This window comes from Lissotriton vulgaris, chromosome 11 (assembly GCF_964263255.1).
Source record: "Lissotriton vulgaris chromosome 11, aLisVul1.2, whole genome shotgun sequence".
Taxonomy (NCBI): Eukaryota; Metazoa; Chordata; class Amphibia; order Caudata; family Salamandridae; genus Lissotriton; species Lissotriton vulgaris.
In genome coordinates, this window is record NC_141699.1 from 617,820,963 (window position 1) to 617,965,141 (window position 144,179).

Here is a 144,179-nt window from a genome sequence, read left to right on the forward strand (position 1 = left end):
AAATGTAAAATGTGTAACACGTCTAACTCATTATCTGCAGTTGCATTCTCAGCTATTGGCTTTGGTATAGACGGTGTTTTCATTTCTTTGTTCTTGGCTAGGCCAAGACAAGATGTTTGGTGTACAGTGTCATTTAAAAATAACATTTGTTCTGGTATCATGCAGGTTCTAAATAGTGCTTCTATGCCTTGCACCTGCCAATCTTTTGTACCCCAAATTGATTTTGTTTCAATATTATTTTTCCAATAATCAAAACCAAATGTCATCATTTTGTCATAAAATGCTTCTGAATATATCAATTTAGAATTTGTCAGCATTGTTTTCATGCCTGTTTTATCTAACAGTTTATAATAAAACGTTTCTGCATCACTGGTGTTAAACCCTGAAAAATATTTGAATTTCTCAAAAAATGCTTTAGAACTGCTTTTAGGTGGTGTAGAACAATGTTCCCATTGATTATACATAAAAACATTTCTAGGCTGTGCAGATTTATGCAAGTAATGATCCCCATAGTGGGTGTAACAGAATAACTGCTCATAACTAGATGAACCTTGTAAATAATCATGATCTGTGAATCTAGCTGACATTACTAAATCAGACATCATGTCATTAATACTGTTAAAGTCCCAATCATCAGAGAATGTACTTGGTGTCACAAAGTCACTTAAGGAAACCTTTAGTTGATGAGGATACTTCAGGATTTCGACCGGACCATAGATCTCATAGTCTGTTTTCTCCCATACTACCCCACCAGGTATTGGAATTGCCGTGACATTTACTGTTGACAGTTCTCTTTTCTTCACGTGGGATGATCTGTGTGGTTTCAGGACTAGGTTGATGTTCTGACTTGCTGTGTCCATTGTAATATATTTTCCTTCAATGAATTTTCCCAAACACAGTACCATGATGAGCCAAAGCAGGAGGAAAAATACACCTAGACCGAACCAGAACTCTAGCCAAGGGGAAATTAGGTAGATTTCTTTTAGTTGATGAAAGAGTTCTGTTGCTTTTTCTTCAAAAGACTTTTTTGTTTCTGGCATCACTTCGGGGTCATTTAAATCTTCAGAGAAGTTGTCGAAGTTGATGAAATAACCAGAGGCAGTTCTGTCAATTGATGGGATTGTTCTTTCAATCTGTCTCTCGGTAGCACTTTCTGATGCCACATTAGTGTAGACTGGTGTTGTTTCTTGACGAACTGTTTCAATCTGTGTTTCAAGAGGCACGAGTTCCATGGCATTATTGCATAGTCCTTCATTGTGCACTGCAGGCTGATCGAATGTGATGAGTCTTTCAGTTTGAACCTCTTGGATTGTTGCAAGTTTGGGTATTCTGTTGTTTCTTGGGAGTCCACTGGGCCTACTGTTGATTATAGGCCACATGCTTGTGGTTTTACCAGATCGATGGACACGACTCTGTTCTCCTTTTTACCAGCAAGGGGCGGTAGCACAACTGATCTTGTTCCGGTGACTGCTAAGACAGGTACTGCTTTTCTGTAAGAAGGCCCAAATTCCTTCTTAACCGCGATCTTTTCTCTGACTAGATCCCCAATCTTTGGAATCCAGACAGGCCTTGCTGGGGCTGTTGCGGGTGGTGCCTCGTCAGTGGTATTTGGCTGTTGCTTTAACTTTATGTTGCTTAATGATTTTCTTGTTTCATTCAGTTCCTGTAAAACAGCCAAACGGTCTTTTACTTCAAACTGCTTTGTTTCTTCTTGTACCACTGACATCTGACTATCGAGGTCCTGAACGCGCATTCTTATTCCGAACAATAGTTCGTATGGGCTGAAACCTTTTAGAGAATTTCTTGGCATGTTGTTAAGACTAGTCTGGACACTTATTAAATGTTTGACCCACCCAGCGCCTGAACCTAATACCTTCGCTGTTATAGATTGCTTTATGTCACGGTTTTTTCTTTCTACCACACTATTCCCTTCGGGATGCGACGGACAAGAATACCGCAACCCAATTCCCATGCTGGCCATGGCCTCCTTATAGGCTCGAGAGCTGAAAGCAGGACCCTGGTCAGAATGGAACGTGGTAATTGCGTATGTGCCGATAAAGACTCGCAAATCTTTTATAACCGTTCTAGCGTCAGCCGAGCGCTGGGGCCACATCCATATGAACCTCGTACAGGAATCCACTGCTACCATGATATATCTATAGTTACCGTCCCTTTGTAGGGGACCACAGTGGTCCAGGTAAACACATGCAAATGGTTTATCCGAGATGAGAAGGGGTGTCTGCTCTGGTCGTTTCACTGTTGATACTTTTATCCTTTGGCATATGTCGCATTCTAATACATACTTTTTAGTTTGTATTCTCAAGCGAGGCCACCAATATCTTTGTTTTAATAGTGATACTGTTGCGGAAACGCCAGCGTGTGCAGAAGCAAGCCCTTCGTGTGCCGCTTTTATTAGTCCTAGTCTGTGTTCCTTGTTTGGAATTACTCTATCCCCCACTCCAGGGATTCGAGCAAAAGGAACATTATTTGTATCCGTTAAGTACAAGTACTTTTCAGGAAAGCCTTTTGGGAGTGTTTTCTTATCATTTTTTACTGACGCACTGACAGCTTGTAGAACATCGCTGTCTATTTTTGTTTGTGACCGAGTTATCGCAGCTACGGAAGCCGTTTGCACAGCTGCCTTCGCGGCTTCATCAGCCAATGAATTCCCTGCAACGTGAACGCCATCACGTTGATGACTCAGTGTATGTATCACGTGAGTCTTTTGTAGTTCTTTTTGTAAAAGAACTACCTGTTCCCAAAGCATTTTATGCTTTATTGTGCCACCTTTTGCATCTTTGAAACCATTTTCCACCCAATTCTGCAAGTATTCATTATAAGATTGTACGCAATAAAAAGAATCGCACACTATTAGTGTGGGGAATTCGCGATCAGTATTTTCTAGCGCCATCTTAAATGCTACTAATTCAGCTCGCTGAGCCGAGCAATCTCCTAGAGATTGTGTTTTAGTGACCAATGGTCTAAATTTTCCTTTGTGCCAGCGACCTTTAACAATCGCGCACGCAGCACTGTAAGCTTGCTTACCCCCAACTGCGGGTTGTGCTGATCCGTCAGTATATATAATACTTCCGTATTCTTCGAGAGGCAGGATTTCAATTGGCAGAGGACATTCGTATTCATATTGTAAAAATTCCTGTGTTTTTAAGTTAGGATCAAATTCGTAAACTACGTCTGTTGCAGCAAGAGAATTAACCCACTGAATCCATCTAGGATGCAAAGCTTTAGCATTAGGAATGCTAGCTTTAGTTACCGCTTCTAAAGCCGGTATAGGAGTTACGATTAATATTCGTTTACCTTGTGCTAGGGGCCTTTCTTTCGCTACAGCAGTCTGAACCGCAGTTAGAATTTTCTCCGTTGAACTGAATTTTATTTCAGCCCTTGTGTACAAATGTGATTTGTAAGCTATTGGTACTTTTTCTCCCTCATTAGAGGTTAGGTATGTGAATCCGCATCTTCCTGGGATGACTCGGATTACAAGATCACGTGTGTTGTCACGTGTATCTAATTTTGTTTTTGCTAACATGTCTGTTTGCAGTGATCTCAAAATTTCTGTGTGTTTTTGAGTCCAATTGATTTGTTTAAAATCAGGTTTAATTAGTTCGTAGAGAGGTTTAACCCTCTCTGCGTAATTTAGTATGTAAGTTCTTCCGAAATTCAGAAAACCTAGTATTGATTGTAAATTCTTCAGCGTTTTTGGAGCTTGGAGTACAGCGCACTTCTCTAAGAAGTTGTCCGCTAGGCTTTTTCCTTCACTTGATAATTCGTACCCTAAAAACAGTACTGTCAGATGGGCAATTCGAGATTTTTTAAAGTTGAATTTGTAACCCTCTGCTGCGAACCCAAGTATAATGGTGTTCACTCTTTTCAAGTGAGTATCCAAGTCGTCGTCTGTGAGATAAATATCATCTACGTAAGATAATGCTTCATCATCATAGAGTTGTAGTAACTCTGTTACTCTAGCTGAGAATAGTCCTGGGCTATTCTTGAACCCTTGTGGGAGACGACAGAATTTTTTCTGTGACCCAAATGCGGAGAAAGCGGTCAAGTATCTGCTTTCTGGTGCAATGTTTTGACAAAAGAAACCATTAGAAATGTCTAATGTCGTCTTATATTTTTTCCTAACTATATTATTCATTAGGGCTGCACTATGCGAGTTTTGTACTGCAAAAGTTTTGCAACATGTATTAAGGTGTCTGTAGTCCAAAACTAGACGATATGAATTGTCTGGCTTGGAGACAGGAAACAAAGGATTGTTCATTTGAGAGGTGCATGTTTCAATCACCCCCTGGTACTCAAGTTGATCTAAGATCTCCCTGACCTGTTTTTTAGCTTCTTGCTTTATGGGATACTGCCGTTGGGCAGTTGGTTCACTTTTTAGTTGGATTTTGTGAGGTGTAGAATCCTCATCCCATCCTACATGATTTTTATACAATGCAGGTGCCTGGGCTACAGCCCATTTCCTTGCATATGTGTATTTTTTATGAATCGGTATGTGATTCGAGAAGGCAGGCAAAATCACTTCTTCGCCACGAGGGCACTCCCTGACAAACTCCGGGGGCCAATCTTTTTCAGCTAACAGAATATCATAGCCTTTTGAGAGCTTATCCCAAAATAGACCCTTAATTTTCCTAGTCTTATCACCCTCTATACGCAATGTTATTTCGTATATTTTATGGGGCTCGCTAAGTCTGGCGTCGGCAGTTTCAACCTGAATGTATTCATTCGTGTCCACTGTCTCCAGATGATTCATCAAGTTCTTGCGCGCTATACTGATTTCTGCTGCACTGTCCAACATTGTCAATGCCCACTCCCCGTTTTTCAACTGTGTCCTCAGTATTCTCGGCATGGTTGATTACTCTAATACTGGCTACCTTCTTTTTCTGAAATTGAGATTTCTTATTTTGAGCAGGTTCCTTGTCTTTGGACTTGGTGTGCTCTCCTGGGTCTGACCGTCCTCTTCTTTCCGAATTCTGTGGAAAAGATCGAGAGGGACGTGTATCAATACTTTGATATCTATCAGGTCTTTTTATATTATCCCTATTTCTAAGGTTATATCTTTTCTCAGAGGGCTCCCGTTGGGGAGACTGGCGTTCTCGAGTCGGAGTTCTTTCCCTCCGTCGAGGAGACCTTCCTCTGGACTGGAAAACTTTTTCCTTGGGAGTGGATTGTTTATTTCCATCCCAGCTCTTTTTTGGAGTGTTTAAATTATTTTTAATAAATAATTTTTCAGGATTTTCGAGCAGTTGGGGCTTTACTGGTTTTCCACCCAAGCTGTCTCTACCTAATTCTTCATAGCATTTTTCTATGATTTTGGCAAGCTCAACAGGATCTTTTATATCTGTTTCCCTCAACTTCTGGCGAATCGCCACAGATGCTGCTTCTCCCTTTACATTGGCTAATAATATAGCCGTGACCTGCTTGAAGTCTTTCAGTAATTTCATACCTAGATTTAAAGCTGGTTCTGGACCGAATTCATTTTGAATCTGTTTTAGCACGTCTGGTATTACCGCCATAGACGGAACACCGTGTGTTTTTGTGTAAATGGAAGCAAAGACTGTACCCCAAGTGTCGCAGTCCTCCACGTGTGGTGCGATTCCCATAGGAAGGCAGATGGTCAAGATTCTGTGTTTCTCAATAGGGGTAGTATCAGGAAATACTGCCTCTATTTGAGTAATTTTCTGGGCTAACCAGAAAGGAATTTGTTCCCGTTTTACGGGTGTTTTACCAAGACATGACTGTATGTTCTGTGGTGTAATTTTATTTGTGTTCCCCTGATGAGGGGTCAGCTGGTGTGAATTAACAGCTGGCTGGACTGTTGCAGTCCGTATTACATATTGGACTAATTGCCTATGTATTTTTATTAATGTGTTTAGCTGTACTAACAGCTCTTCTCTAGACATTTTTATAATGTCAGGATGTGGTGTGTAGCTGGCTAGAACCGGCCACGTGGCTCCTGGTCTACCTAGTGGACCGAGCCTGGTAATGTGATCATTGTGTTTTAGGGCGCCATTAAACCAGAGCAGGTGCTCTTGAAATTTAAGTGGAATTTCAACCTCCTCGAAAGGAGCGTACTCTTCCGGAGGTTCCTCTATTTTGTAATAGTGAAACTCTTGTGTTATAGCGTTTACCGCTGGAAAGTTTATCCATGAATAGAATACCTCTGTTTGCCGATACTCGTGAGCCTCTATCACGAAAATTACTGTACCACCTTGAGGTGTCAGTCCATGTTCTATAAGTTTTAAAGTTATAGATCTTCTTAAGTGGACCGGGATGATAATAGCATCCGGGTCTGTGTATTCGGGACCTTGCTGAGTCGCATCTACTGCGGCCCCAGTGGTGCCGTTGTTTTCTACTGACATTGTATAAATGCAGTTTTTGCAGAGTGGGTCTCCAAGGAGACAAAGATTAGGTGCACAATATTTTGGAACACTGTATCCTTCAACGTTGAATAAACCAGAGCTTTACATAGGAATCTCTTCCTACTAAGGTCGGGCGGATTTTAACCTTTCACCCACTCCAGACGTCTATTGGAGTATTTAAGGGAGAAAGGGGTGTGAAATATGCACGACTGAGTTACTCTACAAGTCTTGCGTTAGTTTATCGCCTTACCAAACGTTAGGGCGCCATGTAGTGTAGTTCCTAGTTTCCCACTAGGCCCTGCGCATTGGAATAACATAAACAGTAGTATCGACGTGGAACTGCTTATATTCCAGGCCTCCACTGACTATGCTAAACTTAATTGGGTTGTGTTACCAACTAGCTCAGAGGTCACTGGAAACTTTCTTCTCTGCATAGGAAGTGATCAGCTTCCTTGGCACAGACAAGAAGGGATTCAGCTTTCCAACAACCGTGCAACATGACAACTTTGCTCCTCAGATCAAGAGTCGATCTCTAGGGTCGTGTGAAACAATAGACATAGATTTCACTCAGTCAGTCTAGTGCAGTTTACTTTCACAGTATGTAGAGAATAGAGAGACGGGCGTGTATCAATAAAGGTTAACATTTATTGAACAGTCTTTCTTCTCATACAAGAGAAATGTATTGCCACAATTGCAATAACTGTTATTATGAAAAGTACGTACAGTAAGATAAGAATAGCGAAATAGAACTGTAAAAGCATTGATATGGTTTCTTAGCCATACAATGGTTTAAAAGTAATAAAACATATATACAGTCATATATACATTAGGCTAACATACTCAACTGGTGCTTCTAACTAAGCCTACCCCTGTGTGCCTGACCTAAGCCTAACACGTGAGAAGGGGGAGTAAGTAAGTAGCTTAAGTTAAGTTGGTTTTGCCAAGGTTTGTTTCAAGAATTCTCGTTTAAGGGTTTAGTCAACACCATACCTCTGAATAGAATGATGGAGGATTGGTATCTCCTTCAGGGGTCTCTCTCGATATCCCAGTCACCTGCGAGGGTAAACTGGAAGCGCCGGGACTGGATTTCTCTGCACGAGAAAGGCAGCGGCTTCTCTCAGCGCGTCGAGGAAGGAGGGGTGACAGCGTCCGCGGGCAGCTGGGCTGGATGTCTTCGCAGAGGACGGCTGCACGGCTCCTCAAGCGTACTGCACCATAGGTCGCGCTGTAGCGGCGATAATGGTAATCAGTAGCTTCACCACCACAGGATAGCAGGCTGCAGCGACAGAGTGCTAGTTTTTACCAACACGGGGTCATGCAGGCAGCTGGCATCAGCAACATGTTCGCTCATTGCTTAAGGCAACGTTGGTAATATTTATACCTGACAGGTGCCGGGTTTGACGCAAGTTTGCTGGACATAAGACGTCAATTAAAGATGTCACTAGGAAGTGGCAGCTATCAGTTGCTCATTAGAGTTCTATTACTAATCAAAACATAGCAAGCGGGGATTTCCAGGTTTGCTAAGTTTTTATCTTGTTGAAGAACTCGGAGTGTTATCTAGGAATATCAGATAGTGACTGCTGCTCTGTCATTGCACTAATTGGTCGCAAAGGAAGTAGCAGAGAGTCATGCTGGAATGTGGCTCTGTGGCTCTGCTCGTGTGAGGCCAGAGATGACTTTACAGAAAATCGCACTTTGAACGGTTATGCCAATATAGGGAATAAATGGATTTATAGCCGAATAGGGGCATAAGGTTACAGTATCGATCAGGAACCTAGATAAGCACATGACAATTATTTAAAGAATATCCCTATTAAATTATGATCAGCATTTTATGTATGAGCTCATAATATGGCATCATCCGCATACAGAAGTATAAATAGTCTAATATATGTTTAAAACTAAGAGAGCATGGTTCGTGCACGGATGCAACCTTCTTTTGCTCCTTTGTTGACACTAAAACAATTTGCAAACTCATCAAATGGTCCATAACAGACTCTTGCAGTGTTATTTGAGTGCACAATCTGTATCACTAATATAAGTGCCAGATCAGCATTGAATTTTTCTAGGAAACACCAAAATGTTGCCCGGTTAACCAGATGAAATGCAGATCTCAGATCAATGAAGGTCAAAGTCATTCAGGAAGGAAAGGATAGTTTCAGTGTAATGAAAAGCATGTAATACAACTATTAGCGAACATTTGTTTTGATGTTGTGAGACCAGCAGCAATAGCCAGTGCAGCTCTACTGTGGCCAGACACAATATTTAGTTAAAGAATTGGAACACTAACTCAGCTCAAAGAGCTAAAGCACTGAAAATGCCCTTTGAAAGTACAAGGCTTTTTGGATTGAAATTAGAGGATAAGCCACATCTCATTTTTTTTTTTTTAAAGGAAAGCATTCTTCATCTTTCAAATGTGAATTGTCCAAGTCTTCAAAATCCTCATAGACAGCAAGGTCAAGAGAAATCCTTTACAAACCAGAGAAAAGTTTCATCTTTTCACTTCTTTAAGAAACAAAAATAGGATGCCAACCAGAAGAATCACTGATCATGACTTTGCCAGAGAGAGAAGTGATGGCCAAGCATAGAGTTTCAGACCTTACCGAAATCTTCATGGATCGTTCTTATGCACATTCCTAGAAATGACTGCAAAAAGAAAGCACCTCTGCTTTATGGGTGTCTCAGCACTAGTGGATGTAATGAACAATTTCTCAGTTTGAAAGACGAAAATACGGATAGGAGTATACTCTATACTGTTTCAGGATCAGAAAGCAAGTAGGGTGTTTTGCCTTATGATCATCTTGAAGAAAATGATTTTTTTTGTCTAGACTATACAATTCAAATGCATATTATTCAATGGATCATTCCTTTTATGCCATTAAAACATTGCCACATTACTCTAGACCGACCAGAGGTCTTCAAACTTTTTTGATGACGAGACCCCCTTCTCAAACGTTTTTAGGTACAATGACCCCCTCCTGACAAAACATTCTAGAACTAGTTACTCACTATCAATAACCATAAACACCCTTAATTCCCGTGCCAAATCATTTTTACTGTGGGGAAATATTATTAAACTGTGTATTCTGTAAACAATTTTGTTTTTTCACTGCCAGGTAGCTATGTATAAAATAACGGGTAGCTTAAGTGAAAAATACATTTAAGAAGTTGTTACCCAGTGGTAAATGCACAATAGTGCACAATGAAACCTTTATTAGTTTAATGCACTGCAGTGGTCTATGTGTAACCAGGGTCCCACAGAATTAATTATTTGATGGTGCAGTGGAGAATAATGACTTGTGCATTCATTGTGCTAGATGGTTAACATCTTGTTTCAGAAAACAATTTGAATATTTACGTCATTATTTAAAACCTGCATTTTAGTAATACCCAGATTGTAAGCAATTTAATTTTTTTATTTTACAAAACTGTCCGTTCATCACCTCCTGGGGTAGTAAGCGTTCTACAAATTCATTTACAATTGAAAGCACACACTTCACAGCCTAATTGTTCTCTTTTCACTACCACTCAAAAAGAATGCATCTTTGTCATCACAAAGCTTTGAGTGATTCGATCAATTAAAACCAGTACCTGCTTTCAAGCACCCTTTATTTACATTTGCAGATTAACTCCAACTCCTAGCACACATTTATATTTCTTTCTGGCAAGTTGCTGCAACCTGACCGTTAACTGTCTGTCTGGCTTCTGTTTCACCGCACATGACACTCCTTGAATGACACTCCAACTGAAGCATTTTAACTATCAGAATTTGTTTTTTTAAAATTCTTTTTATTAACCAAAAAAGAAAGAAACATATATTCCGGAATAATTACAGCATACATAGTAGTTATATCAACATACATAGATGCATTAAGAGCAGAGCAAGTCAGACCCCCCGTAGTGTCCATCCCTCCCACCAGGCGAGCAGGGCCAGGGCCATAAATCGTATAGCATAGGTTATCAACAATGTTCACATTATGGTGTGGGCTGCTCAGTTCTGTAGGCCATCTATGCACTCCATATCTTCTCCCATTTGCGTGGGTACCTCCTACTTTGATATACTGTCTGCTCTGCCGGCTGGCACCAGTCCAAGTCGCTCTCCCAAGCTCGCACTGTTGGGGGTATCTTGGCAGCCCATGCTCAGGCAATATTGCGCTTCGCCACCACTCCCACAAGAGATAGCCATGTTGTGGCCCATGTAGGCCAGGCTACCTCCCCCATCATCCCCAGGATATGCCATCTCGCCTCTACTGGGTCTTGCTCGCCCATCAGCGTTGCCATTACCTGGGCCACCTGTCTCCAGAATGTTTGGATCTTGGGGCATTACCACAATATATGAAAAAAACGTTCCTGTTTTCCACATCCCCTCACACATTGTTCTGACGTGCAGTGGCCCATATGGTATTGCGCTGACCGTGAAGCATAGGATCTATGTAAAATGCGGAGTTGAATCAGTCTAAACCTGGCCCGTATGGCTATCTCTCTGGGGCTTTGCAGGGCTTTCCTCCAGTCATCATCTTCCAGGAGGCCCATTTTCGACTCCCACGCTACCCGCAGGTGACCCAGAAAGTCAGGGGTATTATTTATAAGTTTTTTATACGTAAGGGATATTGCTTTATCAATTATTGGGTCGAGGAGAAGACTGTCCTCAAGTGGCGTGTATTCCGGCAGCAGAGTCCCCTCTTTTAAATGGCAATGTAGTGCGTGCCATAACCGGAGGTATCGAAAGTGGTCAGTGGGTTGCATCTGGAATTCCACCCATAGCTGTCAACTGGTATAATTTCCCCTTTTTTCCAGATGTCTCCCAGAAGATCAATACCAATGTTGTTCCAGCCACGGGATCCCTTCAGGCTGCTAACCTCGCCCAACAAATTTCCCTCCCACAGGGGGGGTCTGCTCAATCAGCCGAGCCCCCATCCAGTCATTTTAGTAGCGTTCTGCCAGGCCATGACCACGGTCTGCCTGTGGGGCAGGAGGGATAAGAACCTCCTTCGCCCCCATATAAAACTGAAAGGAAACTAACCTTGCCCATAGCGTGATGATCGACCAGGTAGGCCGGTTCATAACGTGGTGAGAAGACCCATCCATTAATGTTGACCGATTGTGACGCCCAGTAATACTTCTTTATATCCGGAACCGCCAGTCCTCCATTGTAAAACCCCCTCTGTAGTTTCTTCAGAGCGATCCTGGGCCCCCCTCCCCTACCCTCCCTATTAACCCCTTCGATGCTCATGACGAGCTCAGCTCGTCATGAGGCACAGTGGAGCTGTGCTGATGACGAGCTGAGCTCGTCATGAAACCATAGCAATGATGAAATATCAGCACAGGAGGAAAATATCAATAGCAGCGAAGGTGTTAATGTCCGTTGTTCGGATTCAAATGCATGGAAGAAAACCTCAGAGATTATGAACAGTGTGTTTTGTATGGCATATAAAAGACGTAGTAAGGCCATCATTTTATACAGCACACTCTCCCCATAAGGGAGACTGGTAGGCACCGCCAATGAACAACATCCCTCTTCAACCTCTCTAGCTGGGAGTGTATATTCAAACGAATAAACTCCTGTTCCTTATTAGTGATCCATATGCTTAAATGTTTGAAGAGATCCCTGTGAACCAACTCCGTACATGCCGACGTTAAAGCTGGTGACTCCCCCCGCAAGGGTGAATACCAAAGACTTGTCCCAGTTGATGCAGTAACCAAATTATTGCCCAAATGAACGTATAGTATGGATTAATCTATGAAAGGTTTGTCGTGGTCTATGGGCATACAAGAGGATATCGTCAGCGTACAAGGCGATACGTTCTTCCCATCCCCCCCCAATATCAATCCCCCATACTATTGGATCTGCTCGCACCCATGAGGCCAATGGTTTAAGAGCCAACACAAAGGGCACGGGCGAGAGCGGCAGCCCTGCTGCGTGGCCCTAAGAAACCCCTATGAAGCCAGGAGAGTCTGGACATCGACCCATTGACCTCAACACGGGGCAGCGGTGCAGCATAAAGAAGCTTGACCCATCTTTGGAACTCCGGTCCGAATCAGAATTTTGTGAGGCCTGCAAACAAGTATGGCATTCGATACTGTCAAATGTCATATGGGTATCGAGGGACAGGAGCGCCACTGGGATGTCTGACCTTTGCCGTACTGGTGCATAACCCCATAAAATCGCCAGAGATTCAATCTAGTGCTTCTGTGGGGCCTGAACCTGGACTGATCTGGATGAATCAAAGATTGTAATAGCGAAGTCACTCTGTTTGAAATCGCTTTAGCGAGTACTTTGGCTCAAAGTTCAGGAGCGTGATCGGGCAATATGAGCTACCTAGATCCCGTGGTTTATCCTTCTTTGGAATGACAACAATAGTAGCCGTTCTCAAGTTCTGAGGTAACTGTCCCTCGGTCCGGGCCTCACAAAACATGTTGAGCATATGAGGTGCCAATTGGCCCGCTATATATTTGTACAATTCCGCAGGGAACCCATTAGGCCTGCTGCTTTCCCGACTGGAGATCCCGCAAGGCACTCTCAATTTCCTCCACCGTAAAGTCTGCGTCCGTCGTCTCCTGGTCTTCAGCCTTTACGCTCGGTAATGTGATGTCCTTCGAGAATTCCATACATTCCTCTTCATTCCAATGTGATTGGGACCGATAGATCCCTTCATAATATTTGACAAATGCCTCGGCTATATCCATACCTGTTGCCTGTACCAGGCTTTCTAAAGTCTGAATCTCCGAAACCCAGGTACAGTCACTATCTCTCCTTTCTAGCCATACAATGAGTTTATTTGCCTTGTCACCCAGGTCATAAATATGGGTGGCTATTGCATGGGCACGGGCCATATCTTCTTCTAAATCCCTAAATTCCTAAATTCTTTCTGTTTGAGTCTAAGTGTATGCATGCGTTCAGCCCCGTTCCCTGGTGTCCGTCGGGCGTCGAGTCAAGCTGTGCTATCCCTTGTTCCAAACTATCTCAAGCGAATCGCTTTTCCTTTCGCTTAGCCCCGGCAGTCGCCTGTACATAATCCCTGGCTACGGTCTTATATGCATCCCATAGTATGCAATGGGAGCTTACTGATCTCTCATTTTCAGAGAAGCAGAGCTCTGTGCATTCCTCAAAGCATTCCCTAAACTCCTGATCTTTCAATAAATAGGGATCTAAGCCTGGGGGTAAAGACCCGTCCCTCTTCGGACCCCGTACAAGTACCTCCACCGGAGAATGGTCGGAGATTCCACGGGCCTTATGACAAGATGCCTGAAAAAGGCCAGCCGAGGCCACATGCGTAAAATTGTAGTCGAGACGTGACCTGATGCTGTGCGTCGTGGAAATGTGAGTGTATTGCCTAGACGTAGAGTTATGTAGACGCCACAGATCCACCAATCCCAACGCATTCACAAAGCCCTTTAACGGTTGCGGTCCCCCTGCCCTGTGGGAGCTAGTGTCACGGTCTAGGGCCACCTCCATCGTCTCGTTCATGTCCCCACCCAGGAGAAGAGTGCCCACTGGCATATCTAGAAGAAGGTCACCCAGGTCCGGGAATGTCATCCCATGCAATCTGGGGCGGACATATACTGAGCAAATGTTAAGGGTGAAACCCTCCCATATCCCCGATAGTGCAGCATAGCGCTCCATTTGATCAGCCCACGAGCGAATAATCACCAAAGGTAGCGTGTTCTTAAGTAAAATCGCAGTGCCCCTGGAGCCCGTTGTGAACCCAGCATGTACTGCCAACGTGTACCCAAACCTATTACCCCTTTATGTGTGTCTCCTATAGGAGCATCACATCTGGAGAGTGTCTCCGTAGGTATTGCAGCACCATGGTCCGTTTAATAACTATCAGAATTAACCCTCCCAGGAGGGTTGTCTTTTTCCAGAAAGTAGGGGAATGGCTATTTAAATATGTTTGGGAGTTCCTTCACTGCGGAAACCATCTTCATCAAACGAAAGGTCGTGCGATTGCACTGTATAAATAAAATATTTGGCATAATTATGCCTCAATGAGAGCAAAGAATAAAAAATGCAAAGTTAATAGAAATAAATCCTAAAAATATTCTCCAAACATGTATTTAAAAGGAAAAATAAATATTCCAGCACCAGATGTCAATAAGCCTTTCAAGTACAGGTTGTGTATGCACCACAATAAAAAAAAAAATCGAAATTCTAAAACTACTTCTAAATAGAAGAGCCCTTTACATTATAAAAGTATCTGTGTAGACTAGGTGAAAAAAACAGGAAAAATGAAAAATTTCGAAATAGCAGAAGGTAAAGAAAGTTCGTAGTTGGGTGGTTCTGGCCTCTGATTTCCATCCCATTTTGCCCTTAATGAGAACGGCCCACTCCAGCACCCCCTCCGAGCCCAGCACGCACCTTCCCTTGTGGACGCTGTGCATGAACAGGCCCAGCATGGGCTCAATTGAGTAGTATTGACCTCCTGCAGAGCCTGACTGCCTCCTAATGGTTGGTGTCACCAAGACCCATTTTCATTCATCAGCTGGTGAGAAGTGTGCACAATAGGATTGCTTCTCAGAGCAGCTCCCATTTCGAGGCTGGCTTTGGTACAATCGCTTGGAGCAGATGCCATTCAGCATTCCTTGTGTGCAGACAATAAGGCTGGGGAATGCGCGCCCTTCCCGGGACTCCCGGGGGTTGCGCCCCTCAGACTGAAGACCTCTGCTCTAGACCTTATGGATGCCTACCTGCACATTCCTATTGGGAAAGACCACTGAAAATATCTGAGGTTTTGATTAGATTTACTACTGAATATCCTCATATGTGACCTCCAATCTTCGAGGCATCTCTTATTTATTGAATCAGGTTTTGCCATCCAACCTGCAGAAGGTTTTTCTAAACAAAAAAAGTATTGTATTTCTTAGGGCTTTGATCTGGAAATTGGTGGGAAGGTAAGAAGTTCCAATTACGTTGTGGATGTAAATTCAAAGAAAGAAGGTAGCTTGTGTTTTCACTGTCCTATGGGCCAGATTACATCTCAGCAATTCTGGTCCCCAGGATTGCGGCCTTTAGAGTATCCATTTGCTCAACCAATAGAGGCATTTAAGGAGCTACAATAGTGGTTGCAATTTATCCCAAGGACTGATCATGCTTCCAAAAACATCATTTATTTGGCTATGTCTGCCAGGGATATAGGCTGTGAACTACACTAAACCAGATGTATGCCAGCTGAAGTAGTCCACAGTGTAGAGACGGAGATCCTCGAACCGGAGGGAGTTGTCAATTATCTTCAGTGCTCTTCAAAAAGTTAGAGACATTGGGGGTCATTATGATGGCGGAAGGCCCGCCACTGCCAGCCGAGCGGTGGCAGACCTTTTGCCATTAGACCGGGATTTCCCCCCGGCCACATTACGACTGTGGCGGATGCAAGGACCATCCGTCACGGAACCGCCACAGGCAATCGCTCCGATTGCCTGGCGGAGCGGTCTGCATCCATAAAATGGTGGCGCTGCCTAGCAGGCACTGTCCACCAAATTAGATGCTGGCTTCAGCCAGTCTTTCCGTGGTGGGTAAACCACCATTGAAAGGCTGGCGGGGATTGATTTTGGGGGCCTGTTGCAGGCCCCCCTTGTGTTTGGGGGTGGTGTTTGTGCACTGGGGGGTACCCATGGTACCCCCTACATTTCACTGCACCAAGTGGCAGGCACCGTCTGGTGCCTGCCACATAGTGTAGGGAAATTAACAACATACATTTTTACATTGCGGTGGGTGCAGCAGTCAGCAGCACCTGCCGCAACGTTAAAGTGCAAAATGCGTCCGACATGGTGGCGGTCACATCGTAATTGCGTGTGCAGGACCGCCGCATGCATTGCTGGTGGTCCTGATTCCCACCACGATGCAGGCGGACTCAGGTCCGCCCGCCATCGTAATGACCCCCATAGTCTTTCAGAATAATGTTATGGTCAGAACAGACAACACAGTGTCCAATATTTACATCAACCATCAGGGGAGCATTTGACCAGATACCTAAATTAGGTTGCAGCCCTGCTGGGTTTATGGAAAAAAAGAACAATGGCCAAACAGATCTGTTGAGTAGGACATCTTCATCATCAATTAACCTATCATTATCAAAACTAAGATCCAGGAAAGTCTGTGGGAACATCAGGGGCCAGATGTAGGTAAAATAGATTTACCGATTTTTAATTACCGAATTTTACCGATTCGGTAATTAAAAATCAGTAAATCTAAGGGGTGGACATGTAGGTATTCCAGATGTGCTGGAATACCGAATTGGTAATGCCCATTCATTCCTATGGGCTTTGAAGCCCATAGGAATGAATGGGCATTACCGATTTTCACGAGGGTGCAGGGGGTGTCACTTTGACACCCTCTGGCACCCCCAAAACAGTCTCGGGTGGCAGGCATACATGCCCTAAGGGCAGGTCTGCCTCTCACATGGCATAGGTGTGCATGCACACATGTGCATGCACACCGGAATCAGTATTTTAACATCAAATTGGATTTGATGGTAAAATACCGATTGGGTAAGGCCTCTGGGACTCTGAAGAGTCCCACCTACATCTGGGTGCATCAGAATCGGTAAAATTACCGAATTTTTATTTTACCGAATCTGTAAAATTACCGAATCAGTAATTTTACTGATTCGGTAAAATAATGCCCCCTACATACCTGTCACCCATTTACCGATCGGTAACGGCCAAAATCGGCCGTTACCGCTCGGTAAATGGCCTCAAACGGCCACCTACATCTGGCCCCAGATGTTTTATCTGGGTATTTTGTTTCAAAACACAATTCCCTGGTACACATGTTTTGCTTCAGATGCTGAGAGAAAAGTGCTTGAGGGGTGGATGCGCTCCAGTTAAAGAGGCATAGAAGGTAACTTTTATGTACAGGCTCTGCTTATTCCGAATGTACTACTAAAAATACAGTAAGAGAAAGTAGAAGTGATCATGGTGGTTTGTTATTTGCCAGAATGATCGAATTTCCCTTCTCTGAAGGCTCTAGCATCTCACACTCCTTGATCACTTCTCTCTCCTCTAAGACCATCAACCATACTTCTACACCTCGAAAAAAATCTTTCTGTGTGGAGGTTAATAGAATATGTTTTTTAAGGAACAATCTTCCTGTGCAATTGGTAGAGGCTATTTAGAAACTATTCAGAAGTCTTTATTTATTTATTTTAAAGGTTTTATATAGCGCTGGCTGGACCCAAGAGTATCAGAGCGCTTTACATAATTAGGTTAAACATCGAGAGCATATCACACTGGGAAACAATTGCTAACATAAAATACGGGCAATCAAGCTTTCAAAGTTAAAAGAAGTTCAAATAGCAAGTAGCAGATTGAGGAGTATATCAAGAGCACGGCGAGGAATTATATAGTAGGACTAAGGTTGAAAGAAGGTGAAACATTTTAGGAAAAAAGGAGAAGGGGGGGGAGGAGCCAAATATAGATAGAGGGAAGCCTGAAGAAGTAGTGAATAGAGGGGGTGAAAATTGCCAGAGAGGTCAGTATAATTAAGACCCCAATTATTTGTTGAGAAGAAACAGCTTGAGTTTTTTTTAAAGAAGGGGTAGGATGGGTTACAGCGAAGATCTTTGGGAAGAGTATTACAGATAGAATGGGCGTTGCCAGAGAATGAGCGCGATTGAGTTGCTTTCTTTTTTAGTTGAGGAGGGATAAGGACGAGAGCGTTAGTGCTTCTTGAAGTTCCAGAAACATAGAGCTTTTTGGAGTTTGTCTGAAAGGTAGGAGGGGGTGTTTTGGTGAAGGGCTTTGTGTGTTATGCAGGCAATCTTGTAGGTGGATCTGCCTTCAATTGGAAGCCATTTGAGGTTTTTGAGGACAGGAGAGATGTGATTGTTTTGCTTACAGTCAATGATAAGCCTGGCAGCGAGGTTGAGAACGGATTAAATAGGGCTAGGTGAATTTTAGGGGTGCCTGCAAGGGTGGCATTGCCATAATCTATTCTGGAAAGGACCAGTGATTGGACAACAGATTTAAAGTCATCAGCTGGAATGAAGGGTTTAATTTTTTTAAGGTGATGAAGAATGAAGAGGCACCTTTTGCCGAGTTTTTTATGTGGGGAGTGAGATTGAGTTTCTGATTGACGCTAATGCCGAGGGATTTGACCGAATTGGAGATGGTGAGAGAACAGTTGAGTGCTTTAATGTCTGTGATCCAGTGCTGGATAGGGAGCGAGTTGTTCTTAGGAGAGAATAGGATGATTCCTGTTTTTTTGGGGTTTAATTTGAGGTGGTTTTGATGAAACCAAACTTGGATCTTAGTCAGGGCATCATTGAGATGTAAGATGTCGCTGTGGGATTTGATCTTGTAGTATAATTGTGTGTCATCGGCAAAGAGGTGATAACTGTTTTTTGCTTGTTTAAGAATAAGGGTGAGGGGTTTCATGAAGAGGTTGAAAAGGGTTGGTGAAAGGATAGAGCCTTGAGGGATGCCCAGGGAGACAGGTTGTGGTTTGGAGAGGCAACTGCTGACTTTGATTTGTTGAGTTCTATTTTGGAAATAAGAGGTGAACTACTTGAGGACATTGCCGTCAAAGCCGAAACGGTATTTGAGGATCTTGAGTAAGGTGACATGGTTAACAGTATCAAAGGCTACAAAGAGGTCAAGGAGAATGAGGAGGGAGGATTCGCCTTTGTCCAGGGAGCGATGTATGTCATCAGTAATGTTGAGCATTGCTGTTTCTGTGCTGCAACCCTTTCTAAAACCGGACTGGAAGCAGTCAAGTAGGTTGAACGTGTTGATGTGATTGTCTAGCTGTATCAGGATGCATTTTTCGAGGGCTTTGGATAGGAAAGGAAGGTTGGAGATAGGGCGCAGATTGTTTAAGTCATTGGGGTCCGCCGCTGTGTTTTTGATGATGGGGGTAATTTGGCCCAATTGGAGGGAAGCAGGAACAATACCAGCCTCAAAAGAAGAGTTGATAATATTGGTCCAGAGTGGGGCAAAAATGAGTTTAAGTTCTTGAACCAAATGAGCAGGAACAGGATCTTTGTAGTGCAAGGATGGTTTAAGTTTGGAGATGATGTTGAGGACAGCACTTTCTGATATTGGACCAAAATCACTCCATGAAGCGTTGATTTTTAGCTGGGGATCGGAAGAGTTAAGTTCGTATTGGGAGAGAGAGAGGAGGAGTTGTGAGGGATCATGGGGGGGAGGGAAGTGGAGGAAAGTACCAGGGGGATGCTAATGGGGGGGTGTTGGCTGAGTGTAAGGGGAGTTGGGAGGAAGGATTGGTCTATCTTGGTGACTTTGTCCGAAACGAAGCAAGCAATTTCTTCACATCTTTCAATAGTAGCTAGTAATTTAGGGGGGGCTGAGGAGGTTTGGTTTTTGGCAATGTTAAAAGGTTCCCTGGGACGATTTCTAGCCTGATCGAGTTGAAAACGGAGGAAGGAAGCTTTTTCGTTTAAGATGTGTCTTTTGTAATTGGCCCTAGCAGTTCTGAGGAGGATAAGATTTGAGGTGGAAGGTTGGTTCCTCCACAAGCTATCAGTCTGCCGAAGAGCTTGTCTCTCTTTGTTTAGGTCAGAGTTGAACCAGGTTATAGGCGGAATATTTTTTTGGAGCTTTAGTTTGGTAGGGGCAATTTGGTCAAGGGCTTTGAGGATAGAGTTATAATAATGATCGGTTAGGCCTGTGGCATTTTGGGAGAGGGGGAGCTGTAGTCGTGCTTTTATTGTAGGTTCCAACACGTTGGGGAGAATGAGGTGAAGTTGTTCCCTCAACGCTTCGATCGTGAAACCTTGAGCGCCCTCTACGGGAGACCTGCTTCTCCTGTTGTTCACGGCACACAAGGCAAGCTGCGAGCCGCAGCATTTTCTATTGCTCTGTGGCCCCGCTGCTCTGTGGCGAGTGAGTGGGAGCAGCAGCGGCAGCGGAGCAGCGTCCCGGCCCAGTCAGGAGGACGGGAAGACAGAAGAGTCTCGTGTGGACCCACCCCGCAGTAAGTGACAAGCACGGCTGCCATCAGTAGGCAGTCGCAGTGAGATTGAGCCCTTGGTGGTACTGCCGAGGCAGCACAATTATATCGAGGTGCTGCCTGTGACCCCGCCTTGTGTGCCCCGCTTGCCTTCGAATTTGCCTCTCCTTAGTCTCGCTCCTCCGCTGCTCCGGCCTGCAACCCCTGCGCACATCGTACCTTCACCGAGCCATCCACCTGACATTCATGGCGACAAGTGGAAATTAAGTGGTGATCGAGTGCAGGGGGTTGAGTTAAGTGGTGGCTCCCCAGCACCCCTGGCAGTGTCGCCCACGCTCCTCCACAGAGAGTGCTGAAGGGCCCGCCTTGGCCCCTGTGTGGCCCCTGCGTGGCTCCAGCGGTGTTCTTGCGGCTTTTCTTGGCGGTTTCCAGACGGTGAGCGGGAGCGGTGCACTGTGGTGTGGTCTGTTCTCCAATCCTTTCTGCGGCACCAAACTTTCATTTCTCACACACGCCCTGAGATTCCACATATAGCAGCCCAGTTACTGCAACAACCTCAGCTGCCACCACCGCCGGCTCTAGATCACCGGTATTGCAAAGTATAGGAAATCACAGGAAAGCAGAGGTGAGCAGAGTAAACCTGCTGCTAACAGTATTAAAAGAGCAGTGGCAGGAACAGCCAGAAAACTGAGGTGTCTTCAGCATCCGCAACAGCTGCAGTGGGGACAACGAGGGTCCTATTAGCAGCACCCCGAGCCTACTGCCCTCCACCCCACATTACACACCAAGTAGCGAACTGGGGTGAGATTACCGGGCAACTAGGGGTAGTAGGAGTGAACAAACCACAGACTGGAAATCTCTACCTCTGCCCCCTTCTGGTCTGCACCCTCAGAGAGAGGCACTGTGAGGAGCGTTGTGGAGCTGAGGATCTGTGAGGACGTGTGGCAGCCTTCTCTAGCCACTTGCTCCGCCATCTTGCTCCACTAGCCAGGTGGCACAACCATTAGGAATTAAGGCAGTCAGATAGGCAGACGGAAAGACCAATTTTGGAGAAGCCTTACCAGAGCCCTAACCTGGACACCCTAAGCGATAACTAATGTGCTGAGGGGCGTGGAGAGGTGAGCACCGAAAGTACCCCATCTCATTCCCCATCTCACTCAGGAAAAACTTCCTCAGCACTTTAAAGACCTGTGTTAGTGGAGCAGGTACAGAGTTCTTTCATCGCAGGAGCCACCGGAAGCCGCAGGAAGCTCCGGCAAGCGATCCAAACACCAAAACTCGTCAAGCAAACCCCTCCCCAAGAGACACTGACCAAGTACAAAATCACGGATCATTAGGTGAAAGGGCATCAAACACACCATGAGGTCAGGAAGGACAAGAGGTGGGGAGAAAAAAGACCAACATTTGTAAGCCAACTCCAAAAAAGATAGGGAAAAGGAAGCGGAAAAGGAAAGAACCCCGGTGTTGACTGCGGAGGGGACCAGCAGCCAACGTGTCTCCTCGCAGGGAAGAGCGAGCCAAACAGAGCCAATGCAAATAAACTGCGACAAGTAGGACACGTTTGGACTTTCATCAACAATCAACGCAGGGACCCCTGCAAAGTTAAGCACCGAGCCTATCACCAGAAAAAAATTCAACGAGTCCGCCCCACCTGTAGCTCTCGAAGGAGGAAAGAAAGGCACTCCACCGGTACCATCCAGGCATCATTCATGCCCTAATGCCCAAATAGCAGTAAACGGGCACTGATCACTGACTTTTTAAAAGTGGTGACAAAAACCATCAAGACTAAACAGGGTCAGATTGAACTCGAACGCCCTGAATATTACAAAATCAGCAAAGATACCTCTGAAACTCAAAGTGAAGTCGCCACAAAGCCTCTCCAGAAGAGAAGCAGCGGCGAGAGCCAAAATCATGAAATAGAGGATTTTCAGGAAACGGGTCCAGGCCACCAAAATGCGGCAAACAGTGAAGCCCACACAACCAAAAGTCCTCTAGAGAGGGGACAAGGCCACAAAACCAAAGCCACGGAGGCATTAATACACTACCATTATCACCCACTCATTTCAGAATCTCATTTGGAGCAGGAAAAACATACAGCACTCAGCCGCCACTACAGCAATGACGTAGTTCCAACACATGAGACGAGTTTAAACATCCTCAGTCCATTTGGAAACAAACATATATCTACGCTCACAGACGACATGGACCCTGTCGAAATAAATAAAAAGAAGCAATACCAACACACCACGCCTCAACAGTGTACCAAAGTGGCCAGGATCTCCCACTTTCTAACCATTATGATGACAGGTCCTTCAATTTTAAAAACATTGGAAATTCCCCCACTGCGCCGTATTCACAAAAAAGAGAAAAATCAAGTGGGAATCCGGATTCACTGAATCTACTGTCTCCGGACCTCCAATTATCACCGGAGAAAGCTAGATCACCACCGACAATAGTCTGGACGCACTTGTTAAATACCCTGGACACCATTGGTAAAGCTATGATCTATCACGCTGACAAGTTAGACACCCAAGTGGATCTCTTAAACATCTTAGCCACCCACGTTCAGGGTGTTGAACAAAAGTTGCAAAACGTCAGCGACATGATCATGAGGGTGCGGCAAGACCAAGAAACCACTTTTCAGACATTTCATTGCCATTGCACTCAAATAATAGATCAATTAGCTGTAGTCACAGGTTTAATGTCCGAATTATTGTGGGTCTGCAGGGACAATGCATTAAAGACCAACCCACCAGTCAACAAAGTGAAAGAAACACTGAGGGAAGAGGAACCGGCTTGTCCTAGCCCCCTAAAGAAGTAAATTTCAGAAGTACTGGAGTCCAACCTAGCCCAAACACTGGGAAACAATGATAAATCTCCACCAACAGCAGTCATAAGCAACCCAGGCCCCCCGGACACTCCATCAACCGATCATAGTACCAAGTCACCAAAAAGAACAGCCCCATTATCCATGTGGGAAAGAAAATGCTTGAGAAAGGTCAGAAATGGGAAAAAACAAAGACAGATACAGCACGCATCCAGCATTACAAAGACGCAAGACGCGACTCAAAGTGAAGTTGAGACAATATCTAAAAACGTTGAGGGTGTCAGCCTAGAGGTCGAAACTTCACCATCCATTAATAAGATCTCTATCTTAAAAAGTCAAATCGCATCCTCAACAGGACACTCACAGTCACCAAAAGTATACAGTATATTCAAACCTATATAAAAAAAAGAAACAGCACGCATCAACCCAGGCCACACAAACCATAAAAAACCCCACCACAATGGGTCTAAATATGTCAGTAGAAACCTCAACCAGCGCAAAGGATTCCATCCCGCACAAGAAGGGCGACGAAGAGGTCAGGACCAATCAAAAAATAACGACCAATCACCGCAGGGTAAGTGGCGCAGCAACGATTGTAATGTATGACACATACAACCAAAATAGTACATCTAATGATCAAAATGTTCATAATCACAATCCGATCATTCCGGGACAAATAAATCACGGAAGAGAAACAAATCGGTAACAGCGTGGAAATTGAACAGTGGCCGATCTCGCCTGACCTCATCATTGACTATAAAAAGTTGGATTTTATCCCCCACTACGTCTCAAGGGAAACCCACAATATTCTTAATAGAAGTGTATTACTAAAACTATTTAAAGCACTTCCTTCCTTGAGTCACATCAACACCAGTAACCTAGAAAGCATAGAGTTTAAGCTTAATCCCGACCCAACAGGCCACAAAATCACCACAGCTACTTTCACTGATAATCCTACCATCGAGCAGATCTGGCGACAGCAGGAGTCATTTGCTAAATGGGGCACAGAAATAAAAAAGCAGTCTCCTCCCCGTTACCCGAGTCCGCTACAACTATCAAACCCCCCAGAGAGTATGCTGAGAGGCGCGAAAGGCCCGGAAGCACACAGTACAATAAAGAGCACAATCCAAACCGGAAGGAAAATCACCATCACGTTTGCTCACCCTGAAGCAAACAAGCATACTGGTCATAGGCAGACAAACACAACCGGAACCATCGACAGAATGGCATGAATAAAATCAACCAGAGGAATAAAACCAGACAAAGACCGTATCATTTGTTCCTGGAACGTCAATGGTCTAAGCACAAAGCTAGAAGATCCCGACTTCATGGAATTCATCCAACAGTATGACCTTCTTCTTTTTCAAGAGATGTGGCAAATAAACCCCTCACCAATGGTGGGATATAAAGAATATCTAATTCTGGCAAAAAAAGAATCGAAACACAGAATAGCAAAAGGGGGCCTTTCCATCTTTATCTCGACATACATCTCATGGCAAGTTGTTTAAAGTAGACCTCGACTCAGCTTGGATGTTATGTCTCTAACTAGAGGATGCACCCTCTTTGGGCCTGCTCATATTGAATGTCTACATCCATCCATCACCGAAACAAAAGAGAACATGTATTGAGACCTTATCAGCAACACTAGCTACCCTTAAACTTGCCCACCCTCAGGCCAATATCATACTGTCAGGAGATTTCAACATGAATCTACTACAAGTCCCCAAAAAAAGATCAACAGGCCAAACTCGACCCAGCAAGCGAGGTGATACTCACAGTAATAGATGTGCATCCCTGCTGGAGGAACAGTCTATGCGCATATTAAACGGACAAGTCCCGCCGGGGTATCTCCCAGCATACACCAGAGTCATGAAAAAAACAGGATCTACTGTTGATTATACATTAACAGATCACAACATCCACTCACACATCTCAAATTTTAAAATAATAGAAAGGACAGAAAGTGGCCATCAGCCTCATACCTTCTACTTGCACATAAGCACGGCAATTCCAATACCAGACAATGAAATGTCCCATAAACACAATGTTACAACCTGAAACGCCTCACTTGGAAAAGGGTAAATATAGGTGATATTATGGCCACATGCACTGCCCTTCTGGAAAACTTTAAGGTCGAACCATCACGTATAACGGCCTGGGTATCCTTCACACATGATCTAAATATGGAATTCACAAGAAAGGACATCGGCCACAAACTGGGAAGGTCTGCGGAGTCAGCGTGGTTTAATAATAACTTAAGGAAACAAAATAAACAACTGAATAAACATTTAAGCCAACTATGAACTCGAGGTTCAGACCCTTCACAGGGCATGCTCGCCCTAATATCAAAATTAAGAAAAAACTTAAAAAGGAACATCAAGGTGGCTAAGAAAAACTATAGTGAACTGCTTTGGGCAAAACTCCATCATGCCACCAAACAAAGAGACTCCAAGCGCTTCTGGGATGTCATTAACCAGATATCAAACGGCAAGAATCGCCATTTCAACTCAGAAATAATGGAGGATGCCTGGAGAGCACACATCGAACATACATACAACGCCATTCCACCCACCGATATTGCAAACTACGGAGTCTCTAATGTAGGAATATCCCATGACAAAGCAAAGACAAAACACCCTGATTTCACCCTGGAGATCACACAAGAGCAGGTCCTAAACATCACAAAAAATCTAAGACCTGAAGTAGCTCCAGGGCCCAACGGTTTGCCAAACGCTTTATTCCAGCACGACCCCCCGTTCTGGTCAGGTATTCTTACTCCCCTCTTCTCACACATGCTAACATCAGGCACTATCCCTGACTCCTGGCGAGGAAGCATCTTTAACCCTATAAATAAATCAGGCTCACTCTCGGACCCCAGCAATTATAGAATGATTGCACTAATTGACGTTGAGGCTAAGATTTATGCTTCGAACCTGCTGGTAGATCTAGAAGAATGGGTGAGCCGTACAATTCTAATGCCATATACACAAACTGTATTTCGGGCTGGAATGTGCACCCTCACAAACCTCTCAGCGGTTACTCTTCTAGCAAAACAAGCACACGCAAAATCACGGACTCTGTACGCATGCTTTATCGACCTTAAAGCAGCGTTCGATAAAGTACCAAGAGCAAGATAATGGGCCAAAATGCAAAATTGGGGGTTACCAACCAAACTTCTGGCTGCGATAATGAACCTTTATATAAAAACGTGGGTACAAGTAAAGAAAGGAGACGGACGCAGTACAACAAGCAAGATTCCAACAAAAAATGGACTGAAACAGGGGTGTGTGCTGGCCACCTGTCTTTTAAACATCTATACTGCTGACCTTGAGAAACATCCCCAACAAGTTCAAACCGACCCCCTTAAATTGGGCCACACGTCAATCAATAGCCTTCAATATGCAGACGACATTGTTCTCCTTTCTCAAACACCTATAGGCCTGCAGCGATCAATTGCCCAACTAGGAGCATACATGATCACAGCCCAACTAACAATAAATCACAAGAAAACAAAGGTGGTATGTTTTTCCAAACATCGGAAAACAGGGTCAAAAGGTAAATTCATCTGGAATCTAGATGGCAAACCAATATCCCAGGTGAATTCTTAAAAATACCTTGGGTTTCAACTTGAACATAACCTCAACTTTAACAACCAGCTGAACCAAGGAAAAATGAAGGCAAAACAACTCCACTACGCCTTTAAAATTCTAAAGAGGAAGTTAAAAGGCTGCTCAATGGGTCACCTGTTAAAGGTAATTGCAGCAAAATTCATTCCAACTATTTCTTATGGCTCAGAACTGATGAATACAGAAGATGCAGCCGCTTTAAACCAAGCCCAGTCGAATCTCTTTAAGAATCTATTTTTAATTCCACGATACATCTCTCAGCCACAGATTCAATTGGAATACGGGCTCAAAAACCTGAAACCAGCCCGACAAGGAGTGGTGGTCAAATATTACTGGCGGATGAGGCAAGCAGAAGAAAACACCTTAGCCCACTCTTGCTGGGCAGAAATTGAACAGCAAGCGAGACAAAATAATTCCATCGTCAGCATATTAAAAGAATCACTTGCAGACCTACACCTTGAAGAGGCTTGGCATACAATCACCTCCAATTCCGAGTTCAAAAAAGTGGCGAACACGGCAGCGAAACAAAGGTCTTTGTTAATGGATAAAACGGCATTTGCAACAAAAAAACATGCATGGGCAGTGATTCAATCGTATCAGACGCTGAAATCACAACAATACTTGTCAGAACACTTCTCACACCATAAAAAGCACTACCTGGCGATGCTACGGTTGGGTCACTTACCCACGAAGGATCTGACCCCGAAATGGAAACGCTCATGGCCGACTAAAGAATGCATGAAAAAACAGGGAGGTCCCACAAGTTACCCTAGTTGGGTGATATTATTTTGTAGGTGCCCAGAGTCTTGTTTTTTACCAATACCAATCACACAATATTGTAACCAAATCTTATTTGTAGCTCTCTTGGATTATATAACAGCCAACATCTAAATACAAAGAATTTCAGATTTATTTAAACTCATACTCTCCTTGAGTTTATCAAGCTTAAAGAGGACAGGACATTAGATTTTAGAAAAATATAACAATGTATATTTATTTCAGAGTCACATGTAAATCGCAAAAAACGCAGGTAATAAAAACAATTTATACAGTAACAAATTTAAAAACATTTAAAAATTATTGGTGTACGCATCAAGCAAATAGTTCATACAAAAAAGATTTCACAAGAAATTACACAAGAACAGGGGTCGACGCGGCGTTTCGGTTTTTGGAGAAACGATTAAAAACCTTCTTCAGGACCAAGTTCTAAAAAGAAACATACAATTACTTTTTTTGCGTTTACAAGTATTTTGTGCATTTACAAAACATTTTTTGCAACGACCATATAAACCTAAATCATTTCCTGTCATTTGGAGATACAGAACACCTTATCCCTATTTGTAGTTGGCACTAAGCTATTTTCAGATTTTGGTAATGATATTGGTATATGTAAAAGACATCTTTAGTAACTGAAAGGCACACCACTGGTGGATACCAATATTTGATTTACATGATATATGTTGTACAACTGGCTTGGATTGCCCTAATGTCAAGAAATAGATTCTTAGTAGTATGATTAAGGTGCTTATAGCATATTAGATACTATCACCATCGTTTTCTGGCTTTTAAGGCAGATGGTAAGTCACTCTTATCTCTTGCTTGATGTGAAAAGACATTTTATAAACCTGATTACCTTTGTTATCAAAAACTGTCATCCAGATAAATCATGGAGGATTGTCTGCCCAGATACACTTTTCGGGTTTCAGCAAAGCTGCATATTACCAGGTATAGACATGATTGTGGTACCTGTGAGTAGATAATAGTGACAGGGCCTGTATCAGTGTCTAACCAGACATACTGTATAAAACATGGGCAGATAGTGAAGTGAAGCTACCTTGTAATTTCATGGAGTGATTTCACAATCTAGTAGTAGGAGCCACCGATATGGGTTTTCCGTAGGGCTGAAAATAAATGGAAATAGCAATGCTCTAATCACTGTTTTGGGGGTGATTCCCAAAGGTCCAGAGGGGCTGTGTTATGTTCACTTACCCAAAATTAGAATTACTGGATCCCCAACTTAACACGACCTTTTCAATTGGCGTTGTGTTAAAGATTGCTTCCTTATATTAGCACGAAACTCCTCGCACTGCAAGTGGAGAAAAGGGCGGTAGTTTGTAGAAAATAATAAAAATAACTCCTACTATGCAGGTGATTCTATAATAACCTGTGTTCAACGTGTTTCTTTAGTTGTCATGTATATATTTTAGCTACACTATTCTTTGCGCCATCTTTAGTCTGTGATAAATAAGCATGTGGTCGAGTTTCATTTCGCCTTGAACATATATACTAATTTTGTTTAGACATAATATTTGTTGTCAACGAAGTACCAGCGCGAGCCTCCTTTACTTGCTAATAGCGCGCTAGCTAGTACGTTTCCTAGTTCTTATTGCGTATGTTCTAGTGTAAATGTGCGGGGAGCTCTTTGGACTGCTCTCTGTTTATGCTCTTGGGAGTAAGTTGTCTTTTAGTCCCGATGCCGAATACGGATGTTCGGGTGGGATTAGAGGCAGAGTCGCGGTTAAGTATTAGAATCGATAGGTGTAGGGGAGATCTTGCTGCACGCATTAAAACGGCGCGATGTGTCGCGTATGGCTTACCTTAGATTTGCGATTCGGCCTCCCTGCTCCTACTACTGCAATGCTTCCGGGATCTGCAATATTTTGATATGTGGAGGTTGAAGCACTCCGTGTCTAGTTTATGTACCAGCGCCTGTGATTGGGCGGCAATTAGTTACACACTGATAGGCTCTCTGGGAGTCACTTGTCCATAGACTCTGTTTACCTTCCGTTTCGTGTATTTACCTTTTACCCGGTTCTGTACTAAATCAATATGTTTGTCTTACTGAGTTATCCGTGCAGATATTGCGAGGCGCATATGCATATGAAAATATCATATGGTTTACAGAGAGCTTGCTCTTTTATTTCAGCGCCGTTTTTTTTTAAAAACGAGTACAGTGTATATTTTTCTTCTAAACGGTGTATTCCTTGATGGTTTAAGGCAAAGAATAAAAATTAATAAAAAATAAAAAATAAAGTAAAAACAGGCGCTAAACGTACATGGCGCGGGTTTATTTATAATTGTGTTAAGGTACTCTAGTAGGGGAGACTATTAATTATCCTCGCCTAGAGTGCCATATATCATTACTTACTGAATAGATTGCATCAGACTATTCTTTCCCAATCTTCCCTGCTGTTTAGGCCAATGCGGACACTGTTGCATTTAGACATGTAGAATTGTTCGCGTCTTTTTCTTTTCTGTGTTAAATTACCACCTCTGATATTGAGGCTTACATGTTCTACACAGCACCAGAGCAGGTCATTGAGTTTGTGTCTAGCGGTTTTCCAATGCTCGGTAAGGGAGGCCCCTATCTTGTTGGTGCGTAGGGCTGACCTGTGTTCATTCAGTCTAACACGTACCTCTCTCGAGGTTTCTCCTATGTAAATCAAGTTACATGGGCAGGTGATGAGGTATATCACACTCTTGGTGCGACAGTTCATGAAACTGGTTGGTTTAATGACGGCATCTTTGATGGTAATGGTGTCGCCACGAATAATATCTTTACAGTTGTTACACGCCGAACAAGGAAATGTACCTGTAGGTAGGGGTGCATTGTTGATGCAGGGCTGACTGACTGATTTAATTTCCCTGTACGTGTGTACTAAACTGTTCCTAATTGTGTGGTTCCTCCGGTAGGAGAAACGTGGTTTGGGTAGTGTGTTGTGTTGTTTATCAGTGATAAGGTGCCAGTTTCTGTTTATAATGTTCTTTAGTTTGTTACTGATTGCATTATAGTTAGTGACAAAGGCAATCGGCTGTGGGGTACAGTCTTTGTTGTTTTTCGGGCAGGAATAAACTTTCGCGGTTGTAATATTTGGCACGCTTGTATGAGTGTCTTATTAATCTTTTTGGATACCCTCGCTCCAGGAACTTAGTTTTCAGAATCTCCGCGTGTTTTTCAAAATCCTGAGATGTGGTACAGTTTCTCTTCAATCTTAAGAACTGTCCAAATGGGATATTATTTATTTGACTGGGAGGGTGGTTGCTTTTGTGGTGCAGCATAGTGTTCCTGTCCGTTGGTTTTGTGAAGAGTTCCACTGTTAAGATACCGTCAGTATGTTTAATGATGATATCTAAAAATTCAGTACTGTGGTCATCAATGTGGGACGTGAACTTCAAATTTTGGTCGCCAAGATTTAGCCATGCGATGAATTCTCTTAGTGTCTCTATGGGTCCCGTCCAAATAAAAAAGACATCATCTATGTAGCGGGACCACATAGATATATTCTCATAGAATGGTGAGACCGTGTTGTATATATGATGTTCTTCAAATTTTGAGACGTACAAACAGGCCAGGCTGGGGGCACAGGTGGCCCCCATACTGGTCCCCTTGATCTGTCTGAATAGTTGTTTATTAAACAAAAACAGATTGTTTCTTAATACCACTGTTATGCAGTCTATGATGAAAAGTTCGTGTGCATTAAGATCTCGATCTTCATTGTTAAGCATTGATGTAATTACTTCTATTGTTGCATTCTGTGGTATATTAGTATAAAGTGCTTCTATGTCTAATGTGACAAGAAGCTGAGACTCTGGATCGAATTCTAGGCCTTCTAATCTGTTGATAATGTCTGCTGTGTCTTTAATAAACGCTTTTTGGCTAGTGACAAGGGGTTGTAAAAAAACGTCTACATATTTACTAAGTGGTTCTGTTAGAGACCCAATGCTAGACACAATGGGCCTCATGGGACTAAAGAATGCAGACTGTGTGGACAGGGAGATGAGACACTACTTCACCTCCTATGCATCTGCCTCTCGCTTTTAGAAAGCCGGAAAATCAGCTTCGAGAGTTTTTTAGGAAAAAACATTTAAGGACATGCAGAGCTGCTGTCATAGAAAGTCTGGGAGGCCTGTCAGTGCAACGGTCCTGCAAAGCTATCACGTTTTTGGAAATGGCAGCCAAAGAACTAGATAAATCACAAGAATTAACGTGAGTGGCCCTCACAAGACAAACTGACTGGACCTCACCTTTTTATGCACTCATTTTTGATCGTTTCCCAAACGAAATATCCTAGCACTTAAATACCGCACTGATTATAAACATAACATTTCTTATTTTTAATTTTAACGGGGATTGCGTAATAACAACAATGTTTTTTTACCTCTTTGCATTTTTCAAATCATTGCTTTTAATTACTGTGTAAATGTGTTTTTACAATCTTTTACGATTTTCTTTACGAAATCAAATAAAAGTATCGTTGATGATGAGGTGAAGGTTTCGTGTTAGCTTCTTTTGTTTGCTGGAGCAAAGAGTAGGAGGTGGTATAAAGCTATTTATGGTGAAGAGGATGAGGTGGTGATCTGGCCAGTCAATGGGGATGATGTGGGAAAGAGCAGCCAGTTCTTTGCCAGAGATAACAGCATCAAGGGTGGCACCCTTAGAGTGTGTTGGAGAATGGCAGAGTTGCGTCAGGTCACTAATGTCAAGAAGGTCCTTGATGAGGTTAATTGCCGGGTCGTCCGTTTTGTTCCAATGGATATTAAAATCCCCTTGGAAGAGATTTCTGGATTTGGAGAGCGATGCTGGCATTAGGAGATCAGACAGTTCCTCAGCAAAGGTGAGAGTATTACCGGGGGGATGATAGATAATATGTAGGCAGATAGGAGGGGAGCCCGGAGTAGTAAGCTCAGCGCCGAGGTATTCATAAGTGGATAAGTCCTAGTGATGGACAGGAGAAAGTTTGAGTTCACCTTTATAAATTACAGCGAGGTCCCCTCCAATGTTATCAATTCTGTCTTTCCTGAGGCTAGAGTATCCTGGTGGGGAAAGCATGTCATGGATTGATGAGGAGTGGGATGTGAGCCATGTTTCGGTCAAGAAGGCGATGTCAATGCTTTCGCTGAGAATGATTTCAGCAATTTCTGTTGCATGGCAAGAGGCTGAACAGCAGTTAAGCAGCATACAGTTGAGAGGTTTAGAGTCAATGTATTTAGATGAGGGACAGGGGCAGATAGACGTGAGTTGCTGTGGGAGTCTGGGTGAAGCTGGGGAAGAATGGTTCCTACTAATCCCCATGATAACTGGGATAGCTGAGTGAGGTAAGGGGGAGTTCGCAGAAGAGGTGGAGAAGGGGTGTTTTTTTGGGGGTCAGTGAGGTTAAGGGGGCGTCGATGGCTAGGGAGGGGGGTAGGGCTGAGTGAGTTATAGAAGTCATTCATTAGAGAGGGAGAGACAGGGGAGGACGGAATCCTACTAATTCCCAAGATCACTGGGATGGAAGCATGAGGAGGCCGGGAGTTCGAAGTTGAAGTGTGGAGGGCGTAAGCTTTATTGTGGTCAGAGAGGTCATGGGGGGGATGGCTCGGACGGAGGTGTGGGCTACGTGGAGTGTAACAGTTAGTCAATCTAGCAAGAGAGTTGACGGTAGGGGAAATAATTCCTTGGACATGAGGTGTAAGGACATTTTGAGATGGGACTGAAGGGTAGATGTGATTGGGGGGGTTAGTAGTGGTGAGGAGGGAGATGTCATTTCTTTTGTGTTATAATTTTTTTATTGACATTTTGAGAAAATTACATCATAAATACAATAAATTTAAAATTAACTTACAATTTGAATATGAAAAAATATACAAAATATATGGGGAAAAATGCATATATGACAATTACTGAGCACCAATAAATAACACTTACAACTATAAAGATAAATAGCAAGCTATACATTTGAATTAATATGGTGTGAGAGGGAGATGTCATTTCTGAAGGAAGAGAGTTCTAATACAAGGGTCGAGAGGTGCAGTTCAATGTTGAGGAGAGATTGGGTAAGCAGTGTGGAAGGGAGGGCGCCTAGTAGATTATGGAGTAGGTGTGAAGGGTCGAAGTTGGCTAGGGGGGAGGTGTGGAGAGTGGGGGCGGAAAGCCTGGGGGGGAGGCGATGGGAGTTAAGGTGAGGAGGTAGGGTTGTAGTAGAGGGGAGAGAGGTTGGGTTCCTAGAGTGAAAGTGGGGGACTGGGGAAGTATGGTTGGTCTGGGTGTTGGGTTTGGAAGTGTTGGTTTGATAATGGGGGAGGAGACAACAGGGGAAGCAATAGAGTGTATTGGAGGCATCTTTGGGGGAGTATGGGGAGGTGGAGGAGCCTTTGAGGGAGAAAGGGGAGGAGTTGAACAGGGAGGGTGTAGGTTTTGGGCAGATGGGGGCCATTTTGTAAGGTGACCGGGAGGTGAAGGGAGAGGGGAAAATCACATTTCTCTGGGCGGAGTAGAAAGAGGACGGTGGGTGAGGAAGGCAGAGGCAGTTGTGGGCGAGTCGACTGAGGGGAGGGAAATAGGCATGGTGGTCGGGGAGTGACCCTGGGGAGTGAGGCTTTCAATAGAGACTGTAGAAAAAGAAACTAGCTGGGTCGCAAGTGAGTTGGTATAGGGAACAGGAATTTCAGATAAGGTTACAATGCCCGGGACTGGATAAGAGGGGGTCGGTGGGGAGAAATGAAGGAGGAGGAGAGTGAGGTAGAACGTAGATCAGGGGGAGGAGTAGATAAAGGGGGTGGGTTTGGTAGGCTGAGGGAGAATAGGGAGAATCAGTAGAGGGGAGGGAAGCTGGTGAGGTAGTCGGTGGTTGAGATTATCAATAATGCATACAGTATTGAGAGCTAGCAGGGTCGAATGTGAGTGAATGTGGGGTCAGGTCTTTCAGTTAAGGTAAGTGAGTCAGGGATTAGAAGTGGGAGGGTTGGAGAGTGTGGGGATGAGAAGGAAACTTGCTGTTGGGGGGTGGGAGGTTAGAGTTCAGTGTAGGTAAAAGATTTTGGGATAGTGAGCTGAAGTGGGGTAAAAAATGTTGAGCTGTTTTCCAGACGCTTGAATAAGTATGTTTCCAGATTTAAATATGGAGATGTCAATTTCACCAGGAAAAGAGGGGGAAGGAGTGATGGAGAGTTTCAGACCATAGGGAATTTTGCGGGAATTGGTGATAGGGAGGTGTCAGAGAAAGATGCTTTTCCATTTAGGTGGACGTTTGGTGAAGAAGGGATCACTGACATAATATTGAAGGACATAATATCGACTGCCTAAAATACCGGTGACAAAATATCGACAGACAGAATATCGACTTTGTATCTACAAACAGGTAAGTACAAAAATATCGAGTAAAAAATATTGTTTACTAAAATATAGTTTGTAAAAATATCGACGTTAGTAAAAACAATGTTAAATTAAATTAATATTAAAAATTATTTACTAAAATATATTTTAAAATACTTAAATTAACTTATAATAATTAAATAATTAATTTAAGGTATGAAAAAAAATGTACATTCATATCTGTTAAAACATATATATATAGTAACATAATATAATTAAAAAAATATCCAATATTATTACCGTAGGATTGCGGAAGTGTAAAATTACTATTCCCACGCCAAAGAGTGCAACAGTAGGGAAAGGGTTGGATAGCGTAGGGGTAAAAATTACTATTCCCACTCCAGAGAGTGCAACAGTAGGGAAAGCGTTGGATAGCGTAGGGGTAAAAATTACTATTCCCACTCCAGAGAGTGCAACAGTAGGGAAAGCGTTGGATAGCGTAGGGGTAAAAATTACTATTCCCACTCCAGAGAGTGCAACAGTAGGGAAAGCGTTGGATAGCGTAGGGGTGAAAATTACTATTCCCACTCCAGAGAGTGCAACAGTAGGGAAAACATTGGATAGCGTAGGGGTTAAAATTACTATTCCCACTCCAGAGAGTGCAACAGTAGGGAAAGCGTTGGATAGCGTAGGGGTAAAAGTTACTATTCCCACTCCAGACAGTGCAACAGTAGTGAAAGCGTTGGATAGCGTAGAGGTAAAAATTACTATTCCCATTCCAGAGAATGCAACAGTAGGGATAGCGTTGGATAGCATAGGGGTAAAAATTTGTATTCCCACTCCAAAGAGTGCAACAGTAGGGAAAGGGTTGGATAGCGTAGGGGAAAAAATTACTATTCCCACTCCAGAGAGTGCAACAGTAGGGAAAGCATTGGATAGCGTAGGGGTAAAAATTACTATCCCCACTACAGAGAGTGCAACAGTAGGGAAAGCGTTGGATAGCGTAGGGGTAAAAATTACTATTCCCACTCCAATGAGTGCAACAGTAGGGAAAATTTTGGATAGCGTAGGGGTAAAAATTACTTATCTCACTCCAGAGAGTGCAACAGTAGAGAAAGCGTTGGATAGCGTAGGGGTAAAAATTACTATTCCCACTCCAGAGAGTGCAACAGTAGGGAAAGGGTTGGTTAGCGTAGGGGTAAAAATTACACCAAAATGTTGCGTTCAGTGCAAGCAGACATGTTGGCAAAAACACAATTACAAACTCGCGACAACGTGCGCAACCTTGTGATCCGAATCATCCCGGGAAAATGCGGATTTACATACCTAACCATTAATGAAGGTGAAAAGGTACCAATAGCTTACAAATCACACTTGTACACACAAGCAGAAATGAAATTCACTTCTACAGAAAAAATTCTGACAGCGGGTCGAACTGCAGTATCTAAAGCGAGAGCCCTGGCACAGGGGAAACGCATAATGATCGTTACACCTGTACCTACCTTAGAAGCAGTGACAAAAGCGAGCATTTCAAATGCAAAATCTTTACATCCGAGATGGATACAATGGATTAACTCTCTTGCTGCACCAGACGTTGAATACGTCTTTGACCCCTACTTGAGAACACAAGAATTTCTACAATACGAACACGAATGTCCTCTGCCGACCGAGATTCTGCCTCTAGAACGTTACAGATGTATAATTTATACAGACGGATCAGCACAGCCCGTAGTTGGGGGTAAACAAGCCTATAGTGCTGTGTGCGCGAATGTTAAAGGTCGCTGGCGCGAGTGTCATTTTAGGTCTATGGTCACTAAAAGTCAATCACTCGGAGACTGTACAGCTCAGCGAGCTGAACTACAAGCTTTCAAGATGACGCTTGGAAATACCGATCGCGAATTCCCCACACTCATAGTGTACGATTTGTGTTACTGCTTTCAATCTTACAATGAATATTTGCAGAACTGGGTTCAAAACGGTTTCAAAGATGCAAAAGGTGGCACAATCAAGCATAAAATGCTTTGGAAACAGGTAGTTCTATTACAGAAAGAACTACAAAAGACTCACATGATTCATACACTGAGTAATCAGCGTGATGGCGTTCACGTTGCAGGGAATTCATTGGCTGATGAAGCAGCGAACGCTGATGTGCAAACGCCTTTAGTAGCTACAATCACTCGTTCAAAAAGAGAAATAGATGGTGAAACATTGCTAGCAGTAAAAACCTCAATGAAAGGCAGCTATGCAACATTACCTCTAAACTATTCACTCACGTATACATACATAATTGATGCAAACTCCGTTCCTTTTGCTCGAATCCCTGGAGTGGGGAGATAGAGTAATTCCAAACAGGAACCGGAGAGCGGCCTTGGTTCACAAAGCACACATGGTAGAGGGTCTGACACACCAAGGGATCTTAGAATCTCTAACAGAATTAGAAGAAATGTACTGGTGGCCAGGTATAAGCATCCAAATTTACGAATTTGAAATTAATTGCAATGTCTGTTACAGAGATCACAGCTTTGAAAACAACCAGATACCTCAATACAGTGTAGCCAGCCCAGTTCAGACACCATTGTTAGACAGCATTAGACTATCTACACACAGATGTCACCATGGACGGATGCGGTCCCACAACTATTAGGACAAGATTCATTTGGATGTGGCCTCAGCGCTCGGCTGACGCCAGAACTGTTATGAAAGATTTGAGAGTCTTTATCGGCACATACGCAATCGGCACGCTACATTCTGACCATGGTCCTGTGTTTAGCTCTCGAGCCTACAAAGAGGCCATGGCCAGCTAGGGCCTTGCATTGCGGTACTCAAGTCCATTCCATCCTGAGGGAAATGCGGTAGTGGAAAGAAAAAACCGTGACATAAAGCAATCTATAACAGCTAGGGTATTATGTTCGGGTGACGGGTGGGTCAAACATCTAATAAATGTCCAACGTAGTCTTAACAATCTGCCAAGAAATCCTCTGGGTAGGATCATTCCATATGAATTACTGTTTGGTACTAGAATGATTATCGAAGACCTCGATCGTCAAACTTCAATGGTAGAACGAAAACCCTTTGATATCAAAGATCGTTTGGCTGTTTTGCAGGACTTAAATGAAACAAAAAGAAGTCTGAGCAACACAACGCAAAAGCCAACAACCACTGAAGAGAAACCACCTGTCCCCGCAAGACCTGTCTGGATTTCAAAGATTGGGGATCTAGTCAGGGAAAAGATCGCAGTCAAGAAGGAATTTTGGCCTTCTTACAGAAAAGCAGTACCTGTCTTAGCTATCCACGGAACAAGATCAGTGGTACTACCGCCCCTTGCTGGTAAAAAGAAGAGCTGAGTCGTGTCCATCGACCTGGTCAAACCACATCATGTGGCCGATAATAAGTAGTAGGCCCAGTGGACTGCCGAGACGACCAAATCTGGCTACAATCCTAAGCCTGCAGTGAGAAAAGAAGGACTATGCAACAAATTCATGGAACTTGTGCATCTTGAGACCCAAATAACAGTTCGTCAAGAAACTCCTGTCTACAATGATATAGCCTCTGACTATACAAATATGACAAAGGAAGAAGCAGCTCCAACGATTCCAAACAATCCTGATGCAATTCCAACAATTGACAGAACTGCCTCTGGCTATTTCATCAACTTTGATACATTTTCTGAGGATCCCAGTGAACCTGAAACAACGCCAGCAAATAAAACTTTCAAAGAAAAAATAACAGAACTCTTTCATCAACTTGGAAAAACATACCTGGTTTCACCATGGGTTGTATTTTGGATTGTGCTAGGTATACTTTTTCTCCTACTTTGGCTCATTCTTGTTTTAAGTTTTGTAGTGTAGTTCCTATTTTCCCTATAGGCCCTGCGCATTGGAATAACATAAACAGCAGTTTAGACGTAAGACTGAGGTCTTCTAGGTCTCTACTGACTATGTTAGACTTAATTTAGGTTTGCGCCAGCTAGCTCAGAGGTCACTGGAAACTTTCTTGACTAAATAGGAAGTGATCAGCTTCCCTGGCTCAGTCAAGAAGGGATTCAGCTTCCGACAACCGCATAAACATGACAACTTTTCTCCCTCAGAATAAGAGTCAATCTCTAGAGTTGTGTGATACAATAGACAGCTATTTCACTCAGTCAGTTGTGCATATTTAATTTCACCAGGGTGCAGAGAATAGAGAGACGGGCGTTTTCAATAAAAGGTATTATTTATTGAGCAGTCTTCCTTCCCATGCAAGAGAAATGAATTGCCACAATTGCAATACTTATTGTAAAGTAAAGTACGTACAGTAAAAGGAGTATTATAAAATAATACTGTAAAAGCATTGATATGGTTTCTTAGCCATAAGACACTTTAAAATGGATAAAACATATATACATATATACATAGGCTAACGTGCTCAACTGGTGCTTCTAAAATACGCCTACCCCGGTGTACCTGATCTAAGCCTAATACGTGGGAAGGAGTAAGTAAGTAGCAGTTTAAGTTAAGTAGGTTTGTTGCCAAGGATCTGTTCAAGAATTCTCTTTAAGGGTTTAGCCAGCACTGTACCTTGGGAATAAAATGTAGGAGGTCTGGTATCTCCCTCTCAGGACCCGATATCCCAGTCACACGCAAGGGTAGGCTGGAAACGCCGGAGCTGGATTTTCTCGACAGGAGAAAAGACAGCGTCTTTCTCAGCGTGTCAAAGAGGAGGGGCAGTGTCCGTGGGCTTCTCGCTTCTGCTAGGCTCTCGGAAAGTAGATTAGCTGCTCTGCTCCAGAATCACCACCGTGTGTTTGCTTAAGGCAACGTTGGTATATTTATACCTGAAAGGTGCTGAGTTTGACGTAAGGTTTGGACATAAGACGTCAATAAAGATGTCACTAAGAACTGGCCGTTCTTACAGTGCTCGCAGGAGTTCTATTACAAATCAAAACAGCAAGCGGTGCTTTCCCAGGTTGCTGGAGGTTTGGTGTGTCAAAAGAACTTGGTGTGCTCTCTAGGAATCTAAGGAAGTAGCTTCTGCCGTGTCTTGGACTGCAGGGGCGATTTATTGAAATATGGCTCTGATTATTATGCCATTATAGGGATATTATTGATTATAGCCGTATAGGGGCATAAAGTCACAATATTGAATCGGGTTCCTAGATAAAACACATCACCCACTCCACGGTTTTATGTCCATCAATTACTAAAAACTAAGCAAAAAGATGCATGTGTATTCCAACCCACCCCAAAATACATTTTGCATTCGAAATGGTGTATGCGAAATACATGGAACGTTATAGGTACTGTACGTTCAGTTGAACGATTTGCGAAAATTACACATGAAAAGAAGGTCGAGACTATTTCATCACATATAAATGAAATTGCTTGTGACTGTGCTAGAGGCTATGGTAACATATTGTCTCTAGATTTGCTAAAAATAGAAGCTCTGTTCTTTATGAATAGTTCTACTTCAAACAGAGTACAAGTGCCAAAAAAGAGGTAAATATTTTGGAATTTGGAAAAAATTATTTCGTTTTCAGGGGAAAAAATAGTTCCAAATGTTTTCAGTAGCTTTTGTTTTTCAAAGCTGAAGGCCGAATTCAGAGTTCAGGTTGGCTTAAAAGTTATTCTTTTGGTTTAGGGGAGAACGTGACTTCAGAAAGATGTGCAAAAAAACAGTCTACAGCTTCAGGTGAAAGTTCGACCATGGTTGAAAAGGCTGTTACCGGGCAGTCGTGAGAATGATTGCTATCATCGATTTCAAGATCAGCAATGCTCACAGAAGGTTGTACCTGGGTGATGTTGCTCTTATTTCTTGCTTCACTGCCACCACCTAATCGTAGTGCAGAAGTCTCAAATAATGCTGTCATCAGGATTGGTAACCGCTGGGCACAACACGATGCATGAGCCGTTACTGGACTTAGCAAAGTATCGACATCCATTGGCACTGCTGATTGTAGTGTAAGACAGGTGTCTAACACGCATTCTTCTCTGCATAGCATACATCGAAGCACAGGTAAGATGCAGTTCTGCCATATAGGTCTGAATGAAAGAAACCGGGTCATATTCAGATATCTTAGCCGGGCTAATCCAAGGACTTTAGTTATGCGGTCCCGGTAGCGTATTGCTAGGATCGTTTCTTCCATCGTTGCCGGAGTCATGTCTGCGTTCTGGCTTGCCATATCGGAGCAGAAGAGTCAAAAATAAGATTCCTGCTACGAGTCCCAAAACTAGTGGTAGGCCACCAAAAACCGAATGGACAAAATTGGGAAAGATGTCCAGGACTGCTTCGAAGGGTGTTAACAGTCCCGAAAAAATTGTCTTAAATACATTCGAGATACCACTGGCATCTGACTAAGCATGGGCGTAAAATCCGTTCCGCTCGCGGATTTTGAGGATTTTCGGAAAATTCGCAATCCGCGAACTCTCGCGAATTTACCGAAAATCCACAAATTCGCACGCAGCGGATTTTTATTCTTGGTGATACAATATTGCGGTGTGCGGCATTCACTTACCGTCATTCAGCGTTTGCCGAGTTGTTTTTCTCGATATTTTGCGAGTGCTGTGCCATTTTGGATCTTGCTGCGGGATCCCGCGGGAGTTTGTCGACCGAGATTACGTAATCGCGGCTTGCCACCTTGCACAGCACTCATCGCGAGAGTTCGCAATTGCGAACACGTAGATGCGGCGAGCAGCAACAATCTTGCACGCGCAAAATTACAAAATTTGAAATTCTGCACAAGAAATCCACCAGCAAGCAGCATAAACCTTCTGAAAATGATGATTTTTATCAGAATAACTCCTCAGGTTGACATTTGCCTGCACTTTTTTTTGCAAGGAGTCCATTTTGGGGGGTGGGGTTGGGAGGAAGGAACTGCCCCACAGTCTCCAACTTCCTTTTCCTGTCCAGCAGGCTCCTCCCAGTGCTTTCTTCATGTGCTGGTCACTTTCATTCGGATTCTTGACCTGGAAGGATTACTTTTTGTGGATGCTGCTGGATATTTGGATTTGAGGCCTTTTTGACTTTCTTTGGATCACTTTTGGATTAGAATTTTCACAAGTAAGTTTGTTTGGGGCATTACAGTTGCTGCAACTACAATTTTGGAATTTTCGATTTTTGGGCTGTTGTTGGGGCCTTTTGACCAGGGGTAGTGAGTGGTGCATGGGCCTAGTCTTTCTGTGGGGTGTCTTGAATTTAAATATCATGGAGGGCATGGATGGCATGGGATTGTGCTGATTTTTCTGTGTTTTTTCGATTTTTGGGCTGTTGTTGGGCCTTTTGACCAGGGGTAGTGAGCGGTGCATGGGCCTAGTCTTTCTGTGGGGTGTCTTGAATTCAAACATCATGGAGGGCATGGATGGCATGGGATTGTGCTGATTTTTCTGTGTTTTTTCGATTTTTGGGCTGTTGTTGGGCCTTTTGACCAGGGGTAGTGAGCGGTGCATGGGCCTAGTCTTTCTGTGAGGTGTCTTGAATTCAAACATCATGGAGGGCATGGATGGCATGGGATTGTGCTGATTTTTCTGTGTTTTTTCGATTTTTGGGCTGTTGTTGGGCCTTTTGACCAGGGGTAGTGAGCGGTGCATGGGCCTAGTCTTTCTGTGGGGTGTCTTGAATTCAAACATCATGGAGGGCATGGATGGCATGGGATTGTGCTGCTTTTTCTGTGTTTTTCGATTTTTGGGCTGTTGTTGGGGCCTGTTGACCAGTTTTTCAATTTTTTGGGGTGTTCATGGGGACAGGCCATGTGGGTGGGGGCCATTTTGAGTGCTGGTACAGGCAGGCTCTGGCCATGTACTGGGAGGCAGGGGGCCATTTTGAATGCAGGCAGTGTTCTTAGGCCTGCAACCATTTTGCCAAGCTTTCAACTATTATGCACAGGGGTAGTGAGTGGTGCATGGGCCTAGTCTTTCTGTGGGGTGTCTTGAATTTAAACATCATGGAGGGCATGGATGGCATGGTATTGTGCTGATTTTTCTGTGTTTTTCGATTTTTTGGGCTGTTGTTGTGGCCTTTTGACCAGGGGTAGTGAGTGGTGCATGAGCCTAGTCTTTCTGTGGGGTGTCTTGAATTTAAACATCATGGAGGGCATGGATGGCATGGGATTGTGCTGATTTTTCTGTGTTTTTCGATTTTTGGGCTGTTGTTGGGGCCTTTTGACCAGGGGTAGTGATTGGTGCATGGGCCTAGTCTTTCTGTGGGGTGTCTTGAATTTAAACATCATGGAGGGCATGGATGGCATGGGATTGTCCTGATTTTTCTGTGTTTTTCGATTTTTTGGGGTGTTCATGGGGACAGGCCATGTGGGTGGGGGCCATTTTGAGTGCTGGTACAGGCAGGCCCTGGCAATGTGCTGGGAGGCAGGGGGCCATTTTGACTGCAGGCAGTGTTCTTAGGCCTGCAACCATTTTGCCAAGCTTTCAACCATTATGCCCAGGGGTAGTGAGTGGTGCATGGGCCTAGTCTTTCTGTGGGGTGTCTTGAATTTAAACATCATGGAGGGCATGGATGGCATGGGATTGTGCTGATTTTTCTGTGTTTTTCGATTTTTGGGCTGTTGTTGGGCCTTTTGACCAGGGGTAGTGAGTGGTGCATGGGCCTAGTCTTTCTGTGGGGTGTCTTGCATTTAAACATCATGGAGGGCATGGATGGCATGGGATTGTGCTGATTTTTATGTGGTTTTGAGTTTTTGGGGTGTATAACTGAACTGATGTTACTCTGTCTTCCATTGCTTTTAGGTGCACAAGACTCAAGAGAACCACCACTGCCAGGAAGATGTCCTGCAGCGGTGTGTGTGTGCAGCATAACGTCACGCGACGTCACGTCTGGCCACAGACAACTCTGCAACTCGTGCAACTGCGGCCTGCTGTTCTGACCTCTGAAGAAGATGGCCCCAAAAAAAGTTCCCTGTATCTCCTCTAGCAAGAAAGTTGCTAGTAAGGAGCAGAAGAAGCAAGTTACCAACGAGACTGGTGTGCCGCCCGCCACATTTTTTGGGAGTAAAAAAAAGTACGCCTGCAGCAGCAGCGGGATCTGCTGGGGACCAAGCTGGGAGCAGCACCCCCGCACCATTGGGCTCAGTGCCACCACCACCACGCCAACTTAAGTCCAAGCCCTTGAGTGCTGCAGAGGCACTTAGTCTAGTTGTTCAATCACCATCGACCAGTGATGTTGGCTCATCGCAAGAAAGTAGCAGCAATGTCCCTCAATCAACACAGGTTGTTGTTGTGACTAATCTGACGAGTGTTGAACAACCACAGCCGCAACAACAATCACATGTGCAAGTACAAGCCCAAGTACTTGTGGAAGAAGAGGCAGCGCAAGGAGATGCGCAAGCAGAGGTGCATGGAGGGTCACAAGTGCCCACAATTGTTGTTCCTCCCGAAGTAAGGGCACATCAGGAAATCGACAATCAAGCCGAGGTATCATTTGAAGAAGCCACTCCTCCTGATGATTCATTGTCTTCCAGATCCCCAGCAAGGAAAAGATCAAGGGTGGTGTCTACATCTTCTTCAAGCCCACCTCCTTCTGATGATATGGATCAAACTTGGGGACCAACACTGCCGTCTGAGAGTGAGGCACACCATGATCTGACAAAGGTAGTTAAGTGTAAAAGGAAGGTCGTCAAAAGTCTCATAGTTATGGAGTGTGATGAGGCTCAACAAGAAGTGGTGGATTCTCCTGCTGATGAAGACTCTCACGACGACGACGCAGTCATCATAAAGGTCACTGCAGCCCCAGCGGACATGCAGCAAACAGACATTTTGACCCTAGCCCGAGAAGCTGCTGAGTGTGATGATGATGTTGTCAACGAGGAGGCAATGGAAACACCACAATCATTGGAGTTAACTAGTACACCAACACGTGCCGCTTCCATATTTCTTCCTCGCCAGAAGGGACCTCCATCCACCTCGACCTCAATTAGTGGTGGTGAAAGTGCACAACGTAGTAAAGTTCGGCAATCCACATCCTCCACTTCATCTGGCATTAACAGCATGACCACCACCACCAGTATCGCCGCCTCCTCCGGCCCCCACAGATATTTCAAGTCCACAGTTTGGGACTTCTTTAGTGTTTGCCCAAAAAAGGAAAAGTTCGCCATTTGTAGCATTTGTAAGCATGCAGTTAGTCGTGGTAAGTTTGGTACCAACTATGGTACCGGAGGCCAGAGAGGTCATCTTAAGAGACAGCACGCTGTCCAATGGTTTGCGCACCTAAAGGAGATCAAGGAAGCCCGAATTGCAAGTCAAGAAAACGTTGATGTTTCATCTGATGATGACGAGGAGGAAGAAGTCTTCTAATCAGAGGTGGGGGAGGTGGATTCTGGATCCATTCACTTTCCAAAATAGCATGAGATCATCAAAGGGGAATGGATCACTTGTCCTGCTCAATCATTGGGTATACAGGAAACGAGGATGTCCCAGTTGAAAAAAGGCCCTCATGTACGTGATGGGTATGATGGTATCTGAAGCGGTATATGTTGGTTCTCCGCTTATAAATCACGTCACTGCATAATCATTGGGTCTGATTTCGTTTTATGCAGCCTCCACCAGGAGGTTATTACCCAAGGTTGACACAGTAGTGAGCCAGTGATAAAAAAGGGAAATAGTTAAAAAGATCTCAACCTAAGTGTTACAAACTTTATTAAGACTCGGTTGTAGGTCTCAAGGGCTCTTTAAGAGTGCTTCAACATGGACTGAGTTACGGGTACAGGATGCACTCGGAGCAGTTGTGATTTAAAAAATTGGGGGGAAAAAAGGGAATCTACAAAACGATCGACATGTTTCTGCCTTGAACTGCCTGGGTATAGGGCTTACGGGCATTCATCAGGACCAGTGGTTGGTAAACGTGAGGGTTTAAACAAAAAAAGGTGCTCAAATGTGAACGGAAAAAGGTATTAACCTGTTTCTTCAGAATGGAGGTCTTACGGTACCTGTGGAGAGTAAGCACAAGGTTTCGACATACATACAGGGTTGGGGAAGGGATGCCTCCATGAAATCGCAAGTATCACACCCCACCCTTGCTAACCTCCCATTCTTTACCCTATAGCCCCTTCCAAGAGCTCTACGATCCGACAGGAGCGTGTTAATTAAATGCGAGAGGTAACCATTGCTGAGCACTCACATTGTATCGCATAGCTGATCACTATTGACTCACCATTCCCACCGTAGTCAAATACAGCGTTCTTGTTTGACACAAACACCATGCAACCACTGTCGAATTAGCACGCTAAATACCCGCTGCATGAGCATGGAGAGAAAAAGAGAGAGTTGACATTGCCATGTTTGTTAACCGGTTTTAAAGTATTGCCATTTTTTAGTTGTTTACATCATCGTGTGTGAAATAAGATATCAGCAGCAACGTTCTGCTCGGTATGTATGTCCCTCTTCCCCAACCCTGTATGTATGTCGAAACCTTGTGCTTACTCTCCACAGGTACCGTAAGACCTCCATTCTGAAGAAACAGGTTAATACCTTTTTCCGTTCACATTTGAGCACCTTTTTTTGTTTAAACCCTCACGTTTACCAACCACTGGTCCTGATGAATGCCCGTAAGCCCTATACCAAGGCAGTTCAAGGCAGAAACATGTCGACCGTTTTGTAGATTCCCTTTTTTCCCCCCAATTTTTTAAATCACAACTGCTCCGAGTGCATCCTGTACCCATAACTCAGTCCATGTTGAAGCACTCTTAAAGAGCCCTTGAGACCTACAACCGAGTCTTAATAAAGTTTGTAACACTTAGGTTGAGATCTTTTTAACTATTTCCCTTTTTTATCACTGGCTCACTACTGTGTCAACCTTGGGTAATAACCTCCTGGTGGAGGCTGCATAAAACGAAATCAGACCCAATGATTATGCAGTGACGTGATTTATAAGCGGAGAACCAACATATACCGCTTCAGATACCATCATACCCATCACGTACATGAGGGCCTTTTTTCAACTGGGACATCCTCGTTTCCTGTATACCCAATGATTGAGCAGGACAAGTGATCCATTCCCCTTTGATGATCTCATGCTATTTTGGAAAGTGAATGGATCCAGAATCCACCTCCCCCACCTCTGATTAGAAGATTATCAGCAGCACACAGCTGTGGGAGCACCTCAAGAAACTTCAGGATTAGACAGATCCCCAGCCCCGCCATAATCCACAATGGCGGAAAACCTGGGTCTAAGCTACTCCCTGGATGAAATCGATGAAATACTTGCCAGACCGGCACGCTTCATGAACAGTGACCTCGATCAAACTCTCTCTAGCTCTACAGAATGGGATGAACTGACCGAACTCAAGAAAGAACAAGTCAGAACAGCCGTACACGGCATAATAATGACAGAGTATCTCAGAGTGAATGCGGCACCAAGAGGACTCTGGGTCACAACTGCACCGAGAATCTTCTTAAAAGATCTACCCTTCAGAAAGGACTGGTCAGCCATATCATGGAAATGTACCAGAGACTACCTGGTCCTCATCATCAAAACGGCTACTAGACTCACAGATGAACTAACAGTGAAAATCCAGATTCTGGAAACCAAACTTAACAACACTGTGAATATCACGATATATAACACCAAACTGGATGAAATCAATAAAGAGACGAGTGAATCCCAAGAATATCTGATACAAACCAAACTACAGAAACTCGCCAAGGAAATGAAAAAATTCTCGATGGAGAGAGTACCTCCATATAGCAGCAAAGACTACAAATCTGATGACAATGCCTCGAATTATGGATCTGACAGTGGCGCATCCAGTACTGGCTCAGACCAAGACACGGACAACTACAACAGTCCCAGGAACCGCCAACAGAATCGAAGAGGCAACAGACGCGGACGCAACTTTTGGCGCCCACCCTTCTTCCAAATCGGCAATCAAGGGATGCCGTTCCAACCCTTCAACTCTCACTTCCAAGGATGGATGAACCCATACTTTCAAGGGCCCCAGATGATGAGCCACCAACTACCACACCAAGGAGGTCAAAATTTCCAACAAAGGGTTCCTTTTTTAGGGAATGGCCGGACATCCGAGAAAACACGGAGAAGAGGGGTAACCTGGTCCGACCAAACGAGACAGGTTCAAACAAGGAGCGTGACGAAAGCCAAAACAGGAACAAACGCGACTCCCTCATCGTCAACTTAACAGACAGAATTCTCACTCAAGATGAAGAGAATGTTTTAAACAAAGGTCTGGGATATGTACCCACGCCTAAATTGGATGTTTTCAAAACAAAATGCGAGATGGCAGAGTTTTGTAGAAAATTGAAACTTAAGGCTTTCTTCCAAGGCGAACAACCACAAACAAATGACGGAGACACCACAGTGAAGAAAAAATCCACCTTCTGCCCATTCAACCATCAAGTCCCTATTGAGATACATTCGAGCAGGCATTATTCAAAGGCATTGACGACCTCGCTCGTGAGACCCAGAAACCTTTCCAAAACATTACCAGATCGGAACAACTAGCACTAGACGCTTTGAAGAGCGACAGTGACCTAGTCATAAAACAGGCCGACAAAGGCGGAGGAGTGGTCCTCCTAACAAAATCAGGATACAACCAACAATGCATGGACCTTCTGGCTGATGAAAAATTCTACCGAATACTTACAGAAGACCCTACACCCAGGCTGCAAAGAACAGTCGCAATGATGATTGAGGAAGGAGAAACCAACAACTGGATTTCCAAAAAGGAAGGAGAATACCTGAGGACCAACACACCTCGGACCCCCTATTTCTACTCGTTACCGAAGACACATAAAGGACGACTCCCACCACCCGGGAGACCTATTGTGTCCGGAATAGGATCAATCCTTGAATCCCTTTCCCAATTTGCGGACCAGTATCTAAGACCATTGGTTCAAAAAACCCCTTCATACCTTAAGGACACCAGAGACCTCCTCAATCACATAAAAGACATCGAGTACTCACCCAACAATATGATCCTAGTTGGGCTCGATGTCGAAAGTCTTTATACAAGCCTGCCACAGGAGAAAACCATGGAGACTTTGGAAAGCATCTTGTTCAGCACCACTTGGACATATAAAACACCCAGACATTTCATCCTAGAGTGCTGCAGGATGGCCCTGATGGAAAACTTCTTCCAGTATAAAGACAAATTGTATCTCCAATGTCATGGCACCTCGATGGGCAGCACCTTTACCCCGAGCGTGGCCGGACTGTATGTCAGCACTTTTGAGGACAAACACATTCTGGATGCAGCAAATAACCCCTATCATCAATGTATCCTCTTTTGGAAGCGGTACATTGATGACATTTTTGTCATCTGGAAGGGAGATCAGGAGAAACTGACAGAATTCCACAACTGGCTCAACCAGAAAGACGAATGTCTGAAGTTCACCTACTGTGCAAACAACAGGAGCATCGACTTCCTTGATGTCACGATTTATGCTGAAGCCAACACTTTGAATACCCGAACCTTTTTTAAAACTACAGCCAAAAACAGCCTGTTATCATTCAACAGCTTCCACCCCCGACCACTACGAGAGAACTTACCCTACAGCCAGTTCCTCAGGTTACGACGTAACTGTAGTGATACAAAAGAGTACAGAACACAAGCTGATGATCTTTGTACAAAACTGGAGGCTCACGATTACCCAAAGAAAATAATCGCCAAATGCAAAAAACGTGCTCAAAATCAAAATAGAGAGGCACTTCTCGACTGCACTCCAAGAGACCAACCACTAGATGTCCTCACATGCGTCACGACATACAGCGCCATGACAAACAAAATCAAAAAATTAGTGAACAAAAACTGGCGCATACTAACGTCGGGTAACCTCAAATGGGAGAAACCCAGGTTTGCCAATAAAAGGAGCCGCAACCTCAAAGACATACTGGTACATACGAGACCACCACCGAAACCACCCAGACAACACACCAATTTATGGGGTAATCCACAAGTACAAGGACATTACCCGTGCGGATCGTGCTCTGTCTGTGGACTGACTAAACCCACAAAAGAACTCCAACTATTACCCAACTTCAGATGGACCCTTAACAGCCATACAAATTGTAACACCACACATGTGATTTATATGATCACATGTCCATGCAACCTGAAATACATAGGTATGACCTGTAGAAAAGCTAAACAAAGACTGTGCGAACACAGAAGCAATGTGAAGTGCAAAAAGAGCACGACGAAAATGGCGACTCACTACCTAGAAAAAGGACACACCATCCAAGATTTACAGTGGGTCATCCTTGAAACCTTGCCAAACAAAGATCACAATGCCGAAAAAAACATTTTCGAAAAGGAACAACGATGGGTACATAGACTCAGAACTGATAGCGAAGGCCTGAATGACAATATACCCTGGTTGGCGCTGGCAAATAAATGAAAACCTACACCGCTTCCTTAGGTTTCCATAGAAACAATGAACAACCAATAGGTATCCACCGTCAGGACCCACCCTTAGTATAAAAATGACCCGGAAATAGTACCTTATGTTTCCGGATCAACAAGAGCAGAACAGCGCACTGACTAAGCAAGTCGAGGATCGGGTGCAACAGGTAGCAAGACCGGGGAAGATGCCTCCATGAAATCGCAAGTATCACACCCCACCCATGCTAACCTCCCATTCTTTACCCTATAGCCCCTTCCAAGAGCTCTACGATCCGACAGGAGCGTGTTAATTAAATGCGCGAGGTAACCATTGCTGAGCACTCACATTGTATCGCATAGCTGACCACTATTGACTCACCATTCCCACCGTAGTCAAATACAGCGTTCTTGTTTGACACAAACACCATGCAACCACTGTCCAATTAGCACGCTAAATACCCGCTGCATGAGCATGGAGAGAAAAAGAGAGAGTTGACATTGCCATGTTTGTTAACCGGTTTTAAAGTATTGCCATTTTTTAGTTGTTTACATCATCGTGTGTGATATAAGATATCAGCAGCAACGTTCTGCTCGGTATGTATGTCCCTCTTCCCCAACCCTGTATGTATGTCGAAACCTTGTGCTTACTCTCCACAGGTACCGTAAGACCTCCATTCTGAAGAAACAGGCTAATACCTTTTTCCGTTCACATTTGAGCACCTTTTTTTGTTTAAACCCTCACGTTTACCAACCACTGGTCCTGATGAATGCCCGTAAGCCCTATACCAAGGCAGTTCAAGGCAGAAACATGTCAACCGTTTTGTAGATTCCCTTTTTTCCCCCCAATTTTTTAAATCACAACTGCTCCGAGTGCATCCTGTACCCGTAACTCAGTCCATGTTGAAGCACTCTTAAAGAGCCCTTGAGACCTACAACCGAGTCTTAATAAAGTTTGTAACACTTAGGTTGAGATCTTTTCAACTATTTCCCTTTTTTATCACTGGCTCACTACTGTGTCAACCTTGGGTAATAACCTCCTGGTGGAGGCTGCATAAAACGAAATCAGACCCAATGATTATGCAGTGACGTGATTTATAAGCGGAGAACCAACATATACCGCTTCAGATACCATCATACCCATCACGTACATGAGGGCCTTTTTTCAACTGGGACATCCTCGTTTCCTGTATACCCAATGATTGAGCAGGACAAGTGATCCATTCCCCTTTGATGATCTCATGCGAGGAGGAAGAAGTGTCAAACACTTCACTTACACCCAGTACCCCTGTCAGCAGCACACCCCCTGTGAGCCACACTAAGAGTGTGGGAGAGAATGAGACACCAATGCAAAAAAGTTCATCAGCAAGCGTAACTGGGTCGAAGAAGTCAGCATCATCATCATCCCGTAAAAGCATGGTCCAGGCCAACATTAGAACCATGTTGTTTTCAGAGGCGCCATATGATCGCAACCACCCACTGACGCGTCTGTATAACACTAAGCTGGCTAAAATGCTAGCTCTGGACCTTCTCCCTTTTTCTTTTGTAGAAGGGGTTGGTTTTCTAGAACTAGTGGCAGCGCTCTGCCCTAAATGGAAGGTTCCTAGCCGGTTCTATTTCGTCAGAGTTGCGGTTCCAGCACTACATGAAGATGTGCTGGAGGTGATTGGGGCAGCTTTGCAGAAGAGTGCTGTTCACACTATACATCTGACAACAGACATGGGGACCAGTGGCGCAGGTGCTGATTACATGTGCATCACTGCACACTGGGTCTCTTTTTCAGGGGTTAAAGCAAAGCTAAACGCAGGTGTTGACCCGGACCAAGTTTTTAAAGCTGCTCGGAAACATGCAACACTAGCCATGTTTGGCTTGGAGAAATGTCATACAGCAGAAAACATTTTGAGTGAGTTTAACACAAAGGTCTTTCACTGGCTGTCCCCAAAAAAACTCCAGATTGGTTATGTTTCCACGGATAATGGCACCAATGTAGTTAAGGCCATGGATCTGGGTCACTATTTCAGAGTGCCGTGTTTGGCGCACTGTATAAACCTGGTTGTTAAAAAATTCTTCAGTGAAGACAGTCCAGCATGCGAGTTAGTGGCCACCTGCCGAAGAATGTGCAACCATTTCAGCCATTCTTTTAAGTCCCGGAAGCATCTGAGGAGCCTGCTACATGAACGTCGAATGCCAGTGAAAGCACTCATCCAGGAGGTGCCAACACGTTGGAACTCAACCTTCTACATGCTTGAGCGTCTGTATGAGCAGTATACGGTACTTGATCACTATTTCTTAACACTGGGTACAGCTCAGAAGGACCTGAGGCTAGATGCGGCGCAATAGAAGCTAGTTAACAGCCTGACTGACATGCTTCATCCTTTTGAGGTCTTCACGCGTGCAGTCAGCAGGGAGGACTGTAATTTGGGAAAAGCTATCCCATTGTTGCGCATGCTGGAGCACCAACTGAAGGCGGTGTCTTCTATGTTTCAAAAAGATGAAGAAAAGAAAGACGCTTTTGTTTTGGCGGAGAAATTATTAGAGCGCCTACTTGGCGATGAACGTCTAAAAATGATTCACTCAGAACAGCATTACATGTGTGCTACTATTCTGGATCCACGCTACAAAAAGGAGCTGGCAGGCCGAGCATTCTTTCTTTTTGATGATGAAGATGTTACAAAGTACAAACGTTGGCTACCCTTGTCAGCCATGAGGTTTGAAAGAGAACGGCAGCAAATTGAAGGAAAAGGCAGTACATCAGCATTAGCAGGCCATCCCCAGTCAAAAGAATCCACTTCTGCACCTGTGGCTGTGGCACAAGTGACCTCTCAGCCATTAAAGACACCGGCAACCGGATCATCTGCACCAGACACAACAGTAACATTGGGTGAAAAAGAGGATTGGCTAACTTGGCTTGGGTTTGGTTCTCAAAAGGTCCCAGCAAAAAGTAAGCAAAGTGAAAGAACCTTGGAGAACCTTGAGTTGATGGTGCAGGACTATCTGAATGACTCAACAGAGGTCTATGTTAATGCTGACCCATTGGCGCATTGGCATGGGAAAAAATAATTGTGGGCGCAGCTCTGCAACCTGGCTATAAACTACTTGTCTTGCCCACTCGCAAGCGTGTCTTCTGAACGTGTTTTCAGTGCTGCTGGTGGCATTGTAACTTCCAAACGGAGCAGCCTCTCGCCCAAAAATGTAGAGAGGTTAACAATGATCAAGATGAATCAGCACCTCATACCACCAGATTACAAAGTACGAGAACCCACGCCGGATGAAGACGAGGAGGACAGCAACCTAGATGAGGGAATTTCTTCTCTGTTAGGTGACACTGACCTACTCCTGCCTGAATTCGCAGAGTATGAGGACGAACTCTTATTCTTATTCCCTGACACCGAGCCCTGAAAATGAGACAATGAATCAATAAATTTCTTTTTCGTCCTTATTCACTTTTATTCCTGTGTGTCTGTCTTTCTTTGTTTTGCACAGTTAATATAATTAAAACTTTAATCACCTAATCACAAAAACAAGTCCATCAGCAGAACTGTCTTCACTTGTTTGCCTATTGATTTGAAGGTGCCGCAGTCTGCATTCCTCAGGTTCACAAGAACATGCTTCTCTATCCTCCTCCTCCAGACTCCTATTTCCCTCAAAGCAGAGGGCTGGATTACGCCCAATGAAGAAAGACTCTGCACTTGCGGGGGTGTTCTACTTCTTTGCAGGTGAGTTGGCGGGTCTTGGGGCATTGCTGGGAAGCTCTAATACCGGATAAAAGTGGTTTGGACCAAATCGGAGGCAACATTTTTTTTGTGTTTTTGCTGACTTGCTTGCCTTTGAGGTGCTCTTTGGGGGGGTTCCGGGTGTTTGTGGGTGGGTTTTGGGGTCTGGGAGCACTGCTGGGACAGTCTAATTTTGATTGCATTGCCTTTTCAGGAAATCCGTGATGGAAAACAGGAGTTATGACCTAGTTGCACAGCGCGTTTTGACCGAAGGCCGATAAATATTGTAAGTATGAGATTTTCCTTTTTGGCTGTTTGGGGGTGTTTTGCTTTTTTTGCGGGTGGGTTGGCGGGTCTTGGGGCATTGCTGGGAAGGTCTAATACTGGATAGAACTGGTTTGGAGAAAATCCATGATGCCGATTTTTTTGCTATTTCTGACATTTTGCTCAATGTAGCGTTTTCTGGGGCCTGTTTGGGGGGCTTCCTGGTGTTTGTGGGTGGGTTTCGGGGTCTGGGAGCACTGCTGGCTATTAATACTTTTGATTGCAAGAGGTTTGAAGCAAATCCATGGTGGCAGAGGGGAGTTAGTGCCTAGCTGCAGAGCGCGCGCGGAGTGATTTTGGAAATTGCCATGAAAATGACTAAGTCCCCATTTTTGTACTTTTGCTTTTTGGCTGTTTGGGGGTCTTCTACTAGTTTTCTCCTGGGTTGACGGCTCTGGGCCATTGCTGGGAAGCTCTAATACCGGATAAAAGTGGTTTGGACCAAATCGGAGGCAAACATTTTTTTGCGTTTTTGCTGACTTGCTTGCCTTTGAGGTGCTCTTTGGGGGGGGTTCTGGGTGTTTGTGTGTGGGTTTTGGGGTCTGGGAGCACTGCAGGGACAGTCTAATTTTGATTGCATTGCCTTTTCAGGAAATAAGTGGTGGAAAACGGGAGTTATGACCTAGCTGCACAGCGCGTTTGGACCGAAGGCCGATAAATATAGTAAGTATGAGATTTTCCTTTTTGGCTGTTTGGGGGTGTTGTGCTTTTTTGCGGGTGGGTTGGCGGGTCTTGGGGCATTGCTGGAAAGGTCTAATACCGGATAGAACTGGTTTGGAGAATATCCATGCGGAAAAGTCTTTTGGCACGTTTTGTAACTTAGGGTTTGTTAGGGTTAGCCTTAGCAGCAGGATTGCATGTGTTTCGTGGTGTTCTAGATTTTTGCAACTGAGTTCTGGGGTCTTAGAGCACTCGTGGGAATGTGTCATTTTGGTTGCAAGTGATTTGAAGAAAATTTATGGTGGGAAAGGGGGGACTTGGCATAGTTAAAGAAAGCGTTTGCCACTATTCTTAACTTAGGGCTCGTTGGGGTTAGCAGTATTTGTATTGCATGTGTTTGGGTGGGAGGCTGTTTGTGGGGGGGTTTGCGAGTCTTGGAGCGATGCTGGGTATGGATACTTTTGCTTGCTTGCAAGTGGTTTGAATACAATCCACGGTGGGTAAGGGGGTATTTGGGCCTACTTTTACTTTCAAAGTACGTTTTGTCACCAGTTTTCTACTAGGCCTCGTTTATTGAGATCTGATTGGGGGTCTTCTACATTTTTGCGACTGGCTTTAGTAAGGGTCTGGGTGGGAGCACTGCTGGGAAGGTCTAATTTTGTTCTGAAACACAGTTTACAGTACACCTAGCTTGAGGGGAAAGATCCGCTAAATTAATTTGCCCATACTTATTTATCCTTCAAAAGGAGACTCAGACAGAGTACGCACTTTCAAAAATATTGTACTGTCTATTAGGAAACTCAAAGTGTGACTTTTTGCACTACACAGCGTACATACCTTATATTTATTTGTCAGTGGTGTTCTAATATCACTTCCTGTTTTTCCATCAATAATTACAGGCCGGGTTTCAGTCTGTGCAATGGGAAAAAAAGGATGAAGTCAGGCTTCACATTAGCGAGCCGCAATTCAGCATCCGCCAGGCAGGCAGTGGACAGGGTGTCTTCTGGTCATCAACATTGATGGACGGAGCGTCAGCTGGAATGGAGGAGTGCCGCTAATAAGAGGAATAGTTTGATACGTGCAACTTACTTACCAAATTCAACAGGACAACTACAACAACATACAGATACAGTGTCCATTCTTTTCTAATGTTTTTTAAGTAATGTTATTGCTGTGAACTTCTATGAGTGTGACTCTGCATTTCTTGGATCTCTCTCTGCTTCTAAAATGATCCCTACAGACATTCTATAGGTTTTACTTCGGCTATTTTTTAAACCAAATTTAATGTAAGAAGTGTTTCTCTGAGTGCAGAGATAGGCAAGTGAAAACGCTGCAGCCCTGTACTGTCGCATTCTGTCATTCACGGTTGTCGAAAGTACTACTTACTTTTCAGTAACAATGCATACAGTAGTGCATGCACTTCCTTTATGTCACTTAAAAGATTTATTGTTAGCTTTGTACCCAAAGATTTCTTTATCTTCAATTATTGTTTGTCCATGTTATGCTTTTTTTTCTTCTCTCAACAAAACTTACCCAAAAAGAAACCCCCATTCCCATCCATTTTCCAAACCCTAACCCTCTTTCCCCGGGCTGTGTGGTTTTGATTGATGTGTGACTAAATGACATCAATAATTCCACACACTTGCTGGGGAGGATAAGGTCATAGCAACAGGCTGGTGAAGGAATCCGAGGATATATTCTAGACTTACTCAGCTTCAGTACTATTTCTTGTAGTAGTAGCCAATGTCAAAGAAATTCAACGCAAGTACTAGTTATACTTTCAATACTTTACCATTTGTTAGGCTACATTGTGGCACTGTTCTAGTGTACTGTCACCTGCTATATTCTCTATCGTACCGTTGTAATGCTCCAGTAAGGACAAAGCAGGTTTCATTTTCTTTTTTTTCATAGGCATGCAACTACCACTGTGTCACACCACTAGTACCACCGCAATGAGGACATTTCATCCGCCCAGGATTGCCAACCTTAATCACCATTTCCCGTGGAGCCAGCCCTGGGCCTATCCCTACTTTCAAACACAAATTACAGGTATGATAAGCGTTTGGTGGGAGGTAGTATAATGGAGTATTAGGAGAGACGAGAGATTGACGGTAGTACTACTAAAGTCCTAGGACTCTTGAATTCACTTACTCTGTGAGAGGCACTTAGTGTTGAAAACATTTAGCCATTTACACTTAAAGGAAGAAAATGACACAGACTTAAGTTTCAGGAAAACAAACTTTCTGTTAAACCCCCACCCACCAGACTCAAAAGCAGTAAAAAACAGGTATGCTCAGATAAAGTTTCAAAAAGTATATTTGTGTAGCCCTGACAAAATAATCTCCCACAAGACCCTCCCTAATGCCAACGATTGTCCTTCAAAAGTCCCAAAAACAACCCAACTCCCAATTCCCACCCCCAAAAGTCTCTAAAAAAGGGGCAAGGGACACTACGGCAGAATGCTGTTCACTTTAGCGGCCAGGGCATCATACTCCTTGTGGAGGGTGGCATGGTCGGAGCGGAGGCCCTCCACCAAGGTCTTATATGTTAGGACCTCCTGCTCCAGGTAGGACACTCTGAGGCATAAGCGGTGCTGGCGTGCCTTGCAACTCCTGTGGGGGGCAGCTGCTGTCTTTGCTGCTCGGCGGTGGCGGTTGGCTTTGGTAGCCCGGCTCCGTACCGCTGGAGCACTGCGCTGGCTGGCAGCCCATGGGGGCACGGAGGAGAATGCAGCTGTCCCAGTGGATGTACCAGTAGATTGCGTGTCCTCCTCCTCCAGGGCCACCAGCTGCCGATATTCGGCGACAGTGGCATCCAGCCTCCGTTGCCGGGCCATTCGAGCCAGCTCCTTCCTTGTTGGTTTTGTTGATTTGGAAGGAGCAACTATATGAAGAAAGAAAGACATAGTCTGTAACCAATGCTCCTTAAGATTAACACAAAATGATTGAGCAGAAAGTTGTGTCACAGCACAACTAGCAACTTGAAAGCACAGTACATAACTATTGAGGCCAGTATCTATCTAACCTCCCACTTCTTCATCCTTGCTCTAACATTAGTGGGAGTTTAAGGAACAAATTCTACGAGCACTAAAGACTTCCATTACAGTCGACTATGACAGTACACCAGTCTTATTCTTCTTCTTCTCTCTTGTTTAGGAAAATTGGTACGTTATCTTATGCAAGCCGGCATAATGCCAGCACAGTGAACTTGCACCCGAGAAAAACAGACGCACACCATGATGAGTGAGACAGACTTGCGTTATTGTACCGGTCCAGTACATGCAGGTGGTGAAGCTCTTACTTTTCTATTACGGGTAGCACTGAGAATACTCTGTTAAAAGGGCTACTGCTTAATTAATTTAACTTTCACCCTACAGTGCAAATGAGTACTAGAAAAGGAAAATGAAGAAGCTAAATAATCTGATTATCTATCACTTCACATGGGATGTATTTGATTACATATGGGATGACTTTAGGTGCTTTGCTTTTTATTGAGTGAACAGTGATACACATGAATGACGTACTACTACTAAACTAAACTTATTAAGAGAGGTAGGGAGTGTCCACCGTAATAAGCGGATATATGCTGTGCTTGCAGTTGCAATACAAACTACTGCTACTATTCATGGTAGTATTTGGACAAAATTATAACTTCTTTTCCTTGCCTTTCCTACACTGGAACGGACGTGCGGGGGCGGTGTTACATGCTCTTCAAAGTAACACTCAGTTAATCCAGTGACCATCTACTCTCTCTAGATACACATATGCTATCTAAGAGTCAGATAGTACCATGATTCAAGCACCAATCCATTCAAAGTATATGCACACAGATTCAGTTTCTGTTTCACCCACCCAGGCTGTTCTCCTTCCACCCATCCTTGCTTCATCATTCACCCAGCCATGCACCATACCATATTCTTTCCTTCCCAGCCACCTCGGGGACCAAGCAAACACATATCATTCTTCTTTGCCAGTCATCATTAAATTTCTCGTCCTTCCACACTTACTTACACCCTTCTTTCGCTTTTTCGTTCATCCCATCCATCAAGTTCATCTCAGATCTGATTGGGATTCTTCTCGCCAAAAACTTCACAGCTAAGTCGAAGTACATTTAGAGGAGGCTACTACCTGGTTGATTTATAATACACCCGTGCAGAAAGCACATTCTGCAGTCTTCAAGCTCAATAAGTATGGAATATATAAAGCTTACATCTGCCCGCCACCACCGTGTGAACACTCACAGGCACATTGGTGTCGTCCGGCACTTGCATCGCCACCTCCTCCCCAGAAGTGTTCTCCTCATCCAGACCAGCACCACCACCTCCGCGCAGGCCCCGCCACCAGATGTTCCACCTACAAAGTACATTTAAGAATGTTAGAATACACCACTCACTACTATATAATATTTGGTCTAGGAATAAAGAAATGTGAAAAAAACAGAAAACAATGTAATAATTTGTGACTGTCTACTCTATAGTAAAAATGTCCCTTTTTCCAGGGAAGGCTGTTGTCTTGCTGCACTTTTTGGCACAACTGATGAATGCTTGCTTTTTATTTTTAACACGCACCACTTTTTCTCCTAACAGACAGAAGCTTGACTTCTAAGAACACGAGCAAGATCAAGTTCAAACCAGGTGAGAGCTCGGCTCGACCACAAGAAATGTGTTCAATTAATCGTCAGCACTAAGCACTTTTCCATTTTCAGTTAAACGTTTAGTTTTATGACAAACTTGATTTTAATAAATGTGTTTACTTTTAATAAAGCTTTTAAACTTAAATAGACTCTGTGGTTTTTGGTCCTCCAGACTAGAGTGGCTGAGCTAAAGGTTTTGCAATTTTTGCAAGCATGAGTCCGTGCCTCTGACACTTCTTGACTCTGACTCCGTACTCTTGTCCTGCGTTGGATAATCATCATTGGGGATCAATCATCGGTGACTTTGGGAGCTAAATGACTCTGCCACACTATCTAGTCAGTAAGGAGATTGGGGGTTCAACTACAAAGTCTGTTATCACTGAGGTATGTGGAAAGTCTAACAGCGCCTATTATAATTGATAATAATACATTGATAATTGACACTCTCTCTGTCCCTTCAAGTCAACAGGACCGTGGCCACATGCTGGGGTGTGATTAGGATTCTTAATAGAATCCGTGGCTATCTATCCCCCCAGGCGTGCAAACAAGTTGCAGTCGCTCTTGTTGGCTCCAGGTTAGATTATTGCAACTCTCTGTACATGTAGGCCAATAAGAGCCTTATACACCGACTGCAAATTGTGCAGAATGCCGCGGCTCGCTTTGTTTTGGCTCTTCCTAAGTCATCATCTGCCACCAAAGCCAGGAAAGACCTCGATTGGCTTCCGGTACAGCACAGAATTTCTTTTAAAATTCTCTGTTTGGCTTATAGAGCTCTGGCAGAGGGATCAACGAATGCGATTAGCTCTTTACTCACGCGTTATGTTCCAACTAGAGGTCTCCGGTCCGCTGGACTCTTCCAACTTGTCGTGCCCCGCTTTAGGCTGACTAGATGGGGAGCCAGGGCCTTTTCAGTTGTTGCCCCGCAGCTTTGGAACTCCATCCCAATTGAGATAAAAACGTTACCCTCAATTGATCTGTTCAAAAAGGAACTTAAAACTTGGCTCTTCAGGAGGGCCTATCAATGATTGAATGCTACATATGGTGACGAGCTGTTATTTTGATGTAGGCGCCTTGACGCCCATTGGGCAAAGTTTGCGCACAATAAGAATCTTTTCATTCATCATAAGCTAAGCAATGCATTATTTAGTGTCCATAGTTCTGTTTGTGCAGATTTGTCCCTGCAACAGTAGTAAAATGGATTGTCCTCCTATCCAAACCAAAAGAAAAGTAGTATCCTATTCTTTCTTGGTGGTCATTCACCTTTTTATTGGTGGCAATTGTCAAAGCATAAACATTTAGAAGACTTGAAAAGACATTATGGACAATCCCAGAGGACTGCATAGAGCTATTACTGACTAGAATGGGAGTCCAATGGAATTGCCAAATGTGCAATCTTAGTTAGCTACACAGACAGACTAATAAGAATAATCTAGTAATACCACAGGGAGTCATAGTCGAGGCAGGATAAGAATTTAGATACAGTCTACAAGAAGATCAAAGACGATTTAGAAAAAATCGAATGAGGAACGCTAGGAAAAACTAGGTACTCTATATTAAAATGAAAACTTACCGGGGCCAGCAAAGGAGCCCTCGCCTGCCCGATCCTGGCCTGCATCCTGTTGAACAGCAGCCTCCTCCTCCTGTGTCCTCTTGCCCCTGGGGGGAGCTGATGTACAACATGGAAGAAAGAAAGACCAGAAAACATGGATGATATCTGTCAACCAAATCAAACATTTCAAAAGAACAATAACAAAATATTTTGGCGAAATAGCAAATAGACAACTATTCCACTGGATATATTGACCGATCTCATGTGGTCTACTACGTTATTAGTATTGCTTGATTTGCGGACCGTCGACTTGGAAAGTTCTTATGTAACTCACTAAACAAACTACTGAAAAGGTTCGCCTAGGACTGGCAGGCAGCAGTCCGCAGCACGCGAAGTGACAGACAAAGTCCATCGTGATTGCAGATCAGCGACAACACTAAAAAGTTTCCTACTACATTAACCAGTCATTAAAATACTCAAACTATCAATCCACCACCACTATTTCTTCTTATCGCCATGTGTACAAAGGAAGGACTGGACTTGAGTCTGTAGGGGCTGATTTAGAAGCCCCTTGCGGCTCTTTTACTCCATTGTTGCGTGACTTTTGTGACGCAGCGGCAGAACAAAAGAGGCGCCATGGTGCGGCGTATATTAACAACGTGACGCATATGGGAGATGCATCACGTTGTAAAGCCCTGCGCCATCAGGGGGCGTTCCGGCGCAAGGGAGGGCGTTCCTGCGCAGGAACGCATCCTAAAAGTTGCTGAGGGAAATCTACAAGATTTCAATCAGACACTTTGAAGACAATGATGCGTGACTCAAACCCTGCGCCTGCTTGAAGCAGACGTACGGCTTGACGCAGCATTGGGGTGATAGGGCACCCCAGAGCATTGCTGGAGCTGCGCCATCGTTGCGACGCAACTCCAGCAATGCGCCGCCTTTACGGCACAGATGCGTAACGCTTTGGTGACGTTTTGGGCCCATGGTGCGCCGCATTGTAAATACGGCGCACCATGGGTGGTGGTGGCGTGGCGCACAATTACTGGTGCATCCCTGCTACTTTGCAGGGATGCGCCAGTAATTAAAAATCTGACCCTTAGGGCTCCAATATGATGTCGGGCGGATCGCCTCCGCCATGGTGGCGGTGGCGATCCGCCCGACAGAAATGCCCGCCCGCCACCCTTTTCCCCCGCCACATTACAATAGCGGGGGTACCGCAGCGGAGGCAAACACCGGCCGCCACTTTTCCGCCCCGGTCACCTTGCGGCCGGGGCGGAAAACGAGAAACATGCAGGCGGTGTCTGTCAGACACCGCCCGCAATATTACAATGGGCATTTTTCAATGCCTTTCCGTGGCGGCAATGCCGCCACGGAAAGGCATGCGGTATTCACTCTGGGGGGCCCATGTGGGCCTCCAGAGTGACGGCCATAGGGGGGTGGCACACGGGGGGTACCCGTGGTACCCCCCTTCATTTGCATATACAAAGCGGCAGGCACCGCGCGGTGCCTGCCGCTTTGTATATGCAAATGCAAAAATGCATTTTTAGCATTGTGGCGGGCGGTGCAGAGTGCACCACCCACCACAATGCTAAAAATGAAGGATGTGCCCGCCACTGTGGCGGGTGCATCCTTATGCCAATATCGGGACCCCCGCCCTTTAGGCGGGCGGTCCCGATCTCCGTTAGGGTGGCGGGGGGACTTATTTCGCCCGCCATCCTAATGGACCCCTAAGTGTCTAGCATTACGCAGTTCTTTAACCACATCAATGCTTAGGAGATTCATCGTCAATGCTGAATTTTTTTAAATCCCATTGTTCATGACGAGCTCAGCTCGTCATGAGTGTATGGAGGTGTACATCATGACGAGCTCGTCATGAGCGTCCAAGGGGTTAAACTACACTCACATAATTTCACAGGCCAATGAAATGAACACAAAATCGAAAACAAATAAGCATAGTAGCAACGCTACTGAGAAGGAGAGCAGTGCACCTGAAATGCACAGAACATTTTGAAATATAATTTACCTACAATGTAATCAGCAGCATGAATGCTGTTGGTAAAAAACAAAAATTTGCAATATAATAACACACAGAGCAGGAGAAAACAGAGTAGTAAAGAAATAGCTACTACTACTCACCAAGCCCGGGGATCTCAAGGCCGAGCAGGTCGAGCCGATCGCGTTCCCGGTCCAGGAGATCCATCCAACGGTGGGTGGCCTGGTTGTAGGTGCGCCGGACCCGAGAGTGTTGGTACATGGCCCGGCACACCTTCTACCACCGCTTCCGGCGCTCCTGGATCCCGTACCCGCGAGCGATCTTGCTGCCTGCCATGATGGTCCTGGGGAGGCGGCGCTGAACATAAAAAATTAATGCGGCCACCTCCTCCGGGCTGAAGATCTCCCGGGGTGCGACCTGCTCCCCCCTCAAACGCCCGCACGGGAGCCGGGCATGGGGTGCGGGACCCTTCCCTTTCTCGGGATGCTTCCCGGCTCCCTTTACCATGGTCTCGGCAGAAAGGAAGCTAAATATTAAAGAAAATAGAATAGGGAAGAAGAAAAGAAACAAGTTTGAAAAAGTAGTTTAAAATTAACTAAAAGTAGCAGAAAACACAAAAATATAGAGCTAGAAAAATAGAGGGATAGATAATAAGTAAAATAAATAAAAAAAAACTTCAAACAAGCAAAGGATGGCAGAGATTCAGAGAGGATGGAAAAAGCATGCCCAGAATCATTTCAATGAATGAGAAACAAGATGGCCGCACCCGTTCAAGACCGCGTGGGTAAGTTCGCGCAAGATTTTTCTCGCGATCACACGCAAAATTGTACTAGCGAGCCGCACACTTTACGAGATTACACATCGCGCCCGGAAACGGAAATACGTCATGCAAACAAGATGGCCACGCCCGTGAACGACCGTGAGGGTAACTTCGCGCCGTTGCGCTACAAGCGGCTCGCTAAAATGCACAAAACCTTGCGTACTAACTCGCCGCAAAAAAACAAATCGCATATTCGCACACATTTGCGGCTTCCGAATTCCATCTCGCGCAAGTTCGTGCCCCGTGAATCCCGTGAAATTGCAGAAAAACGAGTTTTGCAAACCTGAAAGCACTCAGCAGTTGCAAAAGTTCAAACTCATCATTAGTAACCATTCCCTGTAGTGCTTCCTGACTGGGGCCCCTCCAGAGTTCAGTTGCTAGTTGCAACAATTGTATGACCCTGCTCTGACCCTCACAGCAGGCTCATAGAATAGCTACAAGTAGGCCACAAAGGTCCTGGAAACAAAAAATTGCACTGCAACAGAAAGCAAATTACAGATAAGGAAGCAGGTGCCAGACTGGAATTTTAAAACTGTGACACATTAATGAATCAACCCCAAATTAATTCATGTCAGTTGAAGCAGGGCAGGTGTGCTTGCTTTTCCCCCCCATAATCTACAGTGATGAACCAGAGGGTGGCATTGATGTACCAGAGGGTGGCATGGGTGAAACAGAGGGTGGCAGTGTTGAAACAGAGGGTGCTGTGAACCTATGATGATGAACCAGACGTAGAAACAACATAGTCGCGATCGTTGTGTGCCGACAAGTAAGTTCGCAATTGCGAACTGGTACAAAACCCTCGCGAACTGGCAGAAACCCTTGCGAACACAAAAAAACCACAAAAAAGTCCGCAAATTCACGAGAATTCGTGGATTTTGCTGATTGCGAGTTCGCAAATACGCAAATTCGCGAACGCCAGATTCGCAAAATTCGCCCATGCTTACATTTGACATATTTAGGATTTGGCTTAGCCTTTCTGTGAAATGCACGGGGCAATTAGTTCATAAAAGTGTATGTATCTATGCCATTGTCCTTGCAACTTGAAGATCATACGTTTCTTTTGATGACGTGATGGGCACTGTTGTCTGTAAAAGCACAGACTTCATTCTGCTTAAAGTATCAATTCGTATAGAAGAGATATTCAACAGAGGCCAAATCGTCGCCTCTGAGTGACCATGGAACTAACGCTTACGAGATATGCTTTCCCTGGCACCATGCCACAACAGCTGTGGTCCGTTATTAGAACGTAACTCCTGTTAGAAAGTTGTCTAAAATATGGCTCTATCTGTGTTGCAGGTGTGCCGTGCTGGTGGCATGAAAGGTTATTTGAAGTCCCCTCACAGGCCCCATGTAAATTAATACCTTGGCACAGAAGTATACCGCTCAGTGATTGTTTACAATTTTTACCACTAAGAAATACATTCTGGTTTTTGTCACTATAACAAGTGTGTGTATAAGGTAATTTCCATGATGACTTAATGTACCCTTTACCCAACCTTTCATACTGGCCTGCTGGTATATACTCTTGGCATTTTTTAAATTGGAAAGTTGTTATCGGAATTGTTATAATTCCGTGTATTATCCATTCAATGACAGGTCTTTCTGACATTGTCAATGGTAATCTCTCAAGTTTTTCAATGCTCAGAATCGTATAGTCTGCTCCTTTCTGTGCCAAACTGATTTGTTTATCAGTAAGGTTAAAGATAGAGAACAATGACGTTGTGTTGATTAAACGCCAAGGCACATAGCCTGAACGCAGGTTTGGCAACGTCCAGCCTAGCTGTACGATAGAACGTAATTGGGACTGACCATGTTGTAGCATTAGCAAGTCCTATTCTATTATATCTATAGCAGATGATACAATACTGTCCAGTGAATATATTCTGGAGGACAGAGTCATTAACCCGTTGTCCACAACAGAAAGTGATTTTTCCAAATTAATACGATCAATTTCTCGTATTTTCTCTGCTGTCTCAATTTGAGTTACTTTCCATGCCTCGTTGTAAGCAGCGTATATACTGGCCGCTATGAAACGTTTTTTACGCTGTTTGCGTGGTCCCTTTATGAAATCGCGCAAGTCAGCACCATCTTTAAGTAAAGATAAGTGTTGCTTAATTTCTGCCAGTGTGGATGTTTGTAGCCATCCAAGGCATAGTTTCCCTACACTGTATGTTGTTACTATCCCTGGATGTTGTCTCTGGGAGTATCTAGGGTCTGGTCTGGTCATTTGTAACCCCTGTATTTTGTTCAGGAATCTATCTTGACATTTATTTGTGTCTGTTGGCCAGATTAACCACTTTTTCCAATCAGGATGTGTTCTATTTTGATGTAAAATTTGATTACGTCTATCTCAATATCTGTGGTAGTGTTATCAGGTATTGGCTTTGGAATAGACGGTTTGTTTAAGTCTTTGATTTTGGCTAGGCCAAAACAGGTAGTTTGTTGAATGGTGTCATTCAAGAACATTATTTGGTCCGGGATCATGCAGGCTCGAAATAATGCTTCTAGGCCTTGTACCTGCCATTCTTTTGTACCCTAGATGGTTTTTGTTTCAATGTTGTTTTTCCAGAAATCAAAACCAAATGTAATCATTTTTTCATAAAATGTTTCAGAATAAATCAGTTTGGTATTTGTCCGCATGTTTTTGTCCCTGTTTTATCTAACAGTTTATAATAAAATGTTTCTGCATCACTTGTGTTAAACCCTGAGAAGTATTGGAATTTCTCATAGAATGTTTTTGTACTACTTTTTGGTGGAGTCGCACAATGTTCCCATTGATTATATTTAAAAACATTTCTAGGTTGAGCAGATTTATGCAAATAGTGGTCTGCATAGTGGTTATAGCAATACATCTGTTCATAATTCGATGAACCTTGCAAATAATCATGTCCTGTAAATTTTGCCTCATAATACTAAATCTGACATCATATTATTTATGCTTTCAAAGTCCCAATCATCAGAGAATGTACTTGGTTTTACAAAGTCACTTAATGAAACCTTAAACTGATGAGGATATTTCAAGAGTTCGACCGGTCAATATATTTCGTAATCTGTTTTGTCCCAAACTACCCCACCGGGAATTGGAATGGCTGTGACATTCACTGATGATAGTTCTCTTTTCTCGATGTGAGATGACTTGTGTGGCTTCAGAACTAAGTTGATGTTCTGACTTGCTGTGTCCATTGTACTGTATTTTCCCTCAATGAATTTTCCCAAACAAAGTACCATGATGAGCCAAAGCAGGAGGAAAAATACACCTAGCACAATCCAAAATTCTATGGAGAAATGAGATGTTTCTTTGAGTTGATGGAAGAGTTCTGTTGCTTTGTCTTTAAAAGTCTTTGTTGCTGGCGTTGCTTCAGGCCCGCTTTGATCTTCAGAAAAGTTATTGAAATTGATGAAGTAGCCAGATGCAGTTCTGTCAATTGGCGGAATTGTTTTTTCAATTTGTCTTTCATTAGCGCATTCTGATGCTACATCATTGTAGACTGGTGTTTCTTGACAAACTGTTTCAATTTGGGTTTCAAGAGGCAAAAGTTCCATGGCATTTCTGCATAGTCCTTTTTTATTCACTGCAGGTTTATCAAATGTGATTAGTCTCTCAGTTTGAACCTCTTGGATTGTAGCAAATTTTGGTATTCTGCTATTTCTTGGGAGTCCACTTGGCCTACTACTTATTATTGGCCACATGATTGTGGTTTTACCAGGTCGATGGACACAACTCTGTTCTCCTTTTTACCAGCAAGGGGCGGTAGTACAACTGATCTTGTTCTGTTGATTGCTAAGACAGGTACTGCTTTTCTGTAAGAAGGCCCAAATTCCTTCTTCACCGCTATTTTCTCTCTGATCAGATCCCCAATATTTGGAATCCAGACAGTGCTTGCTGGGACAGGTGGTGTGTCTTCAGTGGTTGTTGGCTGCTGTTTTAACTTTATGTTGCTCAGGGCTTTTCTTGTTTCATTTAAGTCCTGTAAAACAGCCAAACGATCTTTGATGTCAAAGCATTTTTTCTTATCTTCTACCACTGAAGCATGACTATCTAAGTCCTGAACATACATTCTAGTTCCGAACAATAGTTCGTACGGGCTGAAACCTTTTAGAGAATTTCTTGGCAGGTTATTAAGACTACGTTGGACACTTGTTAAATGCTGGACCCACCCATCACCCGAACCTAATACCTTTGCCGTTATAGATTGCTTTATGTCTCGGTTTTTTCTTTCCACAACCCCGTTTCCCTCAGGATGGAAGGGACAAGAGAACTGCAACCCAATGCCCATGCTGGTCATGGCCTCCTTATAAGCTCGAGAGCTAAAAGCAGGACCTTGGTCAGAATGAAGCATGGCAATTGCGCATGTGCCGATAAAGACTCGCAAATCTTTTATAACAGTTCTGGCATCAGCCGAGCGCTGGGGCCACATTTTTAAGTGAATATAGTCTTAAAAGAAATTAATAGGACGCTGGATTTCATGTATAGATAGCCTTCTGCTACCTACAGAAATGGCCATGGCATTACTCCGGTTGGCTCGTTACTGCGGTCTCTGTTGCAGTCTGGACAGCTCTTTGCAAATTTATAATGTCGCAGGCTCATCCCCGGCCACCAGTATTCTGATTGTAATTCTGTCAGAGATTCCTTCATCTGTTTGTGCCTTGGACCTACACCCATGTGTGCGTCTGCTATTAAAAAGATTCTCTGGTTCGTGTTTGGAATTACCCTATCCCCCACTCCAGGGATTCAAGCAAAAGGAACGGAGTTTGCATCAATTACGTATGTATAATTGAGTTGAAAGTTCACAGGTAGTGCTGCACAGTTGCCTTTTGAAGACGTTTTTACCGCCAGCATGGTTTCCCCGTCTATGTATTTTTCTGAACGCTTTTTTGTGGCTACGGAAGCCGGTTTAGTTGCTTCTGCTGTGGCTGTATTAGCCAATGAATTCCCTGCAACGTGAACGCCATCACGTTGATGACTCAGAGTGTGTATCACGTGAGTCTTTTGTAGTTCTTTCTTTTAAAGAACTACCTGTTTCCAAAGCATTTTATGCTTCATTGTGGCACCTATGTCATCTTTGTAATCACTTTGAACCCAGTTCTGCAAATCATTATTGTAAGATTTGACGCAGAAATGCGAATCGCACACTATTAGTGTCGGGAATTCACGTTCTGCATTTTCAAGCGCCATCTTTAAAGATCTGATTTCAGCACGCTGAGCCGAACAGTTTCTCAGTGAATCAGTTTTTGCTATTTTCGGTCTGAATTTACCACAGAGCCAGCGACCTTTAACAATCGTGCAGGCTGCATTGTAGGATTTATCATCTACATTGTAATGCTGTACAAATCTGTCTGTATAGATTATACAAGAGTATTGTTGGAGAGGCAGAATTTCGATTGTCAGAGGATATTCTTCTTCATATTTTAAATCATTCAGTTTTTTCATGTTCGGGACAAAATAGTATGTCACGTCTTCTGCCGCCAGAGAATTTTCCCAATGTATCCATTTCGGATCTAGTGCCACTGTTTTTAGGTTTACTGGGCTGAATAGCGCCTCGAAGGCTGATTCTGCTGTGAAAGCAGTTATTCTTTTGCCTTGGGCTAGGGCTCGTTCTCTTGCTACAGCAGTTTGAACTGCCTTTACAGTATTTTCTGTAAGACTGAATGTTTTTTCTGCTTTTGTGTACAAATGTGATTTGTAAGCTATTGGTACCGTTTCTCCCTCATTAGAGGTCAGGTACGTGAATCCGCATCTTCCTGGGATGAGCCGGATTACAAGGTTGCGTGTATTGTCACGTGTTTCTAATTTTGTTTTAGCTAACATGTCTGTTTGCAGTGATCTCAAAATTTCTGTGTGTTTTTGAGTCCAGTTGAATGGTTTAAAATCAGGTTTTATTAATTCGTAGAGAGGTTTAACCCTCTCTGCATAGTTTAGAATGTAAGTTCTTCCGAAATTCAGGAAGCCTAGAATCGATTGTAAGTACTTCAGCGTTTTTGATGCTTCAAGTACAGCGCACTTCTCTAAGAAGTTGTCTGCTAGGCCTTTGCCTTCACTTGATAATTCGTATCCTAAAAATAGGACAGTTAGATGGGCAATTCGTGACTTTTTAAAGTTGAATTTGTAACCCTCTGCTGCGAACCCAAGTATTATGGTGTTCACTCTTTTCAAGTGAGTATCCAAGTCGTCGTCTGTGAGATAGATGTCATCGATATAAGATAATGCCTCATCATCATACATTTGTAGTAACTCTGTTACTCTGTCTAAGAATAATCCTGGGCTGTTCTTGAATCCCTGTGGGAGCCTACCTAAATTTTTCTGTGACCCCATTATTGAGAAAGCGGTCAAGTACCTGCTTTCTGGTGCAATATTTTGACAAAAGAACCCATTAGAGATGTCTAATGTTGTTTTGTATTTTTTGCCAACTATCTGGCAGATGCATCAACGAAAATACCTCCCGGTAAAACTGCGATTCGGTAAAACAGGCCGATACCGAACGCAAAACCAGAAAATGCTATGCATCAAACAATTAATCGCTAAAAAATAAAGAATCGCTAATAACCCCCGCGGTAAAATACCGAATCGCAAAACAGACAATCGGAATTACCGACCCCCAAAGCGGCCATCGGAAATACCGAATCGGTAATAACGAATCGCAATGGTATGCATGAAAAATCGCTAATACCGAAAAACCCAAAAATCGCTATTTAGCCTGAGCAAATTAAGGGGAATCACAATCAGGAGGTAAAGTAAACGGAACACAGAAAAAAAAATTACAACCCCCTACTGCAGGTGCACACAATCAGTAACCCTTCAAAAAAGCCCTGGGAAACCCCACATGTCTTCCAAAATGGCTGCCCTGTATGTGCTTGCTAGGAGGAGGAGGATCAACGCCCAGGGCCAGCGCAGGAGGATGATCCAGGACAGGATCTTCAGGGTGCGCATCACTTTGCTGGGGCAGACCGAGGAACAGGTCTACGACAAGTATAGACTGAACCGTGCCATGATAATGCGCCTAATAGCAGACCTGGTACCATTACTGCAGCACGAGACCCGTAGGACCCACGCCATACCAGCCCATGTGCAGGTCCTATGCTGCCTGCACCTGATTGCGTCTGGAAGCTTCCAGGGGGTAATAGCTGAGACTGGAGGTGTGTCGCAAAGCGCTTTATCACGCTTCTTCCACCGGTTCCTAGAGGCCATGCTGACATTAATTAATCGCCACATCACCTTCCCCACAACCCCCCAGCAGCTGACCCGCACCAAACGGGAATTCTACCAGGTGGCACAATTCCCCCATGTCATGGGGTGTGTTGACTGCACTCATGTCCCCATCTGTCCTCCATCAGCCACCGAATACATTTTCCGCAACCGGAAGTCATATCACTCTCTAAATGTGCAGGTGGTGTGCAATGCCAAGTACATAATTACGGACCTTGTTGCCCAATTCCCCGGGAGCACACACGACGCTTATATATTCCGTCACTGTGGCCTCCACAGGCGCCTGATCAACGGTGAATTTGGAGAGGGACACCTCCTAGGTACATATTGATGCATCATCGTACTCTCCACCCACTCCATCCCCACATGTATATGTTCAATCATGCTGATGTCCATTCTCTCCCCATCCTGCAGGTGACAGCACATACGCATTGCGTGAATATCTACTCACTCCCTACCTGAACCCAGCGACACCACAAGAGCAGCAAGAGCACACATCAGCACAAGGAATGTGGTTGAGCGTACATTCGGCATCCTCAAGAGCCGCTTCCGTATACTGCACAAGACTGGAGGTGCCTTGCAGTACGACCCAGTGACCTGCTGCCAGATCATTGCTGTGTATGCCATCCTGCACAACATCGCCACACGCAGGGGGATACCCATAGAGGCAACCACCCACCCAACACTGACAGGCGCATGTGCCCAACACAGCTGAAGGGCAACGGAGGCGGACATACATCACACGGAATCATTTCTGAGACAGGTAAGAGAGAGACTTGACAACAGGGCTAGATTTGCAAGGGTTTAATGGGCATGGACACCTGAGTGGTGCAGAGAAACAAAACTAAACCATGCTGCTGCTGCAGTAAAAGTCAAACTCAAATAGCACGTCCTCAGTACGGGTGATGCGTGCGGCACTTAGGTCTGGCCATGGTTACGTCACCAAGGACAGTGTAACTCTGTCACATGTTCACTTGCGTTTGCCGCGTACCCCCAGTCTCTTGTCCTGTGACTCCTCGGCTTCTACTCGATGGGAGTCTGTGGCAGTTGCATTGCGGCCACTGCGCCTCCTCCCGCTGGTGTCTGATAGGGAGACTCTGCTGACACTGGAGGCTGCCTCACTCCCCTCTTCCGCCCCCAGCATGCTGACACTGGCTGACCCAGGCTGCATTTGCTCCACTGCGGTGGTCACCCTCTCAAGGGCCTTTGCCACATCCCCAAAGTAATGACCTAGGTCCACTTGCAGGGACACGGACCTGCGGGACAGCACAGCCGTGCTGTTGCAGAGCTTTTCGATGGCCTTGTTGGTTGAAGTCACTGCCAGCATGATCTGCCTGTGGCGACGCCGCTCACTCTGTTGGCCTGCCACTACGGCACGTGTGAGTTCTTGCAGGCACAGCTTTATGTCATTGTTGCCGGCAGCTACGGCAGTGGTGTGCTCACGCATAGCGTCTGTCATCTTGCTAAGTTTGTTGCATAGCTTGGTCATGGAGAATTTCATGGCATCAATGTGTCTCCCCAGCAGGCGCTGGACACGCAGCATCCGGGTCTCCACAACTCCGTACCCTCCGGACAGATCGACTGGTCTTGCAGCACCACGAGCCGGGGTCACAGCCCTCTGCCTGATGCGCTGTCGTGATGATGTTTGGCTGGTTGGAGTGACGACAGCCTGGCGTGGAACATTTGGGGGTGCTGAACTGTGCTATCAGATTCCATCAGGGGCAGGGAGGGAACTACAGCTCTGCGGCTCTGCAGAGTGGCCCGCACTGGTGGTGGTTGTGTTGGTGGTGTCTTGGACTGCGAGGTTGGTGGTGGTGGTGTATTGGACTGCAAGGTTGGTGCTGGTGGTGGTGGTGGTGCCTTGGACTGCAGGGATGGTGGAGGTGTTGACCGCCGTGGTGGTGAAGGGGAGGACATGTCTGCAGCTCTATGTGAGCACTCGGCTTCTGACAACACTGGCGTCTCTGAGATGACGAGGCGGGCACTGTCGTCTGAATCGTAGGGGGATGCATCTGTGTGTGAAATCATGGTCTATTATGTGGAAATAGCAGTGGCATCTCACAATAAATTACATTTTCAGTCTGACAATTGGCCCTTAGCTGCTGTATTGATCTCCGTGCTCTGGCATGCACCCATTCATGTATGTACTACAACTCCCATGGTGCAACACTTTGGTGAGGGTATGTGTTTAGGGCAACACTACATGGGCACTGGGTCTGGCATGGGGAATTGGGCAGGGACTTACTACATGCTGCATTGTTACGCTGCCATGCTTCTTACCTTGTCCTCCTTCCGCAGCACCAGAGGTGTCGAGACGTGTGACTCCCACAACAGCTTCCCGTTCTATGGTGGACTCCACTAGATCCTCCAGGACAGTGTTTGGCGTCACGTTGGATGTGCCCCCTCCTGTGCCATCAGCATCCTTGACCCTCTGCGTAATCTTCTCCTTGGCCCTCTTCCTTAGGTCATACCACCGTTTTTTTAGGTCGTCGATGCTGCGGTGGGTGACTCCGCAGGCATTTACCTTGTCCTTGATGCGCAGCCACATCTTGCGCTTTTCAGCCTCTGGCACCTTCAGGGACAATTTGCCAAACAGTCTGTCATTGTTGCTGGTGACACACTCGATGAGGATTTCCAGCTCCTTATCAGAGAACTTCCTTTTGCGCTTTCGGTGTGTGTCCTTTCCCTGCTGGGGGGCCTCCTTCTCCATCTTCTCCTGCTTGCCTTGTCCTGCTTGCTACAGGTTCACTCTTGGTCCTCAGCTCCTGTGCTCTGCCTCCTCCTCAGTGCAACTCCGAACACAGAATGCAGCGTGGCTGTCCTACTTCCTGGTTGTGATGTCATCGGGCCGCATCCGATGCGTCGCGTAAATTGCCCGTTTTCGCTATTACCGAAATCGCTAATACCGGATTCACTAATACCGAATCGGTATTAGCTAACTCGGTATTTGCTACTCAAGCGGGTGAACTTTCGCAATTTAATAGCGATTTTTACCGATTCGGTAAATTTTACAGATTTGTTTGATGCATCGCGGTTTGCATGTCCTTAATAGCGATTCGTTATTTTTCGCTATTACCGACGTGTATTACCGAATGTTGATGCATATGCCTGTATGTTGTTCATTAGTGCCGCACTGTGCGAATTTTGTACCGCAAATGTTTTGCAACATGAGTTAAGGTGTCTGTAGTCCAGGACTAGACGATACGAATCGTCTGGTTTGGAGACAGGAAACAAAGGATTGTTCATTTGAGAGGTGCATGTTTCAATCACCCCTTGGTATTCAAGTTAATCTAAAATCTCCCTGACTTGTTTTTTAGCTTCTTGCTTAATCGGGTACTGCCTTTGTGCAGTAGGTTTACATTTTAACTGGATTTTGTGAGGAGGAGAGTCCTCATCCCATCCTACATGATTCTTATATAGTGCAGGTGCTTGGGCTACTGCCCATTTCCTTGCATATATATATTTAGTGTGAATTGGAATATGATTTGAGAAGGCAGGCATAATCATTTCTTCTCCATGAGGGCACTCCCTGACAAACTCTGGGAGCCAATCTTTCTCGGCTAACAGGATGTCATAGCCCTTTGAGAGGTTATCCCAAAATAGACCCCTTATTTTCCTAGTCTTATCTCCCTCTATACGCAATGTTATTTCGTATACTTTATGAGGTTCGCTAACTCTGGTATCTGAAGTTTCTACTTGAATGTATTCATTCGTGTCCACTGTCTCCAGATGATTCATCAGGATCTTGCGAGCTATGCTGATTTCTGCTGCGCTGTCTAGCATTGTCTGTGCCCACTCTCCGTTTTTCAGCTGTGTCCTCAGTATCCTCGGCATGTTTGATTACTTTAATACTGGCTACCTTCTTTTTTGGAAATTGTAATTTTTTACTTTGAGCAGGTTCCTTGTCTTTGGACTTGGCATGCTCTTCCCTGTGTTCTGACCGTCCTCTTCTTTCCAATTTCTGTGAAAAAGATGAGCATGCGGTGTTCACTCTGGGGGCCCCCTGTGGGACCCCAGAGTGAAGGCCAAAGGGGGGTGGGACACGGGGGGTACCTGTTGTACCCCCCTGCATTTACATAATCAAAGCGGTAGGCACCGCGCGGTGCCTGCCGCTTTGATTATGTAAATGCTGCACAGCATTTTTAGTATTGTGGTGGGCAGAGCACAGAGCTCCGCCCGCCACAATACTAAAAATGCAGGATGTGCCCGCCACAGTGGCGGGCACATCCTAATGCTGCGTGCGGGACCCCCGCCCTTAGGGCGGGCGGTCCCGATTTCCAATATGCCCGCCCGCCATCCTAATGGGGCCCCATGTGTTTTTGTGTAAATGGAAGTAAAGACTGTGCCCCAAGTGTCACAGTCCTCCACATGTGGTGCGACCCCCATTGGAAGGCAGATAGTCAGAATTCTGTTTCTCAATAGGGGTAGTATTCGGGAATACTGCCTCTATTTGAGTTCCTTTCTGTGCTAGCCAGAATGGAATTTGTTCCCGTTTTGCGGGTGTTTTTCCCAGACATGAATGTATGTTCTGTGGTGTAATTTTATTTGTGTTCCCCTGATGAGGGGTCAGCTGTGGAATATTGACAGCTGGTTGGACTGTTGCTTCCGCATTACATATTGGACTAGCTGTCTGTGTATTTTAATAATAATTTTATCTGTGGTAAAAGTTCTTCTCTTGACATTTTATCAATGTCTGGATGTGGTGTGTAGCTGCCTAGAACCGGCCACATTGCTCCTGTTCTACCTAGTGGACCGAGCCTGGTGATGTGATCATTATGTTTTAGGGCGCCTTTAAACCAGAGCAGGTGCTCTTGGTAATTTAGTGGTATTTCAATATCCTTGAAAGGAGTATATTCATCCGGTGGTTCCTCTATTTTGTAATAGTGGAACTCGTGTGTTGTAGCGTTTGCCGCTGGAAAGTTTATCCATGAATAGAATACCTCTGTCTGCCGATATTCGTGTGCCTCTATCACGAAAATGACTGTACCACCTCGTGATGTCAGTCCGTTTTCTATAAGTTTTAAAGTTATAGTTTTTCTTATGGTTGCCGGGATGATAATTGCACCCGGTTCATTTTCATTAAACCCTGTAACATTGAAACCTTGTTGATTCGCATCTACTGCGGCTTCATCGGTTTCGTTGTTGTCGCCGTTATTTGACATTGTTTTAATGATAGTTTGCAGAGCAGGTTTCCAAGGAGACAAAAGATTAGGTGCACAATATTTTGGAACACTGTATCCTTCAACGTTGACTAAACCAGAAACTCTACATAGGAATCTCTTCCTACTAAGTTCCGGCGGATTTTATCCTTTCACCCACTCCAGACGTCTATTGGACTATTTACGGGAGAAAGGGTCTGTGTGAAAAAGCACGACTGAGTTACTCTAATGTCTTGCGTTAGTTTTATCGCCTTACCAAACGTTGGGCGCCATGTAGTGTAGTTCCTATTTTCCCTATAGGCCCTGCGCATTGGAATAACATAAACAGCAGTTTAGACGTAGGACTGAGGTCTTCTAGGTCTCTACTGACTATGTTAGACTTAATTTAGGTTTGCGTCAGCTAGCTCAGAGGTCACTGGAAACTTTCTTGACTGAATAGTAAGTGATCAGCTTCCCTGGCTCAGACAAGAAGGGATTCAGCTTCCAAAACCGCATAAACATGACAACTTTGCTCCCTCAGAATAAGAGTCAATCTCTAGAGTCGTGTGAAACAATAGACAGCTATTTCACTCAGTCAGTTGTGCATATTTAATTTTACCAGGGTGCAGAGAATAGAGAGACGGGCGTTTTCAATAAAAGATATTATTTATTGAGCAGTCTTCCTTCTCATGCAAGAGAAATGAATTGCCACAATTGCAAGACTTGTTATAAAGTAAAGTACGTACAGTAAAAGGAGTATTATGAAATAAAACTGTAAAAGCATTGATATGGTTTCTTAGCCATAAGACACTTTAAAATGGATAATATATATATACATATATACATAGGCTAACGTGCTCAACTGGTGCTTCTAAAATACGCCTACCCCGGTGTACCTGACCTGAGCCTAATACGTGGGAAGGAGTAAGTAAGTAGCAGTTTAAGTTAAGTAGGTTTTGTTGCCAAGGATCTGTTCAAGAATTCTCTCTAAGGGTTTAGTCAGCACTGTACCTTGGGAATAGAATGAAGGAGGTCTGGTATCTCCCTCTCAGGACTCGATATTCCAGTCACCCACAAGGGTAGGCTGGAAACGCCGAAGCTGGATTTTCTCGGCAGGAGAAAAGACAGCGTCTTTCTCAGCGGATGTATGTCGTTACAACGCATACTTTTACTCCGCATACCATTACAACGCGGTATTTACAACGCATACCGCTACAACGCATAGCGCTTTGGGGTGCTGGATAGTGGTAAGTATAATTTACTATTCTAACTCCAGTCCCCGTGGACCCTAGGGAAGGTGTTGGATAGTAAATTAAACTTACCTCTTATCCTAGAGCGCCCCGCAGCGCAATGCGTTGTAACGGTATGCGTTGTAATGCCTGCGTTGTAGTGGTAGTGCGGAGTAAAAAATGCGTTGTAACAGGTGCATACCTTTCTCAGCACGTCAAAGAGGAGGGGCAGCGTCCGTGGGCTTCTCGCTTCTGCTGGGCTCTCGGAAAGTAGATTAGCTGCTCTGCTCCAGAATCATCACCGTGTGTTTGCTTAAGGCAACGTTGGTATATTTATACCTGAAAGATGCCGAGTTTGACGTAAGGTTTGGACATAAGACGTCAATAAAGATGTCACTAAGAACTGGTCATTCTTACAGTGCTCGCAGGAGTTCTATTACAAATCAAAAAAAAGCAAGCTGGGCTTTCCCAGGTTGCTGGGGGTTTGGTGTGTCGAAAGAACTCGGTGTGCTCTCTAGGAATCTAAGGAAGTAGCTTCTGCTGTGTCATGGACTGCAGAGGCGATTTACTGAAAATATGGCTCTGATTATTATGCCATTATAGGGATATTTATTGATTATAGCCGTATAGGGGCATAAGGTTATAATATTGAATCGGGTTCCTAGATAAAAAACATCACTATATTTCAGCGAACATTTCTGATGGACCCTGTACTCTAACGAGACAGAGTCTTATGTTGTTTCCTCTCAATCTTTCTATTCATAGTCGGACTATACGTGAGATTCGTCAACTGGATGAACATTGCGAGTATACTTTACATGTGCTTTCTAGGTCTGAATATATTAGCTTATCTGCCTCAATTGTAGGGATTCCTGGACTGTCGATTTATAATGCTAGGGCTATAAGGAGATTAGCTTGCCTTATGGTTAAATCTATTAACCACACCTTGATCGCTTTATCTGACTTTCTGCTTGATATGCGTGGTGCTCGACAAGCTTTTTTGCAGAATAGGGGTGCTATTGATTACCTGTTATTGAAACATGACCATGGCTTTTCTTATACTGATGGATTATGTTGCTTTAATCTCTCTGACCACTCAAAATCCATCCAGTCTCATATCACTGCTTTACATGAATTATCCTCTGAAATTCGGCAAAATCTTGATAAGGGGTGGTGGGACTGGCTACCAGATTTCGGTATGCTTCGCTCTATCCTGGGTAGTGCACATTTAGTCATCTGTTTTTTAGTTGAATTATGCTGTTGCATTCAATGTGTACCTAGTTTTTTTAATATGTTTCGCCCTAAACCTACTTTTGCCCGTTCTCTCAGTTATGTTTCTTATCATTCCAGTGATGGTTTGCATACTGTTTAAATTCTTTATGTGTTTCATGGTGTTGGACGATGGTCATGGGTGGAATTTGATGAATGTGCTATTTTTACGATAAATAGCTTGGTAATGACCGTCGCCCCATCACCATCTCAGTCTTATTTAGCATATTTTAGCATAATATAGTGATGTGGAAGCCTGCCTAGTGAGAATAAGCTATAAAGTAGGGCTTCATTATGTACCTTTCTGTTTCCGACTTTATCTTGCTTAACGGCAGTGCTTGCGATTGCCTTCGGCATAATCGTATGCCATCTTGCATACTAATTTTGCCTTTTTGCAAGACTAGTCGCCTATGCTTAAGCGACTCCATTTTCTAAGCTGTCACCATCTTCTGAGCCTCTCTAGGTGAGAAGGCATGTTTTACTTTTCACTTCTTTTTCACACTTCTTAGACTGGTAGAGACCGGTTCTTAGGATACAAAAAAGGGTTGCTGAACTGTTCCTATGGAGAGATAGGGAAAATTTAGCTGGCGTGACCAAAGGTGTTAGAATGACACCCTGGGGCATCCATTATGTTGGATGTAGTTGCCTCACACACCCAGAAGGGTGTCATGCTTCATCATAGGCGGTTGCTCCTCGTCGGGGAGGCGGTGCAACCCCCGACGGGCTCACCTCAAAGAGGGGCTCTTTGGCGGAGATCTTTTTATCCAACAGCCTTATGGTGAGGTGGGGGGGTGTGGGCAGGATAGTGTATTGTTGTGATAGGGATATTAAAATGTAGCAAGGGGTACTGGAATTCACTTTATTCTGGGGGTCCCCTGGCTGCAATTAAAACATGGGGCTAGCTCGCTAGGTATCAACAGGTTAGGTCGAGTGACCCTAGAGGAGACTAGAAGTGAAAGTGGTCGACATGTTTCTCGCAATGGGAAAATCACCCGCGATTCTTCAGGACCTTACAAAAGTGAGAAAAACAACAACATGCTAGTGTCATGTGTGTGGTGTATGTTACCTCTGTGGATTCTCCTATGGCTATACACAGAGAAAAGATAAGGAAACAATGGTTAATACGAATTTGCAGTAAACCAATACAAGTCACATCATTGCCAGGGCATGTGAAAGATGTGGCATGCTGATGGTACTGTGAACTATTGAGCACAACCACTGCATGCCTTGTGTATTGAGCGTGCAACGTGCAGAGTGGGGAGCACACCCAACAACTAAGTCTGTGAGGAGGACTGTGGTGGGAGAGGGTGATGGCTAAAAACAATGGTTAAAATGCAGCAGTCTAGGAGAGATGCACTGCCCATAGAGTGTCATATAATGAGCAGGTCTTATGTAAAAGGCACCAGTTATAACATACTGTGGCTAGATACCAAAACAAACTCACACTGTGACCTGTCAAGCGCTAAGGAGGTAAAGCTCTCGTTCCCTACTCACCTACTGGTCAAGGACTATTTGCCACATGAGGGGTCGGCGGGACTGAACATCAGGGATGAGCCCATAGGATGTAGCTAGAGTGGGAGCACATAAATCGCGCCTCTGGGTTATTAAATGCAGGCAAAGTAATGTTCAAGGAAAGAGGCTCTAGCCTCCCTTCTCCCGCTCTGCGCTGTTACACTCACCTCTAATCTCCTGTGTTCGCGTGGGGAGACCTACCCATATCCGCCGAGCTCGAGTAGATGAGTGAGCTCGGCGGTCGGGGTTATTTAAACAAACAAGCAGACCGGCGTGCCGAGACGCGTCGCCGCCCACTGTACCATGTCACGTGTTAGGGGCCGATAATGTGGCGGCCATCTTAGAATGGTGAGGAAGTGCGTGATCGCTAATCACTTGGGTTTGTAGTGCCCAGTTATTCCTCAGAAGGGCCTTAATTATCAGGACCTTTGGGAGCAAGAAGGATCCCGTGTGTATCAAAAGTTGTGCCTTTCGAGTTTCTGCGTTTATATCAAAGATACCGCCCGGCCTGATGTATGTCTGAATTACGGCGGCCATGATGTAGTGGGCACAAAGCCTAGCCTGTGCAGACAGTATCGTGAGTATGCAGGTAAAGTGGCTGTATAAGGGTCCTATATTCAGGTAGACCATAGTGTATCGGTGGTGGGAAACCGATGTCAGCGTGTGGGACCGGTTCTTGTCAGAGGAATGTGCTCGCTCTGCTCTGAAGCCATAACAGACGCCTGGCCAGCAGAAGCTGCGGCCTTGGTGCGGAGTGGTACGAACTCTGATGGGAAAAGGGGGCGAGGCTCACAGGAGCTTCGTCCTACGTTTCCACTTGTTCTAAAGGAGGTGTCTGGGTTTTGCTAGTTGGTAGTCCAGCATAGGTTAGACGTGCAGCTGTGGGATGAATGGTGTCAAGCTGTCTCCTGGTTCGGCTGGAGAAACGAGCTCTTCTCCGGCAAAGTGGAAACAGGATGAAAAGACAGTGGGTGAGGTGTTCCACTAATTCTTGGTTTTCTTACTGTACTTGCTGACTATCTCCTTCTGTTTTCAGGTTCCATACATTTATATACATATAAGTTCTACATATGTTTTCCTGATTGCATTTAGTGATCATATAATTGCTAGTTGGTTGTTGGCTAGAAGTGGTACAAATTGTCCGACTGTGTATCATGTACTAATAAATATATGTAAATATCCCAGATATAATAATTCGCCTTTTTCCTTGTGGCAGATGTGTGGGCTCTTCTTGGCCAAATACTCAGTGTAGAAGGATGGGTGAATTCCCTTCTGGCAAGTAATTGTGTTACAGGAAGTTGCCCTACTCTTGGCAAGTTGTTTTTGTAAATTGTATTATATGTTTATGCCAGGGAAATTACCAAATTCGCTTTCAATCAATCAATCAATCAATCAATCAATCAATCAAAACATTTATATAGCGCACTACTCACCCGGAGGGTCTCAAGGCGCTTGGGGGGGGGGGGGGGTCCGCTACTGCTCGAACAGCCAGGTCTTGAGCTGCTTCCTGAGCCTGGGTCAGGCGGAGGTGGGTCGGGAGGGAGTTCCAGGTCTTGGCGGCCAGGTAGGAGAGCTTTCTCCTTGTGGTGGGGGTTTGGACCCTTCTTGACCAAATGCTCATTTTAGAAGGATGGGTAAATTCCCTTCAGGCAAGTAATTGTGATACGGAAGGTTGTACTGCTCTCAGCAAGGAGGAAAATTCTAAGTAGTCCATCCCAAGATACACAAAGTGATTACTTTGCCTTGTGGTGGGAGGTTTGTCTTTTCCTAGGTGAGTATTCTGTGGCAGAGAGAGATGTATGACGTTACAATGCATGATTTTACCACGCATGCCCTTACAACGCGGTTTTTACAACGCATGCCTTTACAACCCATAGAGCTTTGGGGCGCTGGATAGTGAATAGTTTAATTTACTATTCCAACTCCAGTCCCCGATATAGTAGGGAAGGTGTTGGATAGTAAATTAAACCTATTCCCTATCCTAGAGCGCCCCCCCAGCGCAATGCGTTGTAAAAGTTGCGTCGTAAAGGCACTGCATGGTAAAAGTTGCGTTGTAAAGGATGTTTCCTGGCAGAGAGGATCGGCTAATTGCCTCATGCACAGCGCCTGTTGCCAGGAAATTGTGGTTGTTGTCCTCTCAGCAAGTGACTAAGAATTCGTGTTAGTATTCATTCCAGCCTCGGGTAAGTATTGTAGAGTATAATATAGTGTCATATTTTTGGGGTTCCAAGGGGGAATATTCCAGTGTGACCTGACTATTGGAAAAAATCGGGTCATTACACCTGCGCTGGGGAATCTCTCAGGTATTGCAGGATTCTAGCTCTTCTGGACCTCACATGCATGCCATTGACATTCCAGAACAGTATCTGAAGTATTGTCATGTTATTTTAGGTTTAAAACTTCCAGTCCACACTGAACCAAGGCAGAGGCAGCATCGACTCTTCGTGTTAAACTGGAGCTATCCAAACTGAATCTATCAGGTCTAACATATCTGAGGCAAATGAGGTTATTTTATTTTTTATCACCCTCTGCTCCCCAGTCCCCTCCCATCCCGATCACCCCCCTTGGAGACCCCTTTCCCCATATATCTGGACCGGTGTAGTCCAGGTGTTGAGTCCAAGAAATACCCCCCCCCCCCCGCATCCCTATTGTGACTGTGTGTTACAAAAACGAATTAAAGCTGGTCACGGTTTAGCCCTTCCAAAACAAAAGTAAAAACTAAGTAAGTGTTATAAAATACAGAAGTTGTGCACCCTACGCAGCCTGAGGGTCCTCCTATGTTTTCACTACATTCTTCATTCCTTCTTTCTAGATTTATTTGTGCAGAGTGTAAGCGTATGTACCCCAGAAGTTCAATGTTTCAGTGTGATATAGACAGATATCTACAAAGTGCTGCCCAGCACTGCACTACACTACACTAAAAGAAGAAAAAAGAAAACGGGAAGCATCCACTAGAGAACTATGGGACCTCCTTGCTGATGGTATCAAGCAGTTCATCTACCTCCTGGACTGATCAGATGTTGTGCATTTTGTTATTATGCATGACTTTTAAGAAGGCAGGAAATTTCAGTTGTACTACTGCACCGATCTTCTTGAAACTGTCCATCCTTCAACCGAGTTCCCACTGCCTTTCTAGGGTAGCTTTAGAGAGATCCGAGCGGACTTCAAAGGAGAAGTCCTTACTTCTTAAGGTTTTTGCCTTTAAAGCCAAGTTCAAAATCTTTTCTTTTACAGAGTATGGAGTAGGGGTTTGGGCAGACCGGAAGAACAGGTGGGGAGGCCGGATGTAGTGCGCTATGATCAGTGAGATTTATTGACTTTGCTGGGTATGGAAGGTAAGTCTCATAGAAAACAATCACAGTTCGGTAGGTCCCGGATGTCCTCCGCTGGGTGAGCGTCATCTGGAGGGGGTTCTCTGCTGGGCTGGGGTCATCGTGTGAGGGTCTCTGCTGGGCTGGGGTTGTCTTGTCCTGGGGTGTGCACCGGTGTCCCTCGGAGGTATATACAAAGGAGAGAAAGTACAGGGCCGTTAGTCCTTTAGCGTAGGACAGTTTGAGTACTGTCACCGACACCGAGTTGTGAAGGTCCGGAAAATGAGATGTGGGGGCGGGACGTTAAGGAAGGCTAAGAAGGAGAGGGCAAGAAAGAGGAGGGGAAGAGGGTGATATCGTGAAGGGAAGGTGCAAGGGCCTCTATACACAATAGAGTGCAAGTGGTAGGGTTAGCTATAATATACAGTGGCTCTGTGGTCTATCAGGTGAGGTCCTATTTACACTAATGTACAACTATCTACAATGGGAACACGGAGAATAGGTAACAGTGTACTTACTCACGTGCCCCACCGCAACTCTCCAGCGAGTTGCGGCCGCTCTCCAGACACCTCCTGAGGACTCCACCAGTCTTCGGACCAGTCGTCCTCGCCTCGGTTCTTCAACTCGCCTCCGCTCTCCGTCACGGGATCTTTGCTTGCTGCCTCCTGCCACGGGTCTGCTGCTCGGAACGCTCTCCCTTCCGGGTTGTCGGCTTTTCTGTATTCCGGGGATGTACTTCTGTGGTCAGGTGGGACCGCTTCCGGTTCTCCGCGCGTCGCCACTGGTTCCTGCAGGGGAGGAGTCCTGGTTGGCAGGGACCCATTATGGCCGGGCTCGGAGACCAGGGACCTCGGGCTCGGACGCCGCCCTGCTGAGGTAAGAGCTGCTTCCTTTCCACATCCCCTTTCCCTAGCAGTCTTTCTTGTAGGGGTGGTGGGTGTTGGATAACGGGAGAGATAATCCACGTTACCCTGTTCCAGCCCTTTCCGGTGTAATGTTTTGAATCAATAGGGTTGCAGGGATAGCAACCACCGGAGTACTCGGTCGTTGTGGCCCCTGTTGCGGGCCATCCATTCCAGCGTGGCATGGTCGTGTACAAGACAAATTCACGTCCCTCTAGGTAATATCTAAGGCTTTCCACTGCCCACTTAATAGCCAGTGCTTCTTTTTCAACAACTGCATAATTCATCTCACGAGGGAAGAGCTTTCTACTGAGGTAGAGGATTGGCCTTTCGACCCCTTTCGGGTCCTTCTGTGATAAGACAGCCCCCAAACCCTGATCTGAAGCATCCGTCTGAAGGATGAATGGCTGTGTATAGTCGCGGCTAATAAGTACAGGTTCAGAAACTAAGGAGTGTTTGAGCTGGTTAAATGCATGCAATAACAGAGAAGATGGGTTCTGTAGTTTCTCATCTGTTCTAGTGGCTTTCTTTAACAAGTCGGTCAACGGGGCCGCAGTTTGGGAAAAGTTGGGTATGAACCTCCTATAATAGCAAAATAGACCGAGGAAGGCCCGAAGTTCTTTCCGTGTTTGGGGGAAGGTTATGGCCTGGATGGCCTTTATCTTGTTATCCTGGGGTCGGATAACCCCTTCACCCAACAGGTACCCCAGATATTTCACGCTTTGGGCAGCTAGGGTAGTCTTGGAGGGGTTAATGGTGAACCCGTGTTTCCCAAGGGACGATATGACGGCCTGCAAATGGTGTCGATGCTGTCCCCAACTGTCACTATTGATGGCAATATCGTCTAGGTAGGCCCCGGCGTATTGGGAATAGGGCTGTAGTACCAGGTTCATGGCCCTCTGAAATGTAGCCCGGGCTCCGTGGAGCCCGAAGGGCATAACCTTGAATTGAAACAGGCCCTCTGGGGTTGAGAACGCCATTTTTCTTTTATCTTCTTCTTCTTTTAATGGTATCTGCCAATAACCCTTGCACAGGTCAAGGTTAGTTATGTACTTGGCCTTGCCTATGCGTTCTACCATCTCATCTACGCGGGGTAGGGGGTAGGTGTCGAAACTAGAGACTTTGTTCACCTCTCTGAAATCTATACAGAATCTTGTGGAGCCATCCGGCTTGGGAACCAGGACGATGGGCGAATTCCAGCTACCGATGGACGGCTCTATGATGCCCATCCTCAACATCTGATCCGTCTCTTCTTTAATGAGGACCCTGCGTGCTTCGGGGATCTGATAGGGCCGTCGTCTCACTGTTTTTCCAGGTTCCGTGTGTATGACATGTTCTATAACGGTTGTGTGTCCCGGTAGGGAGGAAAAACTCGCTTGTAGGGTGGTCAAGGACCGTCTGAGGTCCTGTTTGTTTCTTTCAGGCAGGTCTGGGTCTATGCAACCTTCAAAAGGGAGGGTTTTCTGAGTTTGTGTCCCGGATAGGACAGGGCATGGTCCCTCCCATTTTTTTAGGAGATTCACGTGGTATATCTGGGTTAGACCTCGGGTGGAGTCTGTTTCGATTTCATATGTGACAGGGGTCACTTGTCTTAGGACGGGGAATGGGCCCTGCCATTGGCCTAGCAGTTTATGGTCGGAGGATGGCATGAGTAGCTGACCCTGGTCATGGACCAGGGTCAGCGGACTCAATGATTCTCGCCTCGGTGCTTACTCTAACCAGGGATCACACTCAGCAACTCTGGGCTTGCCTCATCTCTACAACGGCCTCCCACATTCGCCGGGGATGCCTGGTTTCACCTTGAAGATACCCAGTAGGGACCATCTCACAGGCATAGCCAGGATGGGTTCCCCAGCGGTCTACAGCGCCACAACGCCTCAGGGCAGCAGTGCGCTTTGCAAGACACATACATTACATTACATTACAAGGTCCCCAGCGACAAAGGAACAGGCCTTGGTTTCTTTGTCGTACTGGTGTTTCTGCGTGGTTTGGGCGCTTACCTTATTCTGCCTCACTATCTCTCTTATTTGCCCTAAGTGGGTCTTAAGGTTGTCCACGTATTTGGGTAAAGCCCGGGTTCGGTCCGGTTCGGCTTCCCAGGCCTCCCGAGCCATGTCCAATAGTGTACGTGGTGCTCACCCATACAGAAGCTCATACGGTGAGTATCCAGTACTGCTTTGGACCTTACACCAGATTGCAAATAGAGCAAGGGGGAGCATCTCTTCCCATCTATTACTCTCCAGGACTAACAGTTTCTTGAGGGTGGTTTTTAGGGTAGCGTTATAGCGTTCCACTAGCCCGTCTGTTTGGGGGTGGTAAGCCGAGGTTCTTATTTGTTTAATACCCAAGTGGGAGCATACCTGGCGCATGAGGGAGGAGACAAAAGGGGTCCCTTGATCCGTTAGGATCTCACGGGGAAAACCAACCCTAGAAAAATGGAGATGAGGGCTTTTGCAATATTCTGGGTGGTGGGTTGACGCAGGGGAACTGCTTCCGGGAAGCGGGTGGCATAGTCTACCAAAACCAGAGCATACCTACACCCACTCCTAGAAGGTAGCATGGGTCCTATGAGGTTCATCCCTACTCGGGTAAAGGGTACATTGATAAGAGGGAGGGGTTGTAGGGGTACCCTAGGGGGTCGATACCGACTGTTCTTCTGGCATACAGGGCATTCTCGGGAATATGGTTTTATTTGCCCGTACACACCAGGCCAATAAAATTTCTCCAAGATCGTTTGTACCGTTTTTTCGTCACCAAAATGATCCCCCCAGTGAGTGACTGTGGGCCAGAAACAGTACCTTGTCACGAAAAGGGCCGGGAATGATCAACTGAGGGGTTTGCTGGGGCCCTCCCTTCCTGTACAGGAGACCGTTCTTTTTGAAGAAGTAAGGACCTACTTGTAGCGGGTCATCGTTGTCCATGGCACGTCCCCAAGCGTCCTGTAATACAGGGCCTTCTTGCTGGGCCGCGCGGAGCTCCCTATCGGTTTCCCAAGGATGGGTGTCCACTTGAACGGGATAGGCCATGGAATATTCCCTTTTTTCCTTCTTCTTTTGGCTCTTGGATTTGAGGGGTTTGGGAGGTTGTTCCAATGAGGGAGGCGTTTGGGAAAACGGGGCTTCGGCTGACCATCTCTCCAGTGAGTCGGTGGTATCATGAAGAAGGCGGGGAAGACCACTGTAGTCGCTACCCAGGATGACTTGTTCTGGTAGGTTGGGCACCAGACCGACTGTTAGCAGACTTCCTTCATCTGTGGGGTGTTGTACTTGCACTCTTGCTGTTGGGTAGCTCTTCGTGTCACCGTGTACACATTTTATGGCCACAGTACCGGTCACGGGGCCGATAGGGGTTGGGAATTCCTGGGGTCGTAGGACACTCTGCCGGCACCCAGTATCGGCGAGGGTCATCACTCGGTGACCCTCTATTCTTACCGGATAGCGGAAAGGCGGAGGGGTTGCTTCAGCGGTGAGACAAACATAGTTCCTGGCAAAACCAATGTCCATGGGTTCCTCCTTCTGCGGGCATATGCGGGCTATGTGCCTGTATCCTCCACAATGATAGCACTAAGGACCAGGAAGGCTTGGTCGAGGCGGTACTGGGTAGGGAAGCAAGGGAACGGGATCAGGTTTCCTGGGCAGGAGGGGCCTTTGGGCTGCCATGAGGTACCCAGGGAGGATGTTCATCCTTGATTTTGTGGAATTCTTGTGCCTGGCTATAGGCGCTGGCTATCTCTACTGCGCTCTCTAGCGTCAGGCGGGCGTGTTGTCGGACCCATTTTTGGGTAGCCGGATGGAGTGAAGCCAAGAACTGCTCCAGGTAGATCTTCGAGGCTATGGCAGGCTTCAGCCAACGATTGGCCAGGTCCTCAATACGAAACGACAAAGCCCGGGGTTTCTCCTGGGGCCCTTCTCGTGCTTGCCTTAGACGAAACCTGTAGGTTTCGTCATCGATCCCCAGACGCTCCAGGATGCAGGTTTTTATGTCATTATAAGGGGTTTGTCCCTGTATGTTTGCCTGTTGATAGGCTGCCTGTAGTTCTCCTGTCAATAGAGGACCCAGGTAGTGACCCCAGCGATCGGCAGGCCAGGCAGCAGCCTGGGCCAGGCGTTCAAAGTTCGTGAAGAAGAAATCAGGGTCTTCACCTGGCACGTATTTTTGCAAAACCACTGAGGGTAGTGAGGCAACAGGTCTTTGCTGTCCCATGACGTCGGTGAGTCGCCCTATGACTTGATCCTGAGCGGCGCCCTGGTCCTTTAGGACGTCATGTAGCTGTCCGCGATCGTCCTCAGCCGTCTTGAGGAATCGCTCCATTAATTTCCCTAGTTGCTCTTGGCTTTCCGCCAGCTTCTTGACTGCAGCCTCCATACCTCCGGTATATCCCACTTCTGACACCAGGTGTGGAGTAGGGGTTTGGGCGGACCAGAAGAACAGGCGGGGAGGCCGGATGTAGTGCACTATGATCAGCATGATTTATTGACTTTGCTGGGTATTGAAGGTAAGTCTCAGAGAAAACAAACACAGTTCGGTAGGTCCCGGATGTCCTCCGCTGGGTGAGCGTCGTCTGGAGGGGGTTCTCTGCTGGGCTGGGGTCATCGGGTGAGGGTCTCTGCTGGGCTGGGGTCGTCTTGTCCTGGTGTGTGCACCGTTGTCCCTCTGAGGTATATACAAAGGAGAGAAAGTACAGGGCTGTTAGTCCTTTATCGTAGGACCGTTTAAGTACTGTCACCGACACCGGGTTGTGAAGGTTCGGAAAACGAGATGTGGGGGCGGGACGGTAAAGAAGGCTAAGAAGGATAGGGCAAGAAAGAGGAGGGGAAGTGGCTGATATCGTGAAGGGAAGGTGCAAGGGCCTCTAAACACAATACAGTGCGAGTGGTAGGGTTATCTATAATATACAGTGGCTCTGTGGTCTATCAGGTGAGGTCCTATTTACACTAATGTACAACTATCTACAATGGGAACACAGAGAATAGGTAACAGTGTACTCACGTGCCCCGCCGCAACTCTCCAGCGAGTTGCGGCCGCTCTCCAGCCACCTCCTGAGGACTCCACCAGTCTTCGGACCAGACGTCCTCCTCCTCGTCCTCGCCTCAGTTCTTCAACTCGCCTCCGCTCTCCGTCACGGGTTCGTTGCTTGCTTCCTCCTGCCACGGGTCTGCTGCTCGGAACGCTCTCCCTTCCGGGTTGTTGGCTTTTCTGTGTTCCGGGGATGTACTTCCAGGGTCAGGGGGGACCGCTTCCGGTTCTCCGCTCGTCGCCACTGGTTCCTGCAGGGGAAGAGAGAGGGGAGGAGTCCTGGTTGAAAGGGACGCGTTATGGCCGGGCTCGGAGACCAGGGACCTCAGGCTCGGACACCGCCCCACTGAGGTAAGGGCCGCTTCCTTTCCACACAGAGTAAGTAAGGAAATTTATAAGACTTTTCCTTGGCTTGTCCTATTTGGGTTCAGACGAAACAGGTCCGTATGAATTTTGAATGTCTTTTTCTAGGAACTCTGTTGACTCTTCGAGTGACTGGACTTCCTTAAGCAACGAGTCAATGAATGTCTTAAGATCTGACCCTTCCTTTCCTTCTGGAACATTCATAACGCGGAGGTTATTTCTACGCGAGTTGTTTTCCTGCATCTCCATTCTGTCCCAAGGAACAGCTTCCCCTCTTTGAAGGTCCAGGATCTTTGACTCTGCTGTCCCAAGATTAGCTTTAAGATCTCCCACAGATCTTTCTAGGGACTCAGTCCTGGAGTTTAGGAGATCCACCTTCTTCTCTAAGTTCTCACATGAACTCCTTATCTCACCTTGATTGGCGGCTGATACGGCAAAGCCTTTCTTTATATTCTCCGTCAATGAGGCAAACAAAGCTTCCATCGAGACCAATGAGGGCCCAGTCTGCCCTTGAGACTTATGGCTTGACTCAACCCCTCTGCTGATTTGACTGGCGCTCTTCAGCCTGGCTCTGGACGACTAACTCTACCTCTTCTCCCAACGAGGACTCAGGTAGGTGTTCAGCCATTAAAGTAGATATAACGTTCTGACTGAGAAGATCCCCCGCTGGCCCCATATTATCTAGAGATACACCGGATTTGGAGCAAGTGTTGAAATCTCCTCTGAGGTCCTCCCCCTGTTTAGTAATGATTCAAGACCTCAGGTTGTACCCAAAACAAGGACCGCAATGAAGGGGTGACTTTGACGTTATTGTGCGAGGAGATGCCTTTATGCCTCCCCCTTTTGTACTCCCTCCCTTAACCTGACAATTCTAGAAAGCTGAAAAATCGCTGGAGGTGACCATATTATTAGAGCCTTGCAAGGCCTGCTCCTCTAGCTGTCCCCCTTGTTCCGCAATATCCTTATTCTTAGCTTTTCCCTTACTATAGCCAAATGCACCGGCGTGTTTCCTACTTTTTTTCCACCTCTCTTTATGCCTGCTTTCGGGGTTCTTGCAACAGCCTGAGTCGCCTGAGTTGCGGGGCAGACCTGCACCTCCTGGGCACTCATGGTGTCCTGCGGGTGTATTAGGAATTTTTCTGCAACTTGAGCTGGGGATGATTTCCCCCCTATTGCTCGACTCCAGGCCAACCAAGAGAGGTGAAGTGCCTGAGGCAAACAAAGCCACAGACTCCTCTGGAATGGCACCAAGCTCTCCCCCAGCCTGACTGGAGGCTGCAGCATCAAAAAAATGGCTGATGCTCATGCTGGCGCTGGCGCTGGCGCTGCCGACCCAGAGGAGCCTATGAGCCACCGCTCTGCGGCCGCGCTACAGCTCCATGGCGGCCCCGTACCAGCGAGGAAGGCAGGGCGGACTGAGGAGGCCAGGAGACCCAGCAGACATCCACTATGCCCTCTGCCAAACCCCAGCACTCAGCGGTAGCAAACAAAGGAAAACCATGGAGAGAGAGCTCCGGGAAGCCCCCGGAGAAAAACTTCAAGCCAAATGCCAGGTAAAATTACCCATTAGGGATAGGGATAGATACTCCAGACGCAAGAGGTTGCTCAGCTGGCAGACGCCATGTTCTCGCTTCGAATTCTGAATATTAAAATATTTTTAATTGTGATATATTTAATATATTTGTATTTTTCATTTCTAAATATTGATTATTACATTTTTTGATTTTTTAAATCATTTTTAATATGTTTTACATTTGTTATAACTGTTTGAGTGGAATAGTAATTTTTGTCTCTTCGCTTTCCAACACTTTTTTCTACTGTTACACTTACTGGAGAAGGAATAGTAATTTTTATCCCTCCGCTATCCAACACTTTCCCTACTTTTGCACTGATTGGAGTGGGAAAAGTAATTTTTTACCCCTCCGCTATCCAACACTTTCCCTACTGTTGCACTCACTGGAGTTGGAATAGTCATTTTTACTCCTCCTCTCTTCAACACTTTACTTACTGTTGCATTCTTTGGAGTGGGACTAGTATTTTTTTCCCCTCTGCTATCCAACACTTTCCCCACGGTTGCTCTCACTGGAGTGGGAATAGTAATGTTTACCACTCCACTATTCAACACTTTCCCTACTGTTGCACTCACTGGAGTTGGAATAGTAAATGTCATTATTTTGCTATCTAACACTTTCCTTACTGTTGCAATGATTGTATTGGCAAATTTACGTTTACATATTTAATAATAGTTTAATGTTTTAAATTATTATAGAATTTTTTATATTTTGAAATCATATATATATATATATATATATATATATATATATATATATATATATATATATATATATATATATATATATATATATATATATATATATATATATTATTTTTATATATTTTTAAAGATTTAAAATAAATCAAAGATAATAATGTATTAATTATTTTAAAGTAAATAGATATGTATAAATTATTATGTGTGTGTGCTTATTTTTTTTAATTACGTTTATTTGTTATATTTTGTTAAAATGTATATTAAATATAATTTATTTTGTTAAAATTAATATTAATATTTAATATACATTAGTTTATTTTATATATATATATATATATATATATTTAAATCAATATTTTTTACATCTATTTTTTTTACATCAATATTTTTGATTCAACATTTGTAGGTCTCGGCTAGCGTAGGCTGCGCACATGCGCAGTCTCGCTGGCGAGATTTAATGACATAGAGGGATTTTCACTAGAGAGGTTAAGCCCTGCCCCTCTTTTCCATTGGTTGGCATTACCGTTCATGCTAAACGGTGCCCAGCATTGGAGAAGAAGTCCCAGTGATGCTCTTCTTTCTTTTTAAGCCCCGTTCTTTTCGGACTGGCTTACTTGACTTACGTTTGTAGTAAAACTTTTCTTATCTAACTGGCCGTGTTTTTGACAGTTTTTTTATTTTATTGGTGTACTGTTTACATTCTTTGATGTTTTTTTTTACAGGCTGACTTTATCCTGTTTTCAACTGTCTTTCTTGCTGGGATCTATGCAGCGATTATAGCAGATGTAAGGTAAGTTATGTTGCCTTTGTTTGTTTGCTAATTTTGTTTCCTTTCTTTTCCAGGCGGACCGACCGCAGCCCATGTCGTGATGTTAGAGCGGCGTGCACCGAGTGCTTTCCCCGGTATGTATGCGGCTGCTAGCAGATCTAAGGTAAGCCATGTTGCTATTCTTGGTTTGCTAATGTATTTTTGTGTTTGTTTTACAGGTGGACGGCAGCCCGTGTCGTGCTGTTGGAGCAGCGTGCACGGAGTGCTTTCCCCGGTATGTATGCGGCTGCTAGCAGGTCTAAGATAGGCCATGTTGCCTTTATTGGTTTGCTAATATATTTTTGTTTTTGGTTTCTAGGTGGACCGCAGCCCGTGTCATGATGTTAGAGCGGCGTGCACGGAGTGCTTTCCCCGGCATGTATGCGACTGCTAACAGATCTAAGGTAAGCCATGTTGCCTTTCTTGGTTTGCTAATGTATTTTTGTGTTTTTTTTCCAGGTGGACTGCAGCCCGTGTCGTGATGTTGGAGCGGCGTGCACGGAGTGCTTTCCCCGGTATGTATGCGGCTGCTAGCAGATCTAAGGTAAGCCATGTTGCCTTTCTCGGTTTGCTAATGTATTTTTGTGTTTGTTTTCCAAGTGGACGGCAGCCCGTGTCGTGATGTTGCAGTGGCGTGCACGGAGTGCTTTCCCCGGTATGTATGCAGCTGCTAGCAGATCTTAGGTAAGCCATGTTGCCTTTCTTGGTTTGCTAATATATTTTTGTGTTTGTTTTCCAGGTGGACTGCAGCCCGTGTCGTGATGTTGGAGCGGCGTGCATGGAGTGCTTTCCCCTTTATGTATGCGGCTGCTAGCAGATCTAAGGTAAGCCATGTTGCCTTTCTTAGTTTGCTAATGTATTTTTGTGTTTGTTTTCCAGGTGGACCACAGCCTGTGACAGAAGAACCACCAGGAAGCGATCTGTTGCAAGATGTCGACATACAGGGAAATTTCTTATTTAAAAATAACGTGTTTTTAGTTTTTAGAATGTTTTGTTCATCTTTACTTTCTAGCCAGTACGGCTCGGCACGGGGCAGCCACTTTTAGGTAAGTATAAGGCATGTGCGTTTTTTGTATAGATTTGCTTTTTTGCTTTATAATTTTACTTTTTAAAAATTAAATGCGTGTGTATTTTTTATTTCTGCTTACGTTTCTTTTTTTTACTGTAATTAGGTGGTTTTAAATGTGTAGAATATGCTTTTGTGAACTGTTAATTTTTGTTGTTTTGTTGTTGAATCTGTGGGCATTGCTATATTTAAGAAAGTTCTAGCATTAACTGTACGGCAGGTCAGGACGCAGCCACTTTCAGGTAAGTATATTTTATGTTTGATGTTTGTGTATATTCCGCTTAGAAATAGTCTTTTTGTTTACATTATTTATTCATATGCTTTTCTGTATTTTGCCTTTTTTTTTTAAATTGTAATTGCTTTATGTTGCTTTTGTTTGATCGCTCAGGTTTTGTCTTTATTTTACAGCTGGACTGCAGCCTGTGCCAGAAGAACCACCAGGAAGCGATCTGTTGCAAGACGTCGACATACAGGTACAATTCCTTCTTTAAAAATAACGTGTTTTTGTTTTTTAGAATGTTTTGATTTCTTTACTTTCTAGACAGTACGGCAGGGCAGGGCAGCCACTTTTAGGTAAGTATAAGGTAGGTGCTATATTTGTATATATGTGCTTTATAATTTTACTTAGTATTAATTAAATGCGTGTGTATTTTTAATTTCTGCTTACGTTTCTTTTTGTATTCTTTTTTTAACTGGGATTAGGTTGTTTTAAATGTGTAGAATATGCTTTTGTGAATGGTTAGTTTTTGTTGTTTTATTGTCGAATCTGCGTGCATTGCTATGTTTATGAAAGTTCTAGAATTAACTGTACGGCAGATCGGGACACAGCCACTTTAAGGTAAGTGTATTTTTTGTGTGATATTTGTATATGTTCTGGTTAGAAATTGTCTTTTTGTTTAAATTATTAATTTGTGTGCTTTTTTGTGTATGTATGCAGCAATGTCAGCTGATTGCAGGTAAGTGAGGTTAGCTTTAGGTAAGCCATGTTGCCTTTATTTGTTTACTCACTCTAGTACTCTCAACGACTCTCTACTACTCACTACTACTCACTCTCTATTAGTAACTATTACTCTCTATTACTCACTCTACTATTCTACTACACACTCTCTACTCCTCTACTACTCACTCTCTACTACTCACTCTACTACTACTTACTCTCTACTACTCACTTTCTACTACTCTACTCTACTCACATTTTACTAATCACTATCTACTATCTTCAACTCACTCTCTATAAGTCTTCTAACTCATACTACTCATTCCAATACTCTACTCACTTCTGCTCTCTACTACTTTACTCACTACTACTCATTCACTACTACTCACTCTCTACTACTCACTAATATCAAATAACTACACTACTCGCTCTCTACTACTAACTCTACTACAACTCTGTACTACTCACTCTATACTACTCTATACTACTCACTCATTACTACTCACTCTAACACTCTCTATTACTCACTCTCTACTATTCTCTAGTACACTATACTAACTAGTACTCACTCTCTACTACTACTCTCTGCTACTCACGCTCTACTCTCTACTCACTCTCCACTACTCACTAGTACTCTCTATTCACTCTCTAGTACTCACTCTCTACTACTCACACTCTACTGTACACTCTAACTACTCTACTATCTACTACTCACACAACTCACAACTCACTTAATTACTCTCTCGACTATCTGCTACTCACTCTCTACTACTCTACTACTCTCTACTACAGTCTAGTACTCTCCAGTACTCACTGGCTACTGCTCTCTAATATCTACTCAATGTTACTACTCATTCTCTACTACTCACTCTACTAAATGTATCTACTACTCACTCTACTATCTACTACTCACTCTACTACTCTCTATTACTTGCTATCTCTTACACACTAGCTCCTACTCACTCTATACTACTCTCTACTAATCTATACTACTCACTCTCTATTACTGCCTACAACTCACTACTAATCTACTCTCTATTAGTCTACTACTCACTTTCCACTAACTTCTACTCACTCCTACTACTCTCTACTACTCTCTACTGCTCAGCTATTGCCATTGTAAATGCAATGCCATTTATTTATCTGTTTTCAAAACCAACACATAAATATAAATAATGTAATTTGCAATGCCAATAGCTCTAACTTTTGCAAAGGCGAGACAGTTGCATTGTAAATGCGTGTTGTACTTACCTGTGTGGGTATGGGAGTCTATATATTTTTGTATTCTATTATTGTTTTTCGAAATTTTAACATCAATGTTTTTGTCATTGATATTCTATCAGTGAACCAGTACATCCTTTAGAAACTGTAAATTCCTTTCCTACAAAGTTTTTGTTGGTTGCTGTGAGAAAGTGCCTCTTTCTTTTTTTGCATAGTCACCCCCATTATTGGTGGATTGATGCTGCAGGTTTTATAACTCTGCACACAGGGGTACTGCTGTGAAATCCCCAGTGCATGTTTTCTTATCCCTCAAACCTGGTAAACGTGGCTAATCCTAAATTGGCATTTTTTTTAAACTCCTTTTATTTCAATGTGCTCAGCGGGCAGTTCAGCAACACAAAATGTGTGCGAATCTTCAAATCATGCGTTACATTGCTTTACTGTCGTTGCCAGAGGGAGTAAAATTTAGATCTACATTGTCAACTGTTCCGTCTCACTCAGGCCCCTACCCCCCCCCTTGCAGCACACAGTATACCCACCAGAACACCCAAATCTTGTCCCATTTCTTGGGGCACCCTCTGCTCCTATATATTGTGTGTTCTGCTTGTTGGCACCAGTCCAGGTCTGATTCCCAGTCCGCGACTCTAAGGGGGGGCAGCTATATCCCAGTTTTTTGCAATGTTACGTTTAGCAATGACTGCGGCCAGTGTTAGCCAGAGCCATATATGTCTCAGACAATCTTCCTTTCCTGGTGTCCGTAACAGTAACAATTTGGGTTCGACCGGGACCTCTGCTTCCCCCACCCTGGCCATTAGTCTACCTATTTCGAGCAAATACTGTAGCATCACAGGGCAGTCCCAAAGAAAATGAAAAAAGATCCCTCCTACCAGCACCCTCTTTGACATGATCCATTCTTTGTTTGCCCCATTTGATGCAGCACTGTCCTAGGGTAGTATACCCAGTACAGGATCTTTAGTTGGATCAGTCTGAACCTGGAACGTATTGCTACCTACTTGGGCCCTGGATGGGGCCCTTCCATTCCTCATCTTCTAAATGGCCTAGATCAGTGTTTCCCAAACTGTGGTCCGCGGACCCCAAGGGGTCCGTGACACACTCCCAGGGGGTCCGTAGGCAACAGTTTTTAAAACACAGAAATGTTTCTAGTATAATTAGCAGCGTTCCAGGAACAATAAAAGTGTCAAGAGAATGCAGTGATTAATGTACCTGCTCGAGAGCAGGAGAGTTTTGTTCAGTGGCAGCTTTGATTTAACTAATGTAGCACAGAGGGTTAATGTGCCTACTGCAAAGAACTTGTAACATGCATTTTAAAAAGCAGTATTTTATGTGCCTAGGTTGGTGGTTACTGCTTTTGTAACTGTGCACCTCATAAGTGACAATCGTAATCTAGCAGAGGGACCTATAAACTGTCATCAAAGAGCTGCTTGCAAACTGCATGGTACCAGTTAGTAACTTATATTTTGTCCCAGCTATTCATTATCCTGATGCTGCTAAAATTATATATTTGGGTGGAAATACATGTTTAATGTTAAAGTCAATGCTAGCCACTGTGTTATGTTCTGAATCCTGAGATTGTGCTTTTCCAGACCAAGCACTCTTTAAACATTTTATATACACACTGATTTACAAGAATGATTCAATGTCTCTATATGTGTGTGATGTAAAGTGCTCTGACATCCTACAATGGTATGAGAGATGCTATAAAATAAATAAAATTCATGTGACAGAGGGGCTATTACTTCAATATAAAATACTAAGGGCCAGATGTATGATTTGTTTTTATATGCGCGAACGGGTTCACAAACCCATTTGCGCATGCAAAAACCTATTGGGCCATGTACATAGCCTATTTAGCGAGACGCAATTTGTTTGCGACTCTCTAAATAGGTTTTGCAACTTGCTATTTGGAAGGGGCATTTCCTTCCAAATAGCAAGCCTCAAAACCATGTACAAATGTTTTGCGGTCGCAAAACAGTCACAATTGCCACCTACCTCAAGGAGATGGTAATGCATTCGGAAATGGGTGGGATCCTCAGGGGACCCATTCCCCTTTGCAAATGCAAGCAAAATTATTTTTTAAGGGCACGCAGTGGTCCCAGGGACCTCTGCCTGCCCTTAGAAAATGAAACAAAAGCGTTTCATTTTCTTTTTTTTTAAATGCATGGTAAACAGGCTGCATTTTTTTTTAAAAACTGCTTTATTTAAAAGCAGTCCGATACATGGTGGCCAGCAGAGCCCAGCAGGCCACCATCGCTGGGAGGGCTGGTATTCCCAATGGGCTCGCAAATTGCAAGAGGCTCATTAATATTAATGAATCTCGCAATTTGCGACCCAATTGGGAATCCCAAACAGTGTTAAACACACTGTTGTATATTTCATTTAGCGACTCGCAATTTGCCACTCTCAATGTGTCGCCAATTGCGAGGCGCTAAATGAAATGGGCGTCCATCTGGCCCCAAAATCCTTAGTACTTTGAGTATTTGTTTTGTGTGCACACGTGTGTATTTTTTTCGAATTACTGTTTTAATGTTTGGAATTTAACTCATACAAATTGCTTGGGGTGCCCGACTTTCAGTGGTGAGTCAAATGTTTGGGAACCACTGGCCTAGATCACCCTCCCACAAAGTCTTTAGTGCTCCCTGCGTATCTGGGCATTATTTAGTAATTTATTATATTTCCCAGGAAATGGTCTGTCAACCGCTGGTCCTCTTGGTGGGCTGCTTCCTCCAGGGTCACACTCTCTCAGATGTAGTTTTTTAAGGGCATGTCCCAGTTGGAGATGTTTCAACCACTCCTCTTGTCCTATTTCATACTACTGCTGTAGTGTGGTAAAGGTGATGTATGCCGGTCACCTCCATTTCGCTCCCAAATTATCTAGGCCCAGCATTTTCCATTTATCAAAGTTGACCCGTTGTACCACCCTTCGTAAGCTGATCACTGTCCAAGAGTGGGGTCATCCCAATTAGCTTCCTTTCCCAACCTAGGAACCTTGTCGCCATTTTCCAGGCTTTTACCACGGTTTGTGTGTGTGCCAGCAAATCTTGGATCTTACTTTTGTCATATAATATTGGGAGGTGCCCTCTAGCCCCCATAGTCATTCAGTCTACTCTGTAAGCTGGTTCCGCTCTGTCACTGAAGACCCAGTCATTCACATTCACTAGTTGGGCCCCCTAGTATTAGGCTTTGATGTCTGGGATAGCCAACCCAAATTCATATATCTTCTTTTGCAGTTACGCAGAGCTATGTGCTGGGTACTTCCTCTCAAGAGAATGCATCTCATTTTGGCTTCGATTCTCTGGAAGAAGGCATTAGGAATCTCATTTGGAGCGTTTTGTATGGCGTGGGAGTGACATCATCTTGAATAAGTCAGCGTGTCCAATTGATGTGCAGGGAAGAGACTTCAGGCAGTTGGCGTCCCTCATAATTCTGATCAGTTGCGCTTATATCTTTTTGTATTAAAACTCCTGAGGCTGTCTTGTTTATATATTCCCAGGTATTTAAAGCTCTGAGTCTCGACCGGCACCTTGGATCTAGATTTTAACTGAGGTATTCCTCCCACCAGATGAAACATCAAAGATTTATCCCAGTTGATGCAGTAACCTAAATAGTCTCTGTATATCCGGAAAATCTGTAACACTAAATGGAATGCTTTGGCCTCGTTACATATAACAGGATTTCATCTGCATATAGGGAAATGCTTTCCTCCCATTCTCCCCACACTGGGATGCCCCATATCATGGGGTCTTGCCGCACCCACTCCTTTCTGGAGCGTGAATGTTCGGGACACCATAGCAATGACTCGTACTCTTGCTAGCAGGCTAGTAGAATGGCTTTACCCAGCCTATGAATTTAGGTCCGAAGCCCATTTGGTCCAGTACGGAAAATAGATAGTTCCACTCCACTCTATCAAGGGCCACTTTGGCGTCTAGGGACAGGAGAGCCGCCTGGTCCGTTGTACCTGCAGATGTTATGTGCAGGACCCCCAAATAGCCAGCATATGTTACCCTCGTACTTCTATGCGGCATAAATCTGGATTGGTCCCGATGTATGAGAGAAGTAATTACTTTGCACAGACGTAGAGAGAGGGCTTTAGCCAATACTTTGTCCTTGTGGTTGAGTAAGGAATTTAGTCTGTACGACCCGCAATCTAGGGGGGATTTGCCCTCCTTGGGAATTACGACAATCTTTGATCAAGGGAGAGAACCCCATCTTCACTGGCTCCTTCATACATGCTAAGCAGGTGCTCTGCCATTTTATCCAACATGCATTTAAATAGCTCTACTGGTGGTCCATTTGGCCCCTCTGCCTTACCAGATGGAGTGCACGGGTTGGGGTATTAATCTCTTCCACTGAAAGGTTGCCCTCCAGCATATTTCTCTCTACTATTGACGGATGTGCTAAATTGGCATTTTAACTTTCTAATAAGACCACAGTATGTAGTGCAAGAAAATACACCAGTGGTACAGACATTTAAATGTCACCTGTGAACTGCAGCACCTATTTTGCCATTCTCTAGGCTGACAAACACAACATGGTTTCAGGCTTACATGTGCAGCCTGACTTGTGCAGCTTTTAAACCTGCAGATAGGCCTGTCTAAATAACGCAATTTAAAAGTGGAACATGTAGGATTGTAATGTTTGCATGTCCCTATAGTTACTTACCAATAAAAGCTCTTTATTAGGTGTGGGAGGACAATTTTGCCTGTTCCGCGAAGTAGGTGGAACAGGTAAATCTCTGCAAACTCCGGCGGAGGGGAGTTGACCTCCCGCCCGCCTCCTGCCTGTACTATTAAAACATTATAAATAAGAATGTAAAACACCTTACCTTATTGGCGTCGTCCCCGGGCTTTCCTCCTTCTCCATTGCGACTTCTTCTTGAAAACGGCGCATGCGTGGACTCCTGCACATTTCTCACGAGGAATGGGCATGTGCGGGCGCCTGCACATGCGCAGTATTCCAGAAGAAGGCGCGATGGAGAAGGAGGGCAGCCCGGGGACACCGCCGATAAGGTAAGGTGTTTTAAATTCTTATTTATAATTTTTTAATAGTACAGGCGGGAGACGCATAGCGGAGCTACGCGGAAAGTCCTACTTATCTGTTCGGGCTGTAGCTGGTTCTATGAAGAAAAGATATAGTAGAGTTAATATGTTACTTCTACTTATTGGGGTTGTAATAAGCTACAGAGATGGCTCAGCCACTGTTTTAAATATCTATTAAAAATCAAATTCAAAGGCGAAGTAATATTTTTGCTAAACATGCAGGAAAAGTAAGAGTAAAAAAGTTATACTTTCCCTGCCTGAACATCCTGCAGGTAAATTCTAGTGTGGGTTCTACATGTTAAATAACTAAGTTTTGTTACAGCAACTAATTTTTCCATCAACATTAAGGTTGGCACATGTCCAACGCAGAAGAAGAGTTCTTGAAGATGTATGTTTTGCACAAGGTGAATGATGGTGTATTTTGTATATGAATTTGTAGAAAAAGATACCACCTGATTTCTATTCAGTACCAAAGTATTGGTTTCTGCAGACACATGCCTGCCTAAACAACAACTATACATGCGTTTGTTTAATGTTATAAGGGACAGTTGTACCAAACAGGCCATTAGTCTTTATTGTGTCAGGTGTGATGCTCCTCCACTATTGGCTAGGATATAAACTTAGTCCTATTACAGGTGGCATAGCATAAAATGCAACCTTCAGATAAAGGTTTTGTCAGGATAAAAGCATAGCAGTTAATCAAGATATTTAAAAAAGCTATTTAAATGGATAAAACATAGGGCACGATGTTACAGAGATAAAGTGCTTGTTGTAATGCATTGATCTAAGGATAGAAAGTACAGAAGTTGAGCTTCAGCTGCCAGTAAGTGTTAAAGCAAACAGGGTTTGCAAAAGGAGTGGGAACCATTACAAACGTATTGGCCATATCCTTGCTGTTTGACCAATTCAAGGCAACTAAGCACCTCCTGTCTCTCTCCTTTATAGACTTCAAGGCCGCCTGACTGAGTAGACAGAGCTCATATGAGCCCCTGGATGAAAATGAAGCTACTAAGATGTTGTTGAGACTGTGGCCTCTGTTGCAGGCCCCTCACTCTTTGTGCCACTGACTCCTTCGGTGTAGGTGATCTCAGCACCTGAACCACAATAGTCTGCTACTTCCCCGCAATGAAGTACACCAGCTGAACCACATCCTTTTCGGAGGCCTCCACAAGAGAACAACCTAGTGGTGGTGGAACTTAAAGGAACTCTAGCAACCTCATCCATGTCTGCCATCCAGAGAACCATCTCCACCCTCCCTCTTGCCCCTGAGTTGGTCAAACCCGCCCCTTTAAAAGGGGTGGAATCTCCTTCTCTGCATGCACCTCACACCCAGCCCATGTCCCCCCAGTTGAGCTGAGTGAAGAGGCTATTGACATCCAATGAAACATCTCTATCTGTCAGACCGCACCCCTGAATGCCACCCAGGGGCTTAGTTGAAACATGCAACAAATGGTAGCATAGCTGGAAGGGATTCATAGTGATACCTCTGGACTGCAGGCAGAATTTACTGGTCTAGCCTCCTCACTGAACGCAGCCTCCAAATAGCCCAATCTTATGCCACAACTCAGGCCCCTTCCCCTAATCAATTCCCAATTCCCAGCCTTGTCCCAAGCACACTCACTCCTTTGCACGCTCCCACTACAACTGGCCCAAACAGCACACACACACATAAACACAAACACACCAAGAAACACAAGCACACACCCAGGCAACATGCGGGCACCACACTCACACACACAACGACCACTACCATCACACCACAACCTACACCACACCTATCACGACCTAGCACACCCACAACCATCACACCCACCACCACACCCACAACCATGCCCACCAGCAGCAGCTCACCCACAAGCACCACAACCACCACCACCAGCACATTACCCACAAGCACCACACCCACAACCACAACCACCAGCACACCCACAAGTATGACACCCACCACCAGCACCCCCCACAACCAAATCCACAAGCACACCAACAAGTACCACACCCACAACCACCACACCCACATCCACAACCACCACAGCCACACCTACCACCTCAACAGCACACTTATCCAAACACACACCTAAATGCACAACAACACCCACCAAACATAAACTCACACATGCCCCAAATCAACATACACCTGTCGAGAAACATACACCTCATGTACAAAACATACACCAGACCCACATGCAACTGAACAGATAGACACATGCACAACACACTCCAGCTCTAGCTCCCTTTACCTCCAAAATCCAGTCCTCTCCCATCCCTCCTACCCTTTGTCCTAGTCCTGCTTTTATGTCTGCTCTTACCTTCACTCCTTACAAAAGCAAAACCACCCCTCCCAAACACAAATACACCCCTCCAGAACCTAAAGCTACCCATACTGAACCCAAACCTAGCTGCCCCACCACTCCAAAACCACCCCTCCCAAAGCCACCCCTCCCAAGACAAATCATTGATGTGCCTGCTCTGTGCCCTCTAGATGCCCTTTCCTGAGGTGGTTCCCCTTGGCAGATTCCTAGGAGAAAGGTGTGGTTCTATAGCACAACAGTGCAGCTGATGATCAGTTTGGCTCTCCTGATTTCTTATATTAAAGTTCCATCATGAGAGAAGTGTCATTTCGGTGAATAAACCAATATTTTAATTTCACTTTCATTAATTTTCATTTGCAATTGGTTGATTCCTAGAAATATTCATTATTAACCTCTTAAGTGCTGCGCCTATACCAGCGGCCGACGGCACCACTACCTCGGGAGTGCTGCCGTCGGCCGTTGGACGTTCCAGCTGCACCTACGCAATGGAACGTTCAGCACTGGAGCTGGACGTTCCAAAGCAGCTTAGGTGTTAAAACGTGAAGTACATATTTGTTAGACCTGGCACCTTGGTGTGAGTCTCCCTTCCACTTTTTGCTGATGTGCCTCAGATGTTTTGCTGGTTTTCCGATACTCAGGGCACTGCGCCACGGCTGACCCGTGCCGCAGTGCAAGTGCTCCCTGCTGTAAATTGTACATGCGATTGGTATCCATGATTGGTGCATTGGATTTACTGTTAGTCCCTAGTAACGCGCACTAAAGAGTGCCGGGGCTTGTAGATGCCAATACTGCTGGTGGGCCTGCAGCGCTGGTTGCGCCACCCACCGTAGCAGCCGTAAAGATGTGTCTGGGAACTGCGCCCGCAGAACCCGCAGAACCCGCGTGCGGTCTCGTACTGTCACGCTAGCTGGGCAAGTGCACCCACTTGCCAGCCCCCGAACCTTCCCTTGACTACATATTAGTCACCCCTATGGTAGGCCTGCGGGCAGGGTGCGTTGTAGGTGTAAGGTAGGACAGGCCCTGATGTGTGTGGCATGTCCTAGTAGTGACCTACAACCAAAACCGTAGCTCACTATTGAAGGCTACCTGCTCCATTAGGCCAGACTGAGCTGCTGGAATTATTACACGCTATAATCCCAGCAGGCTCAAGGAGCATGGTAGCGAGTCATGTTTAGTATACCTGAACTCAGGATGATAAAATATTTCTTGTAGTCAAGTTTATTTTAGTATCCTGTGTTTGCAAATGCTACTTTTAGAAAGTTAGCATTTGCTTGCCTAACCATTTTGGCCCGCCTCTGCTGGTATGTGTATCTGACTGTCTGGGATGTGTGAGTGACAGGGCTGGGGAGAGGGCAGGTGGTGAATGCGCAGATTACACCTTAGTGGGAGGTAGGAGTGGCTCTTGACTCTGGGTCTTGCTGTGCTCTGCCACCACAATGCCGGCTCCACCCTCCTGGGGAGCGACTGATGACTCAGCCGACATCTGGCCCAGGAAGGGCGAAGCCCCATCAACAAGGTACTCTGGCTGCCCCTGTCCGCACAATGCTGGCTCCACCTCCTGTGGGGCGTCTGAGGCGCCTGCCCCTCACACTGAAAGCAGAAGCCGGATTACACCCGCCGGAGTACTCAAGGACCGAAAGTGGCTATGCAAAGGCCCCCCTGGCCTGGGGGAACAAAAGAAATGCCCTATAAAAGAAGGAGCCCTGCTCCTTGAAAGTTAGATCCGGTTTGGGCTACAGAAGGAACTCTGCCCGACGAGAAGGACCGTGAAGGACAAGGAAGGGTGCTGTCTCTTGCCTGTGTCTGGTGCCTTGCTGCCGAAGGAGAGGAGAAAGGAAAGACTACGAGAAGACTTTTGCTTTACAAAACTTTGTGCCAAACTCTGCTGAGAGATCGCCAAGGGCTTGCTGTGAACTTGCCCCCTGACCAGCGCCCCAGGACCAGTGGGCGCTACACCCTGAAGGAAGCGACTGTGGGTGCTGCTTATTGCTGCAGTACCGACGGAGGAATCTCCTCCAAGGCAACGACATCCACCTGACCACCGTGACCGGGGCCCAAAGCAACAGCGAAAGCAAAGGGAGGTCCAGCCGCCGCTGGCCCGAACACCGTGACCGCAACTGCACCGGGAGCCCGAGAGCAAAGCGAAGGAGGACCCGTCCGGTCCGAGCTCTCGAGTTGACTGCGCCACGAGCAGCCGATCCACTTGCAAGGACGGACAGTTGCCCTGTGAGAATCCACTGAGTCGGTATCTTGCCCGACAGCTCAGCTGTGAGCGCACAGCTGCACCGGCACTTGGCTGGGTACGTCCTGCACTTGAGGACCGTACTGCCACTTGCCGCCACCACCCGGCCACCGCCTCCAGGGTCGGAGTGAACGCCAAAGGAAGGACCCTGCCGCCACAGAGCACCGCTGCCCCGGATGACCCGTGACCTGCTCGGCTGAGAGCCGCAACGAACAGCGACCCCGGGAAGGCAACGCGACGTGGGACAGCCCCCCTGGAAGCCGCCCGCTCCACAAGAACTTTGTTGAACCGGCCAGAAGGCCCTAAAGAACGCTTATTGCTAGAAAGAACTGTGGCAACTTGAACTAAGTAACTTGGAACCGCTATTTTGAAGTTTGATAACTGTATTCACAAGCCTGCTTAAAAACTATATAAAGATATATATTTTTACAGAATACAGTTTGGTCTCGTTGTGTGGTGGGTTGGTTGCGAAGGTGTAATATTGCAAGTGTTTAACCCTATGTGCCCCAAAGATTAGCCTACGACTGCTTAAGCCACACTACCTAGAGGGTAAGCAGAGGTTGTCTGGAAGGTAACCCTCAGCCCTGACGAGGAAGAGGAGAGTCCCTGCTTGTCGCTAGTGTTGCACTGCGCCAACTAGAGACTCCCCCTTCCTACATTGGTGGCAGCGGTGGGATCTTCGAATTTACACTTGCGATATCTATACCTGAGCTTCTGACCACTGCATAGTGATTACAGTTACTTAGCCACAGACTTTGCTTTTTGGAAAGAAGATTCCGAGTGCGGAAGCCATGCCGGGCACGAAGAGCCTGGATGGAGCGGAGTCCACGACCTCCGAGGTGTTGGAGGTGGAGTGGGACGCCGCAAAGCTGGACAAATATTCCAAAACTGAACTGAAGTTTTTCTGTAAGAAACTCAAGGTTCCGCACGCTGGTTGCCGGAATAAGCCAGAATTCTACAAGGCCCTGAAAGCCTGGGTAGAGTCCAGAAAGACCCCGGAGGATCAAGACGCCCTCGCGGAGCAAGATGCGACTGAGGAGCAGAATGCGCTTGGGGATCTGATTGACCTCGAAAGGCAGGACAGCGTGCACAGCTTTGGTAAAGGCCTGTCGCCGGAGGAGCTGGCGGACAGGAAGGAAACGAGGAATCACAAAAGGAAGCTGGCAGAATTGAAAATCCAACTGGAGCTTGAAACCAAAAGAATGGCGCTGGAAGAGCGAAAGCACCAAATGGATTACGAAGTGAAAAGGAGGGAGATAAGCCTGAAGGAAAGAGGCTTGGATCATCCTCCCTCTGGTGGCAGCACATCGCCAGTGCAGGTAGAGTCAAGAGTGCACATCCCGAAGGACGTAGTTAAGGAGTTCTTTAAGGGGGATGACATAGGACAGTGGTTTAGGGCATACGAGGTAGCCATGTCCTCCCACCGGGTCCCTGACAAGGATTGGGGAGCGGGGTTGTGGGGAAGGTTCCTTAGCGAAGGGCGAGATACCTTGCTAGATTTGCCCGTTGAAAATCAGAGATCCTATTCCCACATGAAAGAAGCTTAAATGAACAGGTACGGGCTTACCCCTGAAATGTATAGACAGAAGTTTAGGGGATGTACTAAGCGGCCTGGGAATACGTATGTGGAGTATGTGACTTACTTTTGCAGAGCACTGGATGGTTGGGTGAAGGGTAGCAAAGTGAATGATTTTCAAGGTCTCTTTGATTTGATTGCATGGGAGCACTTGTCTGATCACTGTTTTCCTGAGTTACGCCAACACCTGATCGATAGCAAGCTGTCCAACCCGAGGAAGCTTGCTGAGGAGGCGGACCGCTGGCTCAGCACCAGGGTCCACAAGGGTCCCGTGGGAGACTCCGCCAAGGGTGGGCAGGGTCCCCAGCAGAAGAGTGGGGGGGACAAGGGGGGAAAACAGAAAGGGTTCCAAAAAGGCCCCCAAAGTAGTTCCCAGGGGAACCAGCAGCAAGGTTCTCAGCCTCCCCCACCCCCGAAGTAGAATGGGGCACCGACAGGTAAGCCTGATCCAAAGGGGCCCTTCAATTGTTACAAATGTGGCGAGCCTGGGCACATATCCAGTGACCCCAAGTGTCGCCTGTTTGGAAAACCCGCACCCACTGGTGTTCCGCCCCGACAAGTGACTAGCGTTCTCTTGGGAGAAGAAATGATGGTCCCGGGGGGTGGAGATCCCGTTCACATGACCCTGGTCTCACTAGGAGACAGTGAGATGATCCCTACGAACTACCTGCCCTCTAACACTAAGAAATATGGGCAGGTGGTGATCATCAATGGCAAGGAAGCTGAGGCTCTTAGGGACACAGGAGCCAGTGTGACTGCCGTGAGGCACCACCTGGTGTCTCAAGAGCAGGTTGTACCCCATGCCTACTGTAGGGTTATAAACGCTGATAATTCTGAGAGTCAGTGTCCGATGGCTCAAGTTCCCTTCGAGTGGGGGGGGTCTCTGGTACTCTGCAGGTCTGTGTGAGAAAAACCATGCCTGTTGACTGTTTGCTAGGGAATGACTTGGAGCACTCCCCTTGGGAAAAGGTGGAGAAAACGACTCACCTGTGGATGGTGGGTCTGCCTGACTGGGCGTGCGTGACCACCCGGTCAATGGCAGCCAGTAGGGGTGATCAAGAGGTCCTGGGGCCTGAAGAAGAGGCCAAGGAACCGGCCTTAGGGAGAAGGCGCAGGGGGCGCGGGAAACCGGTCCCTGAAGTTCCCACGGTCCAGGAGGAAGCAGACCTTGAGGGGGATGCCCTGGAGCCTACAGGGGAACAGATCGCCGAACTGGGGGACCTGCCTGAGCTGACCCATTGGCAGCAAGAAGGAGGACCCACCAGGGAGGAATTCTGCAAGGAGCAGAAAGAATGCCCTTCTCTCGTGGGTATGCGGCAGCAGGCTGCAGACCAGGCCAATGGTGTTCAGGCCAAAACACATTATGTGTACTGGGAGAACGGCCTCCTGTATTCAGAGCCTAAGGCTGCTGAACCTGGGTCCGCCCGTGTGCTGGTGGTACCCCAGAAGTTCAGAGCCTTCCTACTGGGTCTGGCTCACGATGTGCCTTTAGCAGGACATTTGGGGATGGACAAGACCTATGACAGGCTTGTCACCCACTTTTACTGGCCCCAAATGCACAAGAGCTCAGACGCTCATTGTAGAACTTGTCCGACTTGCCAGGCAAGTGGGAAGACCGGAGGGAAGAAGAAGGCTCCCCTCCAACCCTTCCCTGTGGTCGGTACGCCATTCCAGCGAGTGGGTATTGACATCGTTGGGCCTCTGGACCCCAAGACGGCCATGGGCAACAGGTTTATCCTGGTCTTGGTGGACCATGCCACCCGGTACCCTGAAGCCATCCCTCTGAGGACAGTGACGGCCCCCGTGGTGGGACGTGCACTGATGGGAATTTTCTCACGAGTAGGATTCCCTCTAGAGGTGGTGAGGGACAGGGGGACCAATTTCATATCCAAGTATATGAAGTCCCTTTGGCAAGAGTGTGGCGTAACGTATAAGTTCACCACGCCTTACCATCCCCAAGGTAACGGGTTGGTTGAGAGATTCAACCGAACCCTGAAAGGCATGATCATGGGCCTGGAAGGTCCGATGAGGCGTAAGTGGGACGTCCTCTTACCATGCCTGCTCTTTGCATATCGCGAGGTACCACAGAAGTCTCTAGGGTTCAGCCCCTTGAACTGCTGCACGGTCACCCCGTGAGAGGACCGCTGAGTTTGGTAAAAGAAGGCTGGGAGCAATCTCCCAGGAAACCTCCCCAGAATGTATATAGCTACATGCTGGCCTTCAGAAATCAGACCAGACGCTTCAGACAACTTGCCGAGGCAAATCTGGAAGCGAGCCAGGAGGAAATGAAGCGGTGGTACGATCAGAATGCCACTCTGGTCGAGCTTCAGCCTGGACAAGAGGTGTATGTCCTGGCCCCAGTGGAGCCCTGTGCCCTTCAAGATAAGTGGACAGGCCCATTTGAGGTTGTGGAGCGCAAAAGCCCCGTGACATACCTGGTGGACATGAAGACGCCCAGGAACCCTTTGAGGGTCCTACATGTCAACCGCCTCAAGCCCCACTTACGAAGGTCCGAAGTGGGCATGTTGTTGGCAACTGATGACGGAATGGAAGAGGAGTCGGAGCCTCTTCCTGACCTCTTAGTGGCCTGTGAGAAGGGCGGGTCAGTGGATGGAGTTAACCTCTCACCCACCCTGACCCCCGAACAACAGGAGGACTGCCGCCAGTTGCTGGGGCAGTTTCCAGACCTGTTCTCCCTGGTTCCGAGTGTCACGGATTGGTGCGTCCATGACGTGGACACTGGAGACAGCTTACCTGTGAAGCATAAGGCTTACAGGGTGACTGACAGGGTCCGGGCCTGCATCAAGGAGGAGGTCTCCAAGATGCTTGCCCTCGGGGTGGTTGAGTCTTCCAGCAGTCCTTGGTCCAGCCCCGTGGTCTTGGTCCCAAAGGCTGCTGCGCCGGGAGCCACACCCGAACTACGGTTCTGTGTGGACTACAGAGGACTCAATTCAGTCACGAAGACTGACGCGCACCCCATCCCCAGAGCTGACGAGCTCATTGATCGGCTAGGGGCTGCCCGGTTCCTCAGTACGTTTGATTTGACGTCTGGGTACTGGCAGATCGCCTTGACCGATGGGGCAAAGGAGAGGTCGGCATTTTCGACCCCAGATGGGCATTTCCAGTTCCGGGTTATGCCATTTGGGATGAAGAATGCCCCTGCCACCTTTCAGAGATTGGTCAAGAAGGTGTTGGCTGGGCTGGACGAGTTCAGTGCAGCCTACCTGGATGACATTGCGGTGTTCAGTGGCACCTGGCCAGAACACCTACGACACCTCTGGGAAGTGTTGATGGCCCTGCGCAGAGCAGGCCTCACAATCAAGGCGAGCAAGTGCCAGATTGGGCAGGGTTCAGTGGTGTACTTGGGACACCAAGTTGGGAGTGGCAAGGTAGCACCCTTGCAACCCAAAATCGAAACCGTCCTGGCTTGGGAACCCCCCAAGACCCAGACTGCAGTGAGAGCCTTCCTGGGGCTCACTGGGTATTACAGGAGGTTTGTCAAGGGCTATAGCACGATTGTGACCCCCTTGACAGAGCTGACTTCGAAAAAGCAGCCCAGGAATGTGATTTGGACTGACACCTGTCAGAAGGCTTTTGACACCCTGAAGACTGCCATGTGCACGGCGCCCGTGCTCCTGGCTCCTGATTTCTCCAAGGAATTCATAGTGCAAACAGACGCTTCAGAGCATGGTGTAGGGGCTGTTCTTTCACAGATGACTGAGGAGGGCTTTGACCAACCCGTAGCCTTCATAAGTAGGAGGTTACTTCCACTGGAAAGTAGGTGGAGTGCAATAGAGCGTGAAGCATTTGCTGTGGTCTGGGCGCTGAAGAAGCTAAGACCCTACTTGTTTGGGTCTCACTTCCGAGTTCAGACGGACCACAGGCCCCTCAGATGGTTGATGCAAATGAGGGGTGAGAACCCGAAACTGTTGAGGTGGTCCATTTCTCTACAGAGTATGGACTTTACGGTGGAACACCGCCCTGGCACCGATCACGCCAACGCTGACGGTCTGTCCAGATTTTTCCACCTTAGTGATGTGGAACTCCCTGGGGAAGGGTAGTTCCCCCCACATTTCAGCTGGAGGGGACACATGTTAGACCTGGCACCTTGGCGTGAGTCTCCCTTCCACTTTTTGCTGATGTGCCTCCGATGTTTTGCTGGTTTTCCGATACTCAGGGCACTGCGCCACGGCTGACCCGTGCCGCAGTGCAAGCGCTCCCTGCTGTAAATTGTACATGCGATTGGTATCCATGATTGGTGCATTGGATTTACTGTTAGTCCCTAGTAACGCGCACTAGAGAGTGCCGGGGCTTGTAGATGCCAATACTGCTGGTGGGCCTGCAGCGCTGGTTGCGCCACCCACCGTAGCAGCCGTAAAGATGTGTCTGGGAACTGCGCCCGCAGAACCCGCGTGCGGTCTCGTACTGTCATGCTAGCTGGGCAAGTGCACCCACTTGCCAGCCCCCGAACCTTCCCTTGACTACATATTAGTCACCCCTATGGTAGGCCTGCGGGCAGGGTGCGTTGTAGGTGTAAGGTAGGACAGGCCCTGACGTGAGTGGCGTGTCCTAGTAGTGACCTACAACCAAAACCGTAGCTCACTATTGAAGGCTACCTGCTCCATTAGGCCAGACTGAGCTGCTGGAATTATTACACGCTATAATCCCAGCAGGCTCAAGGAGCATGGTAGCGAGTCATGTTTAGTATGCCTGAACTCAGGATGATAAAATATTTCTTGTAGTCAAGTTTATTTTAGTATCCTGTGTTTGCAAATGCTCCTTTTAGAAAGTTAGCATTTGCTTGCCTAACCATTTCGGCCCGCCTCTGCTGGTATGTGTATCTGACTGTCTGGGATGTGTGAGTGACAGGGCTGGGGAGAGGGCAGGTGGTGAATGCGCAGATTACACCTTAGTGGGAGGTAGGAGTGGCTCTTGACTCTGGGTCTTGCTGTGCTCTGCCACCACAATGCCGGCTCCACCCTCCTGGGGAGCGACTGATGACTCAGCCGACATCTGGCCCAGGAAGGGCGAAGCCCCATCAACAAGGTACTCTGGCTACCCCTGTCCGCACAATGCTGGCTCCACCTCCTGTGGGGCGTCTGAGGCGCCTGCCCCTCACACTGAAAGCAGAAGCCGGATTACACCCACCGGAGTACTCAAGGACCGAAAGTGGCTATGCAAAGGCCCCCCTGGCCTGGGGGAACAAAAGAAATGCCCTATAAAAGAAGGAGCCCTGCTCCTTGAAAGTTAGATCCGGTTTGGGCTACAGAAGGAACTCTGCCCGACGAGAAGGACCGTGAAGGACAAGGAAGGGTGCTGTCTCTTGCCTGTGTCTGGTGCCTTGCTGCCGAAGGAGAGGAGAAAGGAAAGACTACGAGAAGACTTTTGCTTTACAAAACTTTGTGCCAAACTCTGCTGAGAGATCTCCAAGGGCTTGCTGTGAACTTGCCCCCTGACCAGCGCCCCAGGACCAGTGGGCGCTACACCCTGAAGGAAGCGACTGTGGGTGCTGCTTATTGCTGCAGTACCGACGGAGGAATCTCCTCCAAGTCAACGACATCCACCTGACCACCGTGACCGGGGCCCAAAGCAACAGCGAAAGCAAAGGGAGGTCCAGCCGCCGCTGGCCCGAACACCGTGACCGCAACTGCACCGGGAGCCCGAGAGCAAAGCGAAGGAGGACCCGTCCGGTCCGAGCTCTCGAGTTGACTGCGCCACGAGCAGCCGATCCACTTGCAAGGACGGACAGTTGCCCTGTGAGAATCCACTGAGTCGGTATCTTGCCCGACAGCTCAGCTGTGAGCGCACAGCTGCACCGGCACTTGGCTGGGTACGTCCTGCACTTGAGGACCGTACTGCCACTTGCCGCCACCACCCGGCCACCGCCTCCAGGGTCGGAGTGAACGCCAAAGGAAGGACCCTGCCGCCACAGAGCACCGCTGCCCCGGATGACCCGTGACCTGCTCGGCTGAGAGCCGCAATGAACAGCGACCCCGGGAAGGCAACGCGACGTGGGACAGCCCCCCTGGAAGCCGCCCGCTCCACAAGAACTTTGTTGAACCGGCCAGAAGGCCCTAAAGAACGCTTATTGCTAGAAAGAACTGTGGCAACTTGAACTAAGTAACTTGGAACCGCTATTTTGAAGTTTGATAACTGTATTCACAAGCCTGCTTAAAAACTATATAAAGATATATATTTTTACAGAATACAGTTTGGTCTCGTTGTGTGGTGGGTTGGTTGCGAAGGTGTAATATTGCAAGTGTTTAACCCTATGTGTCCCAAAGATTAGCCTACGACTGCTTAAGCCACACTACCTAGAGGGTAAGCAGAGGTTGTCTGGAAGGTAACCCTCAGCCCTGACGAGGAAGAGGAGAGTCCCTGCTTGTCGCTAGTGTTGCACTGCGCCAACTAGAGACTCCCCCTTCCTATAATATTTTTATTTACAAATATGGCAGGAAATACAACAAATTATTTTAATATCTACTCTGTTAAGTGGAGACTGGTTACAATTGTATGTGATGGTGATTTCAATTTAGGTGTGAATATTCATCATGATAATGGACACTAGTACAAACAAATAAGGGATAAGAATAAACAAATCTGCATAACACCTTAAAAAATGAGGTGAGAATTGAAATTGGATTAAATACAGTAATTGCACTAGACAAGTGGAAATGTTACATGGGAAACTGATTCAGGTTTGGGACTGACATTGATTTTACAGGTATTTAAAAAGTGAATGTTACACCTTGTCTAGTGCAAGTCTACATATTGTTACATTTCATTTATCCCAATGATATGTAATGCACATATTTTGAATTTGCGAATTTACTGTATTTTTTTCAACACACCTGTATGGTCACTTTTAGATTTTTGAATTGATGTCCTTTATTGTGTAAGTGTCGATTTTTTCAAGGCAGAGTGCACAAATTTTTTAAAAATACAAGGTAGTCATATAGGTGTGTTTTTTCAATTTCTTAAACATCAACATTACACACACATGCATTCACATTGGTATGCTATTGCTTGTAAGAGAGATTTAAAAATGCACAAGTCATCATCAAGCAGCAGCAGTGGCAGGACTTGGAAGATTTGGTCCAATGGCAGAAAAGGAAGTGTGAAAGTGAGAAAATGGGAGTTTGTGCCTTATATTCCTTCCAAACCGCCAACTCAGGTGTGGAGGTTTTACCAACACAGTCATGTTGGAGGGGACGCACATCATAATTAGCCCAATGGACAAACTGGTTGTCCTCCCTCAGACAGACCTATGGCTGCCCGCGGCCGTGTGAAAGAGAGGGTACTGGCGATTTCCACAGTGGCCTCCTCCGCGAAGGCCGCAGATAAGAGCGAGGGTAAAGGAATGCATGGTAAAGACATATTTAATGTAATGGCTGCAATGTAACTGCAGCACATGGTTTGGCCATCGTGGTAAACTGTGTTTTACGCCTGAAACCATTAGTCAACTACTTTAATATGTACGAGTACTCTGGCAGATTGTTTGAATGCATGCTTGTATCTCTCAATGTTAGCACCTTGAAATTTTCTGATGTAATTTAGAGGTCTATTAGGATGGCGGTTGGAAAACCACCCCGACAGCCATGGTAGCGGAAATCAACCGTCCGCTGGTACCACGGCAAAACCGGCAGTCCGATTAGGATCAATCGCCAAAAAATCCTGACCGTGGCAGAATTATGCCATGAAAGACAACCAGTAGTGGGCGGTGCCATTGAAAAAACATCCGCGGCGGTCGGATTTGCGGCGGAAATACAACAAAGTGCCGCACGGCTAGCGGAGTGACCGTACGGAAATTTAGGATTCGCCCTATGTGACAGTGGTACGCTCCGCCATTTCCGACCGCTGCGATTGCAACAGTAATTAATGGGAGAGCCGGTGGAAGGGCTGTTGCATACCCACCACCGCAGATATGGCAGTCGACAAAAAAACACACCAAAGGCCACCAAGTGCACACATCAAACTAGCTCTGCCCCGAAAACAACCTAACACACCCAAATGACACACCCCCATGGCAACTTCAAAAATACAAATCCCAGGACAACCCATACAACACACCTGACAGCAATACCCCATTTTGACACACCCACATAGCTGAGTATAAAACCAGCCCCTTCCCTGACCAGAATCCTTTGCACTACTCCAGCCCTGAAGGAACCGAACACTACAGCACATTGGATAGACAAACCGCCACACATCTCACCAGCATCACAACACACACACCACCCCCACCATCCACACAACTGCACCTCAAAACATTTGCACATCACACACCATGGCACAAAAGAAAATGCCCAAATTCACAGAGAGTAAGTTGTCAGTCATGGTAGATGAGATAATCAGAGTAGAACCACAATTGTTTGGTCACCTGGTCCAACAGACACTATTAGCAACAAGAGCACAAATGTGGGAAACAATAGTCGACAAGGTCAGTGCAGTAGGTACCACTCTGCGCTCCAAGAAGGAACTCATGAAGCAGTGGATTGACCTGAGGAGGGATGTGAAACAGAAGAAAAACCGTCAGCTGGCTCAGATGACAGGCAGTGGCCCTCCCATTAAGCTAAAAACATTCACTGAATGGGAGGAGAAGGTGCTTGCCATACTGCATCCAGAAAGTCTTACAGGGAGTGCAGGCTGGTATGGACAAACAAATGTATACCATTACACTGCTATGTACTGTCTTGTATAACTACTAAGCTAAACCTCCTAGGCCCGAGTACATTCATATGCATCACAATACCCAACACAGGTCTCACAGATCTAACATCCACTACATCTAAACCACCCCAAAGGTAGCCTGCAACATTCCCAGGGTTGCATGTGTACAGGCAGCCAGCACCACAACTCCCACCAGGCACTAATGTCCCACCCCTGATCAGGATGGAGCACCCCCTCCAGAAGCATGTGGCAGCCATTGTACTACAACAAACTTACAGGTAGGTAGCCATCTTGCCATGGAGGGCTGTTTGGGGGTGGGAGGCCTGCCCCACAACTCCCACCAGGCACCGCAGCCCCACCACTGAGCAGTATGGAGCACTCAAACACAAACCCAGAAGCATGTGTCAGCCATTGCATTGTTCACCTTCATCTAACAGGTAGGTAGCCATCTTGCCATTGGAGGCCTACCCACAACTCCCACCAGGCCCCCTTGTTCCACAGCTCTGCAACATGGAGCACTCCCCCACCCAGAAGCATGTGTCAGCCATTGGATTCCAACAAACAAACTTACAGGTAGGTAGCAATCTTAACAGGGAGGGCTGTTTGGGGTTGGGGGGCCTGCACCACAACTCCCAACAGGCACCCCGGTCCCACCCCTGAGCAGGATGGAACACTCAAGCACACACCTAGAGGCATGTAGCAGCCATTGCATTGTTCACATTCACCTAACAGGTAGGTAGCCATCTTCACAGGGAGGGTAGTTTTGGGGTGAGAGACCTGCACTACGACTCCCAACAGGCTCCCTATCCCACCCCGGAGCAGGATGCAGCACTCAACACCCCCCCCCCCCCCCAGAAGCATGCATCAGCCATTTCATTGTTCACCTTCATCTAACAGGTAGGTAGCCACCTTGCCATGGAGGGCTGTTTGGGGGTGGAAGGCCTGCCCCACAACTCTTAGCAGGCCCCCTTGTTCGACAGCTCTGCAAGATGGCACACTCTCCCCCAGAAGCATGTGCCACCCATTGGATTCCAACAAAAAAACTTACAGGTAGGTAGCCATCTTCATAGGGAGGGTTGTTTTGGGGTGGGAGGCTCCCAACAGGCTCCCTATCCCACCCCTGAGTAGGATGGAGCACTCAAGCACACACCCAGAAGCATGTGGCGGCCATTGCATTGTTCACCTTCATCTAACAGGGAGGTAGCCATCTTGCCATGGAGGGCAGTTTTGAGGTGGAAGGCCTGCAACACAACTTCCAACAGGCACCCCTGTCCCACCACTGAGCAGGATGAAGCACTCAAACCCACACCCAGAGAAATATGTCCGAACGTCCACCCCAATGTGACAACAGAACAGGTAAGTAGACAGTGCATGCACACCACCACTAATCCAAAACGCATGGAGCCACATGACAACACCAGCCCTCAAATCCCACCAAAATTGACACAAATACAATAACAAATTACAGTGTGCGGACAGCTAAGCATATGTAACTGTCACAGAAACTAAAGTGTGACTCACCAAATCACATGTTGGAGAAAATCAGGGCACAAACATGCACAGCACTGAATGCTATCTGTAAGCCCCATGGGGGCTGAGCTTGAAGGACCATATCAAAACAAAGCAAGCATGGTCTGTAGAACAAATATATAAAAGCACAGGACATGGCAAAGGTATTCATGAGATGACAATGGCTACTTCATGCGCAGATGTAACGCCTGCCAGGCAGAGTAATCAACAAAGATGCTTCACATCAAGTCGTATTTCCGCTATTTGTCAGATGACAACATGTCCTCATAATCACAAAATCTGTCACAACATGGAAAATTAAGGTATGTACCTCCACATCATGTCACGTAGCACATTACTGTGCGGACATACAATGTGAGAACTAGTAAACTGTTTGTGGCATAACCTGGAAATAAGATTCATTGAACACCATGCTTGAGGGGTGCACCTCAATGACCATCTACCCTCTGTCCTACAGGTGACCAAGAACTGACTCCAGCGGATGACAACACCAACCTGCAGAGCCAGTCTCCACCCCCAAAACATGGACTCTCTGATGATGACTCCCTGGATTTTGATGATGCAGAGCTTGAAGCCGGGCTATCTGGCATGCCAGGGTGCAATAGGTCCCAGGACCCCACTGTCCTCCCACCACCACCTCAGCAACAACAACAACAACAACGGTCACCCCTACTGTAACAACCTGTGTGGCCTCCACAACCACCACTACCACCACCAGCGCTGCCTGCAGCACTCTCCCTGCCCCAGAAGATGACCACCCCACCGCACCAACTGAGGAGGCCAGGGAGAGTAGGTGGGTGAGTACAGTGGTGAGGCAACAGGTAAGTGACAGCAGGGCGGTGAGAGGGCAAGGGGGGTCTAAGCCAACAGGACACTGGGACCGAAGCCCTGGACAACATCACCAAAGTCCTTGGGGCCTATGAACGGGCCCAGGGACAAGTGGGCCAGGCTCAGGATGTTTCCTGTGAGCTCTGCCTGCTGCTGAGGTCCATTCAACACCTGCATGGGCCAACTCGCGGACCTCTTGGGCCAGCTGATGGTGGTTCTGGGAGACAGGCCTGCGGCACAAACAACAACTCCACCTCCCTCCAGTGGCCCGCAGGATGACAGTTCCACATCCTCCCCTGTGGCCACGGAGTGGGGAACTCCTAAGACCCCACTGGCCCGCAGCAGAGGCCCCCCTGCCTAACGACCAAGGGGCCGTCCAAAGGAATCCAAGGGAGGAACCTGTGACAAATCACCTGCCAAACACCAGTCAAGGAGCCAGCCATGATATCATCCCTCTTCACCTTGCCATTGGCTTTGTTGACTGTCCTTACCCACACTGCCATGTTAATTGCATCCGTCTGTTGGACTGGGCCACCACATCAATGTGGTGACTACTCGGTTGTCTCATCTTCCATCACTGACAACTCATTGCTTCACTAATCACCTTTCTGTAAACATTCACTCCCCTGTCACATGTACCCATTGTAAATAAACACTCCTTACACACCTATGTTGTAGTGTCTGCTCCGTCTTTATCACAGGATGTGCAATGTTCACCATGATTACAATGTACCAGAAGCACCGATTGTTTGTAGGCAAGACGAGGCTGAAGGGACCTAGGAAAACACAACAGAACAACATTCACTAGTCAGGCAATGGCATCACAACCCTCACACAACACTTGTCATCAAGGTACTCCAATCTACACACATTACAATTAGCAACAGTACCGACATAGACTTCCTGTATCTGTGCTAAACTACCCTCTCCCAGAAACATTGGCAGCCAGCACTGAGTCAACAACAGGCTGCAGTCACAAAGCCCACACAGACCTGTTCACCAACAACAACATCAGCAGACCAGGGCCCCATTGTACATTGTCACTCACCTTCAAGTGAAGTAGCGGTTTATGAGCTGTTGACGCAGGTAGACCCCTTCCTCCTCCCCACTATCCTCATCACTGGACATGGGTTGATTTGCAGGCAGGGGCCTCAGGTGCTCATCAGCTTCCAGGAGCAGGGGGATCTCCTTGCGTAAGGCCAGGTTGTCGAGCATGCAGCATGCAACTACAATCTGACACACCTATTTGGGCAAGTACATCAGTGCAACTTCGATCTTGTCCAGACAGCGAAATCGTGACTTCAGCAGACCAAAAGTACGCTCCACCCCACGACGTGTCCTCCCATAGGCATCATTTTAGTGGACATCACTTGGGGTCCTGGATTACTCAGTGGACTCAGCAACCAAGGACGGTTGGGATATGCAGAGTCACCTAGGTGTGAAACAAACACAGACCAACTTTATAGTATAACTGTGGCAGAGGACAGCATGTCACACACACAGCACGCAATTTGACTCTGCACACTCACCCACAATCCATGCACACTCCGGAAGCAGATTAGCCATCAGTTGTGGCACAATGCTGTTAAGCATGATGTACGAGTCATGGGCGAGCCAGGAAATTTGGCACAGACATGTGAGATGATCATGTCTTCCTGGCACACCACTTGTACATTGATGGAATAGAAATATTTCATGTTCCTGTAGATGTGCTCGCGTGCCTGCAGTGGAACCAGGCCAACATGTGTGCAGTCAATGGCACCAACAACATTGGAGATGTGCCCAAGGGCATACAAATCTGCCTTCACAGGCCGCCAATTCATACCTCCTGGGGAAATGGATATATCTGTCCTTGTAGGTCTTCATAGCAAACATGACATCAGGTAGCACAATGCTGAACATAGGTTGCGACATCCCCCCTGCGCTGGACACCGTGTACTGGAATGATCTAGTAGCAAAAAAATGCAGGGCCGCCATCACCTTAGACGTTGGTGTGAAAGCAGTCGGATATGTTCTGCGAGACCGCAAGTGGGGCTCCATCATAGCACATAAGTCTTGAAGGGTGGGTCCATCCAGACTGAATTTCCATATGACCTCCTCATCCTCCATCTCTGCCTGCACTGTGAAGGGACAATGCACATTTGGTCTCCTCCTAGGTGTGATGAAAGGGGACACATGTCAATGCAATCTACCATGAGATGTGTCCAACATCTTAAGTTTTGACTGACACAATGCCAACAATGACTGTCATCACAGTTTGGCTTACAGTCCAACTGACATGAAGAGACAACTTCAGCTATACTAGTCGTACACTTGTCCACTGTTCACACAGCGAGTTTCTCCAAATGAATATCTGACTATGTGAATGCCCAAAGGGATCTGGCCGCATCTTGCATGAGCAGCCCTAAGAGTAGTTCATACAGCATATGTGTGAAACTGCAACACTACTGTCTACTACCTAGCTGTTGTTCCTGCCACACCTTCTTGCATAAGTCGAACAAGGCACACATCAACAACACAATGATCACAGTCTGTGCATAAACAACAAGTGTGAGCATGAGCCAAGCAAAGTTCACAGTGATATATGAACAATGTGTAGTCAGATATTCATCACTGTGAGTTGCTCTGCCCTATCACAGACTGACATGTGTACCCATTGGAGAGTCTATCACAACATGTGAGGGAGTACATGCCAATGTTTACAATCATATACACCAACATGGTATTTGTAGTCAGCAGTGGGGTAAATGTTACATTGGCATTGCGTGCACAATCTTGAGCCATTAATAATGTGGCCACTATGCACTGTTGAGAACTGGCCATTGGCCATTCACACAGCATGATGTGTCCATAGGTGCTGTCAAAGTGCTCCGCCACACAAATCACTGTCATAAGCACCAATGTACAGCAGCAATATCGCGGTAGCAACTGCCTGACCCCGGCAGTGTTACTGCCAATGCCAAAGCCACACTTGCGGTAGTGATAGATATATACTTATGGTCAAATGGCGGTTGGAATGCTCCGCCACCCAAATCATGGTCATAGGCACCAATGTATAGCAGCCATTTTGCGGTAGCGACCGCCTGGCCCCAGCGGTGTGTCACTGCCAATGCCAAAGTCACACTTGCGGTAGTGAGAGATATATACTTAAAGTCAAATGGCGGTAGGCATGCTCCGCCACCCAAATTACAGTCATAGGCACCATTGCATAGCAGCCATATCACAGTTGCGACTGCCTGGCCCCAGCGGTGTGTCACTGCCAATGCCGAAGCCACACTTGCGGTAGTGATAGATATACTTATGGTGTAATTGCGGTTGTCATGCTCCGCCACCCAAATAACGGTCATGAGCATATGATGTTTGTGTTAATGTCACTGTACTGACCCCACGTCTCTGACTCTTGCAGCATCTACCGTGGGCACAGAAGGTCAGGGGATTGGCACCAGTGGTGAGGCATCAAGCATGACTGCTACACACAAGCACACTGACAATGATGTGACCAACGGCTCGGAGGGGGACAGGAGTCTGCTTGAGGAATCACAGCCAGAGACACCTACCTCAACATCATATAACGCCAGCAGTGACACCTCTATGTTGGCAGGCACAGGGAGCGGGAACTCTGCCTTCCCTTCCACCACACAGCGTCTAGTGCCCACCCTCCCAGCTACTTCCACTAGGGCTGCACATTTTCGCATCAGTAAGAAGGGAAGAGTGTCCTTCACCGCTGCCCCTGCCCGTCTCCCCTGCTGCCATCAGTGTTGAGGCTGTGGACCTTTTGTGCCAGCTGTGTGTGGGTCACATAACTCTCCCCAATGCCTTCCTAGACCACAACAAAAAGTTGGCACAGGTAGTTGCCTTCATAGAGGGCATTCATTCAGACGTGTTTGGGCTACAATGGACTGTCCAGTCTTTGTCCTCTACAGTGATAGCAACCACTCAGCTGTCACAGGCTCAGAGTAGAGCTCCAGTCCCTTTGGCCACACCCTGCCAGTGCCTACATCTGACGAGAGTGACCACACACCACAGATCTCAGGCTCAAGATACAGCACACGCAGCACACAACAGCAGCAGCCCAAGCGCGCCAGAGCGCAGACACCATGCCCCCAAAAAATCAAAAGCCACCCCAGAGCGCAAAGGCAAAATCCCTTCAGCTGACACTCGGGGGCAGAAAGCCAAGCAGCAGGCCTCAGGCTCACAAGCCTCAGAGGTATCCCCAGCCAAGGAGTTGCCTGTCCCAAAAGTGTCTCCTAAAGAAAAGCAGACAGTTGCCGTGCCTGCTGAGAAGTTGGTGCCTGCGAGGAGTCCACTTAAAAAGAGCTCCAAGGCAGATTCACCCACAACCTCAACTCCGATCCATACCCCTGTGAAGTATGGAAAGGAGGGCACTGTAGGGGGTACACCTGGTCAACAGGGAATAGAGGGGCAAAGGCAAGGCCAAGCCTAGCGCACTGCTGGATCCAGCATGTCCCCAGAAGGAGGGACGCCGGCTGCACCTGATGCAGCTTTGGTGGAGGGTGTTCCTGTTGTCGACGCCCCACCTCCCACTCCTACCAAGACAAAAAAGCCAGTTTGACTTCCCAAGAAGTGGAAAGGCACCCCTCCACATTCTCCCACCCACATTATATCTCACGGCTGAATGTCTCCACCTCCACCTGCCACCACACCACCCGGTCCAAGCAGCCCTCCGGCTCCAAAAGCCACTGATGCCTCAGCTGGTCCTCTCTCTCCCAGGTCCAGTCCTTTAACTGGCTCAACACTCAGCCACCTCCCAGTCAGATTGACAGCCAAGTCTGAGCCACATTCCCCATCACACACCTGTCTCGAATAACTGAGGTGCCTGGAGTGCCCATTTTTAGGCACCTAACTGTGTGGCTGACCATGGCTGGCAGATTACAGTTTCACCCATTCCCTGTGCAGCCTCTGATGCACCCGTGTGCCTATTTGGAACTGTGGACTGGCCACTGACCTTGCTGTTCCTTACTGTGTTTGGCCATTCCCTGTGCAGGATCTCATCTCATGGACCTATTCTGCACTTTGGACTGGCCACTGGCCTTGCTGTTCATTTCTTTGTTTGCCCATTCCCTATGTGGGATCTCATGTACCTACTCTGCACTTTGGACTGGCCACTGGCCTTGCTGTTCATTGCTGTGTTTGCCCATTCCATGTGCAGGATCTCATGTACCTACTCTGCACTTTGGACTGGCCACTGGCTTTGCTGTTCATTGCTGTGTTTGCCCATTCCCTGTGCAGCCTTTCATGCACACATGTACCTACTTGGAACTGTGGACTGGCAACTGGCCTTACTGTTCGGATGTATGTCGTTACAACGCATGCTTTTTCCACGCATGCCTTTACAACGCAGGTTTTACAACGCAAGTCGTTACAACGACTTGCGTTGGGGGTGCTGGATAGTGAATAGTTTAATTTGCTATTCCAACTCCAGTCCCCGTGGATAGTAGGGAAGGATTTGGATAGTAAATTAAACTATTCCCTATCCTTCAGCGCCCTCCAGCGCAAGTCGTTGTAACGACTTGCGTTGTAACTCCTGCGTTGTAAAGGTACTGCGTGGAAAATGTTTTTTGTAAAAGATGTTTCCCTTACTGTTCATTGCTGTGTTTGTCCATTCCCTGTGCAGGATCCCATGTACCTATTCTGTACTTTGTACTGGCCACTGGCCTTGCTGTTCATTGCTGTGTTTGCCCATTCCCTGTGCAGGATCTCATGTACCAACTCTTCACTTTGTATTGGCCACTGGCCCTTGCTGTTCATTGCTGTGTTTGCCCATTCACTGTGCAGGATCTCATGTACCTACTCTGCACTTTGTACTGGCCATTGGCCTTGCTGTTCATTGCTGTGTTTGCCCATTCCCTGTGCAGCCTCTCATGCACACATGGGCCTACTTCGAACTGTGGACTGACCACTGGCCTTGCTGTTCATTGCTGTGTTTGCCGAGTCCCTGTGCAGGATCTCATGTACCTATTCTGCACTTTGGATTAGCCACTGGCCTTGCTGTTCATTTCTGTGTTTGCCCATTCCCTATGTGGGATCTCATGTACCTACTCTGCACTTTGGACTGGCCACTGGCCTTGCTGTTCATTGCTGTGTTTGCCCATTTCCTGTGCAGCCTTTCATGCACACATGTGCCTACTTGGAACTGTGGACTGGCCACTGGCCTTACTGTTCGGATGTATGTCGTTACAACGCATGCTTTTTCCACGCATGCCTTTACAACGCAGGTTTTACAACGCAAGTCGTTACAACGACTTGCGTTGGGGGGCGCTGGATAGTGAATAGTTTAATTTGCTATTCCAACTCCAGTCCCCGTGGATAGTAGGGAAGGATTTGGATAGTAAATTAAACTATTCCCTATCCTTCAGCGCCCTCCAGCGCAAGTCGTTGTAACGACTTGCGTTGTAACTCCTGCGTTGTATAGGTACTGCGTGGAAAATGTTTCGTTGTAAAAGATGTTTCCCTTACTGTTCATTGCTGTGTTTGTCCATTCCCTGTGCAGGATCCCATGTACCTATTCTGCACTTTGTACTGGCCACTGGCCTTGCTGTTCATTGCTGTGTTTGCCCATTCCCTGTGCAGGATCTCATGTATCAACTCTTCACTTTGTACTGGCCACTGGCCCTTGCTGTTCATTGCTGTGTTTGCCCATTCACTGTGCAGGATCTCATGTACCTACTCTGCACTTTGTACTGGCCATTGGCCTTGCTGTTCATTGCTGTGTTTGCCCATTCCCTGTGCAGCCTCTCATGCACACATGTGCCTACTTGAAACTGTGGACTGACCACTGGCCTTGCTGTTCATTGCTGTGTTTGCCGAGTCCCTGTGCAGGATCTCATGTACCTATTCTGCACTTTGGACTGGCCACTGGCCTTGCTGTTCATTTCTGTGTTTGCCCATTCCCTATGTGGGATCTCATGTACCTACTCTGCACTTTGGACTGTCCACTGGCCTTGCTGTTCATTGCTGTGTTTGCCCATTACCTGTGCAGGATCTCATGTACCTACCCTGTACTTTGGACTGTCCACTGGCCTTGCTGTTCATTGCTGTGTTTGCCCATTCCATGTGCAGGATCTCATGTACCTACTCTGCACTTTGGACTGGCCACCAGCCTTGCTGTTCATTGCTGTGTTTGCCCAGTCCCTGTGCAGGATCGCATGTACCTATTCTGCACTTTGGACTGGCCACTGGCCTTGCTGTTCATTTCTGTGTTTGCCCATTCCCTATGTTGGATCTCATGTACCTACTCTGCACTTTGGACTGGCCACTGGCCTTGCTGTTCATTGCAGTGTTTGCCCATTACCTGTGCAGGATCTCATGTACCTACTCTGCACTTTGTACTGGCCACCAGCCTTGCTGTTCATTGCTGTGTTTGCCCAGTCCCTGTGCAGGATCTCATGTATCTATTCTGCACTTTGGACTGGCCACTGGCCTTGCTGTTCATTTCTGTGTTTGCCCATTCCCTATGTGGGATCTCATGTACCTACTCCGCACTTTGGACTGGCCACTGGCCTTGCAGTTCATTGCTGTGTTTGCCCATTACCTGTGCAGGATCTCATGTACCTACTCTGTACTTTGGACTGTCCACTGGCCTTGCTGTTCATTGCTGTGTTTGCCCATTCCATGTGCAGGATCTCATGTACCTACTCTGCACTTTGGACGGGCCACTGGCCTTGCTGTTCATTGCTGTGTTTGTCCATTCCCTGTGCAGCCTCTCATGCACACATGTGCCTATTTGGAACTGTGGACTGGCCACTGGCCTTACTGTTCGGATGTATGTCGTTACAACGCATGCTTTTTCCACGGGGCGCTGGATAGTGAATAGTTTAATTTACTATTCCAACTCCAGTCCCTGTGGATAGTAGGGAAGGTTTTGGATAGTAAATTAAACTATTCCCTATCCTTCAGCGCCCTCCAGCGCAAGTCGTTGTAACGACTTGCGTTGTAAATCCTGCGTTGTAAAGGTACTGGAAAAAGTTTCGTTGTAAAAGATGTTTCCCTTACTGTTCATTGCTGTGTTTGTCCATTCCCTGTGCAGGATCCCATGTACCTATTCTGCACTTTGTACTGACCACTGGTCTTGCTGTTCATTGCTGTGTTTGCCCATTCCCTGTGCAGGATTGTGCAGGATCTCATGTACCAACTCTTCACTTTGTACTGGCCACTGGCCCTTGCTGTTCATTGCTGTGTTTGCCCATTCACTGTGCAGCCTCTCATGCACACATGTGCCTACTTGGAACTGTGGACTGACCACTGGCCTTGCTGTTCATTGCTGTGTTTGCCCATTCCCTGTGCAGGATCTCATGTACCTACTCTGCACTTTGTACTGGCCACCGGCCTTGCTGTTCATTGCTGTGTTTGCCCAGTCCCTGTGCAGGATCTCATGTACCTACTATGCACTTTAGACTGGTCACTGACCTTGCTCTTGTCTACTTTGGATGTCTATCTGTGTAATATGTAATAAAGACAGTTAATCCTGCTGTCTGCTTTGTCAGTGTGCTTGCTAAATAAAGGGTTTTCGGTGTGGCTATGGTTTACACATGCTCTGTATGCCACTTTAACATTGCCAATGACTTGTTTCACTTTTTCAGGGTTTTACAGAGGGGACATGCACTTCAGTTCTTCTTGACTCTGACGCTTGGGGGTGCAATGATGGTGGTTTGTGATGAACTACTGTTATCATTATCATTCTACGGTCAAGTTTGCTAAATTGTACACATGGTATGTTAGGATGCAATGCTAGAACAGAGGGGGATCTATCCACAGGATTACTTGTGGGCAGGCAAAGGTCCATCATATGTGTGTTCTCTTTTTTGCTGTTTGAACAGCAGTGTTGATGTGTGGTCAACTTGTGATGACCAGTCATCCTAGTCACATGGGTAAATTTCAATACGTGCACTTGTGTGGTCATGAATTGTGCAGTGTGAAGGGGGTGACTTTGTCAGTAGTGTTGATGTGTGTGTGCCCCTGTAATGGCAACTGCACACATGTGTCACCCAGGAGTTTTTGTGCCTATTAGTTTGATTAGTCATCCCTGTGCCTGTGATTGTGTGCACATGTTGGAGTTGTAGGTTGTCCACTGTGCAGTGTTGTGTTGTGTCCTTGTACTTCGGGGGAACACCTACTTGTTGGTGCCAATTGTGAGTATGCAGAGTGTGTGACTGGTAGGTCAGTGTTGCGTTGCATTGTGTTGATCAGACATGTGTCTTGATACTGTTTGTGCTCACTGTGCAGACCTGCTCTGCCACACTGACATTGTGGGTGTGTCTTCTCATGCATTGCTGTCACTTGAGGCATGTTTTGCTCCAGTTAAGGCATGTGGGATGTGGAGTCATAACATCCCCTATCTGTGCTCTTGGTGCCTAGCCATTGTGAGTGAGCACTCCATCTATTTGTGTATGGTGCACTCCTGACCTGTCCAATACTGATGTACACACCACCTCACTCTCATATTAGCTATCCCTTTGGATTGCCATTGTGTGTGCCTCCCCACCACTTCATTAGTTACATTATGTTTTGTGGTGCTGATCTGTGCACAGGAGCAATGTGCCACTCAGGACAGTTTCCCAATTGGTTATGTGTGATTTTCTTGTACTGGTTTGCAGTCAGGGTTACTCATATGCAGTGCAAATGTTTGTGCTTCACAGTCCTCTGGTCATGTTGTTTGCACCTTGGTGTCCACAACTTGTGCATTTGTGGGTGATGGGTGAGCTATATGTGTGTTTGCTGAGGCACTGCTACCCTTCCTGAGTGTGATGTTGTCTGTGTGCTGTGGTGAATTTTGTTGTGGGGGTTCATGTTGTGGCACTCAGGTATGTGGGCTACTGGTTTGGTTGTTGTGCACACACTGCTTGTTGTGCATGCAGTGCTGTGAGTGTATGTTGCCTTGTAATTGCCTGTTGATCATCCCCTGATGTACAGCTGTGTTTGCAATGTGATGGATTGGCATTCACATCTGTTGTGTGTTTGATGTGGATGTGTGCTGCAAGTGTAGTTTGCATTACTTGTGTATCTGTCACATGCACTTAGGAGTATTCTTGCTCCTGAGCTTGTTTTGAGTGCACCTTGGTGGTTTGTCCTCTTATATTTGACCTGTCATTTGTCAGGATTGTGCATGTGCATGCATGTGGTACACTATTACACTATGTTGACTTGATGGTTGGTGCGGTATGTCTGTCTGTGTTTTGTATTGTCCCATTGCTCCCAGTTTGTGTCCATGATTATTTTGAGATGATGCACTTCTTATCTGTGTTGGGGTATGGTGTATGTGCATTGGTCCAGAGTGATGATGTTGTGTAATCCTGTTCTGTATGGGCTTCCATTAACTTTCCACTGTTTGGCTGGCTATATGTGGGCTTGTTGCACTTCTGTGTATGTTGTTTGTGAGGTTTGTATTTGGCTATTGTATTTTTTCCAGCATTGGTTCAGGCATCACTGAGTGTGTGATGTTTGAGGGTGCACCCCAGGGAGTGTGATTGTTTGTCAGTGTATTCACATGACATTATTTGCACCTTCCTGTGTGTTTGACACTAGTGTTGAGTGGTGCAGGTGTGAGGTGGGTAGAGGAGGAGTATGTGTGAAGGGTCCAAGTTGTTTTGGACAGCCATGGAATATGTCAATGGGCCCTGTGTGTTGTGCTGATGACATATACATGTCAAGTAAGTACATACAGGTGTGTGGCTGATCACTGTTTGACTTCAGACACTTCCTATCATCCCTGTGCCTATGCATGGCCTGCCTTGCTGTCTCCATGAGTTGTTGCACAGAGGTCACTGTGGTTTGATTTCACTCCCTGTGCCAGCCACGTGTGATTTGTTGGCCTATGGGTGTTGTGATATGTTCGATCTCTTGCATGTGATGTACACATGCATTGTGGCTGGCTCCTTGTCTTCCTATCACTGTCCACCTCACTTATAGCTATCCCATTTATTGTCCTCCATTTTTGCTGGCATCTGGTATGCATATGTGGCTGTTTGTCAGTGTGTGGTGTGTCTGGGTGACTTGACAGGCAGTGTGTACAGTTAGGTGATTGTTCATATCCATGTGAGTGTTCATTTTGTGATTGGACTCAGTTTACTTGACATGAGTGAAGTGTGGGTGTGGGGAGGAGGGTTGCCCTGGCCCTGAGCTTCTGTGGTGTGTGTTCCTCTTCAGCCCCACCTGCTGAGACTGGCACCCTGGTTGTTTGGCGTGTGTGGTGCAGGGTCTGGGTTCACCTGGCTTGTTAGTTGTGCAGGGGGAGCACAGGAGGGGCACACAGCATGTCTCCTAATGGGTGTGGGGGTCCTAGTGTTTGAAGGGCGTAGTTGTGGACCTGTGAGTCTTTGTGGACTTCTCATGCCTGGCGCTGGCCGGGTCTTCACCAGCTGCGGTGACGTGACCGGGAGATTGCTGTGATTTTGCAGTTAACGGGTGACCTGGATGTGGAGGGGTAATTTAGTGCCAGGTAGGACGTGTGTGGGTACACTTATGGATATGTTATTGTCCCCACAAGAGGTTCTGGTGTGGACAGGAACCATATATCAGGCCAGGAGTTGTGTGTTGTGGTTGTGTGCGGAATTTTATCATTGCGTACCTGAGACGTTATCCGCGACGGTGCATAACTTGCTGATAGTGTATCAGGTACAGCACCGGAAAGATGTGTAGAGATGGATCCATTGCGGTCGGGACCAGGTGGTGGGGACCGGGAGTCTGATTTGGCGCTCCGCTGTCGTGCTTCTGCCATCTCTGGTTGGTGGGTTTTCCGCTGCGGTGTGACCGGCTGTTTGGGCCATCCTGATTTGTACGGCGGTTGGGATGTCATTCCACACGGCGGTGGGTCTCTATTGGCTCCCACCTCCGCGATGGCGGGTGTATTTTCATGACAGTTCACGTCGCACTGCGGTGGACGGGAAATGGTGCCTCCGCCTGCCATCCTAATGGGCCCCTATATTATCAAGGGCCACATGTATGCAGCTTTTTCTCAGTCGTAAACAACCTGAATCAAATAATCAGGACGTTTGCAACCAGTAAAAAGCCTTTTTCTATGTACCAAACCCTAATTTGTGATTCTCAAAATAGGTTAGCTCTTTGCTATTAGGACTCTTCCTAATACCGAATCGCTAAACTATTTGGCAATAGTCTATATGACTAACATACTGGAACATATGGAGCACTGAAGGGAGGACACAAACTCACTCATCAATAAGGTGATCTACTGGATAAGGAACCAGCAACACTGTTTTTCTCTTATCCCACGCCTCCCAACTGTTTAATTCCATTAAGTTGCTTTTTTCAATCCTAAACATGTTGCCGGTCTGGTATTTCCAGATGCAATTACAATCCCCAAAATAGCTCAAATATCCAATTTAGGCAAAATACAAATATTCCCTATAATGTGTGGACTCCTTTTGATCAAACTGGTCCAGGGACTTACCAGCAACAAGTACTCTAATATCATATACTCACCTGGGCCCATAAACACACATTCACACAACCTGGTAATAAACAGCGCCATGATGCTCCCTCCGGAGCGAACGCTGCGCTATATAAATACCCCCTCAAATATCAAATATCAAATATCAAAACTGCTGGGGTCAATTACTTATGATTCTTTACCATTTCAAGATCAATCACTTCTTATTCTCAACAAATCTTTCACTGATCAAAAAGTTCTTTCCTCTGGTCAAGGGACCAATAGTTGAACTTGTTGATGGCAAAACAATATAAAATAGTCTTCTTTTATTTGATGAAAGGACCACAGACTCAGGAAGTATTTTAAATGTTTATCTAAATTAATTTCATGTGAACCATTTACAAAGTATAGAATAGTCTCCGTCATTCTTTATCGCTAGCAATGACTTATGCTCAGAAAGGAGAGTTTAGAGAGAAAAGAACATTGGCACATACACAGAAATATAGTTACCTAGGATGGTGTGAAAACCAACACCCTGGCCAAGGAGTTGGGAAGGGTCCCCCGGGAAAGATCAGGCAACAAAGGCTTCATGACAGAAATCAGGACAGGATAAATGACATCTCTACCACCGACGTTCACGTAGCACCTGTCTCTGACACTCTCTTTCTCCTCAAGATTCTTCTGTGATCTTCTTCTAAGTAAATTAATTTAAGATAGATGGTTCTGCATTCAATTCTTCATCAGCATTTTTCGTCACTCCTGTAGTGTAGTTCCTATATTCCAATGGGCTCTGCGCATTGGAATTATATATCCTATAGATTTGACGTAGGACTGAGGTCAACTAGGTCTCTATCGAATATACTAAACTTAATTGTGTGTGTTATGTTATGTTATGTTATGTTATGTTATGTTATGTTATGTTAAAAGAGACTTTTATAGCGCAACGGCTACTCCAAAGGAGTGTCCCGGCGCTTTGTACTCCAGACCTTAAGAAAGAACTGGAAAACATAACATTAGAAAGACAGAGGCCAAAGAAGAGAAACGCTCTAACCAGAAAACAGCCAAGTTTTTAAGCCCTTCCTGAAGGCAAGCAGATTCGATGTGGTCCGCAAGGATAACGGTAGGGAGTTCCATAGCTGGGGGGCAAGGAATCTAAAGGACCGACCGCCCTGTCGAGCCCTTTTTATACGTGGCACCACTGCCAGAGCTAATGATTCCGATCTTAGGGATTGTGTAGGCCGGTAGAAATCCAATCTCTTCTGGAGATATTTCGCACCATTGGCATGCAGAGCTTTGTGGGCTAAGGTCATGGTTTTAAACATTATCCTCTTCCGTACAGGAAGCCAATGGAGGGATAGAAGAAGGCTTGAGGCACTAGAACGGCGATGCAGGCCAAAAATCGCTCGCGCTGCAGCGTTCTGGGTCACCTGCATACGCTGTAAAAGATAATCTGGCAGACCCAGATATAGAACATTTGCATAATCCAATCTGGATCCTATAAGTGCCTGGACAGTTATCCTCCGATGTTCCTCGGATAGAAGAGGAAAGAATTTGCGCAACATCCTGAGAATCCCGAAGCACGTTCCGTAAGAGTGGACACCTGGGATTTGAGCGAGAGCTCATTGTCAATTTTGACTCCCAGGTTCTTAGCCCATTTAGATGACTGAGCTGGGGGGAACATGTCTGCGGGCCACCAGCCATGCCAATCTGGTTCCGATGGACATTCGAAGAATAGTATCTCGGATTTGTCCGAGTTGCACTTGAGGCTGTTGAGTTGGAACCAATTAAAAACAGCCCCAAGGCACTCACGGGGATCTATGACAGAATTTCAACTACAAAAATATCGACCTACAAGAATATCGAGTCAACAATATCGAGGGCAAAAATATCGACATCCTATCTACAACATGGTAAGTACAAAAATATCGAAAAAATAATATCGTTGTAAAAAATATCGATGTTAAAAATATCGATTTTTTTTTAATATATATAAATGTAAAAGTAAGTATATAACACTAATAAATAAAATATACATATTTAAAAGTATCTAATAATGTTTAAAATTAATAAATAAAACATATATATTAATAATACATTAATTAAATATATACAGTAAAGATATAATATATATGTACTGAACAATAAGTATTAATAATTAATTTACTAATTTCTAAATTAATGAAATATATTCTAATTTACTAATACATGTACAAACATAAAACAATAACATACATAAAATGTAAGTAATATAAAAAATAAAATAAACATGTGATATTTTAACAATTAATTATATAAAACGTTGGATAGCGTAAGGGTAAAAATTACTATTCCTACTCCAGAGAGTGGAACAGTAGGGAAAGCGTTTGATAGCGTAGGGATAAAATTACTATTCCCACTCCAGAGAGTGCAACAGTCGAGAAAACTGACCCTGAACCCAAAAACCACCCCTTTACCCGCGAACTGAAAACTGACCCTGAACCCTAAAAATACCCCTTTACCCAAAAACTGAAAACTGACCCTGAACCCTAAAAATACCCCTTTACCCAAAAACTGAAAACTGACCCTGAACCCTAAAAACACCCCTTTACCCAAGAACTGAAAACTGACCCTGAACCCAAAAACCACCCCTTTACCCACGAACTGAAAACTGACCCTGAACCCTAAAAATACCCCTTTACCCAAGAACTGAAAACTGACCCTGAACCCTAAAAATACCCCTTTACCCAAAAACTGAAAACTGACCCTGAACCCTAAAAATACCCCTTTACCCAAAAACTGAAAACTGACCCTGAACCCTAAAAATACCCCTTTACCCAAGAACTGAAAACTGACCCTGAACCCTAAAAATACCCCTTTACCCAAAAACTGAAAACTGACCCTGAACCCTAAAAATACCCCTTTACCCATGAACTGAAAACTGACCCTGAACCCTAAAAATACCCCTTTACCCATGAACTGAAAACTGACCCTGAACCCTAAAAATACCCCTTTACCCATGAACTGAAAACTGACCCTGAACCCTAAAAATACCCCTTTACCCATGAACTGAAAACTGACCCTGAACACTAAAAATACCCCTTTACCCATGAACTGAAAACTGACCCTGAACCCTAAAAATACCCCTTTACCCAAAAACTGAAAACTGACCCTGAACCCTAAAAATACCCCTTTACCCATGAACTGAAAACTGACCCTGAACACTAAAAATACCCCTTTACCCATGAACTGAAAACTGACCCTGAACCCTAAAAATACCGATTTACCCAAAAACTGAAAACTGACCCTGAACCCTAAAAATACCCCTTTACCCAAAAACCCAAAAATGACCCTGAACCCTAAAAATACTCCTTAACCCAAAGTTAAATAATATTATTTAATTAGCAATTAATAATTAATTAACAATAACAATAAAGTAAATATATTAGCACATACGCTGTAATTAATATAATTTAATAATTAATATCATTTTTCCCCAATTAATTAATTAACAGTAACTAAAAATTATATATATAAATAAATTACTCTAATAATGTAATTAACTAACTAATATTATTTAATTACCAATTAATTACTAATTTAAAATATGTACAAAATTATATTAATTAATTAACTAATTAATATTAATTATTTGCCAATTAATTAGTTATAAATATTTAAAAACATATATTAATTAATTAATTATTATTAAATTACTCCCCACCCTATTCCCCTATAAACCCACATCCCGCTACAGAAAATATATATCAATTAATCAATTAATTATTTCCCAATTAATCAATATTAATTAGCAAATAATTATAATTAATTAATTAATCCTACTAATTATTAATCAACTTACCATAATTAAATTACTTCCCACCCTATTCCCCTATAAACCCACAACCCGCTCCGGTACTAAAACATCAAATTTCCTTATAAATTTCTATATTATTATAGAAAATGTATACACATATAATAGTAATTATTTTAAATACTTAAATTAAACATATAACACATACATAATAAAAAACTATAAAATAATACAAATATCGATATTAGTGTCATCGAAATTATTAACATCGATATATATGCTATCGATATTACTAACTTCGATATTACTTACATCGATATTAAGTATTTCGATATTACTTACCTTGGGTCGATATTCTGTCCTACGATATTCTTGCCTTCGATATTATGCTCCTTCGATATTTCAGACTCGATATTATGGTAGGTCGATATTTCCAACTCGATATTTTGACTGTCTACCCACTCACGGATACTTTCTCCATCGAAATCTTCGCTCTTGCGGCAGGTGAACAGAAGCTGGGTGTCGTCAGCATAAGAGACGATCCGGACCCCGTAGGACTCTGCCAATGTCGCCAGAGGGGTCATGAGGATGTTAAATAGAGTGGGGCTCAGTACGGAGCCCTGAGGGACTCCGACACCCAAAGGCGGCATTTCGGCAGATCCAGGTGGGACCCAGACCGTCTGTCGGCGGTTGGCTAAGAAGGAATGAAACCAGTTGAGCACCGTCCCCCCTAGACCGATGTTATGTAGCCTAGTGAGGAGATCCTCATGGGGGACGGTGTCGAACGCCGCCGACAGGTCTAGCATAACTAACATCACCCTGCCTCCGGTGTCCAGCACCTCCTTCACAATCTCGGTGACTTCCAAGAGCACCGTCTCGGTGCTTAGGTTAGATCGAAAGCCCGATTGGGACTCATGGAGTAGCTCGTTTGACTCCAGGAAGTTAGATAACACGCTATGCACGTGTTTCTCTAAGATTTTGGTGAGTGCTGGAAGGAGCGAGATTGGCCTGTAATTGGATGGCACTACTGGGTCCAGGTTGGGCTTCTTGATGAGGGGGATAACCATGGCCTGTTTCCAAGATTGACGTAGAGACCCCTGGCTCAGGGAGAGGTTAAGGATGGGATTAGCTATAGGGTTGACAACATCTGCCATTTTCGCTAAAAATTTTGCTGGGCAAGGATCTAGCGGTGAGCCCGATTTAAGGTTCCTCATCAAAACTAAGGATGCGGAAACCGAGAGGGGCGGGAAGTATAGCAGGACGGGGCCTGAGGTCGGTAGAAGAGTTGTCTCAGCCGGCAGAGTCAGCGGGTCATCCATAGATCTCAAAGGAAAAGAATCCTGTATTTGCCTAATTTTGGTGGTGAAAAAATTTGCAATGGTATTGGCCCAGGTCTCCGCCGGAGCGTCCTGAGCTGAGATTGAGCGCGGGGAGGTAAATTCGCGAACAATTGAGAAGATCTCTTTACAGGAGTTTGCCGCATCCTCAATTCTTTTGGCAAAATAACATTTCTTGCCCTGAAGAATTAAATCATGATAGGATTTCATCATAGATTTATAGAATTGTTTAGCCTCAGGATCGTACTGGGCTCTCCAAGCCCGTTCTGCAACTTTACATTGCCTACGGTGATGGGCCAATTCCTCCGTAAACCAAGGGGCCGAGATCCGTTGGGTGGCAGACCTAGCTGGCTGTAGTGGGGCGAGCTCATTTAATCTAGCTAGAAACCAGGATTGCAGGTTCTCAAGGTCATTCTCCATATCACCCGTATACGACAGAGGATGATCCACCAGAGCCTGAGCTAACAGATCTGGTGACACCCGATGGAACGCCCTATGGCTGCTACCCTGTAGTCTTGTAGCACTGACTATAGGTTTCTCAGTAGAAGATATTTCGAAGTGAACAAGACAATGATCAGACCACAAGACCGGTAGAAGTGTGACAGCCATAATAGGTGAAGTGGAAAAGAACTGGTCAAGTGTATGGCCTTTATCATGGGTCGGGCCAAAGCGATAGGGGGACAGGTCCAAGGTAGATGTGATATCCAATAGCTTGATAGCATCTTGGTCTTGGTGGTCATCCATATGGAAGTTAAAATCTCCAGCCAATAAACACTGCTCAGATCTTAAAACAAGAACCGACAGAACCTGCTGGAGATCATCGAAGAACGATCCCACAGGGCCCGGAGGTCTGTAAACGACAAGACCCTTCACCGCTTGCTGGGGCGATAGGGAGATGGTGAAGGCAAGAGAGTCGACCCCTACGATGGTGTTTGTGTGCGTGACCGTGCACGAAAGAGATTTTTTCACAACTAGGGCGACTCCTCCCCCTCTTCCCTTGTCTCTATCTTGTCGATGGATGATGTAATCAGAGGGAATGGCTGCCATTATGTCCGGGTGGGAGGACTTGTTGAGCCAGGTCTCAGTGAGCATCAGACAAGCAGGACTAGTCGTAGAAAGGAGATCGAAGATCTCCTGAGTGTGTCTATGCAGCGACCTCGTATTAAGGAGTAGAAAAAGATGTTTAATGCTACAATCCTTAATAGGACAGGTGGAAGGGAGGTTGCTGGTAGGATGCCACTTACATACAGGGCACTTATGTTTCCCCCTATAACGGCCAGGAAATACTGAGGGACAGGTAGCACCCGCGGCGCGCAGGGAGTAGAGCTCCTGAGCGGAGTGCCAGCTAACTCAGATGTCACTAGAAACAGATGTCACTAGAAACTTTCTTGAATACACAAGAAGGGATTAGTTTCTGACAACAGCATAAATATGACAACTTTGTTTCCAAAGAATAAGAATATATCTCTCAGTGTCGCAGAAACAATAGATAAGTATTTCACTCACTCAATCGTGCATGCTTCGTTTCTACAGAGTTGCTATAGAAATAGTAAGACAGGCGTTTTCAATAAAAAGGGTTTATTGATCAGTCTTCTTTCTCATGCAAGAGAGGTGAACTGCTACAATCGTTATGCAGACTGCGAAGTATAATGCGTACAGCGTAAACAGTAATATGAAATAAAACTGTAAGAGCATTGTATGGGTTCTAAGCCATATAAAAATAGGTACATAAATAACATTGAGTACAATACTCAACTGGTGCTTCTAAAATACGCCTACCCCAATGTACCTAACCTAAGTCTAGTATGAGGGAAGAAGTAAATATTGTATAGCATAGGTTTAGTTTTTGCCAAGAATCTACCGAAGGTTTCTCTAGGTTCTAATCAGCTCAATACCTTGTTTCGAATGAAGGAGGTCTGGTATCTCTGTCTCGGGACTCGATTTCCCAACACCCCGCAAGGGGAGCCGGAAACACTGGAACTGGATTCCCAGCAGGAGAAGGGCAGCTTCCTGATCAGTGCGTCAGCTGGAGAGTCGGCTTCCTTCTGCACTTGCTGTAGCAAGCTGCGTCGGGCAAGTAGGTCTTTGAACTGCTCAGAACCACCGTATTTTGCTAGAGAAAGTGAAGGTAAATGTATACCTTGAAGGTGTTTAGGAATGTCATAGTTCGACGTAAAGTCAGACATATGAACGTCAGGAAAGAACCCCTAAGGAATATTTGTTCTTTGTAAAGTAACTGAGTTCTTGGAGAAGAACACCCACTCTACTTTCTTATGTACAACATTACTAAGTTATAAACACATTAAAACATAACTAAACATGATGTGTTAAAAACTTCCCAAAATACATAAAAATGCATTAGTACTGGTTTACACGAAAAGCATTTGTGCTGTACGCATTTAAAGCAATGTTTCATTCAAAGCATATAGATGACATTTGAAAATGCTATCTGAATGAATCACGAAAATACATTTATGAAAAAGCTCTTCATTACAGAAGAAAAAGTTGAGACCATTAAGCATGGGCGGAAAATCCGTTCCGCTCGCGGATTTTGTGGATTTTGGGTAAATTCGCGATCTGCGAACGCTCGCAAATTTACCGAAAATCCGCAAATTCGCACGCAGCGGATTTTTTTTTCTTGGTGATACAATTTTGCGGCATGCGGCGTAAGTTTGCAATTGCGAACATGTAGGTGCGGCGGGCAGCAACAATCTCGCACTCGCGAAATTACAAAATTTGCAATTCTGCACAAGAAATCCACTAGCAAGCAGCATAGACCTTCTGAAAATTATGATTTTTATCAGATTAACTCCTCAGGTTGACATTTGCCTGCCCTTTTTTGGATTTGAGGCCTTTTGACTTTCTTTGGATCACTTTTGGATTAGAAATCAACTTTCACAAGTAAGTTTGTTTGGGGCATTACATTTGCTGGTCTGCAGAAAAACGAGTTTTGCTAAACTGAAAGCACTCAGCAGATGCAAAAGTTCAAATTCATCATTAGTAACCATTCCCTGTAGTGCTTCCTGACTGGGGCCCCTCCATAGTTCAGTTGCTAGTTGCAACAATTGTATGACCCTGCTCTGACCCTCACAGCCGGATCATAGAATAGCTACAAGTAGGCCACAAAGGTCCTGGAAAAAAAAATTGCACTGCAACAGAAAGCAAATTACAGATAAGGAAACAGGTGCCAGACTGGAATTTTAAAACAGTGACACATTAATAAATCAACCCCAAATTAATTCATGTCAGTTGAAGCAGGGCAGGTGTGCTTGCTTTTTCCCCCCATAATCCACAGTAATGATGATGAACCAGAGGGTGGCATTGATGTACCAGAGGGTGGCATGGGTGAAACAGAGGGTGGCAGTGTTGAAACAGAGGGTGCTGTGAACCTGTGATGATGAACCAGACGTAGAAACAACATAGTCGCGACTGTTGAGTGCCGACAAGTAAGTTCGCAATTGGGAACTGGTACAAAATCCTCGCGAACTGGCAGAAACCCTTGCGAACACTATAAAAACAAAAAAATCCGCAATTTTGCGAGAATTCGCGGATTTTGCGGATTGCGAGTTCGCAAATACGCAAATTCGCGAACGCCAGATTCGCAAAATTCGCACATGTTTAGAGACCATTCCATGGCAGATTATATAAACTGGTTGATTGTGGACAAGGTCAAATATTGCCTCTTCGAAGTATTCAAAGAATTCTAGTTCTCTATGAATAGTTTTACTTTAAGCAGATTACTTTGTGCCCAAAAAATGAAAAAAATACAAATTTGGAGAAAAAAAGTTTGATCATAGAAAAAAAGAAATAGAGTTCCAAAGTTAGGACTTTGTTTTAAAAAAATGAAGGTCGAATTCAGAGTCTCTCAGAACACTGTGTGCCAAATCAAAAGTCAGTGTAATTGTTTGGTGAAAACATCAAATCTTCTAAGTCTTTAAAGAATTTGTCTACCATTGTAGGTGAAGTTGGATTACCTCGTTAAGAAGATTAATCGCACATAGATGTGAAGCATCGCCCTCAGCTTTGGTCGCATTAGCAATGTTTGAATTGGAAGGTACCTGTGTGCCGCTTTCCTCTCGTACCTCACCGTCCGCAATTTGCATCTGTGAGATCTCAATGAATGCTGTCATCAGAATTGGTAGCCGCTGGGGACAACACAGTGCATGAGCCGTCACTGGTCCATGCAAAGTATCAACCTCCGTTGGCATGACTGATGGGAGTGTGAGGGAGATGTCTAACACGCATTCTTCTCCACATAGCAGGCATCGTAGAACAGGTAAGATGCAATCTTGCCAGGTTGGTCTGAATGACATAAACCATGTGGTATTCAATTCTCTTAAACAGGTTAATCCCAAAATTTGGACAATGCGCTCATGACACTTCATTGCCAGTAGAGTATTCTCCACGGTGAACTGGGTGTCTGCTGTGGATTGGCTTGCCATAACTAAGCAGTAGGAGCAAAAATAGTATCCCTGCAGCGAGTCCCATAATGAGAGGCAGTCCGCCAAACACAGAGTGCACAAAGTTTGGAAATATTCCTAGGACTGCTTCAAAAGGTGCTAACAGTCCCGAAAAAAAATTCTTAAATACATGTAAAATACCACTCGTATCAGACATGCTTAAGATACGACTTAACATTTCTGAGAAATGTACAGGGCACTTTGTAGTTAATAGGGTGTGTATTTCTGCAGAAGTCCTTGTGACTTGCAGATCATAGGTCTCTTTGGCCAAGATCAGTGGCAGTTTTCTGTAAAAGAATGGCTTTCATTCTGCTTAAAGTATCAATTCGTATAAAAGAGATGTTCAGTGAAGGCCATAAAGGCGAATCTCGGTCTGTCTTGGTTTTTGGAAACAATACTTGCATACAGCAAGTGACTCTGATTGACACAGTTACCAGATAGGCTAAACCTGGCAACATGCCACAGCAGATGTGATCATTCAACATAATGTAACTTCCATTAGAAAGTTGCCTAAAAACTGGATCAATCACTGCAGCTGGTGAACCTTGCAGGTGGCAGGATAAATTGTTAGAGGAACCATCGCAGGCCCTGTGTAAATTAATACCCTGACAAAGGAGAGAACCGCTTAGTGTGTTTTCACAATTTTTACGACTAAGAAACACTTCTTTCCCCCCACTCCAACATTTGTGTGTGTATGGTAATTCCCAGGATGTCTTGATGTATTCTTTACCAAACCTTTCATATGTGCCTGCTAGTATATGTTATAAGCAATACTGAAAATGGAAAATTGTACTAGGCAGAGTGATTGTACCGTGTATTATTCATTCAATGGCTGTTTTTTCAGCGACAGTAAATGGCAATCTTTCCAGTTTTTCAATGTTCAGCACCTGTTAGTCTGCTCCCCTCTGTGCCAGTTTCATCTGTTTATAAGTGAGATTGAATTCTGAAAACAGTGACGTGGTATTGATTAAACGCCAAGGCACTTAGCCTGAACGAAGGTTTTGTAACGTCCAGCCTAATAGCATTACAGAACGTAATTGCGACTGACCATGTTGCAACATGACCAAGTCCTGTTCCATTATGTCTATGGCAGAGGATACTATGCTGTCCAAAGAAAATTTCCTGGACGACAGTCGTTAACCCATTGTCAACTACAGAGAGAGAGTTCTCTAAAATAATACGATCAATTCTCGTACTCGTTCTGCAGTCTCTGCTTGCGTAATCTTCCATGCTTCATTATAAGTAGCATAGATACCGGCGTATATAAAACGTTTATGCCGCGGTTTAGTAGATTCTTGTAAGAAGTCCCTCAGATCAGCACCATCTTTAACCCCTTGCATGCTTATGACGACCCCATCCATCATGAACTACGGCGCTCGTGTGCTGATGTCGGCTGGGGGCCGTCATAAACCCGCCCACTCTCGATTTTGCCACACAGGCACAGAATCGCGGCAGCATGCAAGAGGTTAAGTACAGATAAGTGTTGTTTTACTTCCTTTAGTGTATACTTGTGTAGCCATTCAAGGCACAGTTTCCCTACACTGTATGTTGTTACTATTCCTGGATGCTGTCTCTGTACATATCTTGGATCTGGCCTAGTGAATGTGAACCCTTGTGTCTTATATAGGAATCTATCTTGACAGTTGTTTGTGGGCCAGATTAACAATTTTTTCCAATCTGGATCTGTTCTGTTGTAAAGCAAAATAGTATGTACGTCGACCACCTCCTCTGAAGTGTTACTACTAACAGGTGTAGGTATGGACGGCTTGTTTAACTCTTTTATCTTGGCTAACCCAAGACAAGATGTCTGTTGGACAGTGTCATTCAAAAACATGATTTGCTCTGTGATGATGCAGGCTATAAATAAGGCTTCCAAACCCTGCACCTGGCAGTCTTTTGTGCCCCAGACAGTTTTTGTCTCAATGTTGTCTTTCCAAAAGTCGAAACCTAACAAAGACAGCTGAGCATAAAAGGCCACAGGATACATTTGCTTGGTATTAGTCAACATACTTTTCATTCCTGTCCTATTAACATTTTAAATTAAAATGATTCTGGATTTGAAACATTAAAACCTGAAAAGTATGGAAATTTGCCATAAAATGTTTTTGAGCGACCCTTTGGTGGCATTGGACAATGTTCCCATTGGTTATATTTCAATACATTTGTAGGATTTGCAGATCCATAGTGATTATAACAATACATTTGTTCATAATCTGATGAACCTTCTAAGTATTCATGATTTGTAAATACAGCAGACATTTCTAAGTCTGACATCATATTATCAACAGTCTCGAAGTCCCAATCATCAGAAAAGGTACTAGATCCGAGGTCTTCAAACTATGTGGCGTGCCCCCCCAGGGGGGGCGTGGAAACACCTCTGGGGGGGCGCGAGCTCCACCAAAAGATTTCCCTTTACATCAATCATCATTCCGATGTCTGAAACACGTTTACTGCAGTGTATTCTCTAGAACCGTGGCCATAAAAACAGGACTCTATTTTGATTAGAGGCAGCAGTCAGAGTAAATATTTACTAAGTGGAAGTGTCAACTCTGTCTTTCCTCTAATCCGAGACACACCAGCATAAAGACAGGAAATGGCAGCGAATTGCACTTCCATACAAAATTAAACTTAAAAACATATACTGCTTTGTAGGGGGAGTGGTGCTTTTTCCCTGCCCTTCGCCTTTCCTGCTGGCGAAGGGCAGGGAAAAAGCACCACTCCCCCCGCAAAGCAGTATCTGTTTTCAAGTTTAATTTTGTATGGAAGTGCAATTCGCTGCCATTTCCTGCCTTTATTGACCTCCTTGCTGGTGCCTTTTATATCAGTTCATCACACTGCTGTCTAGACATTTGAAGCTACTTGTAGGATGTTTAAACATTTTTCTGCAGGATAATTTCAGTATTCCCCCATCTTCACTCTACTTCTGTTTATTTACCACTGCCGAACATAATTTGAGTTTTGCCTCACAGCAGGACACTCGTACAAACATTCTTACTCATCAGGCGTTCACAGTGTCAGATAAGCAGGTAGTCTTTTACACATAAATAAACACACGTAGAACATGCAACAGTTCCCCGTAATGTTCACGTATTTGAAACAGGGAAAGGTTCACAAAAATTGGGTGGGTTTAATCACCACCAGAAGGGAAAGGAATATTAGTGACCCAAAGAAATATCCAGAAGAGTAACAATGCACTAGTCCTTTCAGATTGCAACCACTGAGTCACTTTGATTCTTTAAATTACGGGTTGCATTAAAAGGTAAACTTCTGAGGTCAACTCTGTCGACCTTCACAAGGGCAGGTTGATTCTTTGTTTACCGAGAATCTTTCTAAAAGACAGAGGAACACCCTGAGAACCAGACAAAAAGGAACCATTAAATAAAAGTAAGCTGAACAAAATAGAGTGCTATGAGGTCTTACACAAGGCTTAACTGCGCAGTGCAAATTCTTATGACCTATTGTTCTTGTACTTTGTTGTCAAGAGGTCTCAGTGGAGAGTCTTTTCTCTGGAGTCATGGAGTCTGGATTTAGCTAACAGCAGTTTGGACTCTGCAAATCTGCTATGATGCAGGCATTTTCAGAGCTTGAGGCAAAATTAAATTCCATAATAACAAGGTGTTTTCAGGCCATTTGTTGCAGTTATGCACCCCTTCCTGTTCACTAGTTACAGGGATGTCAAGAAGCTGCCTGCACAGCCTTAATGTAGATTTGGCCGATTAAACCCTGATAGTTGCTGAGTAGTCCTATCCCAGCTCTAGTCAAGGAGGCCAAAAAAATTTACCAAGGGGTTTGGCCTAAAGTAATTCAAGAAAATCTTGAACTGGTGTGGAATCTTCAAACAGCTCCGCCGGACCGAAAATGTCATAATCACTTCTGTCCCAAGATATACCACCAGGTATAGGAACGGCTGTG